Source organism: Macaca fascicularis, chromosome 1 (assembly GCF_037993035.2).
Source record: "Macaca fascicularis isolate 582-1 chromosome 1, T2T-MFA8v1.1".
Taxonomy (NCBI): Eukaryota; Metazoa; Chordata; class Mammalia; order Primates; family Cercopithecidae; genus Macaca; species Macaca fascicularis.
In genome coordinates, this window is record NC_088375.1 from 83,980,345 (window position 1) to 84,112,743 (window position 132,399).

Sequence of the window (132,399 nt, forward strand, 5' to 3'; positions counted from 1 at the left end):
GGTGAGCCGAGATCGCGCCATTGCACTCCAGCTTGGGCAACAAGAGCGAAACTCAGTCTCAAAAAAGAAAAGAAAAGAGACCGATCCAATTTGTTAAATGTGTGTATGTTTTTTTTTGTTTTTTTTTTTTTGTTTTTTTTGAGACGGAGTTGCTCTGTTGCCCAGGCTGGAGTGCTGTGGCACAATCTTGGATCACTGCAACCTCTGCCTCCCGGGTTCAAGAGATTCTCGTGCCTCAGCCTCCCGAGTGCTGGGACCACAGGTGTGCGCCACCACGCCTGGCTAATTTTTGTTATGTTTAGTAGAGACAGGGTTTCACCATGTTGGCCAGGCTGGTCTTGAACTCCTGATCTCAGGTGATCCGACCGCCTCGTCCCCCCAAAGTGCTGGGATTACAGGCGTGAGCCACCATGCCCAGCCAGTTTCAAACATTTTCAAGGTCTATATACTGTATATGAATTAGTGAAATAAACATTGCACATCAAACCTGTGATTTCGTATAGCACCTCTAAGTTTAAATTTGAGTCAATTAAAACATTGTAATAATAAGTGTTCAGTTTTACAATTAGGGCTGGCAAGGCAAAAATAAGGAAAGTGGTAGGAGGTCCGGGGATTATATGAGAGAACGCATGAAAAATGCTTAGCACAGAGCGGGGCACACACAGTGAGGGCTCAATTCACGGTGGATTTTATTGGGTCATCATCATCACATTTGGAGCTGAAATAAAACAGTTCCGATTCCAAGTGAAGGGAAGGTAGAGTGGAGCGGGTGGGGAGGGCTAGCTTGGATTTCTGCTAAGATGTCACAGACTCGGATACCCTCAAGGCATGCCATGCCCGGGCTTAGCCGGGTGAGGGGCCTGTGAAGCCTGATGGCGTGTAAGAGAGCTCGGTAGCCTCACTGTCAGCGCAGCCGAGGCCACCACGCTAGCTCCAGACTGGTCAGCAGATGGCCGCGCACCAGGCCCTTCCTGCGGCCCGGGCGACTCGGCTGTCAGTGGCGGAAGCAGCCGGCCCCGGACGGACTCCTAAGGAGCGCTGCCCGCAGTCTTGGGAAACCGGGCGTGGGGCCAGCTGCTCCTTCCAACCCCTCCTCTGGGGCAGCATGAGAGAGGGTCGCTGTCAGGGCCTCGAGGACTGAGGGTTCAGGGTGTCCGCCGCTCGTCCCCTCCCTTCTCCCCCCCAGGTCGTGGAGGCCGGCCCCCAGCATCTCTCCAGCGGTCCCCACTGTCGTGGCTCCGGGGCGGGCTTCTCCCCACTCAGGCACTTCTGAAATCGCCGCCTCTCCCGGGCTCTCTTCCTCCGGCTCACCCTCCCCAGCCCCAGGTGCCGGAGAGACCTTTCCCCCAAACGCGAAACTGATCCTTCCAGACGCCTCCGGTTCGCCCAACTGCACTTCAAGCCTCGGTCGTTGTCACGTGACACGGCCTCCGCGCCAGGCCACGCCCCCGAAGCCCACCACGCCCACCGGGTCCGCCCCCACGCGCCCGCCTGCCCAGGGGGTTCCCGCCACCCGCCCTTCCCCGGGTTTCCCCACCTTACGGCCCCCTCTCCGCCAGCCCTGGCTGCTGGGTCACCCCCACGACCTGGGACTCCCCCGCCGTTCCCACCCGGGCCGCCTGTAGTGAGGTCCGCTCCTGAGGCCTCAGCCTCCCGGGGGCAGGGCCCACTCCCGCCGTCGCCTCAGCTCCTTCCCGTCCCGGGGCCTGGGGGGCACCGTCCCACGGGTGAGGGCAGCCTCCTGCGCCCGGCCCAGCCACGTGAACGCCTGGAGCCCGCGAGCTGCAGCTGCGGCCTTGAAGGTGCAGCACATCCTGCCGAGTGGGTGAAGCGTGGCACTTTGGAAAACAAAGCGGGTTAGTGCTCAGCTGCCTCCGAGCTGACTGTTGGAGATGTCATATTATGAACGGAGAGCCCGCGAGCTGGAAAAAAACAGAGCCAGTCCTGCCCGCGCCTCGTGGGACTCAGTAATTCCCGGCTCCGCAGCGCGCAAGCCTGTGCCCCGCAGCTCCATCCCCTCTGCCCAGCGAAAGTGGTCTCTGGGGCCGGGCGTGTTGGCTCACGCTTGTAATCCAGCACTTTGGGAGGCCAAGGCGGGCGGTTCGCTTGAGGCCAGGAGTTCGAGACCAGCCTGGCCAACATGGTGAAACCCCATCTCCACTAAAAATACAAAATTAGCAGACGTGGTGGCGCACACCTGTAACCCCAGCTACTTGGGAGGCTGAGGTAGGAGAATCACTTGAACCCGGGAGGTGGAGGTTGCAGTGAGCCGAGATCACACTGCTGCACTCCAGCCTGGGCCACAGAGCGAGACTCTGTGTCAAGAAAGAAAGAGAGAGAGAGAGAGAGAGGGAGGGAGGGAGGGAGAGGGAGAGAGAAAAAAAAAAAGAAAAGAAAAAGAGAAAAAAGTGAGATCGGGCGCAGTGAGAGAGAGAGAGAGAAAGAGAAAAAAAGAAAAGAAAAAGAAGAGAAAAAAGTGAGATCGGGCGCAGTGGTTCATGCCTGTAATTCCAGCACTTTGGGAGGCTGAAGCAGGTGGATCATGAGGTCAGAAGTTAAAGACCAGCCTGGTCAAGAGGGTGAAACCTCGTCTCTACTAAAAATACAAAAATTAGCTGGGCTTGGTGGCAGGCGCCTATAATCCCAGCTACTTGGGAGGCTGAGGGAAGAGAATTACTTGAACCCGAGAGGCAGAGGTTGCGGTGAGCCGAGATCACACCACTGCGCTCCAGCCTGGGCGACAAAGCGAGACCCTGTCTCAAATAAAACAAAATAAAATAAAATAAAAATCAGCCAGGCGTGGTGGTGTGTGTCTGTAGTCCTAACTGCTTGGGTGGCTGAGCTGGGAGGATCACTTGCTCAAGAGTTTGAGGCTACAGTGAGCTGAGATCACACCATTGCACTCCAACCTGGGTGACAGAGCGAGATCCTGCCTTAAAAACAAACAAACAAGGGCTGGGCACGGTGGCTCACCCCTGTAATCCAAGCACTTTTGGAGGCCAAGGTGGGCGGATCACCTGAGGTCAGGAGTTCGAGACCAGCCTGGCTAATATGGGAAAACCCCTCTCTACTAAAAATGCAAAATTTAGCAAGGTGTGGTGGCAGGTGCCTGTAATCTTAGCTACTTGGCAGGCTGAGGCAGGAGAATTGCTTGAACTGGGGAGGCAGAGGTTGCAGTGAGCTGAGATCTCATCATTGCACCCCAGTCTGGGCAACAAGAGTGAAAATCCATCTCAGACAAAAAAAAAGAAGAAGGAAGGAAGAAGGAAGGAAGGAAGGAAAGAAGGAAGGAAGGAAGGAAAGAAAGAAAAGAAGAAGAAAAACAATAACAAAAAAAACAGTTTGTTCCATGGGCAGTAGGCCATTGTTGCTCATCTTTTGATCAGAAGCAGTACTGAGTGGAGTGTTAAGGATGGTGAGGAAGGCCCTCTGTAAATCCATGCATGGTGGTGCTGGCAGAAACAAGATGAACAGGGAAAGCAAATCCAGAATATGTGTGTAATGTCCTTTCCATGATGGAAAAAGTCCAGTGTAATCAATTTGCCACTAGATGGCTGGCTGGGTCCCACAAGGAGCCACAGTGGGCTCAGTGTTGGTCTCTGCTGTTGGCAGATTAGGCAGTTAGTAGATGGCTTACTCAGCCTTGGTGAAGGGAAGTTCATGTTGTTGAGCTCGTGCATAGCCTCCAATCTTGCCACACAGCCACTTTGTTACATAGGTTCATTGGGCAAGCAATGGTAGCTGGAAAAAGAGACAGCCTAACCTCCAGAGAATATGCTTTGTTCCCCTGATAGTCAAGACCCTCCTTTGCAGTGATACCCTTTGGTGTGCATTCACATGGGACCCAAATATCTTTATATTCTGGGCCTGTTTGGAGAGATCTGTCCACATACTTCTTCCCCAGACCTCCTTGTCATCTTCCATGTTCTTGCCAGTGAATCTAAGTAGATCCCTCCATCTGGCTGTCTCTCGGTCCAGGCAAAGTAGACAAACAAATGTGCCTCTTGAAGTTCTGCCCCCCAGGAAGATTTTCTTTCACCACTTGTCCTTCAGGGCCACCCTGGAGGGGGGCTGGAGGGCTCCAGCTGTCCACTCTCTGTTGTACAGGAACCATCTATAAACCAAGCCTGGATTTTTTTCCTCCTCTGTCAACTGACACAACTGACACAGGAACTTTTTTTTTTTCTTTTGAGACAGTCTTGCTCTGTCGCCCAGGCTGCAGTGCAGTGGCGTGATCTCAGGCTCACTGCAACCTTAGCATCCTGAGTTCAAGTGATTCTCATGCCTCAGCCTCCCGAGTAGCTGGGATTACAGGCCACACTGGGCTAATTTTTGTATTTTTAGTAGAGACGGGGTTTCACCATGTTGCCCAGGCTGATCTCAAACTCCTCATCTCAGGTGATCCACCCGCTTCGGCCTCCCAAAGTGCTGGGATTACAGGGGTGAACCACAGTGCCTGGCCGACACAAGAAACTTTCTATGAGGTCCCAGGAATGAAGGAAAACAGGCAACATGGCAAGAATCACTGTCGAAGGAGTCTGCGCCACCTGCTCGCACAGCTCACTTGTGCCGTCTGAGCCTGCTCGAGCCCAGTGTACATATGCAGTCTCCACGTGATTAGAGATTGCTGCTGCACGGGCCCAGTCCCGTGGCGGGGTAAGTAAGACAACATGCGATGTGCATGCGGCCACTTCACGACCCATAACTAGGTGTTCTGTTTCTACCAGGGACCAGCAGCAAGCCAGAAGAACAGGTATCTGTGGAACAGGCTGTGTATCCGTTCCCAAACCCTAGAGGCCTGTGCTGTGATTCTCTTACTGGTGCTTCCCAGGGCCTCCATATAGCATCCTCATTGCCACAGACACTCGGATATTGTTGGGTCTGTGGATCATAAGGGCCAAGAGAAAGAGCAGCTTGCACTGCACCCTGAACTTGCTGCAGAGCCTTCTCTAGTCCTCACTCAGATTTATTTACTCAAGGTACTTCTTTAAATCGACTCACTATTTTTTACCTAAATAAATTCAGCCTCATCCTAAGCAGTGGTATCTCTCTCTGGTGAGGTGGTTATATATTTTCTTACATAGGTGATAAGTAAAATAAATACTTAAGATTTAAAATTGGGCGGGTGCAGTAGCTCATGCCTGTAATCCCAACACTTTGGGAGGCCAAGGTGGGTGCCTGTAGTCCCAGCTACTCAGGAGGCTGAAGCAGGAGAATCACTTGAACCCGAGAGGCGGAGGTTGCAGTGAGCCCGAGATTGTGCCATTGCACTCCAGCCTGGGCGACAGAGCAAGACTCTGTCTCAAAACAATAAAATGAAATGAAATATAATAAAATAAATAAAAGGCAATAAGCCAGGCACTGTAGCTCACGGCTGTAATCCCAACACTCTGGGAAATTAAGGCAGGCAGATCTCTTGAGTTCGAGACCGGTCTGGCCAACATGGTGAAACCCTGCCTCTACTAAAAATATGAAATTAGCTGGGTGTGGTGATGTGCGCCTGTGATCCCAGCAACTGGAGAGGCTGAGGCAGAGAATCCTTGAGCCTGGGAGACCGAGGTTGCAATGAGCTGAGATTGTGCCGCTGCACTCCAGTCTGGGCAACAGAGTGAGACTCCATCTCAAAAAATAAATAAAAAGATAATAAAAATAAAAGGCAAAGGCCGGGCGCGGTGGCTCAAGCCTGTAATCCCAGCACTTTGGGAGGCTGAGATGGGTGGGTCACGAGGTCAGGAGATCGAGACCATCCTGGCTAACACGGTGAAACCCCGTCTCTACTAAAAAAAAAAAATACAAAAAACTAGCCGGGCGTGGTGGTGGGCGCCTGTAGTCCCAGCTACTTGGGAGGCTGAGGCAGGAGAATGGCGTGAACCCGGGAGGCAGAGCTTGCAGTGAGCTGAGATCCAGCCACTGCATTCCAGCCTGGGCCACAGAGCGAGACTCCGTCTCAAAAAACAAACAAAAATAAATAAATAAATAAATAAAAGGCAATAAGTGTCTGCTTATAATTGCTCTCAGGAGGCTTGCTCTTAGAACCCATGCCCCAGGCTATGGGAAAGCCACACATCCATACAGAAAGGCCATATGTAGGTGTTTTAGCCACAAGACCAACTAAAGTCCCAGCCAACCACCCGCAATAACCAGACAGGTCACTGAGAGAGCCCTCAGATGATCTCAGCACCCAGGCTTTGAGATGCTTGAGCTGATACCGAGTAGGGCAGAAATAAACTGTCTCCACCAAATGCTACAAAAATAGTAGATCTGTGAGCATAATATACGTGGTCAATATTTTTTTCTTTTTTAATTTTTTAAAATCACAACCCAGCTCACCTATGTTGTCAATATTTAACACTAACATTTTTGAGATGTTTTATTATGTAGCAATAGATCACTGGTACAGGAGCCCTCTTCTCTCCCTGAACTCTCTCTTCTTGGTCTTACTGCTTATCCCCACTTCCCAGAAGCACTCAGCATAATCTCTTCAATGACACCAGCTCTGAGAAAACTAAAGCCAAAACATAAAATGTAGTCGGCTGCTAGTTATGCCTCAAAATATCTTCTCCCCTCCTTCCTAATAATTGAGGGTTTTTTTTGTTTGTTTGTTTTTTGAGACGGAGACGCACTCTGTCACCCAGGCTGGAGTGCAGTGGCGCAATCTCAGCTCACTGCAACTTCCGCCTCCCGGGTTCAAGCGATTCAAGAGATTCTCCTGCCTTAGCCTCCTGAGTAGCTGGGACTACAGGTGCCTGCCACCATGCCCAACTAATTTTTGTATTTTTTGTATTTTTAGTAGAGATGGGGTTTCACCATGTTGGTCAGGTTGGTCTGGAACTCCTGACCTCATGATCTACCCGCCTTGGCCTCCCAAAGTGCTGGATTACAAGCGTGAGCCACCACGCCTGGCCACATACTTGACTTTTAAATAAGCACACATTACTCTAGAGAGAGAACACATTTCTAGCTAGATGCATCTATATGATGCATCCATATGATGTAATTCCAGACAATGGAATGTGAGTGCGAGTGATGTGTGTCATTTCCAAGCCTTGGCCATAAAACATGAAGCATATGCTTTTCTAAATTCTTTACCTTTTCCATAGGCTGGAACACAAAGGGGATGTGTTCCGGCTGCAACCATGCAGATGAAGACAATACCCTAGAAGACGGAGGAACAACAGACAAGAAAGAAACCTGGTTTCCTGAATAACAACGTGGAACCGAGCAGCTTTCTTATTTCAAACCACTGCTGCCCACCTCCAGATTGGTTCATGAGAGAGAAATAAGCTTCTATCCTTTTTGCATGACTGCATTTTGGGGGTCTGTGTTATAGCAGCTTAATCTCTATCTGAATGATATTGGATTTAAGTGCCTGAAGCCCTATGACTTAACCTTTCCTGAGGCAAAGGCACAGAAGAGCCTATTTTCTTAAAATGGGAAAATGAAGACATAGGAAGGGAAAACGCAACAAATGGTCAGGAAATTATGCTGCTATAAGCTCTTCTCTAATGAGTGTCTAGTCCTAGTGAGGGGGCTGTGGGAATTCAAAGACAGAGAAACTACCTTCAGATAGAGCTAGTAGGGAAGACCCCTGCAGACAGTGACATTCAATTGAAGGTAGAATTTGGATAGATGGACGTGGGGAGGGCAATTCAAACAAACGGGACTTGAGCAAAAGGGTGGAGGTAGAAAGGTACCAAATCTTTTGGGAGATGCAGAAGTCATATCACACAGTTTAAAGCCAGAGTTAAATATAAACCAATACTTAGAAGCTTAAATTCAACATGGCAAATTCACAGGTTTAGTTTCCTGAAAGATTTTTCATGTTTTTATTAGAGAACTGTCTGCAAACAAATCTTTACTTTATGAGAAGTTTAAACATAATCAAATCTAGTATATTCCATGAATATTTTATTGCTTTATTAAGTCCTTCAAACAACACATTTATTTATTTATTTATTTATTTATTATTTTTTTGAGACAGTCTCACTGTGTTGCCCAGGCTGGATTGCAGTGGCACGATCTCAGCTCACTGCATCCTCCGCCTCCCAGGTTCAAGCGATTCTCCTGCTTCAGCCTCCTAAGTAGCTGGGATTACAGGAGTCCACCACCACACCCAGCTAATTTTCAAACAACACAGTTTTTAGAGGTATAATTAACCTCTTTAGAATATTACCTCACAACAGAATAAACAAATCAAAAACTTCAGATATTCTTTCTAAAGACCCCCTTAGTCAGTAATATCTATAATCACATGACAATGAGTGACACCATGTGATAGTGGCCTGCAGGCTTAATGATGCTGGCCACCCAACTCACTTACCCTCCTTCTGGCAACATATTTTCTTTTCTTTTCTTGTTTTTTTCTTTCTTTCTTTCTTTGTCTTTTTTTTTTGAGATGGAGTCTTACTCTGTCATCCAGGCTCGAGTGCAGTGGCGCTATCTCAGCTCACTGCAACCTCTGCCTCATGGGTTCAAGCAATTTTCCTGCTTCGGCTTCCTGGGTAGCTGGAACTACAGGTACCCGCCACCACACCCGGCTAATTTTTGTATTTTTAGTAGAGACAGGGTTTCATCATGTTGGCCGGACTGGTCTCAAACTCCTAACCTCAGGTGATCTGCCCGCCTCAGCCTCCCAAAGTGCTGGGATTAAAGGCATAAGCCACTGTGCCTGGCCTGGCAACAGATTTTCTACCCACAAGGAAGGGCATGTCCACCAGGGCTGGATCCTTGAGAGACTCATTCCCCAGGCCACAGTGATGGGCCCGAGATGGGCATGTGATCCCAGCAGGACCATTCAGAATTCTCCCTTAGAATTGATGCACAGAGGTAGGAAGAGAGGTTTTCCGGGTTACTTCACTCCTTGGACTATGAAGTGGGGGTTGCCTCATGGAGGAACAGAGCCTGCTGGCAAAGATGAGCAGCAACAAAAGACAGACAGAGACCTAACTGTGTGGAGTCCCCTTGCAGAGTCCCTGCAGCTCTTCCTCCAACCCAGAGACCTAGTCCAAGGATCCTCTCCCACTACCAAACCAGTAAATTTCCCTTTGAGTGGGATTTCTGTCACTTGCAACCAACAGGCCTAACACAAGAATGAACTGTAAGGGAGACCTCTAAGGCCAGCCACTTAATGCCATATCTCATCAAGATGCCCTTGATTGTAAAATATACCATCATTTTATGTATCATGAGGAAAGGGGAAAATGCCGCCAAGTAAGCTATGACAAGCCACTGATTATGAGATGCATCCCAGTTTCAGAAGCATGAAAATGTAGGAAAAATGTGCTTCCTAGGCCTGATGAAATATTTCAGCTGCGTGCCCTTGGGTGAGTTACTTAATCTCTCCGCTCCTTGGTGTCCTCATCTGTAAAGTGAGGATGACAATGCCCACCTGACAGAATTGTTGTGAGGATTTAGCCTATCTATACACAAATGTTATTAGTAACATTATTCATAATAGCCAAAAATTGGAAACAAGGCTGGGCACAGTGGCTCACGCCTGTAATCCGAGCACTTTGGGAGGCCAAAGTGGGTGGATCCCTTGAGCCCAGGCATTCAAGACTAGCCTGAGTAACATGGGAGAACCACCATCTCTACAAAAAATATTAAAAATTAGCCAGGCATGGTGGCACATGCCTGTAGTCCCAGCTACTTAGGAGGCTAAGGCAGGAGGATCACCTGAGTCCAGGAGGTTGAGGCTGCATTGAGCCATGATCACATCACTCCAGCCTGGGCAATAGAATGAGAGCCTGTTAAAAAAAAAAAAAAAAAAAGGAAACAACCCAACTGTCCATCAACTGCTGAATGGATAGATAAAATGCAGTACATCTACACAATGAAATACTACTGAGCAATGATAAAGAACAAACTACTGATACATGCTATGCCATGGATGAGTCTTGCAAACGCTACATGGAGAGAGAAGCCAGACCCAAAACAATGCATACTGTATGCTTCCTTGTATTTATTTATTTATTTATTTATTTGAGACGGAGTCTCGCTCTGTCGTCCAGGCTGGAGTGCAGTGGCGCCATCTCGGCTCACTGCAAGTTCCACCTCCCGGGTTTACTTACACCATTCTCCTGCCTCAGCCTCCCGAGTAGCTGGAACTACAGGTGCCTGCCACCACGCCCAGCTAATTTTTTGTAATTTTAGTACAGACGGGATTTCACCATGTTAGCCAGGATGGTCTCAATCTCCTGACCTCATGATCCACCCGCCTCGGCCTCCCGAAGTGCTGGGATTACATGTGTGAGCCACTGCACCCAGCCTATTTATTTTATTTAGTGGATTTTTTTTTTCTTTTTTTGAGACAGAGTCTTGCTCTGTCACCCAGGTTGGAGTGCAGTGGTACAATCTCGGCTTGCTGCAACCTCTGCCTCCCAGGTTCAAGTGATTCTCCTACCTCAGTCTCCTGAGTAGCTGGGATTACAAGCACACGCCACCATGCCTGGTTAATTTTTTCTTGTATTTTTAGTAGAGATGGGGTTTCACCATGTTGCCCAGGCTGGTCTGGAACTCCTGACCTCAAGTGACCCACCCACCTCGGGCTCCCAAAGTGCTGGGATTACAGGTGTGAGCCACCGTGCCTGGCCTGTTATGATTCCATTTTTATGAAATATCCAGAAAAGACAAATTTAGATAGAGACAGAAAATAGATTATGGAGCTGGGCACTGCAGCTCACACCTCTAATCTCAACACTTTGGGAGGGTGAGGTAGGAGGATTGCTTGAGGCCAGGAGTTCCAGACTAGCCTGGGCAACATAGTGAGACCCCATCTCTGCAAAAAAGAAACTAGATTAAAGGTTGCCGGGAGGAGGGGGAGAGTGGGGATTAACAGTTAATGGGACTGAGGACTTTTATTGGAGTCATGGAAATGCGCTCTAAAATGGATTTATGGTGAGGGCTGCACAACTTGGTAAATTTACTAACAATTCACTGAATTGTACACTTGAAATGAGTAAGTTATACAATATGTAAGATATACATCAATAGTGGTATTAAAAATAGATGTACAATGCCTAGATGAGCTGCTTAATGTGGTGTGTGCTTAAGAAATCATGACTCATTTCAGAGCTGCTGTGGCTTAGATTCCTAAATCCATAAAACTTCCCTTTCCTGGTCTCCTGAAAGGGTGGGTTTTCTTTCCTTTTACATCCTGCACCAGGACCTCTGTGGAGGGTACCAAGAAGAAGTCCCGCTTCTAGAAATTATTAGTCAGTTAAGCTGTCAGAGTCTTACAAGGAAACAGCAGAAGAGAGCGCCTGTGTCTACAGGGAGCAGAGGTAGGGGATTTCAGAAGGCTGGGAAACCTCACCCTTCAGTTCACCCTCCACCCACCACCACCATCACACAAACAAACTAGGAGCCTATTGACCTACCGCTTCCCAGATCTGTCCTGGGGTCAGGAAAAGGTCCCAGAATCATAAAGAAATGAGGCTGGCCGGGCGCGGTGGCTCAAGCCTGTAATCCCAGCACTTTGGGAGGCCGAGACGGGTGGATCACGAGGTCAGGAGATCGAGACCATCCTGGCTAATACGGTGAAACCCCGTCTCTACTAAAAAATACAAAAAAAAAAAAAACTAGCCGGGCGAGGTGTCGGGCACCTGTAGTCCCAGCTACTCCGGAGGCTGAGGCAGGAGAATGGCGTGGACCCGGGAGGCGGAGCTTGCAGTGAGCTGAGATCTGGCCACTGCACTCCAGCCTGGGCCACAGAGCGAGACTCCGTCTCAAAAAAAAAAAAAAAAAAAAAAAAAAAAGAAATGAGGCTGATTTCACCTCCTGGATCACCAGTTTCATTCCCTCGGGACAACTCCCTGAGAGTCTTCTCTCCGGCCTAACCATGCACTTTTCCAAGTGTTGAGATGCTTAGAAACTTCCAAAAATACTTGACCACAGTGCTAGAAAGACATTTCTAAGAAAACTTTCCAGCAAAGAGCTGGGAAGACCCCAAGTGTCTCTCATCAGGGAAGAGAGACAGCCCTTTATAGACTTTATAGACAGCTCCTGGGAGCCAGGTTGGCCCTGGCTTGCTAGACCACCCTGCGAGGGCCTGGCCTATCTCCCAGACCCTACCAGGCCTGCTAGAAGTACAGTGGCTGGAAATAAATGGGGGCTTTGGGGTTAGGGAGCCCTGTGTTCCAACTCCAGCTCCCCTTGTGCTGGCTGTGTGGCTTTAGGCATATGACTGAACCCCAAGAGTCTCAGTTCATTCAGCAATCAAATGAGAGCTTCTGTCACCACTGCCTCTCCAGAGGCTGCTGTCGATTAATGGAATGTCATGGGTGATTGCATTGGGAATGGGGGGCGCCCAGTAAAGGCAGGTTCCTGCCCTAGGCTTCTTCCTGGTGCCCAATGGAACTGCAATTGGACCTGGCTGCCTCAGATTTACCAAGGCTCCATTTTATTTATTTATTTTTAAACGTATTTAAAAGGTAGAGATGGAGGGAGTCTCCCTATGTTGCCCAGGCTGTTTCTTGAGCTCCTGGCCTCAAGCAGTCCTCCTGCCTTGGCCTCCCACGTGCTGGGATTTTAGGTGTAAGCTACCATTCCAGGCCAACTTTTACTTTCTTCGAGACTGTGGCAGATGCGCTTGAAGCCAGCAGCAAAAGCAATGCCCATGGAGTGGTTTGGGCTGAAACTGTTCAACCATTCACAGCTCAGCACCGTCTTGGTCTTCCATTACCAGTGGCAGGGTGCAGGGCTCCTGAAAGGCAGCTTGGCCCTGTGCCATGGCTTCTTCCACTTCCACAGTCCCCTAACCTGGCAGGGAGAAAGTGAGCAAGGCAAGAAGGGGATTAGCCACCTGCCTGGGCAGGACCATGGGGCACAAGGCAAGCTCCAGGCAGGGTTCTTCAGGACAGAGAGGGCAGCACAAACACCAGGCCCTGGCTTGAATATGTGTTTCACCACTTGCTGGTCAGCGACCCTGGGCAGGTCTCTTAACCTCTCTAAGTCTCAGTTACTTGGTCTGTAAAATGGGTATGATTACACCTGTCTCCCAGGGCTGCTGGGGGATGACAGTGTGTAAAGCCTAAGCACAGTGCTAGGTGCATCCCTGGCACCTGCCATAGTTAAGGGTAGGGTAGGGGCTGGTGGGAAAACAGGATCGGGGAGAGAAAGAGAAGCAGAAGAGGAAAATGCTGGGGAAGGAGAATGTCCTGGGTTTTGCAGGGTTCTGCAGTTTAGGGTCATTCTTCTACCCTCTCCCACCTTTGCTCAGGGCTTGGGCACATGCTTTTCCTTCTCCTCCTATACACTCCCGCCCGCTATCCAGCAAGGCCTCTCCACCCTGAGGAAGCATCAGTTTAAAAACCACCTCCTCAGCTGGGCATGATGGTGCATACCTGTTAGTCCCAGCTACTCAGGAGGCTGACGTGGGAGGATGGCTTGAGCCCAGGAATTGGAGGCTGCAGTGAGCCGTGATCGCACCACTGCACTGCAGCCTGGACAACAGAAGGAGACCCCATCTCTAAAAAACCACAAGAAAAACAAAACTCCACCTCCTTGAAGAGACCTTCCCTGGCAACCCCCACCCGCCTCTAGAATAGATCCCTCCTACCCTGTTTTTCCTTCGGGGCAAGATTTCTAGATTTATTTGTCTGATTATTTGCCCCCAAGACCATCAGCTCCAGGAGGGCAAGAACTGTGTTCATTTTGCTCACTTCTGTATATAGCACCCAGCATCATGCCTGGCACAGAGTTTGGGGAGGGGACAATGATGATCCCTTGTCTGCACCTCAGAGAGGCAGCAGGGCCTGTAGGCAGGGACCTCCAGGCCATAAGGAGCTGGAGGGAGTCCTAGAGGGTGAAGGGAGCAAAAACAGGCCAGAGAGGCAGGGGGACAGGAGACATGTGAGGGCATTCTAGGTGTGGGGAATGGCTCATGCCACTGTCCAGGTGCATGAACCTATCAGGGAGTTGGGGAAGACAGAACTCTCGGTAGAGGCTGCAGCAGAGCCAGGGTGAAGAAGCCAGTCTGCCGCAGCCACTCTTCAGGACTCTGTTTTCCTGGAGCCAGAAGTATGTGGACCTTATCCTAATTTTTGTGGTTTTGTTTGTTTGCTTAATCAGAGACAGAGTCTCTCTATGTTGCCCTGTCTAGTTTCCAACTCCTAGACTCAAGAGTCCTCCTGCCTCAGCTCCCCAGAGTGCTGGGATTACAGGCATGAGCAGCCTGGCCTGTTGGAGGTGGTGTGTGTGTGTGTGTGTTTGTTTGAGACAGAGTCTAGCTCTGTTGTCCAGGCTGGAGTGCAGTGACATGATCTCAGCTCGCTGCAACCTCGGCTCCTGGGAAGGTAGACAATGAAGCAAATGGATACAATCTTAGGTTCCGATTAGCCTTAGAGAATGTACCTTTTACATATGAAACAGAGGACAAAGTCAATTATGCATTTGTATAGGAGGAGGGATGATTTCTAGTCTTGTCCTGATCCTGTCCCTGTGAAGATAAGCTGGTAATTGACATTGTCAGGGTGAAATTTAATAGAACTTGATTTTAGAACTAGCTTATAGGGGAATGTGTATTCTGAAAGGTTTAGGGGCCCACAAGGAATTTCCTTGTGAACAATTTGAGAAATATGTAGCCTTCTATAGTTGTGGGAACCTGGCTTATGAATGCGACTATGACACAGGATTGTGAAACTACAGCTATCTGTTTGAGAACAAAAGGAAGGCAGTTTTTCTGTGACTCAGTTCCCAAACTTAACTTTCCCTTTGGCATAGTGAATTTGGGGCCCCAAGACTCTGTTTTCTTTCCCACATAGGTCACACTTCTGATTATAGCCAGTTGGCCAGCACTAGCCCACTGGCCAGCAGCCAGGGTTCTGGAAAGGTAGAAGAGCCCACAGGTACTCAGTGGGCAGTGACTGTCTGTTCAGCCAAGTGCAAGCCAGGTTGGAGGGCAGTTTGGCTCCTGCCTGGACATAGGAAGATGGATGACAAAGGATGCCCGGAAAGGTGTGGGCTCCTTCCCAGTTACCTCCAGCCTCCATCTGCTCTCTGATTCCTAGAGCACAGCTCAGAGAACATAAGTTCCACTTTCTCCCAGCTTACCCAAAATACAGCCCCTACCCATTCTGGCCTCAGGACAACCCTGCCTGATTTCCCTCCACTCTTTCTCCCCTCCCCTCTCCCTGCCCTCCCCATCTCCCCATACCTCCCAGCTCCAACCACTGCTCTGTAATATATACTTTATTTCCTTTACCCCTCTTGGAATGTTCTACCCATCTCTGCTTGCTAGAATCCCATTCATTCTTCCAAGTCTAGCTCACTTATCTCCTGGTCCATGAAGATTCTTCCCACAGCATATCCTCTGCTTCCTCTCACCCCTACAGTCTCCTGCAGGTGAAATGCCCAGCCCACAGCCCCCCACTGAAAAGGCTGCCCCAGGCAGACCATGTGATCCCATTTCCTACCCCAGCCACAGTGAGATGGACCCACATGGCCACTCTGTTGCCTGGGCAGTGGCCTATGAGGTAGGGCTTGGTGGGAAGGATGAGCTAGGTCTATCAAACTCTCTTTAGATAACTTTTTTTTTTTCTCCTGGAGACAGGGTTTTGCTCTATCACCCAGATTGGAGTGCTGTAGTGCAATCATGGCTCACTGCAGCCTTGAACTCCTGGGCTCAGACAATCTTACTACTTCAGCCTCCAGAGTAGCTGGAACTATAGGCATGTGCTACCATACCCAGCTAATTGTTTAACTTTTTATAGACGGCGGGGTCCTGCTTATGTTGCCCAGGCTGGTGTGGAACTCCTGGCCTCAAGCAACCTTCCCACACCAGACTCCCAAAGTGCTCGGATTACAGGTGTGAGCCACTGTGCCAGCCAGCCAGTGCTTTCTTGCTGTGTCCTCAAACAGAGAAAAGAACTAATGGGCTCTCTGGGCCTTTCTTATAAAGTCACTAATCCCAGTCATGAGGGCTTCGCCCTATGACCTCATCACTTCCAAAGGCCCCACCTCATAATACCATCAATTGGGGATTAATCACCTCCTTTGAGGATGAAAGTTAAAAAAAAATTGGGGGTTAAAATTTCAACATACAAACCGGGCATGGTGGCTCATGCCTATAACTCCAGAACTTTGGGAGGTGAGGTGGGAGGATTGCTTAAGCCCAGGAGTTCCAGATCAGCCTGGGCAACACAGGGAAACCCTGTCTCTATAAAAAGTTTTAAAACTAGCCAGCTTTGGTGGCATGCCTGCAGTCCCAGTTACTTGTGAGGCTGAGGCAGGAGGATCACTTGAGTCTGAGAGGTTGAGGCTGCAATGAGCCATGACCACATCACTGCACTCCAGGTGGGTGACAGAGTGAAACTCCATCTAAAAGGAAAAAAAAAAATTCAACATATGAATTTGCAGGGGTGGATACACAAACGTTTAGACCATAGCACATCCAACTCTGTAATTCCTACCACTGGGCTTTTTATGTAAGAGACAGACACACATAACTGGATTCAAGTTGACTTCCTTTCACATAAGCAGTGTCTTCTTAAAGAACAACTTGTCAAATACAATTTTCATTCACTGGCTTCCACACTGAGGGAGGATACTGGGTCCTAAACAATGTTTTCCTGAAATATTCTGTGCAAACCAGATTTTAACCAATGTAGTCATTGGTCTCCACTGGCTTACTTTATGAATATTAATGATGACTTTGATATTCAGCATTCACTTGGTGGTGACACCTAACTAGTGTTTGGTTTTTCAAAAATTTCACTCCTTGGCCCATTGGGTAATAACCAGCAAACAACAGTTCCCAACTGCTGCTTGAAAGAGAAAAATCCCTTTGGAAAATCACGGTAATAACTACCCCTAATGTGTGGGGTTTTTGTTGTTGTTGTTGTTGTTTGTTTGTTTGTGTTTTGAGAGGGAGTGTTGCTGTCGCCCCGGCTAGAGTGCAGTGGCACCATCTTGGCTCATTGCAACCTCCACCTCCCGGGTTCAAGAGACCCCAGACTCCCAGGTAGCTGCTATTACAAGTGCCAGCCACCGTGCCCGGTTGCACTCTAGCCTGGGCAACAGTGCAAGACTCCATCTCAAAAAAAAGAAAAAAAAAAGAGAGTAATAGACTGTATTTTCCGAAGTATATTCATGGCCTTGGATGACGTTAATAAGCATTCAGATTTTAAAAGGGCCCGAGGTCACACCATTTAGGAAGAATGCCTAATTCCCACAGTTAAGGCTCAGTGGGTGGGCGCATGTGAACAGGATCCTCGCTGCCAGGCACCTGTGGAACACACTTAGGAATCGCTTTTTCCGGAGGCCCAATTTCATTTCATTATATACCACAGGACACGTGCTGGGCTCTGGAGGAAGAACGGGAAGAGTTTTGGTCCAGTCCTTCAGGACCTAGTTTTAGGAAGAGGGTGGCAAGGCAAAAAAAAAAAAAAAAAAAAAAAAAGGCAAGCACAAATCCAATTACAGTCATGAATTTATGACAGAGTTTCTATCAATGACGGACTGCATATAGATGGGGCCCCATAAGATTATGATGGAGCTGAAAAATTCCTATGGCCTAATGATGTCATAACCTTCTTAAGTGTTAGCGCAACCAATGCATTACTCAGCGTTTATGGTGACGCTGGTGTAAACAAACCTACTGCACTGCCAGTCATATAAAAGTATAGCACAGGGGTCCCCAACGCATGGACCAGTACTGGTCCGTGTTCTGTTAGGAACCGGGTGGCACAGCAGCAATTGAGTGGGGGGCCAGCCAGCAAGGAAACCTTCATCTGTACTTAGAGCTACTCCCCATCACTGGCATTGCTGTCTGAGCTCCGCCTCCTGTCAGATCAGCAGAAGCGTTAGATTTTCCTAGAATCGGAACCCTATTGTGAACTGCGTGTGCCAGGGATCTAGGTTGTGCACTCCTAATGAGAATCTAATGCCTGATCTGTCACTGTCTCCCATCACCCCCAGATGGGATGTCTAGTTGCAGGAAAACAAGCTCAGGGCTCCCACTGATTCTACATTATGGTGAATTGTATAATTACTTCATTATAGATTACAATATAATAATAATAGAAATAAAGTGCATAGCAAATGTAATGCACTTGAATCATCCTGAAACCATCCCTCCCCCTTACTCCGATCTGTGGAAAAACTGTCTTCCACAAAACCAGTACCTGGTGTCAAAAAGGTTGGAGACCTCTGGTACAGCACATATAATTATGTACAGTACATAATACTTGATAATGATAATAGATGATGATGTTACTGGTTTCTATATTTACTATACTATACTTTTAATTATTATTTTAGAGTATAGACCTTCTACTTATAAAAAGAAAAACACATTAACTGTAAAACAGCCTCCGGTAGGTCCTTCAGGAGTAATCCAGAAGGCATTGTTTTTTTTGTTTTTGTTTTTTTTTTTTTTTGAGACGGAGTCTCGCTCTGTCGCCCAGGCTGGAGTGCAGTGGCCAGATCTCAGCTCACTGCAAGCTCCGCCTCCCGGGTTTACACCATTCTCCTGCCTCAGCCTCCCGAGTAGCTGGGACTACAGGCGCCCGCCACCTCGCCCGGCTAGTTTTTTGTATTTTTAGTAGAGACGGGGTTTCACCATGTTAGCCAGGATGGTCTCGATCTCCCGACCTTGTGATCCGCCCGTCTCGGCCTCCCAAAGTGCTGGGATTACAGGCTTGAGCCACCGCACTCGGCTGGAAGGCATTGTTATCAGAGGAGATGCCAGCTCCCTGCGTGTTATTGTCCTGGAAGACCTTCCAGTGGGACAAGATGTGGAGGTGGAAGATGGTGATGTTGGTGATCCTGACCCTGTGTAGGTCTAGTCTACTGTGTGTGTTTGTGTTTTAACAAAAGAGTTTGAAAACTAAAAAAAGCCGGGCACGGTGGCTCACGCCTATAGTCCCAGCACTTTGGGAGGCTGAGGTGGGCAGACCACCGGGGGTCAGGAGTTCGAGACCAGCCTGACCAACATGATGCAACCCTGTCTCTATTAAAAATACAAAAATTAGCTGGAAAAGGCGACGCACACCTTTAGTCCCAGCTACTTGGGAGGCTGAGGCAGGATAATCACTTGAACCTGGGAAGTGGAAGTTGCAGTGAGCCGACATTGCGCCACTGCACTCCAGACTGGGTGACAAGAGTGAGACTCTGTCTCAAAACAAAAACAAAAACAAAACAAAACAAAACAAAAGCGGTAAATTATAAAAATAGAAAAAAGTGTATAGAATAAGGATATAAAGAAAGAAAATATTTTTATACAGCTCTACAATATGTTTGTGTTTGACACTAAGTGTTATTACCAGAGTCCAAAAGTTTAAAAAAAAATTTTTAAGAGTCTCTCTGTGTCTCTCTGTGTCCTGGACTCAATCAGTTCTCCCAACTGTCTCCCTAGTAGCTGGAACTACAGGCATAGACCACTGCACCTGGCCAGGGATAGCATTTATTCTCTTTTTAAAATTTTTAATTTAATTTTATTTTTTTGAGGTGAAGTCTCACTCTGCCACCCAAGCTGGAGTGCAGTGGCACGATCTCAGCTCACTGCAACCTCCGTCTCCTGGGTTCAAGCAATTCTCCCGACTTGGCCTCCCGAGTCGCTGGGACTACAGGTGCGTGCCACCACACCCAGCTAATTTTTTGTATTTTTAATAGAGATGGAGTTTCACCATGTTGGCCAGGCTGGTCTCGAACTCCTGACCTCAAGTGACTCGCCCTCCTTGGCCTCCCAAAGGGCTGGGTTTACAGGTGTGAGCCATCATGCCCGGCCCATTTTTTTTCTCTTTTATACCATATTTTTACCATACTTTTTCTCTGTTTAGATACACAAATACTTTTGTGTTACCATTGCCTAAAGTATTCAGCACAGTAACATGCTATACAGGTTTGTAGCCTAGGAGCAACAGGCTGCACCGCGTAGCCCAGGTGTGTAGTAGCCTCTCCCATCTAGGATTGTGTTAAGGACACTCTAGGATGTTGGTACAGAGACGAAATCACCTAATGACGCATTTCCCAGAATATATCCCTGTCATTAAGTGATGCATGACTGTACTCGACACTGCTAGAAAGGTGAGTCCAGAGCAGGGCTCATCAGAATGCAGCTGTCTTAACTGAGAGAACTCAGTATCCTGCACACCCCCACAAACCATGGATAAGAGGGAGGCTAGGGCCCGAGTTCACCTGTGTCCCAAGGAGAGACAGGTTCTGTGGGGGTTGGCAAGAAGAGGAACTGGTCCTGGATGTGGGAAGGAGAGGGAGCCAGTACTGCCCAGGCCCTGGAGTATACGAGAAGCAAAGGAGATGGCATATGCCTTCACTGGGTGCTATTTTTCTTCAGTCTTATAATGAAAACAAGAGTTCTGATGGAGGGATGGGCAAAGGGATAACCGCAAACAGGGCACACCGATTCAGAGGCAAATCCAAAGTACCAAATTGAAGCAATCAGAAGAGAACTTCCACAAGTTCCCACCACTGCCTCACACACCTCCCTGCATCTGGGCCCAATAATTCTGCTTTCCCTGTTGTACCTATGAGCGAACCCTCAACCCCCTGGCAAAGACTCCAGCTGTCCCTGCGCACACCATCCAGCTCTCTCCCACTCAGGACTTCACTTCAGCCACTCTGGCCTCTCTGAGTCATACCCATCAGCAGGACACATGCTGCTATTCCTCCCAGCTATACAAGAGCCCTTCCTGTCTCACCTCCCATTCCAGCCACCCCTCCTTCTTCCTTTACAGCAAAACTCCTGCTCTCTCCTGGACCTACTCCCATCAGGCTTGGCCCTCGCCGTTCCTCCAAACTGCTCTTGCCAACGTCACCATTGCTGAACTTGGTGTTCATCCCTTATCCTCATTACTTGATCTTGCAGCAACATCCATCTGACCAGACGGTTCCCTTCCTCCTGGTAACGCCCTCTTCCAGGAGCTTCCAGGACAACACACCTGGCAGGCCAAGGCAGGTGGATGGCTTGAGTTCCAGACCAGCCTGGCCAACATGGTGAAAGCCTGTCTTTACTAAAAATACAAAAAATTACCTGGGCGTAGTGGTGAGTGCCTGTAATCCCAGCTACTTGAGAGGCTGAGGCACAAGAATCGCTTGAACCCGGGAGGCAGAGGTTGCAGTGAGCCGAGATCACGCCACTGCACTCCAGCCTGGGCAACAGAGTGAGACTCTGTCTCCAAAAAAAAAAAAAAAAAGTAATAAGAAACAGGTAAAATTATTATTATTATTATTATTATTATTATTTTTGAGATGGAGTCTCTCGCTCTGTCACCTAGGCTGGAGTGCAGTGGCATGATCTCAGCTCACTGCAACCTCTGCCTCTGGGTTCAAGTGATTCTCCTGCCTCAGCCTCCCAAGTGGTTGGGACTACAGGGATGCACCACCATGCCCAGATAATTTTTGTATTTTTAGTAGAGACGGGATTTCAGCATGTTGGCCAGGCTGGTCTCAAACTCCTGACCTCAGGTGATCCGTTGCCTTAGACTCCCAAAGTTCTGGGGTTATAGGCATGAGCCACTGTACCCAGCCAGTGAAATTAATTTTAATTACATTTTATTTATCCCAATGCAGCCAATTAGTATCATTTAAACATGTAATCAATAAAAAATGAATGAAATATTTTGAAATATTAATGAAATATTTTAGTTTTTGTACTAAATATTTGAAATCCATTATATCTTTTTCACTTAAAGCTCATCTCAATTTAGATGCTAGATTTTCATCAGAAAATCTTGATCTGTATTTAGATTTCATAAACTTGGCTGCTGAAAAAGTAGATTTATATACTTGAGTTGTTCCAAACATACTAAAAACATTTTCAATAACTGAATCAGATACCAGTTTTCAAAATGTAAGTTAATTAAAAGTAAAAATTTAGTTCTAGGTGGCCAGGAGTGGTGGCTCACGCCTGTAAGCCCAGCACTTTGGGAGGCCGAAGCAGGTGGATCACGAGGTCAAGAGATTGAGACCATCCTGGTGAACATGGTGAAACCCCGTCTCTACTAAAAATACAAAAAAAAAAAAAAAAAAAAAAAAATTAGCCGGGAGTGGGGGCAGGCGCCTGTAGTCCCAGCTACTCAGGAGACTGAGGCAGAAGAATTGCTTGAACCCGGGAGGTGGTGGTTGCAGTGAGCCGAGATTGTGCCATTGCACTCCAGCCTGGTGACAGAGCAAGACTCTGTCTAGAAAAAAAAAAAATTTAGTTCTAGGCTGGGCATGGTGGCTTATTCCTGTAATCCCAGCGTTTTAGGAGGCCGAGGTGGGAGGATTGCTTGAAGCCAGGAGTTCAAGACCAGCTTGGACAACACAGGGAGCTCTCATCTCCACTAAAAGAAAATAATAATAATAATATAATAATAATAATAATAAAATAATTAGTCACAGTGGTGTGTGCCTATAGTCCCAATTGTTCAGGAGGCTGAGGTGGGTGGATTGCTTGAGCCCAGGAATTCCAGGCTGCAGTGATTGTGCCACTGCACTCCAGTCTGGGCAACAGACCAAGACCCCATCTCTTTTTAAAAAGTTAGTTCTTCAGTCACACAATTTGCACTAATTTCTTTCTTTTTTTTTTTTTTTTTTTTGAGATGGAGTTTCGGTCTGTTGCCCAGGCTAGAGTGCAGTGGCGCAATCTCGGCTCACTGCAACCTCTGCTTCCCAAGTTCAAGCGATTCTCCTGCCTCAGCCTCCTGAGTAGCTGGGATTAAAGGCACCCACCACCATGCCTGGCTAATTTTTGTATTTTTAGGAGAGACATTGCTTCACCATGTTGGTCAGGCTGCTCTCGAACTCCTGACCTCGTGGTCCACCCGCCTCAGCCTCCCAAAGTGCTGGGATTTACAGGCGTGAGCCACCGTGCCCGACCAGAATTTGCACTAATTTCATGTGTTGGAGAGCCACATGTGGCTAGTGTATTGCACAGTACAGAGCTAGATAGTCTCAGAAAACTGTGGCTTTAAATACCAGCAGGTCTGTGCTGGTGGTTCCCCAGTATTTATCCCCAGCTGCACATTTCCTCTGCATTGGACCTGCCTAACCAGTGTCTACTTAACCCTCCACTCAGATGTATCTAATGGGTGTCTGAAACCTAACCCGTTCAAAACTGGGCTTCCCACCCAAACCCAACAAACTAGCAAGGCCAGTTTTCTCCATCTTGATTAGTGACAACCCTTTCTTCCTGTTGCTCAGGCCAAAACCTTGAGACTTTCCTTGATTCCTCTCTCCTCTTTCTCTCTCCCACTTCATATTTGCCCTGGCGATAAATCCTGTCAGCCTTTAAAATATTTCTAGAATCCCACCCCTTCTCATCACCTCTTCAGCCACCACCCTAGGCCGGCCTCTAGGGTAATCAACCCTCTTGGAATTACTCCAAGAGCCTGCTGACTGGTCTCTTGTTTCTGCCCTTGCTTCTGCAATCTCCCCACCCCGCAGGGTGCTGCTTTGAGAGAAGTCAGAGGTGTCCCTCCTCTGCTCAGAAAGAGCCCTGCAGTGGCTCTCATCTATAAGCCCAAGTCCTTACAATGGTCCACTATCTCTCTCCAAGATCTGATCTCCCTCTCTTGCCTCTCCAGCCCTAGCTTCTTATTTTCATTTTCAAGGACAGGGGCTAACTATGCTGTCCAGGCTGGAGCATGCTCATAACTCACTGCAGACTCAAACTCCTGGGTTCTAGCGATTCTCCCACTCAGCCTCTGAAGTGACTGGGACTATAGGCACCACCATCATGCCCAATTTTCTTTTTTTTTTTTTTTTTTTTGAGACTGAGTCTCACTCTGTTGCCTAGGCTGGAGTCCAGAGGTACAATCTCAGCTCACTGCAACCTCCACTTCCCAGGTTCAAGCGATTCTCATGCCTCAGCCTCCTACATAGCTGGGATTACAGGCATGTGCCACCACACCCAGCTAATTTTTGTATATATATGTATTTTTTTTATTTTTATTTTTTATTTTGAGACGGAGTCTCGCTCTGCCGCCCAGGCTGGAGTGCAGTGGCCGGATCTCAGCTCACTGCAAGCTCCGCCTCCTGGGTTTACGCCATTCTCCTGCCTCAGCCTCCCGAGTAGCTGGGACTACAGGCACCCGCCACGTCGCCCGGCTAGTTTTTTGTATTTTTTAATACGGGGTTTTGTATTTTTTAATAGAGACGGGGTTTCACCGTGTTAGCCAGGATGGTTTCGATCTCCTGACCTCGTGATCCGCCCTTCTCGGCCTCCCAAAGTGCTGGGATTACAGGCTTGAGCCACCGTGCCCGGCCTATATATGTATTTTTTTATGAGACGTAGTTTCGCTCTTGTTGCCCAGGCTGGAGTGCAATGGCATGATCTGGGTTCATTGCAACCTCCGCCTCCCAGGTTCAAGCGATTCTCCTGCCTCAGCCTCCTGAGTAGCTGGGATTACAGGCGCGTGCCACTACGCCCGGCTAATTTTTATATTTTTAGTAGAGATCGGGTTTCACCATGTTGGCCAGGTTGGTCTTGAACTCCTGATCTCAGCTGATCCGCCCGCCTCAGCCTCCCCAAGTGCTGGGATTACAAGCGTGAGCCACCCCACCCGGCCTAATTTTTGTATTTTTAGTAAAGATAAAAATACATGTTGGCCAGGCTGGTCTCAAATTCCTGGCCTCAAGTGATCTACCAGCCTCAGCCTCCCAAAGTGTTGCGATTACAGGCATAAGCCACCTTACTGGCCCACCTGGCTAAGTTTCAAAAAAAAAAAAAAAAAAAAAAAAAAAAGTGTAGAGATGGGGAGGGGGATGGGCTGGCTTGAGATGCTGCCCAGGCTGGTCCTGAACCCCTGACCTCAAGTGATCCTTCCACCTCGGCCTCCCAAAGTGCTAGGATTAAAAGGCATGAGCCACTGAGCTAGGCCCCTGGCTTCCACTAGGCACCTCCTCTTCACTCTGCTCCATCCACTCTGGCCTCCCTGCTCTTCCGGGAACACAGCAGGCCGCCGGATATCTGTGTGGGTGGCTTGCTTGGTTCCCTCTGGCCTTTACTCAAAAATCTCTGTCGCCTTCTCAGTGAGGCCTTTCCAGGCACCCTATCCAAAACTTAACTTCTCCTACACACACATTTCATATCCTTCTTCCCTGTAGTTATTTTTTCCCCTTAGCTTGATCGCTATTTAACATATTTTACATTTTACTTTGGTTGCTCTGTCTCTAGGAGGGCAGGGATTTTTGTGTTTGTTTTTGCTCCTGTATCCCCAGTTCCTAGAATAGTGCCTAGAATAGGACCTATTAGGCGCTCAATAACTATTTTAAATGAATGAATGGATGGCTTCCAGGTAGGGAGAACAGTTGGAGCAAATGCAGCTGCTCCCTTCAGAAGCCTGAAGCCTGAGCTGGGGCGTCCGGGCCGCTCCATGGGGTATGCGGTCTAGCTGGGCACTGATACTTCCGTACCCTGGAACTGTGCTATGGGCAAGATGGGAGCAGGCGCTGGATCCGTGGCGCATGGGGAAAGCGGCGGTCGGAGTGGGGCTTCCTGGCTTGTCACCTCCTCCTGAGCTGCTTCGAGGAGAGGCGCGTTGGCCTGCTGGGCCACAGCTGCCTCCCTACCCAGAGAATCCCGAGAGATGCGAATATCGAAGAATTCTGAAAACTAAATCGCATTTCTAAACGCCAGGTGGAGGTTTGTTTTGAGGTTCCTAAATGATAGATGTCCTGGCGAAGGAGCGCAGAGGGCGGGCCGGTTGCGTACGGGGAGGAGGAGCCGAGGGCTGGGAGGGGCGCGCATCACCCGCGGGCAGGGGCTCGGGGGCCGGGCGCGCGGCCGGCCGGGGGCTGCTCCGGGGAGCGCAGGGGCGGGGGCGTGCGCGCGACCAGCGGGGGCGTCCACGCTGCCCGCGCGCGCCCAGTCCCTGCTTAAAATAGGGAGCCCCGAGCCCGCGCCCCCTGCCCCGTGCGTCCCGCGGGACGTTCCAAGAGCCCGCGCCGAGAGCGCGTGGGCCGTGGCGTAGGACGGAGGGGGGCGGGTTCGCAGCAGTGCCCCAGGCTCCCCTGCCGCCTGGCCCGGGAGCTGCCCTTTATTTATTTATTTCAGTGGGCAAAGCGGGGTCATTTGTGTTGAGGACGCAGATCTTTCCAGGAAGTTTGTGCCTATTAATATTTCAGTTCCTGGCAGCCGCCTCGAGTGCGGGGCGGGGGAGTTCAGTGCTGCGGGGGAGAGAGGCTCCTGCTGCTGCTGCCCTAGCCCACTGGTCTCGGCTGGCCGCGCGCGGCGGGGCCGAGGGGCAGCCCCTGGGCCTCCTGGGTGTCCCCCGACCCCGCCACCACTGGGGAAGGCAGGGCCGGCGCGGGCCCCCAGAGGCAAGCCGGCCTCCCTCCGGAGCCATGCGCGGGGCAAAAGGGGCGGCCCCCGATGTTGCGACCAGAGCGAGGGCGCCAGCTCGGGGCTTCCCGGAGCGGAGGCGGAGGAGGGAGCCGCCCGGAGAGGCTGCTTAGCCACCAGATGTCCGCCGGTGGCCCGCGCGGCGCGGGCGGAGGAAGGAAGGGCGGCTCTAGACGCGTCCTGGCTAGTGGCCCGCGACCGCGCTCTCGGGGAGCTGGAGATGGCGGGGCCTGGGGTCCGGGGCCCTTCTGACCTTGCACCAGCCACACAGCCGGAGGGCGCTGCGGCAGAAATTTGCCATTTTAAAGCTCGGCTACTCCTCACCACCACCTTGCAGGGTTGTCATCATCTCCAATCTACAGAAGCGGAAGTCGGAGCTAACTAGCCTGCTAAAGGTCACAGTGCTGTTGCCCAACGGCGGGAGCCCGGATTTCTGACATGTCTTGCAAGAAAGAGTCTCTTGGAAGCAAATGCAATTGTATTCTTCTCTGGTATCAACCAAAAGAATCCCCCCACTAAGGGGAACTCAAGATACAGATGGAACTCTAGGCTGGAGCGGCAGGAGTTTGCCAGATATTTGTAATCTCCTTCGTTCCCCCAGCATAAGTGCTTGCTCACTCTTTATAGCCAGTCACATCTGGAACACCCGTCATTTTCCCAAAGAAACTATTTTAACACCCCTAGGTGCATATTTAGATAAAGGCATTTGAAGCAATTGACATAGCCACCTCTGGAGTGTGGGCTCCTGACAAGGACACTTCAAATGCTAACTGTCCCCAGGGGATAAACTAAAGTCGTCAGGCACACAGGGACATCACACTGTCTCTTCCTCAGTATTCTAACGTCGGTGGTAGACGCTATGGCCGCCTTCCTGCGCAGGATTATCGGCCCACTGCTCAGGGACTCTGTCCAGCTCTGCACCAGGTCACTGGCACCAGCTCGTTAGCACTAGGGCCAAGACTTGGAAACCTCTGGGCAAAGGGAGGGTTTGTCTCATAAACCTCACTCCAGGGTCCTCCTCCCCTTCGTAGCTCCTTCCCCATTCTACCCTCTAATCTATTCCACCGGTACACCTGTTCCTCCCAGGTGGCCAATGGTCCCATAGGGAGGATATGACAGATGGGGGCATTTTAAGGTAGGACTTGCTGAGTCCCCAAGGGAGTGTGAGCAGAGCTGGCTGTAGCATCTGCCTCCCTGAGATGCCAGGCTTGGTGATGCAGTGGAGGAATCTTAGCTCCCACGGCCAGCCGCAGGCAGCAGGAGACGCATTTTGGAGGCTTAAGTCCTTGAGCATGGTTGGCTTCTGTGAGCCTTCCCAGCTCTGAGCCATACCCAAAGTGCCCTGCTTCTGTTTGCATTCACGCCCACGAGGGTTCAGTGAGGGGGGTCCATGAAATAAATGCCCTCTCCTCGGCTTGGGTGGGCCAGGCCCTGCCAGCTGCCTTCACTTTTGGCTGCAGAAAGCCTGCCAGGCTGCAGTGTGCAAAGGCCTGGAACAATGACTGGTAGCATCAGCTATTTTAATGCAGAGTTAGGCACACAATCCTTGCTAAAAATAAATACAAAGGAAAACCCCAAAGTAGCTAAGCCTATTTTAATACCTTTTATTTTTCTCATTCCTGGTTCTTTTGTCTTCTCCTTGCTACTTGAGAGCTGCGGTTCACACAGGGCCCACACTGAGTGTTGTCAGAGCTCCCACCCATGTCCTGGACATACAGCCCAATCTTGATCATTGGCAGAAATGGAGTCAGAGGGAAGAGATCCAACAACTATTTATTTGAATGCAATTTACATTAAATCAAAAGTGAATGATGGCACTACTTCTGAGACTTGGTTACTAAAAAGGAGCCTAGGGTTAATGTAGCCTCTTCCCATCCCTCTCCTCTTCCAAATACACAGTCCCTCCATGGGGAGAAAGGGTGTTTGCAAATCACCAACCTAAGAAATGGCCAGCAAATGAAGGATGCTGTCCTCCCAGTGGGAGATAACAAATCCAAATGCCATTGGGCTCCTGGAGGCATCACCACTTACCTTTCAGAAAAGAAACAAGAGCAACAGACACCTCTGGGGATGTCTACCTAAACTGGAACCAGTGACCCCTCTTTTCTCTAGGAAATGATCTTCACCCATGTGAGGTCAAGTAGCTTCAACTTACTCTGTTATTACAATTTTTTTCTGCCCACTCCACTTCCTCCACAGATGATAGGATCAGGGGTGGAACCTGGCCAGTCAGAGCCTCTTCCCTGGAAATTGGAACAGGGAGAAAGAGAGGGAAGGAGAGAGACAAAGTCTAACACCTGGGCCCCCTCAGTGAGTTTCCGTTGACTCCTTTTTCTTTTTTTCCAGAGTGTGGATCACTCTTTCCTTTTTCTTTGCATGCCTTGCAATTTTTTGTTGAAAAATGGACATTTTAGATAATATGGCCAAACATGGTGGCTCACACCTGTAATTTCAGCACTTTGGGAGGTAGAGGTGGGAGGATCTCTTGAGGCCAGGAATTTGAGACCAGCCTGGGCAACATAGTGAGACCCCATCTCTACAAAAAATACAAAAATTAGCTGGTCCCAGCTACTCAGAGGCCGAGAGGTTGCAGTGAGCCGAGATTGTGCCAGTGCACTCCATCCTGGGTGACAGAGCAAGACCATGTCTCAGTAAATAAATAAATAAATAAAAAAAGGCCAGGCACAGTGGCTCATGGCTGTAATACCAGCACTTTGGGAGGCTGAGGCAGGCAGATCACCTGAGGTCAGAAGTTCAAGACCAGCCTGGCCAACGTGGTGAAACCCTGTCTCTACAAAATGCAAAAATTAGACAGGTGTGGTGGTGCACGCCTGTAATCCCAGCTACCCGGGAGGCGGAGGCTGGAGAATCGCTTGAACCCGGGAGGTGGAGGTTGCAGTGAGCCAAGATCGCGCCATTTCACTCCAGCCTGGGCAACAAAAGCGAGACTCCATCTCAAAAAAAAAATTAAAATAACATAAAAATAAATTAAAAATAAATAAAATATATTGTAGCAACTTTGGATTCCAGTTCCCTTACCCAGCGTTGCTGTTGCTGTCTTGTCTGTTCATTTAGTGGCTGGCTTAGACTGATTCTGTAGAGTCTGCCTTCTCCTCACAGTGTGCAGCTGCTGCTATCTCTGCTCAGTTTTTCTCTTTTAAGAAAACAAATTTAATTTTATAATTAGAACATTCTAATGAAAATATTATTGTAATATTAGTAATCTTTATTCCAGGCCCTGATCTGCTCAGTATTTTCCCTGCTTGTTTTTATTTGTTTATTTATTTTTTGAGACAAGGTCTCACTCTGTCACCCAGGCTGGAGTGCAGTGGTGCAACCTTGGTTCACTGCAACCTCTGCCTCCATCCCCACCCCACTGGGCTCAAGCGATTCTCCTTCCTCAGCCTCCCAAATGACTGAGATTACAGGTGTGCACCACCATACCCAACTAATTTTTGTATTTTTAGTAGACACAGGGTTTTGCCATGTTGTCCAGGCTGTTCTCCAACTCCCAACCTCAAATGATTCACCTGCCTCAGCCTCCCAAAGTGCTGGGATTACAGGCGTGAGCCACCACGCTCAGCCTGCTTGTTTTTATTTTTAAGCTTGACTTTCTAAGGGTTGTCCCTGGAAGCCAGTGATTGGTCGGAGGTTGTGACAAACAATTTGAGCCAGTAAAGCTTCCACTGTTTGCTAACGGATCTGTATGTAGATTGTGAGGAACACATTCAAAGTCCAGACAACTTTATAAGTCTGATCCTGCTTTTGCTTTCCACCGGGCCCTTTCCTGTCTCATCTGCAGTGTGCAAGGCACAGTGTTCTCCTCTGCATGTGTGGGTAGCTAGGGCCCTCTCTGGTCTCTCTTGAGTGTGATGCAAACTTTCGCATGCATGCAGCCTTCCAGACCTCTGAGGGTGTGAGGCCGCTTATCCACTAATCCCTCCTTCTCAGAGGAGGGTCAGAGTGAGCCATGTGTGACCCTTAGTGCCACAGTCAAAAAGGATGCCTGGGCCGGGCGCGGTGGCTCAAGCCTGTAATCCCAGCACTTTGGGAGGCCGAGACAGGCGGATCACAAGGTCAGGAGATCGAGACCATCCTGGCTAACCCGGTGAAACCCCGTCTCTACTAAAAAATACAAAAAACTAGCCGGGCGAGGTGGCGGGCGCCTGTAGTCCCAGCTACTCCGGAGGCTGAGGCAGGAGAATGGCGTGAACCCGGGAGGCGGAGCTTGCAGTGAGCTGAAATCCGGCCACTGCACTCCAGCCTGGGTGACAGAGCGAGACTCCGTCTCAAAAAAAAAAAAAAAAAAAAAAAAAAAGGATGCCTGGGCTGGGCTGGGCGCGGTGGCTCAGGCCTATAATCCCAGAACTTTGGGAGGCCGAGGCAGGTGGATCATGTGAGATCAGCAGTTCTAGACCAGCCTGGCCAAGATGGTGAAACCCCGTCTCTACTAAAAACACAAAAATTAGCCGGATGTGGTGGCGGGTACCTGTAATCCCAGCTACTTGGGAGGCTGAGGCAGGAGAATTGCTTGAACATGGGAGGTGGAGGTTGCAGTGAGCCGAGATTGCACCATTGCACTCCAGCTGGGTGACAAGAGTGAAACTCCGTCTCAAAACAAAAAGGATGCCAGGACCTCAGGCACAACCTAGAAGCCCACGCTATCCTGCTGGGGTGCTGCCGGGAAAATGGGGGTCTTTCTGCTCCCACAGAAAGATGACTTCTGCTCCCAGGCCAATTCTACATGGCCTTCTCCCTTCTCTTCCCCTTCACAAATATATTCAACAGTCCACAGGCAGGGGTCTTGGGGAAAGAAATAACAAGGACATGGTTCTCAATGACAAGAAACTTGGGCTAGCCTTATGTGATTAACTCCTTTTATTTTTCTTTTTTTTTTGAGATGGAGTTAGGCTTGAGTGCAGTGATGCAATCTTGGCTCACTACAACCTCCACCTCCTGGCTTCAAGCCATTCTTCTGCCTCAGCTTCCCGAGTAGCTGGGATTACAGGCAGCTGCCACCACGCCTGGCTAGTTTTTGTATTTTTAGTAGAGACGGGGTTTTACCATGTTGGTCAGGCTGGTCTTGAACTCCTGACCTCAAGTCATCCACCTGTCTCGGCCTCCCAAAGTCCTGGGATTACAGACATGAGCCATCGCACCCAGCCCGTGATTAACTCTTAGACAATATCCTAAGTGCCCCAACCAGTGTTATCTGGGAGCTGAGGGCAGAGTGTTGGTGGACAGATACTGTGCCCTGAGGGATGAGGAGCACCCCAGCTTCCCCCATGCACACCCAATTCACGATGTTGTGAGTGATGTTCATTCCTTTGCACGCCTCCCTTTTTTTGTTTGTTTGTTTTGTTTTGTTTTTTTCTTTTAGAGACAGGTTCTCACTATGTCGCCCAGGCTAGAATATGCAGTGGCTATTCATGGGTATGATGATAGCACACTGCAGCCTCCATCTCCTGGACTTAAGTGATCCTCCCACCTCAGCCTCCCGAGTAGCTGGGACTATAGATGTGTACCACTGCACCTGGCTCTCAGGTGCCTCCGTTTTTATGAATATTTTATTTATTTACCCATTGGGTAGCATTCATGTAGCTCAACATTCTGAAAGGGCCAAAGGGTATTGAGGGACAACCCCCTCCCTTCCCCCACCCCCAGCAACCCGGCTTCTGTGCAGCCCTATGTTTCAGCTGTAAGGTTTGGGCTCCCAGGTATGCAGCAAACATTTCCCTGCCAGTGGGATAATGAGGCTGCCTGTCAGGAGCACCTCCAGCCCCAGCCCTGGAGATGAGACTGCCTTATAGCGCTCTAGCTTGATGGGTGCAGATGACAATGACAGCCAAGGTCAGAGGAGGGCAGGACCAGAGGGTCTAGGGACCTGGGAACCTGGGAGAGGCTAGGAGCAAAGCAGGGAGTGTCCTGGCTCGGTCCTCATCCTCCAGAGTCCCAAAGGCCTGCTCACTCTTCCCTCAGGGTGACCAGGGACCTCAAGTATTACAAAGTCTCCGCAGCGGGTCTCTCTGACCGCCCCCACCATGCAACTCCTGAGGGCTGCACTCTATCCTGTAGGAGGTGGGGTGGGGTCTGCTCTTTCCCTTTGGGAGGGGCAAATGGCAACTGCATTCCAGACCACACAAGGGCTCTTGGTATTTGGGGGAACCAGGTCAGGAAGGGAAGGTGGGGGGGATTCTCCCTCATCCGATGATCTGTTCCAGCAGAGGCATGTCACTTCTTGACGGACAGTGGCAGCTGTCAGCTAGAAGGTTCATTAAAGAAGCCCTGACACTAACAGAGAGGTGATGAAGAATGATGGTGATGAATGTGGGTGCGGTGAACTGTTCATCTTCTCATGGTGCCGTCCCTACATGAGGCTCCTGCCTCAGGTGGCCTCTGTCTAGATTCATCTAGGCAATTAGGATTGCTGTGTGTGGTGGAGGTTGTGGTGTCTGTCTCCCCTCCCACCTTGGGCTGCTGCTCACGGTGTGGAGGAAGGGAGGAGATGGGAAGAGGGAGGAAGGGAAGGGTGAAGGAGGGGGAATCAGCTTTTTCTTAATGAGCAAATTCTTGAGGCTGGGGACCCTGGCTGCTGGGGAGCCTGGGCTACTTTGATGGGTAGGAGGTGGGGTACAGGATGGGGAGGATCCTTAGACCTTCCTGGTGTGAGTGGGCGTTTTCTGGAGCTGGGAGTCTATTTCTAAGGGAGGAGAGGAAGGGTCTGGATGAAGCATAGCCAGTTCCCCTGGGCTGACGCCTGACTGCAGGGAGGTGTGCACCCCCTTCCAGACACGTCCAGAGCAGGCCCTCATAGGATGGGGGAAGCCCTGCGAGGAGGCCACACAGGGCAAGTAGCAGAGCCAGAACAAGGACAGGGCCTCATGACTCGAGTGGCCAAGAGAGCTCTTTCTACCTTTGTGGTATATCTGTCCCTGACCCAGACAGGAGTCCTCAGTGAACCTCAATATTCAATCAGCCAAGCCACAGGCAGCAGGCCCTCGGACATCACTGGACAACAGGGAGGAGACCCAGGGGGGTGAAGAAAGGTGGAAGAGAGACAAAGGGCCTTCCGGGAGGAGGGTCTGGCCTATCTCCACAGTCCCCAGAGCCCCAGGCTGTCTTTCTGCTGTGGCCAGAGAACATTCCACCGGAACCCTTCACAACTTATGGCCAAGACTCACAGTGGAGGTCTCTGGGCAAGGCCCCCTTGGTCCCATTTTATAGATGAGGAAACAGTCTCAGAGAGGCTGGGTGACTTGCCTTGCTTGGGTCACACAGCTAGTAAATGGTGAAGTCAGAGTGTCCCCCCTAGCCCCCCAGTATGAGGAAGTAAGAATCACTCTCCATGAACCCTAGAAAAATGTCTTTATGTTTCTGCCCTCACCCCTGCTGGAGAGCCTGATTCCAAACAAGTGTCAGGAACTGTGGGTAGGACAAATGAATGAAGAATAAACAGAAAAGGATGGAGGCAATGCGCTGCACGAGGTGCATTCTGCCTGTGCACAGAGGATGAAGCCTGTCTCTCTGAAATGGGCGCTAAGCCCTCTCAAGCTGCAGGGATGGTGGGAAGGACAGCCCCGGAGCTGTAATGAAGGCAGCTGGGTGGTTCCCACCTAACGCCCCAGGTCTGGCGCCCCTCCCCATAGGCTTCTCAGGATTCTACCCTCAATGCGTGCCAGGGCAGGCCTGAGCATCACCCCAGGGGAGGCCCAGGCTGCTGTGGAGGGGCAGCTTTCCAACCTCAATGGGAATGAAGGGGGTTCCATCAAACCAGCACTGGCTTCCGCCTCTTCTGCAGGTGAGAGGGTGGAAAGCCTGTGCTCATTCCACCAGCTTTTTTGGATTTAATAAAAAATTCACAATGTTCAGGAGATTGATTTTTGGGTTTTGTTTGTTTTGTTTGTTTTTTGTTGTTTGCTCTTTTGAGACAGGGTCTTACGCTCTCGCCCAGGCTGGAGTACAGTGGTGCAATCTTGGCTCACTGCAACCTCTGCTTCCCTAGTTCAAGTGATTCTCTTACCTCAGCCTCCCAAGTAGCGGGGACTACAGGTGTACATCACCATGCCTGGCTAATGTTTGTATTTTTAGTAGAGATGGGGTTTCACTGTGTTGGCCAGGCTGGTCTTGAATTCCCGGCCTCAAATGATCCACCTGCCTCTGCCTCCCAAAGTGCTGGGATTACAGGCGTGAGCCACTGTGCCCTGCCAATGTTCAGGAGATTCAAAAGCAGCAAGTGAGTAATGGTATTTGCTAATGGGTGCCTCCCCAGAACTGAGGGGCCCCAGGAAGGCTGAGGCTTGAATGGCCAGGGTGAGCTGAGGCTGGTGGGCCAAGACATGGCCCAGACTTCCCATGCAGTTCTGGAGCCTCAGTGGCCATTTCCTCCATCCCTCTGTGCCCAGAGAGATGCCCTACTGAGTTTGGCAATGCTGCGGTTGAGTGAGGGTGGGAATTCCCAAGCCCGTGGGACAAGCAAAGTCAGAATCTTCACAAGGAGCACCCACTCCCGGTAAAGCTACAGCCTGGGAGGCCATGCTTGGCACACCTTGGGTGCCTGACCAGTGAGGGTGCTCCCTGCATGGCCTACAGGTCTCTTCCAGCCGAGCCTAGTGGAGCAAAGGATCTCCCCTAGGAGATGGGGCACAAGAGAGGAAACAGGTAGGAAGGGGCGCAGCTTCAGCATCCTCTGGCCAAGGAGGGGTAGAATCTTCCTGGACTCCCTACTGGAGTGGCTGCAGAGGGAATGGGAGGGAACCAGGCTCAGAGGCCCGTTAGAGAATGTCCTAGGTGCCCATCAGGTGAGCCGGCAGCATACTCCAGCTGAACCACAGGCCCATCCTTGGCCCTGGAGCCATTTTTACCACAGAAGTATTTATTTTACAGTAAGACTCATTTCCAAGTTCGCTGGCCTGTTACAAATATTCATTTACACAGGTGATTTGCCTACAATTTACTCAATGAGAAAAATCCCATTGCAAATTATTTTGTAAGTGGAGGAATCCCTTTTCAAGCAAACTATCAGCTTCTGCTTGTTGGGACAGATCTCCTTTTACCGAGTATGCTTAAAGTCAGGGCTGTTCATCATTTTCCAAGCTCGTATTGAGCAGTGGCAAGATCACGGCTTTGGAGGGTGGTGCACCTGGAAATGAGGGGTCCTGGCTCCCACCTTCTTTTAAAATACAGCCATAAGGCAGGTAGTAGGACGTTGTCACTGCCCTTGCTAAGACAGTTCCCACGCAGGGCCTCAGGGGCGGCGGGGCCGCCTTCTCCCCCACGGCCAGCCTGGGGGAGCTTGGGAATCGTGGCCAATGCACAGACGGGCAGTGCTTGCTCTCCCTTCACAGGCAAGAAACCGAGGCACAACGCAGGCTAGCAGCTGCCCCTAGGTCACACGGCGACCCAACTGGGTTCTCTGGCCCGCGGCCTCTGTTGGTTCCGGTCTGGGAAAGGGACCCCGCAATCGTCCCTCCGGCCGCCAGCAGTGCCAGGCCCCCCGCGCAGGGGCCGGGGGGTGGCGGGCCCGCCACTGACCTCCCCGTCCGACCTGGGTCCCGCGCTCGGCGGGGTGGCGGCGGCCGGGACGCAGGAGGATCAGCGTGACGGCAGCCCGGGCGGGGGAGGACCGGGGTGACGGCGGCCGGGCGCCCTCTGGTGGCCGCCGCGCGCAGCAGGGGGGAGCGCGGAGCGTCGGGGCCTGCAGCCGGGCGGGGGTGACAGCGGCCCGGGGACCCTGCACTTTGGGGTGACCTGGCCTGGTGGCCGCGCTTCCTTCGCTACAAAAAGGAAGCACATCTTGGAAACACCGAACTTCTGTGGCACCAGTAGTTACACCTGGTCTCTGAATCGGGCGAGCAGCGCCCTCGCGCCCCCAGCGCTGAGCAGGGGCGGGCGGGGAGCGGAAATGGTGGCTGTCGTTGTTGCCGCGCGGCTGGGCGCCTGGGGAGCCCGCGGAGGGGCGCGGCCGCCAGACCCCGCCCGGCTCGGGGGTGAGGAGACCCCAGCTCCGGACACCGAGGCTCCGCCCCGCCTGCGATGCACCCCCCGCCCACCTCTGCGCCCCTTTGTTCCGCGGCCGCAGTCCCGCCGAGAGCCGCACGGAAGAGCCCCGGCCTAGCCGTCCCGCGGCGGGGCAGTGCCCAGTCCCGCCGTTTCCCGCCGCCTCACCAGTCTTGGGCGGGAGGGGCCCTGGCGCTGGCGTGGCCGCGGCTGCCACAGCGCAACCAGGACAGCACTCGGGGCTGCTGGGGCCAGGGTGCGCCCCGGGCGGCTCCACGCGGCTGAGTTGCCCCCGCGCCTCCCACCCCCGATCTCTCGGGGTCGCCGGCTTCGCGCGCCCTCCCGGAGGAGGACTGAGACCGCAGTGAGGGGCAGGCTCCTCCGCAGCACCCCCGGGTTTTATAATAAAAGTCGCCCTTGTTTAAGAGCCGGGTCGGAGGCGCCGCTTTCTGGGCGGTGAAAGCCGAAGGGAGAGCGGGCAATTCGCTGCGGCGGTGGCCGCTTTGTGGGCGTCGGTCCAGCGCACCGGCCCGGCCTGGGAGACCCGCACCAACCCCGAGAGGAAGGACGGAGCGCGGGCGCAGCCCAGGGGCCGAAGCACTGTACGCTTGGCCGGCGCGGAGGCAGGAGGGAGACAGGGAAGCCTGAGCTCGGCGCTGCCTCAGCCTCCGGGGGTGGGTGGGTGGGCGGGCGGCGGTGAGGTAGCCTTGCTCGGGCCCAGCCTGCGTGGGCACTCCATGAGTCTCCGTCGCATGACGGAGGCGGGACCTAGGCAGTGTCTCCTGCAGGGCGAAAGCACGGAAAAGATCTGAGGGCATTTCTTGAGCCTGGCAGGAGGCCAGGGGTTTTACAGGGCAGGGAGGAACCTGGAGGAACCGAGGCGCCACGTTGTTGGTTGGAAAGAAGGGTGGCCAGGTGGTGAGGAGGCTGGCAAAGGGTCCCAGACAACAGGAAGGGCACCTGTGAAGCCGCCCTGCCAAGGGTGTGGTAGAGGCGGGGTGAAATGAGCACTGCTCTTAAAATTGACTGTTGTATTTTTTTATGAGATGGAGTCTCGCTCTGTTGTCCAGGCTGGAGTGCAGTGGCGCGATCTCGGCTCACTGCAACCTCTGCCTCCTGGGTTCAAGAGATTCTCCTGCCTCAGCCTCCCCAGTAGCTAAGATTACAAGGCATCTGCCACGACTCTCGGCTAATTTTTTTGTAGTTTTAGTAGAGACGGGGTTTTGCCATGTTGGCCAGGCTGGTCTCCTGAGCTCGAGTGATCCACCCGTCTTGGCCTCCCAAAGTGCTGGGATTACAGGCGTGAGCCTCTGGCCTAAAAGTGACTGTTTACTACAATAAATACAAATAATAGGTCACCAGCACTTGTCTGCTAAGGCCCTAGGGCGGGGTGTGTTTAGGGGACCCCTCTCCTCTCCAGGCCCTTCCAGAGCCTGCCCACTGGTGGCGAAGCTGCAGGGCTATCCCTCCAGGGGGAGGCCCTGCCAGGCCAGGGAAGGTCCAAGTGGGTGCTCACCAAGCTTCCTAGGTTTCCAGTTTTCTTGAAACCATCGTCCCAGCACAGTCATTTAGCAAGTCACATCCCCTGTTAACATCTCAGTCCTGGCAGCTTCTTGGTACGGCACCATCTCCCTACATGGACCGCAGGTTATCTATCACACTGACCTGCTGTCGCTCACACACAGTCACTCACCTGTGACACTTGAAAAGGACTAGCTCCACAGGCCTGGCCAGGGCCCAAAGGGAGGTGGCCAGCAATTGAAACCAACCCTGGTGACTAAGTAGAAAAGGAGTCCTTGGGACTCCTTTTTGTGGGGAGCTCAGGGAGCTGACCAGGAGTCTGGATGGCCACAGCCACAGCCAGGGACAGTCTTGGGAGGTGACTGTGGTCACCACCACTATTGGGCTGCAGCATCGCTGAATGCAGGCCCTGCCACAACTCCGCAGGCCTCGGCTGTAATGATGGGCAGGGGTGCTGGGCACCGTAGCGGGGAGGGAAGGCTCCTGTCCCTGCATCTTTGGCAGGGTCAGCCAGATGCCCAGGAAGGGAGAAGGAATGCTGCCCCTTTTAGCCTTTGAGGTGGGAGGAGGGGCCCTGGCTCCCATGACAGCTCACAGAATGGGATTGCCCCTCAATAGGAGGGGTGTGCGGATGCTGATCAGCCCTCCGAATGCTCACCACTGAGCACCATGGAGGCTCTTCAACAGAGGAGCAGCAGCTGGCGCTTGTTGAAGGACACCTGGCTGGGAGCGATGTGGGGACGGGCTGCAGCAGCCAGGTGTGAGGGGAAGAGGCTGCAGAGAGGTGACAAGGCCTTCAAGGTAGAGTAGCCGCCACTAGAGAGCCTGGTGGCTCAGGAAGGTGGCTGGTGTGGGTGTGGCCAGCACTGCTCATCATGGAGCACCTAGAAGAGCAGCAGCGACTCAACTCCTGGCACCAGGTGAGGCAGGAAAATAGGATCTGGGGGCAGGGAACATAAGGCTGATTCACATTTCAGCTATAATAAGAAATATCCTCTTCATAGGGCGTACCAGGTAAATGACTTTGTAACTTTACTTCATCCCCTCTGTTTATATAGGGCAGACCCGAAGTAACCAATGGAATCCTCTAGGGGGTATTTAAACTCCCCCAAATTCTGTAACAGGGCCTTTTGAACCCTAAGCTTGGGCCCACTCCCACACTGGAGTGTACTTTCATTTTCAATAAAATCTTCATTCCTTCCTTGCTTTGTTTGTGTGTCTCTTCCAATTCTCTGTTCAAGATCCCAAGAACCTGGACACCCTCTACCTTTAACACAGGCATTGTTTGTTTAATTTACCTTTTGCCTTAGAAATATAAAAAGATAGGCGGGGCACGGTAGCTCACGCCTGTAATCCCAGCACTTTGGGAGGCTGAGGCAGGCAGATCATGAGGTCAGAAGATCGAGACCATCCTGGCTAACACGTGAAACCCCGTCTCTACTAAAAATACAAAAAACTAGCCAGGCGAAGTGGTAGGCACCTGTAGTCCCAGCTACTCGGGAGGCTGAGGCAGAAGAATGGCATGAACCCAGGAAGCGGAGCTTGCAGTGAGCCGAGATCGTGCCACTGCACTCCAGCCTGGGTGACAGAACAAGACTCCATCTCAAAAAAAAAAAAAAAAAAAAGCAACAACAACAAAAAAACCACAGTAAAGATGTGTAAAAGGAAAGGCCTCTTTCACCTTTCCCCTACCTCCATCCCTCCCTAGAGGTCCCCGTGATTAGCCTGGTGTGTGTCCAGCCCTCCCTCTACATTTCAAACGGATATGTGAACAATGGATCAGGCTTGGGTTTGTTTTTTCTAATAAACGGCATCATGCTGTATGTATTGTTCTTTAACGTGCTTTTGGAGATGTTTCCAATCCAGCACACCCTTTTATCCATTTCATACTATTCCATAGAGTGTATGCTCCCCATCTTGAGGGAAGTTTCGGTTGTTTCATTCTGCTCTGTTGTTTCATCCCTGCTTTTGTGCAAGCAGTTGAGTATAGGGCTGGGATTTGAGGGGAAGAGGCTCTGTTTGAGTCCCTGTTGATGTGAGGTGAAGGTGTGTTGGTCCGGCATTGAGCAGGCAGTGGACAGTACATGCTGAGCTGGGTGGGAGAGTGACTGGACGTCGATTACTCAAAAATAATGTATGGCCAGGTAAGTCGCTGGATTTGCTTCTGGGTCACAGAGAGGGCTGCGGTCCCCGCAGATCCCGTTGCGTCCACTAGAGGGCGCCAAAGCCAGTAAGGTGAGGCCCTTGTGACAGAAGCCCCGACTTACTGCAGGAGTCTGGGCCCAGGATCTGACTCCTTAGCTCCTAGGAAATGGATGAATATTCTTCCTGCACCGCCAGCTGCCTCGCTTAAACAGCAGGGAGGCTGAAGAGGATGCAAAGCTGGGTGAACATGAATGGTTAGACAGGATGTGCCCTGGGCAAGACAGGGAGCTGAAATTCAGTCTGTGGGACAGGCTGTGATGGCCCAGAGGAAATCCATAGGTGGGAGGAAAACTATCGACCCTGTGCTCCATATTGCCAGTACCTGCAGAGAAGCTAGCTCCTGCAGAAGATACAGGATTTAGACTGGAAGATGGGGCGAGGGTTCTCTCTACTGGGCACTGAAGGTTTGATGAGGACACTGGGATGGTCCCTGCCACCAAAGCAGCTCAAGCTCAGGCAGAGGAAATAGAAACTGGACAAATACAATATTTATTATGGGCACTGCTCTAAGGAGTAATTATATCACCAGTAGGGTGATATAAGTGAAGGTGCTTTGAAATCCCCCAAAGCCCTCGCCCAGGTTAGGAGGGTTGTGGTCCTTGTCACCATTTTCCCAGGAAAGCTTCAAAGCAGCAGCAGCAGCAGCAGCAGCAGCAGCAGCAGCAGCAGCAGCAGCAGCAGCAGCAGCAGCAGCAGCAGCAGCAGCAGCAGCAGAATTTCCCTCCTTCCCTCCTGTCACTCTCCCAGCCTCCTCTCCCTCCTATCACTCTCCTAAGTTCAGAGCTGACCCCACTCCTCTACTACCCATGGTGGTACCCAGGCCTGTGCCTCTCCTAGCATCAGAAGCTGCCCCAGGCTCCCAGGACTGGAGCTCAGATCCGATTTGAAAAAATGAATGAATGAGTGAGAGCAGTGGCTTATGCCTGTAATCCCAGCATTTTGGGAGATCTAGGTGGGTGAATTGCTTGAGCTCAGGAGTTCAAGACCAGCCTGGGCGACATGGTGAAACCCTGTTTCTACAAAAAAAAAAAAAATACAAAAATTAGCTGAGCATGGTGGCACACACCTGTAGTCCCAGCTACCCGGGAGGCTGAGGTAGGATTGCTTGAACCATGGGAGACAGAGGTTGCAGAAAAAGAGTTTCAGTGCTAAAACTGAGAGTCCTAGGCAAACTGGAACAGTTTATCACACAATAATGTGGGGGTTCTTGGGCTGGGTATGGAGGCTCATACTTATAATCTGAGTGCTTTGGGAGGCCAAGGTGGAAGGATTGCTTGAGCCCAGGGCTTCAAGACCAGCCTGGGCAACATAGCAAGACCCTATCTCTACCAAAGAAAAAACAAGCACACACCTGTAGTCCCAGCTACCTGGGAGGCTGAGGCAAGAGGACTGCTTAAGGCCAGGAGGTAGAGGTTGCAATGAGCTATGATGGCACCTCTACACTCCAGCCTCAGTGACAGAGCAAAACCCCATTTCGAAAACACACACACACACACACACTCAATAAAGTGCTTCTGAAACTTTGGTGTGCATCAGAGACACCTGGGGACTTATAAAAACACAGATGGCTGGCCCCACCCTAGAGTTTCTAATTGAGGTCAAGGGTGGAGTCCAGTAATTTGCATTTCTAATAAGTTTCCTGCTACTGCTGCTGTTGCTGTTGGTTGGGGCCCAAACTTCCAGGACAACTGGTCTGAATACAGGGTTGGGTCCAGGACCTGCAAGTCCCACTGTGCTGCTTGCCCTGGTACCTCCTCCTAGGTCTGGCCCAGCAGTGTGGCAGGAAACAGAGGTGGGGGTCAAAGTCCTCTCACAGTCAACCAGGAGAAACCTGTGTCTTCCTGGCAGGGTGGCTGGGTGCTATGTAAACAAGGCTCAGCCCAGAAGTGCCCAGCCTCCTTCCCAGAAGCAACTTCAGCCCCTGGGGGAGGAGTAAAGTGAACAAACCAACAGAGGGGGCAGAGCTCAGTTCCTGGATGGAAGGGGCACCTGCATGGAAGTGCCCTCAGCAATCTCAGGGCCCATACTTCTGGGAAAGGAAATCATTCACCTCACAGGGCCCCTGGCTTGAGTTTTGGAGCTGAAAGGGAACTTTGCAATCTTGGTTCAACTTTTTATTTTATTTTATTTTATTTATTTTATTTTATTTTTTAAATTTTATTTTCTGAGACGGATCCTCAACCTCCGCCTCCCAGGTTCCAGCGATGCTCCTGCCTCAGCCTCCTGAGTAGCTGGGATCACAGGTGTCTGCCACCATGGCTGGCTAAATTTTGTATTTTTAGTAGAGACGGGGTTTCACCATGTTGGCCAGGCTGGTCTAGAACTCGTCACCTCAGGTGATCTGCCCGCTTCTGCCTTCCAGAGTGCTGGGATTACAGGCATGAGCCATGGTGCCCGGCCCAGTACATCTTTTAACAGGGCTGTGAGTGACATGACTTGCTAAGACCTGCCCACTAAGAATGAGCTGCAGCCAGCACAAGGTTGTCCGCTTCCAGCCACTTTCCTAGATACTCCTCCATTCCTCAGATTCCAGCCCCCACCTCAGCCTGGAATGCCCACAGCACTTTTATCGCAGCTCTTAACTCCACTTGGTTCACCAAAGCTACAAGCCCACATACCCCCTCCCAGGGCTACAACATTTTGGGTTTCTCAGACCCCGTCAACACTAACCAGCATGAACTGCAGGACACACAGGACAGCTGGAGAGAGGTCATGAGTCACTGTGTCATAGTCCTGCCCAAATTCCAATGTTAAAATTGCAGAAGCCTGGGGCCCACCCCGGAGAATCTGATTCAGCAGGTTGGAGGTGGGGCCCAGGCACTGACATTTTCAAGAGCCCTGGGTGATTTGGATGCTGATAGCACTGGCTACATGCTGAGAAACACTGCCGATAGCACCAGCTTCCACAGAAGGCCACCCAGGAAGAGGTGACGAAGTGACAGAACTTCATCACCCAACTCAAGAAGGCTTGGGAGGAAGGGGCATTTTATTGGTTCCAAGCCCAGATCATGGACAAAACAGAGTGCTATGGTTCAAATGTTCCCAGCAATGTTCATGTTGAAATTTAATTGCCATTGTGATGGTGGCATTGGCAGGTGGGGCCTTTGCAAGGTAATTAGGTTATGAGAGCTCTGCCCTCAGGAATGGATCCATGCCATCATCTCTGGAGTGGGTTCTTGATAAAAAGGATGATTCTGGACCACTTCACTCTCTGTCTCACATGCTCACCTCTGCCTTCCGTCCTTCTGCCATGGCGGGGCCCTCACAAGATGCTGGTGCCATGCTCTTGGACATTCCAGCCTCCAGAACTGTGGGAAATCAATTTCTTTTCAACCCAGTTTGTGGAATTCTTTTTAAAATTTATTATTATTATTATTACTATTATTATTATTATTTGAGATGGAATCTTGCTCTGTCACCCAGACTGGAGTGCAGTGACGCACTCGGTGTGGTAGCTAGTCTCTAAGGTGACCCCGTAATTCTTGTCTCCTGGTATTCACGTTCGTATGTGGTGCCTCCTACATTGAGCAGGACTAAAAAGCAGTACAGAGATGTCCCTGGGCTTCATGCACAATGGGAGCTGAGGCCTGGGTTCTCCGGTCTCTCTAGGCTAATTTCCCCATCCATCTGGGAACAATCACTCACAGGGTCCATCGTCCACCAGAGGAACTCACTCGCTGCCAAATTTAAAAACCCTGGGAGACAGCCAATTGGGTTAGGTGCTTCTTCCTGGACCAATGAACTGTGATCAGGCGGGTGGGCCCCACATGGGCCAGCTCTGGGTCAGTACCACTCAGGGTCTAAGGGAGGGAAGGGTGGAGGAGAAGGGATAAAGCCTCACCAGTTTTATTGTTTTTTAAAAACAGTTGGCCAGGCGCGGTGGCTCACTCCTGTAATCCCAGCACTTTGGGAGGCTGAGGCGGGTGGATCATGAGGTCAGGAGTTCAAGACCAGCCTGGCCAACATAGTGAAAACCCGTCTCTACTAAAAATATAAAAATTAGCTGGGCGTGGTAGTGCACGGCTGTATTCCCAGCTACTTGGGAGGCTGAGGCAGGACAACTGCATGAGCCTGGGAGGCGGAGTTTGCAGTGAGCCAAGATCTTTCCACTGCACTCCAGCCTGGGCAACAAAGCAAGACTCCATCTCAAAAAAAAAAAAAGTTAACACATGAAAATTGTATATATTTATGGTGCACGACATGATGTTTTGATATATGTATACGCTGTGGAATGACTAAATCAAGATAGTTAACATATCCATTGATCTCCAGAACTTGTTCCTCCTAACTGAAACTTTATATCCTGTGACCAATATTTCCCCACTGCCCCTAAACTCCCTTACCAGATTCTTGGTTTCCTTCTGTGGAGGCTGCTGTCAACCACTAAGACTCTGGGCTGGAGACTCAGTGTGGTAGCTAGTCTCTAAGGTGACCCCGTAATTCTTGTCTCCTGGTATTCACGTTCGTATGTAGTGCCTCCTACATTGAGCGGGAATGACCTGTGTAATGAATAGGACGTTGCAGAAGTGACAGACAGGGTGTGTCTTCCAAGGCTAGACCATAAAAGGCATTGCTGCTGCTTCCTGGCTCCCTTGGGCCACTGGCTCTGGGGGAAGCCAGCTGCCATATTGTGAGGACACTCAAGCAGTGCTATGCAGCAGGGCTGGGACCAGGGTGAGGTGAGCGAGGCACTTGCCTCAGGCACAATATTTAACAGGATGCCAAAAAAGTCAGTAATCAAGATAGATAATGCAATATTTTAAAAATAAAAATGCAAACAAATCTATGATGAACAAAATATTGAAACTTTAGTTAAAGACAGTCTCAATAACAGTACCATGTTGAACTGTGTTGGAGCCTGTGACCAATAGGAAAAATCAGTGGTGCTGGTCCTGAAAGCAGGTGTAGGAACCCACCAGGAGTTTGGGAGGTGATGGTCCCAGGACTGAAGACTTACTCCCTTAAGAGGTGACTGGATAGAGAGAAGAATGCACACGTGTTCTCCTGGCTCCATTAAGAAGGCAAACCCGGGGCCAGGTGCAGTGGCTCACGCCTGTAATCCCAGCACTTTGGGAGGCCAAGGCGGGTGGATCACCTGAGGTCAGGAGTTCCAGACCAGCCTGGGCAACATGATGAAACCCTGGTCTCTACTAAAAATACAAAATTAGCTGGGCGTGGCAGCGCATGCCTGTAATCCCACCTACTCAGGAGGCTGAGGCAGGAGAATCGCTTGAACCCAGGAGGCGGAGGTTGCAGTGAGCTGAGATTGCGCCACTGCACTCCAGCCTGGGTGACAGAGCAAGACTCTGTCTCAAAAAAAAAAAAAAAAGGCAAACCCAGTAGTGCCTTAGACCTAGAGGTTCAGCTGGGGGCCCTGTGTAGCAGGACAAGAAGGGTGCTGAGTGGAGGGGTCCACCTAGCTCAGTTTCCTTCCAGCTAAACCTCAGCAGGCCAGTTCCAGGGCCGTGATGACCATGATCACCATCAGGCATCATGACCATCACGCCTGCCGAATGCTTATCATCAGGCCCTTTGCCTGGCACCTTCCGCGCATTCACTCTCCACTCTTCAGAACAACTTTTGAGAGAGGTTCTGTTATCAACATCATCTCACAGATGAGGAAACAGAAATTTAGAGAGCTAAGTCACTTGCCCAAGTCTTCAGAGTGAGTGATGGAGTCAGGATTTGACCTCAGGCAGTCTGACTCTGGAAACCTCCATCTTAATTTCAGTTGGAGATCTGGAGCCAGACAGCCCTGAAATTGACTCTCATGTCTGCCAATTATTTGCTGTCTGTAATCTATATTGGGTAAATGACTTGACCTCTTTAAGGCTCAGCGTCCTGCTCTGTAAAACGGGAATAAGAAGTGAGAGTGTTTGAAAGCCCTTAGCACTGCAGTTGGTAGGAAGTAAATGCTCAATGTGCGCCTCTGTGATTATTCCAGAGGGTGGAAATGAACATAAGACGATAGCCCCCTCCCCTCTCACCCCGCATCGACACCTCCCTCCAGTCTCCCCTCACTGATCTGGCTGACCACCTGCCCTCACTCTGCAGGGACTGCTTGGCCTCTATTCCCCACCTATCCTCATGCAGTGAAGCTTAAAAACCCAGAAAGAGGGCTGGGAGCGGTGGCTCACGCCTGTGATCCCAGCACTTTGGAAGGCCAAGGTGGGTGGATCACGAGGTCAGGAGTTTGAAACCAATCTGGCCAATATGGTGAAACCCTGTCTCTACCAAAAATACAAAAATTAGCCAGGCGGGGCCCCGGGAGGCGGAAGTTGCAGTGAGCTGAGATCACGCCACTGCACTCGAGCTTGGGCGACAGAGCGAGACTGACTCCGTCTCAAAAAAGCAAAACAAAACAAAAAAACCTAGAAAGAACAATGGGATTCTGGGGAGAGACCGGGTGGAGTTGGGGTACAGGGACAGGAGAGTGAGCCAGCTGGGGAAGGGCATGGCCCTGGGGCAGGAAGGTCCCCCAGGGAGAGTCCTGTGGGGCCTCCAGAAAGCAAATTTGATCCTGTTTGCTCACGTAGCTGTACCCTGCCAATACCAATCCCGGGTCTCCTTCCAGTTCCACCTGCAGGCTGCCGCCCTGGAGGCTCCCAGGGCCTCACTAGGTAGGAATGGAGACCAAGGAACAAAGGCCAGGCTGGGACACTGCCTAGGACACTGGCTTGAGGGGACGGAAGAGCTCTGCACTTTCTTTCCTTGCCACCCGCCTCAAATTCATGCTTATAGAACAGCTGTGTGGGCTTGAGCTGAGGGCCACTGACCTGCGTGCCACCAGTGTGCAGGCTGCTGTGAGCGGGCAAAGCCTCTGCCGGTGCCTCTGCCCACGCAGCACCCTTCAGCTCTTCCAGTGCCACCAAATGAACCTGTCATGACCTTTCCCTAGCCTGGGGAGTTTTCTGGAAAGACTTGTTCCTCTGTTCTCCTAGTGGCCCTCCGCCTCCTCCCCTCCTGGGAAGGGGATGGTGTTCACCATATTATTAATGTCCTGTCGCTATGACAGGAACGGCATGAGACACAGACGAAAGACGGCCCTGCCCTCCAGAGCTCACCAGATCCTTGGTTCCTGTCGTGGAAGAGAGGGGCATAAGACCCAGTGTGCTCCAAGGTCAGGGCTACGGTGAGAAGCTGTGTGAGGACAGGGGCCCTGTGCTGTGTGCAGAGGGGGTCCCTGGGCCTCTGTGGAGGGAGGACACAGTCCTGAAGGCCAAGTTAGTAGGAAGGGCAAGGCCCAGAAGGGTGACTGATGAATTTGGGGGCATGTCCTGGAGGCAAATGGGGAGCAGTGAGGGGCCTGAGAGGAGGAGGTGGAGCTGATGCTGCACTTTGGAGTGATCTCTGCTTAGAAGTTTGGCTTTTGTCTAGAATCCTCTGGGGACTGAAGAATTTTAAGCTGGGGAGGGACATTAGATCCGCCTTTTGGAAAGCTCCCTGGCTGTGTTGCAGAGACTGAATGGATGAGGAGGCTGGGCAGCAACTCGGCAGAGAACTAGTGAGAGCCGGGGGAGGGAGAGGAGCTGGCTTAAGAGTCCTTCGGAAGTGGCAGCAATAGGACTTGGGCGCTGATTAAGAGGGAGGATGGAAAGAGGACACCACTCACAGACACAGGGATCCAGGAGGGTGGATTTGGGGGCAGGTTTGGACACACAAAGTTGAGATACCAGTGGGACCCCATAGTAGAACCCAGGATATCTCAGCATAACCCGGCCAGCTCTATTCCCATTGTGAATAAGGGCAGCAGCCCCCATTACAATTCCAGGTACATTACGCAGCCCTCCCTCCAGCACCGACAGGAGATTCCCCTTCCCTTCCCCACGTGTCTTCTCCCAGGTGACACCAAACTCAGTGGACGGGGTGAGAGGGGTGAGACCCACTCTGACAGGGTGAGGCTCACTCAGTGTGCAGGGTGAGGCCCACTCAGTGTGCAGAGAGACCCACTCAGTGGACAGGGTGAGACCCACTCAGTGTGCAGAGAGACCCACTCAGTGGACAGGGTGAGACCCACTCAGTGTGCAGAGAGACCCACTCAGTGTGCAGGGTGAGGCCCACTCAGAGACGGGTAGAGACCCACTCAGTGAATGGGGTGAGACCCACTCAGTGTGCAGGGCGAGACCTACTCTGTGTACAGGTGTGGTGGCCATGGTCTCAGGCAGAGGATTCCAAAGGACTTCTGAATACTGCTCAGGTCACCAGGTGGGGTGACTTTCAGCATAAACGTTGGCCCAGCAGCACCCCAAACATTGCCACTCCAGACAGGTCCTGTCACCTGTCAGCTCTGTCTCCAAAATGTATCCTGCATTCAACTCCCCTGTCTTCACTGCTCCAGCCTAGTTCAAACCACCAGAGCCCCACCTGGACCACTGCCCTCACCTCCTAATTCATCTCCCTGCATCTACTTCTGCTTCCCCACTCTCTATACAGCAACCAGAGAAATGTTTTCAAATAGCAGCCAGATCATGCCCTTCCTGGGCTTCATGACTCCCCCACGGGCCCCACCACACCTGCAAAGAAACGATGTGCCCCGCCACCTTCTCCGATCTCATCCCCTGCTATTCCCCCGGCCTCTCACTTTGCGCTTCACTGGCCGTCTTCTTCCACACACACACAGTGTTCCTACCTCAGGGTCTCTGCACTGGCTGTTCCCTCCTGGAAGGCTCGGCCCACATCTTGTCTTTCCTGACCTCTCAAGCTAAGATAGTGGCCCCCATATCATCCCTTCACTTTTTTCACTGCTTTTCGTTATCTATTACTTCCTTTCCTTATTTGGTCTGCCTCTGGCCAACAGGATGTCAGTTACTTGACAGCAGGGCCCGTGCTGGGCTCCATGCCCGGCTTCGCCCGAGTCTGGCGCCAGGAGTGCAGGTGCTCCAAGAGTGTTTGTTCAATGAATTGTTACTGAATGCTGCAGAACCCTGCTCCAGGCTGCTTCCTTGCCCTGGCATTTGGGAGCCTGATGACAGCCCTGCCCCTGAAGACAGCACCTAGGGACAATGTCAGGCTGAGGAGTTAGCCCAGATGGCCCTGGCTCCGATGCTGCTGCCCTCTGTGCACTCGGCCCTTCTCCTGCGCAGGCCGGGCCCAGGGCAGGGCGCCCTCACAGCCTCCATGCTAGGCCTGGCCTTCTGCCAGCACCTCTCTCCTCTCTCAGTGCCAAAGTCCACTCTCCTTCCTGCTGTGGGGAAAATGGCACTCCTTTTAGGGGAAACACCCACTCCCCACTCAGCTTGGAGCTGGGCTTAGGAGCCAGTGAGAGCTGCAGGAGGGGAGACATACCAGCCGGAGCATGCAGAGCAGTGGACACGCACTTCTTGGGTCAGCGTCCTTTGAGAACAGGGTGGAAACTGAGAAAAGGCCTGTGTCCGCATCTTGCACTGAGGTTTCCAGGGGGTTCACACATCACTGCAGCTGATCCACAGGGTTCCGGGAAGGACCGAGGAGCCCTCCCTCCCCCAGTGTCTAAGCTGCTAACACAGGTTACCAAAAGCGTTTTACACATGACTGTTTAAAATCCTCAAAGAACGCTTTGCAGGGGGTGCTCATGTTTCCCGGACTACAAGAGAGGAGGCTCCCAAACCAGCGGGCCGGGTGGGAGCCCACAGGGGAGGGAGAAGAGGGCTGCAACCGGAATTCCAGGGACCTGGCGTTTCCGGGACAGGCAGGAGTCGGGGAGAGGGTGGGAGAGTGCCCAGGGAGGCAGCAGGGAATGGAGCGCACTGGGAGAGGTGGAGCTGACTTTCAAGGAGGAAGGGGCAGGAAAGAGTGAAATATTGCAAAGCAGTCCAGGATACAAAGGTGTCAAAGGTTTTATCCACAGAAACTGCTGGTGATCTTTGGTGAGGGCACAAGCCAGACTACTGGGTTGACAGGACAGATGAGGGGTGTAGGACATTGCTGAGCAGCCTGAGTGTGGGCAACAGAAAGGAGATGAGGCAAAAGCTAGTGGGAACCAGGTTCCGGGCACATTAGCTTTTTTCCTCCTAAGATGAAACTCGAAGGCTGGGCGTAGTGTGGTGGCTCATGCCTATAATCCCAACACCTTGGGAGGCCGAGGCGGGTGGATCGCTTGAGCCCAGGAGTTTGAGACCAGCCTGGGCAACATAGCCCCCAGCTCCCTCCAGTCTCCCCTCCACTGGCCTGGCTGACCACCTGTCCTCACTCTGCAGGGACCGCTTGGCCTCTCATGGGATGGTACCTACTCCCGACCTCCTCATGCAGTGAAGCTTAAAAACCCAGAAAGAGAGCCAGGCACAGTGGCTCACGCCTGTGATCCCAGCACTTTGGGAGGCTGAGACGGGCAGAATACGAGGTCAGGAGATCAAGACCATCCTGGCTAACATGGTGAAACTCCGTCTCCACTAAAAATACAAAAAAATTAGTGGGGCGTGGTGGCGGGCGCCTGTAGTCCCAGCTACTCGGGAGGCTGAGGCAGGAGAATGCGTGAACCCAGGAGGCAGAGCTTGCAGTGAGCTGAGATCATGCCACTGCACTCCAGCATGGGCGACTAAGCGAGACTCGTCTCAAAAAAAAAAAGTTCAGGCAAAAATCTACTCTTAAACCACTAGGGAGGAAATGGAAATATACTGTTGTAATGTTCTTTTTATTTTTTTTGAGACTAAGTCTTACTCTGACACCCAGGCTGGAGTGCAGTGGTGCGATCTCGGCTCACTGCAACCTCCACCTCCTGGGTTTCAAGCGATTCTTGTGCTTCAAGCCTCCCGAGTAGCAGGGATTACAGGTGCCCGCCACCACGCCCAGCTAATTTTTTGTATTTTTGGTAGAGACAGGGTTTCACCACGTTGGCCAGACTGGTCTCAAACTCCTGGCCTCATGCTGTCCACCCACCTCAGCCTCGCAAAGTACTGGGATTACAGGTGTGAGCCACCACACCCGGCCTGTTGTAATGTTCTTATGCTGTATGTGAAGTAGTGTGAAGTAATGTAATATATTTGAAAGTAGTCTGTGCTGCGTTAAAGATGTACATTTTGGATCCAAGCACACTAAAAAACAAAACTAAAAACACAACAGAAGAACTAATGTAATAAGTCAACAAGAGGAGAAAATTGATCTATAAAAAATACTCAATCCAAAAGAAGGCCATACAAGAGGGAAAAAATAATCCAAAGAACAGATGGGGGCCGGGCACAGTGGCCCACACCTGTAATCCCAGCACTTTGGGAGGCTGAGGTGGGCAGATCACCTGAGGTAGGGAGTTTGAGACCAGCCTGACCAACATGGAGAAACCCTGTCTCTACTAAAAATACAAAACTAGCTGGGTGTGGCGGCACATTCCTGTAATCCCAGGTTTGAGAGGCTGAGGCAGGAGAATCGCTTAAACCCGAGAGGCAGAGGTTGCGGTGTGGTCAGAAGAGATCATGCCATAGCACTCCAGCCTGGGCAACAAGAGCAAAACTCTGTCTCAAAAAAAAAAAAAAAAAAAAAAAGAAGAAGAAGAACAGATGGGACAAAGAGAAAATAGCAAAACTGTATATTTAAATCCAATCACATTGATAAATTACATTAAATGTAAATTGTCTAAACATGCCAATTAAGAGAAAATGACTGTCAGATTGGATTTTAAAAAGATTCAAATTATATGCTGTCAAGAAGAAACCCACTTTAAATATGAAGACACAGATAAGTTAAAAAGTAAAAAGATGGATAGCTTGGGCATGGTGGCTCATGCCTGTAATCCTAGCACTTTGGGAGGCCAAGGCGGGTTGATGGCTTGAATCCAGAAGTTAGAGATCAGCCTGGGCAACAAAGCGAGACCCTGTCTATACAAAAAGTTAAAAAAAAAATTAGCCAGGTGTTGTGGTGCAAACCTGTAGTCTCAACTACATGAGAGGCTGAGGCAGAAGGACAGCTTAGAACCTATAAGGTCAAGGTTGCGCTGAGTTATAACTGCACCACTGGTTATAACTCACTGCAGCCTTGACCTCCTGGGCGCTAAGCTGTCCCCCAGCCTGGGGGACAGAGCAAAATCATGTCTCAAAAAAAAAAAAAAAAAGATAAAATAAAATAAAAAAGATGGAATAAGATATATCATGTAAACTTTAATCAAAAGAAAGCATGAGTGGCAACACTAATACCAAATGAAATGGACTTCAGAACAAGGAATATAACTAGACATGAAGAGATACGTTACATAATAATAAAGAGGTCAGTTCATCAAGAAGCCATACAATCATAAACGTGTATATACCAACAGAAAACTTTGAAATAAATAAAGCAAAAATGCCCCCAAAAATGGGGAAAAGAAAAAAATCTGCAATTTAGTTGAATAATTCAAAACTCCTGTTTTGGTAATTGACAGAACAAGCAAACCTTACCATCACTACCAACCAACTTAACTTGGCTGACGTTTATAAAACATTCCACCCAATGACAGCCGGCTACATATTCTATTCAAGTGAACATGGAACATCCACTAGAACACCATTCTGGGACACAAAACAAGCCTTGGTAAATTAAACAAACAAAAGAAATAATGAAATTAAATTAGAAATCAACAACAGAAAAACACTTGGGAAATCCTCAAATATATGGAATCTAATACACTTCTAAATAACCCATGTAACAAGGAAGACATCACAAAGGAAATTAAAAATATTTTAAATTGGGCCGGGCTTGGTGGCTCACGCTTGTAATCCTGGGAGGAGGAACTTGGGAGGTCTAGGTGGGTGGATCACCTGAGGTCAGGAGTTAGAGCAGCCTGGCCAACACGGTGAAAACCTGTCTCTACTAAAAACACAAAATTAGCTGGGCATGGTGGCACGTGCCTGTAATCCCAGCTACTTGGGAGGCTGAGGTAGGAGAATCACTTGAACTCGGCAGGCGGAGGTTGCAGTGGGCCAGGATTGCGCCACTGCACTCCAGCCTGAGCAACAGAGTGAGACTCCGTCTCAAAAAACAAACAAACAAAAAAAGGTATTTTAAACTAAATGCAAACGAAACCCCAACATATCAAAATTTATGAGATGTAAAAAAAGCAACACTCAAAAGTTTTTAGCTTTGGATTAAAAAAAAAGGGAGGCTCAAATCAATAACCTAAGTTTCTACCTGAAGAATCTGAGGAGCAGGGGAAGTCAAGCACACTGGCTCACACCTGTAATCCCAGTACTTTGGGAGGCCAGGGTGGGAGGGTCATTTAAGCCCAAGAGTTCAAGGCTTGTACCAGTGTACTCCAGAGAGACCATGTCTCAAACAAAAGATACGGACGGAAAGCTCAAACCAAAAATCTAAATGAAGGCTGGGTGCGGTGGCTCATGCCTGTAATCACAGCACTTTGGGAGGCCGAGGCAGGCGGATCACCTGAGATCAAAAGACCAGCCTGGCCAACATGGTGAAATCCCGTCTCGACTAAAAATACAAAAAATTAGCCCGACGTGGTGGTGGGTGCCTGTAATCCCAGCTACTTGAGAGGCTGAGACAGGAGAACAGCTTGAACCTGGGAGGTGGAGGTTGCAGTGAGCCAAGATCGTGCCACTGTACTCCAGCCTGGGCGACAGGGTGAGACTCTGCCAAAAAAAAAAAAAAAAAAAGGCCGGGTGTGGTGGCTCACACCTGTAATCCCAGCACTTTGGGAGGCTGAAGCGGGCAGATCACTTGAGGTCAGGAGTTTGAGACCAAAAACCCACAGTGTGGCATCAATTATTTGTGATGTACATGACCAAAAAGACTAGTATCCAGAATATTTAAAGTACGCCTACAATTCAGGACACGTACAACAGAATAATGAACAAAGGCTATAAATACGCAACTCACAGAAGGCCAGTAACATATGAAACGATGGTTATTCCCGCTGGTTATTTTTTATTTATTTTTTTTGAGACGGAGTCTCACTCTTGCCTAGGCTGGGTGCAATGGCACGATCTTGGCTCCTGCAATCTCCGCCTCCTGGGTTCAAGCGATTCTCCTGTCTCAGCCTCCCGAGTAGCTGGGATTACAGGCATGCACCACCACGCCCGGCTAATTTTTGTATTTTTGGTAGAGACAGGATTTCACCATGTTGGTCAGGCTGGTCTTGAACTCCTGACCTTGTGATCCGCCCACCTCGGCCTCCCAAAGTGCTGGGATTATAGGCGTGAGCCACCACACCCAGCTCCGCTGGTTATTAAGAAAATATAAATTGAAACCACAGATGAGATTTTGTTTTACACCCCTCAAACTGGTACAATTACAAATCTGACAATTCAGCAAAGGTATGGAACACAGGAACTCTTTTACTATTGGCAGTTTAAATTGGCACCACCTTTGAAGAGCAGTTTTGTATCGTCTAAAATAGACCTTGTTATTTTAGACCATAAGCCATTGTTATGGCTTAACAATTCTGCTTCTTGGTATATACACTGGAGAAACTTGCACATGAGCATAAGAATTTTTTTTTCAGAATTTTGTTTACGAGACAGAGTCTTGCTCTATCACCCAGGCTGGAGTGCAGTGGTGCCATCAGCTCACTGCAGCATTCAACTCCTGTGCTCAAGTGATCCTCTGGCCTCTGCCTCCCTAGTAGTTCAGGAAGGAATAAATTTATTTACTTATAAAATAAATATAAATGCCAAGAATTTATGATCCAGTATCCACTTTTTTTCTTTTTTTTGAGGCAGAGTCTCACTCTGTCACCCATGCTGGAGTGCAGTGGCATGATCTCGTCTCACTGCAACCTCCGCCTCCTGGGTTCAAGTGATTCTTGTGCCTCAGCCTCCCAAGTAGCTGAGATTACAAGTGCCTGCCACCAGGCCCGGCTAATTTTTTGTATTTTTAGTAGAGATAGGGTTTTGCCATGTTGGCTAGGCTGGTCTTGAACTCCTGGCCTCAAGTGATCTGCCCACCTCGGCCTCCCAAAGTGCTGGGATTACAGGCGTGAGCCACCACGCCTGGCCCAGTATCCACTTCTTGGTATATACTTTTGAAAACCTCATGCAGATTTGCAGAGAGACAAATAACTGGAACATAACTTCTAATAACAATGATAACAACAACAACAAAAAATCAAAAGTAACCTAAATGTTCAACAACAGAAAAATAGCTAAAAAGACATTCTATGGAAGAACACACAGTTGATTAAAAGAACACGACATAATACTTAAAAGTTATCCAAAACACAACCTGGAATTTTAAAAGTTGCAAAATGTAGATCTTATAGAAAACATGTTCACATTTCCACACTTTGCCATGCCCAAAAAAGGGGTGCTACCTTTCACTGGAGACATGTAAGTTAATGACCTTGGACAAAGATAAAAATTGTTTTTATTGGCTTGGCACTGTGGCTCACACCTATAATCCCAGCACTTTGGGAGGCCGATGCAGGCAGATCACCTGAGGTCTGGAGTTTGAGACCTGCCTGGCCAACATGGTGAACCCCCATCTCTACTAAGAATATAAAAATTAGGGCGGGGTGCGGTGGCTTATGCCTGTAATACCAGCACTTTGGGAGGCTGAAGTGGGTGGATCACTTGAGTCCAGGAGTTTGAGACCAGCCCGGACAACATGGTAAAACCCCATTTCTACAAAAAATACAAAAATTAGCCAGGCATGGTAGTGCATGCACCTATAATCCCAGCCACTGGGGAGGCTGAGGTGGGAGGATCGCTTGAGCCCAGGAGGTTGAGGCTGCAGTGATCTGTGATTGTACCACTGCACTTCAGTCCAAGTGACAGAGTGAGACCCTGTCTCAAAAAAAAAAAAAAAAAAAGGAAAAGAAAAAACATTTTAAGAAAATTGAAGTACTGAGATATATGTGAGACAAAAGTCCAATACTGAGGCATACATATTTTGAAAAACTAATGAATGGAAACGAAGATCTGCTCTACCCCAAGTAGATACACAGGCACACGTTTTTAGGTTGCAGACCGAAGTGTTGAACTGAGAAAAAGCCAGGGAGAGAAGCAAAGATGGTTTTCGTTGTAGATTGTTGAACTTTTCTTTCTTCCCCCACAAGACAGAGTCTTGCTCTGTCACCCAGGCTGAAGTGTAGTGGTGCGATCTAGGCTCACTGCAACCTATGCCTTCCGGGTTCAAGCAATTTTCATGCCTCAGCCTCCCGAGTAGCTGGGACTATACAGGTGTGTGCCCCCATGCCCGGTTACTGACTGTTGAACTTCTATTTATTTATTTGAGACACAGTCTCGCTCTGTCACCCAGGCTGGAATGTAGTGGCGCCATCTCAGCTCACTACAAGTTCTACCTTCCAGGTTCATGCCATTCTCCTGCCTCAGCCTCCCGAGTAGCTGGGACTACAGGTGGCTGCCACCACACTCGGCTAATTTTTTGTATTTTTAGTAGAGACTGGGTTTCACTGTGTTAGCCAGGATGGTTTCGATCTCTTGATCCACCCACCTCGGCCTCCCAAAGTACTGGGATTACAGGCGTGAGCCACCGCACCCAGTCCCTCATGGTTGAACTTTAAGCCCTAATGAATTATTAGCAATTATTTATTATTTTGAACTGGTTGCTTCTCCTGCTCCAAAAGACAGATGGTCAAGACTCAGTAGCATGGTTTCCAAGGTGTGCTTATCTCAGCTGCTCTCCTTTATGCGTCTTCAGTCTGGCTTTATGGTGTCCCACACAGCAAAAAGACCAAGATGGGTCACCTCATCTGTCTCCCCAGATTTCAAAAGAAAAAAATGACGCCGGTCACCCTGCCTATCAGTGGGGTCATCGGGATGTAGCAACCTCATTCTGGGACTCCACATCATACTGACTGGGCAATTCCCCACAACTGCTCTGCAATCATCCACCCCGAGTGAGTGAGGGCTCTGCCTCTGGAGATCCATTAAAGTGTGCTGGGTCCATGTATTTCATGGAACACACTACGTACATGGTAGTGTAGAGAAACAGCTTTATAACCTAGTCATTTTCAAGAAGAAAAATCAGTGCTAGCCTTTGCATTTGAAAGTGTAGAAAAATTTAAATCTATTTTAACTCAGTAAGGTAATTAATAGTAAAACTAAATAATGGGCCAGAAAGAGTTGTTTTTCAACCACAGCCTTTAAAAAAAAGATATTTGAAACATTTCTTTTTCTCCTACCTGAATGTTGAAATACTGAACTAATGCTTCAGAGAGTAACTATATTAATGAAACATCAACAAGTTACAGATAAACATTTTAATTGATTAAATATATTACTTTCAAGATCTTTCTGAAATCGCACTTGTACTGTACTAATCAACAGCCAAAGGCAATAAAAAAGTTTAAAACCAAAAATATTCTGACATGAACACATGACAGGAACCGCTGCTATGTAAAGTAACATACACTGCTCCCAAGAACAATCATATTTTTAGGAGATAGTTCATCTTAACATGTGCAAGGACAAATTTGTAATCAAAGGCTGGAAGAAATATATATTAGTGCCTGCTTTTTAAAAGTTTATTTTACATTTTAAATACAGTATTTTCTCATAAAAAAAAATCCAGGAAGTGCCTAACTCCATGGTTTCTATACCATATGTACATGAGAGCTGACAGCCTGACAAATGTTCTGGATGTAACAGTATGAACACCTATGAGCTGGGACTACTTCTGAATCAAAATTAAAAAACACAAATTAAGCACTGTCGAAGAAAAAAATAATCCAGTTTCTGAACAACCAAAAGACAACAGAGTTAGATATGTACAAAACCAGGTATTAAAAAACAGAAAGAAATACAGCACACAAAAAACTCAAACAACCCATATGTAGTGAACTGTATATATTGCAGCTAGTTAATGAAAACCCTCCTACAAGAAGTGATTTAGGATTTGAAATTTTAAAAATCTAAGTATTTCAGTAACAACATGTAACAACATTAAGTGTATATTGCCATCTTTGTCATTTTCTATCTACACCACTCTCCCTTCTGAAAACAAGAATCACTAGCCAATCACTTATACAAATTTGAGGCAATTAATCCATATTTGTTTTCAGTAAGGAAAACAAAGATGTACCTCTTCCCGCCAATAAAGAAATAATACAAATTAAAGCTATAAAATTTAAGCATGGGCATATGTATTTCTAATTCTCCTTAATAAGTAATTCCAAACTGGAATAACATAGGATTTGTGACTAAGTAGTAACAAATTAAAAGAAAATAGACTGTCTCTGGCAGTGATTTCCATATTAGTGCAATGTTACCTCCCATATGCTGAATTATATTTAAATGATTTTATGTATTTTAATTCAGTAGGTGCCAATTTGAGTTTACAAAATCCCTAATTGTATTCTTTGTGCAGAAAGTTTCTTTCAATTTGAGATACTCTATGAAGCCAAATCAAAACAAAACAAAAAACTTGTATTTTGCTACTAGTAGTATGAATACCAAATAAAGATACAAAGATTCAAAGTTTGTGGAAGTTCCTGAAGAAAAATCTCTGAGGTGTTCTATGTATCTTGATACTTCAATTATCAATTAGTTTTGAACATTCTACTTTAAGATTATCTCAGAAAATAATTCTCTGTAATATAACTCTGAACTAAACAGCTGCACCTAAAGCAGAAACAATCTGGGTCATTCCAAACAAGATCAAACTGAGGCCATTTCTTTTTCTATTATAATCTGTGAGGTCTTGAGTTTTTAAGTTTTAAAAATGACCTTTAATCAAAGCCAGCTGCACCTGATACAGACTTATTAACTTAAGGATTTCAAATTAGAGGTCACTGTAACTATGGGCTCTCATAAGACACATGGAGCAGGCAGCAAGGGGCTAACCATCAGCTGGGGAAGGTCAACGTTGGGGTGTTTTATTTTGGAGACTTTAACTATTTAACATGTAGCTCATGTAACTTCAGCATCCACTAGTGACTCTGATGGTCAGCACCCAAGGGCTGGATGAGTCTGAGGAATCTCCTTTAACCCCAAAGTATGAATGCTAAAGAGTCTCAAGGAAATTTTGATTCTCAGCAAGAGTTCACAAACCATCAGACCAATATCAATAAGGTAAACCCTGACTCTAATGCTCCACAAAAGTAAAAAGAAATTTCCAAATTAAATGCCATCTTCTGCCCAACCCTAGACTCCAGACTTTGTAACAACATTTTTATCTAGTATAATAGACTCTGTAGTAGACTGATTTTGACCTCCACAAAGAGTAGGAGTTGTCAAACTTGAGGAGATAGACTCCTCTCCCTGGATATTGGTGGCTGCCAGCATACACCTCCTCATGACAGTCCCGTCGGTACACAGGCACAATCTCATCCAGCAGAGGCTTGTTGGCATTCTTTTTGGCTTTCTCTTCACTACTGATGTTTTCTGTAAGAACAGAGACAAGTCAATGAACAGATTCAGGAAAACCACACTTGCATCAAGCAATTAAAATCTATCTTTTTTTTTGGAGACAGAGTCTCACTCTGTCACCCAGCATGGAGCGCAGGGGCGTGATCTCAGCTCACTGCAACCTCCGCCTCCTGGGTTCAAGCGATTCTCCTGCCTCAGCTTCCCAAGTAGCTGGGATTACAGGCGTGCGCAACCACACCCAGATCATTTTTGTATTTTTAGTAGAGATGGGGTTTCATCATGTTGGCCAGGATTGTCTCGACCTCCTGACCCTGTGGATCCACCTCCTCGGCCTCCCAAAGTGCTGGGATTACAGGCGTGAGCCACTACGCCCAGCCTATCCTTTCTTTGAGAAACTGCTCTTGTTGAGAATTCTGTTGAACCATTGAACAAGTTATGTGCATGTGAGCATTTATTAGTTCATTCATTCATTCACTCACTCATTCAAATACCTGAGTATGTGCTATATACCAAACCCTGTTCTGAGCCCTGGGAGCCCAGTGATGAATATCTAGTGGTAGCAGTGGTCAGCATCCTCTCTCTTTCTGTGCTTACTACCATTCCTATTTCTAGGTCCCATTTTCCCCTTTCCATAGCCATTCAATTCCTAATTCATCCCCTGGACTTTCACTCATCTGAGTAACAAGAAAATGTTGCTCTCATCATCCTCTTTCTGAACAATATGATTCCTCCCCATTTTAAAGGATGGAAGATGATTTGTGAGGACTATTGCTTTTTGTATATCTTAAATAGAAGGAATAAAATGAAAAAACCATAGAAGAGAGACAGGCATTCAGAGATACTCTGAAAATTCAATTATTTTCACTAGGCCAATTTAACCCAGAGATGATCTAAGTGGCAAAAAAAAAAAAAAACGAGCTCTGATTATAGGTTTGCCCCCGGTTAATAGTTTTCTGAACTGTAATGCTATGAGGTTCGGAAAAAAAATACCTCTAGAAACCTACAGGAATGAGAAAATTATGAACCAGCTTTGAAGTCTCAGTTTAACATATTTAATACAAACTGGCTCAAAGAAAAGAGGTCAAGGGAGTATTCACTATAGAAGACAAGACTTTCAGGGTTATGGTTTTTTTTTTTTTTAAGAGACTGGGACTACAGGAATGGATTTTCAGGTTTATAACATGGCAGAGTGAATTCTGGCAACACAAATTAACTGAGTGATGCTTGTCAATGGCCCCTATCAGGAAATTAAAACAAGGTAAGTCTGAGAAATTCTCACCGTCTAGAGCAGATTAAGGAGATATGATGACTCACTATAATGTGGCATCCTGGAATGATCCTGGAACATTAGGTAAAAACTAAAAACATCTGAATAAATATGGACTCTAGTTAATTAATGAATCAATGATCAATACTGTTTCATTAGCTGTGATGAGTGCATCCCAGTACAATGTAAGATGCTAACAACAGAGGGAACTTGGTACAGGGTATATGGGTACTCTTTGAACTATCTTTGCAACTTTTCTGTAAATCTAAAACTATTCTAAAATTGAACGTTTATTTTAAAAAAGCAGATGGCACTCTAATAAATGTAGGTCAAAATCAGATTTACTGTACCACAGAAATACCTATAATTAAGCATGCTTCACATGCAAATGAGAAATACAGAACCATCCAAAATGTACACTATTGTTGACATTCAAGAAACAGAGTGGTCCATTGATTCAATACTCAAATTTTGTTCAAAATCTATAAAACTAAAGATTACTGGGATAGATGAAAAGGCATCTTTTATGAGTTTAAGCAAAGGTTTAGGACCTGTAAACAATAAAGTGGAGAATTAAAACAGGAGGATGTGTTACCATCCATGCTTCTTCAAAGAAAGCAAACTCCTCTGTCTACCTTTCAAGATCTAAGGGAGAAAAACCAAACCAAAAAACAAAAAACCCAGACTCTTCTACCATAAGAAATACAAGATACGGTAGGACAGTAGTTTCTAAGGCATATGGACAAATACAGTTTGTGAGCTAATCTTTAAATGGGATAAAGTTACACTCACTTAATGAACAATTCTTAGGAGTGATAAAGCTTCACTGCTGTGAGGCTAAAATGTTTTAGTGCAAATCATTTTAAGATTAGGAATGGCACAAGTACAGGTAATGCCATCTTTCATTTGAGGGACACATTAGAGCTAAGATCAAGGATATCAAGGTTCTCATTTCTAGAAATGAACCCCTGCCATTTTCATCAGTGATCTTCCCAACACCAATATAACCCCAAAACTATCAACAGCTGAGGGTTCATAGGCAAGTCAGGAGAAACACATTACCTCAACCAATTTCTGAACAGAGAATTCTTATTCACAAAGCTCTTTCGTTTTTTTTTTGAGATGCAGTCTGGCTCTGTTGCCCAGGCTGGAGTGCAATGGCATGATCTCAGCTCACTGCAACCTCTACCTCCCGAGTTCAAGTGATTCTCCTGCCTCAGCCTCCCAAGTAGCTGGGATTACAGGTGCACGTCACCATGCCCAGCTAATTTTTGTACTTTTAGTAGAGATGGGGTTTCACCATGTTGGCTAGGCTGGTCTTGAACTCCTGACCTCAGGTGATCCGCCTGCCTCAGGCTCCCAAAGTGCTGGGATTACAGGTGTGAGCCACCATGCCCGGCCATCTTTTTTTTTTTGAGATGGGGTCAGGCTCTGTGGCCCAGGCTGGAGTGAACTGACTTAATCTCAGCTCACTGCAACCTCTACCTCCTGGGCTCAAGCAATCCTCCCACCTCAGCCACCCAAGTAGCTGGGACTATAGGTGCACACCACCATGCCCAGCTAGTTTTTTGTATTTTTGCTAGAGACAGGGTTTCACCATGTTGTCCAGGCTGGTCTTGAACTCCTGAGCTCAAGCAATCCACCTGCTTTGGCCTCCCAAAGTGCTGAGATTATAGGCAGGGGCCACCGTGCCTGGCCTCACACAGCTCTTTGTAAGTACAGTAATTTGTACACATACAAAAACTTTCCTTCCCAGACATCTGCAGGGTCTGACTTTAATGAGTCCCTGTGATTCAACAGAAAGGACAGAACAGGTTCTGACATTGCTGAAGATCACGAGAAAACAGTAGTGGCCCGTGGCCAATCTGCTACAGTCCCGCTCTCTAACCGCTTCTTGTTTTTTTTCATCTGTTTTTTGTTGTTGTTGTTGTTGTTTAGAGGGAGGGCCTAGCTCTATCGCTCGGGCTGGAATGCAGTGGCGTGATCATATAGCTCACTACAGCCTCGAACTCCTGAGCTCAAGCGATCCTCTTGCCTCAGCCTCCCATGTATCTGGGACTACAGGTACATGCCATCACACCCAGCTAACTAAAAAAAAATTTTTTTTTGGACGGATGGGGTGTCACTCTACGAAACGGTTTGCCCAGGCTGGTCTTAAACTTCTGGCCTCAAGAGATCTTCCTTACTTGGCCTCCCCAAAAGCTGAGATTACAGTTGTGAACCACCATGCCCAGACAGGCTTTTTCTTTTCTTTTTTTTTGAGACGGAGTCTCGTTCTGTCATCTAGGCTGGAGTTCAGTGGTGTGATCTCGGCTCACTGCAACCTCCACCTCCCAGGTTCAAGTGATTTTCCTGCCTCAGCCTCCCGAGTAGCTGGGATTACAGGCACCCGCCACCACGTTCAGCTAATTTTTATATTTTTAGTAGTGACGGGGCTTCACCATGTTGGCCAGACTGGTCTTGAACTCCTGACCTTGTGATCCGCCCACCTTGGCCTCCCAAAGTGTTGGGATTACAGGCATGAGCCACTGCACCCGGCCCAGGCTTTTTCTTTTTTTCTTTTTTTTTGAGACGGAGTCTGGCTCTGTCGCCCAGGCTGGAGTGCAGTGGCGCGATCTCGGCTCACTGCAAGCTCCGCCTCCCGGGTTCACGCCATTCTCCTGCCTCAGCCTCCCGAGTAGCTGGGACTACAGGCGCCCACAACCGCGCCCGGCTAATTTTTTTGTATTTTTAGTAGAGACAGGGTTTCACCGTGGTCTCGATCTCCTGACCTTGTGATCCGCCCGCCTCGGCCTCCCAAAGTGCTGGGATTACAGGCGTGAGCCACCGCGCCCGGCCAGGCTTTTTCAATCTTTTATTTTTTCTTTCTGTCTCAGTCAGTATTATTTATGGGCAATGTTTTACCTTGCTTGTGGTACTCAGGAATAAAGACTGATGAAAACAAAATGCCATGTAAGACAAAGCAGCTCATGCTTCCATATTTACCAGCTAGAATCTGGACCTGTGGTATAATGAAGGATTTTAAATCTGCTTCTGGGGTAAGAGTCAATCTGCAAGATGTACTGAAACTTCTGGGATACTCTGATGATTCATGTAGATAATGGTACAGAATTATCTTTGGATTATCTTTTGATTAGCATTAAATTAAATATTAACTATTAAACTGAATATTAAACTTAATTTCAAGAAATGTTATGGCACACCTGTTATGTATGTTTCTGTAGATAGCCCCAGAGGCCCCAGGGTGTTGCATGGTATGGTAACATGATTGGACAACTCTGTATTTCACAAGTTGATAGAACTTTCAGGCTTATTCCATGTACTTCCAACAATATCTTTTTAACTTTATCCCACTGTAATCTGTAAAGCAACAATGCCAACCCTCTTCAAGAACAAGCAGTCTATTTACAAGCCACCTTGTAAACGGTCAGTTATTCCAGAAGAACTGAGACGTGGTGCTTTTCCATTCTCACAGAGCACACATTCCACATCACTTTGAATCAAGTCAACAAATAAGTGCTTATTAAGTGTACATAAACAAACCCTACATTCTAACTTTCCCTGGGTAACAAAAATACATCTTCTCAAAAACCTATTTCTTAGACCAAGATATTTTAGATTGTCCTTTAGACTGTCCTCTAAAACACCCAATTTTGTCTACTTATTCAGACAATAAGTCAATCTGCAAGATGTACTGAAACTTCTGGGATACTCTGATGGTTCATGTAGGTAATGGTACAGAATTATATTTGGATTATCTTTTGATTAGCATTAAATTAAATATTAACTGTTAAATTGAATATTAAACTTAATTTCAAGAAATGTTATAGCACACCTGCTGTATATGTTTCTGTCTACTTATTAGACAGAAACTTATTGTCTACTTATTACTTCTATTTTCAGAGGAAGTAAAAAATTCCACTCTAGCAAAATAGGGATTTCCAAATGGAAAAATAATTGAAATTTTTTTTTAAGTGGAATGTTCTGGTGAGTTTCTGTATTTACATAAAGAATCTTAGAATAATGACCTTAAAAGCTAATATCAACGATATACATTTAAGTAAATGCCAGGGTTGACAGGAATTCTTACTTGCTCCTTGAAAATTTTTCAAAGTGGGCCAGGCGTGGTGGCTCATGCCTGTAATCCCAGAACTTTGGGAGGCCAAGGTGGGTGGAGCACAAGGTCAGGAGTTCGAGACCAGCCTGACCAACACGGTGAAACCTCGTCTCTACTAAAAATACAAAAAATTAGCCAGGCATAGTGGTGTGTGCCTGTAATCTCAGCTACTCAGGAGGCTGAGGCAGGAGAATCGCTTGAACCTAAGAGGCAGAGATTGCAGTGAGCAGAGATCACGCCACCACACTCCAGCCTGGGTGACAGAGTGAGACTCCGTCTCAAAAAAAAAAGAAAAAATTTTTTAAATTTTTAAAAAGTGATCTTGCATATTTGGTTTTTCACCACACAAGGTTAGAAGTAAAACAGTATTCAGAAAAGAGTAAAACAGCAAATTGCCAAATAGATTCTGGCATTCTGAAAAATTCAGGTTCAGGCCCCAATCCCCTACAGGAGCCTGGCCTCACAACCTTTTCAGCCCAAGGTCCCACTAATGAAGAAAGTGTTCCCTAACCATGAAGTGTTAATCAGGAAGCATAAGGCTGGGTGACACCTGAACCATGTACCATTTCTGCCAACATACAACCCAGCAGCTACTGAATATGGACCAAGGTTCTACCTTCTTCCTCCTCGTCGTCATCGCTGGACTCACTGACATGCACGCTGACAGCAGTGTTTGGAGAGTCTGTCCATTCAAAATACACCCCAAACCCAATGTCATAATTGTCTGTAGCAAATTCCCAAAAGAGATATGATCCTTCTTCATGGGTGGGTACTCGAACAGTGACCACTTCTCCTCGGCCCACCGTAATCACGGAATCTGCATCCTGCTGAATCTTCTCTTTGAAGTCTTTGATCTGAGGTCGTGTCCACATGGATGGAGCTGCTATTACTGGAAGAGATTCTAAAGGCAACAGGAATTAAAACGCTAAAGAAAAAGAGCCTTCACCCTGCAGGTAGCCACATTTTCATAGGACTACCTGATCAGTTGTACTCAGGCACCAAGTACAATATGGTCTAGCTTAGATCAAGGAGGAGGAATAAAAAAGCCTCCCTATGGGAGTCTCTCCAGATTACTATGTTTAACAACGTTGCAGGCACTCAGAGGTCATCACACTTCTTCAAGTAACAATGGCAGCCCACAGTCTTAGAAACGAATTTTTTTCAACACTCCCTCTATGGGGATTCAAGAATGACCCTGGGAAGGCCCCAGCTGGAGTGAGGGAAATATTCTAGCAAGGAAGAGAGATTCTGGCTTTAGGAATAAATTACTCTTGTAGATGTGAACAAAGAAAGCTGGACTTTGACTTCAGCCTGTCTGCTGAAAAATTCTTCACCTCCAACTATCCCAAAGTTCTAGGGGCTATTCTAAAGGAGCTCAAAGAAACAAAAACTCAGACAGGATTAGAACCACTAGGGATTAAGAAAAAGGGGTGAAGTCTTGTTACTGAGCAGTATCTATACGTACTTGACTATGCAGTAAGTTTTTCAAAGTTAGTCACAGAGCTTTTGAAATATTTTCTCTCATTTGAAAACGCTAGTATAATCCCCTGATAAGAAAAAAAAGGCACGGGGGCAGTAAACCAAGGGATTTCAAAGCCTTTTCTGAAGCAATTATTACTTGTTCTAAACAGACAAGAAGATCTCTGAAACCAAATTTCTTATGAACCATACCACCATCCGTGACTGCTGTCACTGAAATGCTCTCCTCTTCCTCCTTACTTAGTTAATTCTTCTTGCTTCAGATATCTTAGGTCAATGTCCCTTCCTCTGGGAAGCCTCTGGTGGCCTCTCTGACTAGGTCACACTTTCCTGTTTTACATTCTCTCAAAGATAATGTACCTCTCTCTCCATCACCGTACTTACCACAGCTACAATCTACATTCTCTGTGTGTTATTTTGCCTCACCACTGTACTCCTAGCACTCAGGAAACCTTCAACTAATTGCTGAATGAACAAATGAGCTGCCCATGGAAAGTTAGTAGAGCTTTGAAAATGCAGTTATTTTCTAGGCAACATAAGTTAGTCTCAAAAATATATATATTTATATGGTAGCCAGCCTCCAAGATGGTCCCCAGGGATCCTCGCTTCTGGGTCTTCATGCACTTGTGAGGTCACCACCCATAATATATTAGGATTGGTATGTGCGACCAACAGATGATGGTGAGAAGTTCCAAAGTCAAGGCATAAAAGACACTGCCACTTCTGCCCTATTCTCTTTTAGATCATGTGCTCTAGTGGAAGCCAGTAACTGTTTTGAGGACCCTCAAGAAGCCCTATGGAGAGGCTTCATGGGGCCAGTAACTGAGCTTCTGGCCAAAAGCCAGTCATGTGAGGGAACCATTTTGGAAGCAGATCTTCTAGTCTCGGCACCAACACCTTGACTGCAATCTCATGAGGGAGCCTAAGTCAGAGCCATTCAGCTAAACTGCTCCTGAAATCCTGACCCACTGAAGCTGTGCAAGAAAGTAATAAATGTTTATTGTTATTTCAAGCTACTAAATTTAGGTGTAATTTGTTTTTGGTTTTTTTTGAGAGTCTTGCTTTGTCACCCAGGCAGGTGCAATCATACTTCACTGCAGCCTCAAACTCTTGGGCTCAAGTATCTTCCCGCCTCAGCCTCCCAGAGTGCTGGGATTACAGGTATGAATCACTGCGCCCAGCCTGTAATTTGTTATGCAGCAATAGATAATTTTTATATATATATAAAATAAGACAAAACATAACTTTTGTCTTAAAAGTGTCCAAAGACATCTGATTTGCTCTTCTACACTGGTCTATGAGTCACCTGAGCATCAGATTCAGACTAAAAAGAGTAAAATAAAAGTTCAACTCTCACAAAGATGTAATTGTTCTCAAAAGCTAATTATAACCTGACTTCTTGACTTTTGCCTTTCACAGATTTGGAATTATGACATCCGGACAAACATATGCAAAACCTACCTTTTGGTCCATTCTCCAGGGCTTCTTCTGCAGCTTCTGGTTCCAGTTCTTTTTCGGAGCTGTCAGCGTGTGTTTTGGCCTGTCCATTAACTGACATCACATCACTTGGTACAGTTGCATTTACTTTTGATGATGTAGGCAAGGAAGACCCAGCCACTACTACTTCCTGTTGTTTCTGTAATGCTGCCTACAAATCAAGAGAAAGTGAAGACACACTGACCAGGAAGGCTAGCAAATAGGACACCTGCCCTGGAGTACATCTGATACCATGCTTTTGCCCTACCAAAGTGCTATGCTCAAGAAATTATTAACAATTTTTTATCAGTTTTTATCCTGTCTATAATGAATATTAGTAGTACAATATCAAACTGATAGCTAAAAATAATAAAAAATCAATAATAAAAAATTAATGTGGACAAAAACCTAAAACTAAGGCTCAAATTTCTGTGATCTGAGAATCACTATAAAAACTAACCAGGAAAAATTGAAGTAAGTAAGGCCATTCGAAGTGGCTCACAACTATAATCCCAGCACTTTAGGAGGCCCAGGTGGGTGGATCACTTGAGGTCAGGAGCTCAAGACCAGCCTGACCAACATGGTGAAACCCTGTCTCTACTAAAAATACAAAATTAGCTGGGCATGGCGGTGCATGCCTCTAAGCCCAGCTACTTGGGAGGCTGAGGCAGAGAATCGCTTGAACCGGGGAGGCGGAGGTTGCAGTGAGCTGAGACTGTGCCATTACATTCCAATCTGGGCAACAAGAGCGAAACTCCGTCTCCAAAAAAAAAAAAAAAAAAGAAAGAAAGAAATAACCCAAAATAAAACTACTAAAGGCAAAAACTGAACACAGTAACTCGTGCTCTTAAAATTGATGGAAGAAAAAAATTCTTGATAAACTTTACACAAAATTTGAATTAGAAAAATTAAACTTGGTAGAAATAGTCACAGAAGAAAATTCACAAAGGCAGAAGCTATAATTGGTAAAATCTGGTATGGGCCCCCAAAGTGATAAAAAAAAATCAAATATGGACAACTATTCTAACATAATTGACCCCAAAAAATCAATAAATTAAAACTTCAGGGAAAAATTATGATCACAATGAAACTGAAAATTGTTAATCGTGTTGATCGTGTTGTGAAATGCTGACCTAAGAATTAAACAGGCTTACAGGATGCAATTTGAGGTAAAAATATTTTCTCAATGAAAATCTGTCACTGTTTACATAGTTATGATTGAAACGTGTATTCATAAATACAAAATCAAAATGTCCTCTGAGTCAAAATGGCACTAAAAACATCTTAAATCCAAAGGACTATTTTGGGACATTCCTCTTCTAAATCAATATGGACAGATACTACTTCAAATATCTTAGTATTACTTAGGTAATTTTGGTGGGGAACTAGAAATTGAATTACAACATACATGTAGAAAAGTGTACAAATGATAAATTACACAGCTTGATCAATCTTCATAAATCAAACACATCCATGTAACTAATACTCAGATCAAGACAGTATCTGCATGCAGAATATTCCCTGGTACCCCTTTCTGGGCACCTGCCCTGAAGGGTAACAACTATTCTGACTTATTACACTATAGATTTGCTTTGCCTATTTTAAAACTTTATAGAAATGGGTTGTATAGTATACGTTCTTTTTTATGTCTGGCTTCACTCAACATTACTTTTATAAGCTACATCTATAGGGTCACAAGTAATTGTATTTCGTTGTTTGCATTACTATTAAGTTATTCCATCATGAAAAGATAAAATCTATCGATTCTACTGTTGATGAGCATTTGGGCATGTAAGCAATGTTTTAAACTAAAACACTGTCACAAGCAAGCAAGTAAGCATATGTTTACTGCAGGAAAAAAAATACACACACACACACACACACACACACGGAAAAAGTCTTTATGATCCCATGGGGTAGGGATAATGATAAATTTTGGCACATCTCTAAACACATTTCATTGAATGTATCATTTACAAGTCAATTACTTAAATGAAAAGCAATGCCTCTCTTTGCTTTTATTTTATTTTATTTTATTTTTTATTTTTATTTTTTTTTTTTTTGAGACAGAGTCTCACGCTGTTGCCCAGGCTGGAGTGCAGTGGCGCGATCTCGGCTCACTGCAAGCTCCGCCTCCCGGGTTCCCGCCATTCTCCTGCCTCAGCCTCCTGAGTAGCTGGGACAACAGGCGCCCGCCACCGCGCCCGGCTAATTTTTTGTATTTTTAGTAGAGACGGGGTTTCACTGTGGTCTCGATCTCCTGACCTTGTGATCCGCCCGCCTCGGCCTCCCAAAGTGCTGGGATTACAGGCTTGAGCCACCGCGCCCGGCCTCTCTTTGCTTTTAATATAGGTTAATAACACGCTTAAGATTTTAAGATATCTTCTTCCAAGGTCTGGATTTTCAGTAATTTCCACATCAGTATTCTAGAGGGGATACTGGCCTTCCAGAAAAAGTACCTAAAATCAAAACAAGTCAGCACACTCAGAGCATTCACTGCATGACAGGAAAGCAAAAGAGCATTTTTGATGATCAATAGGCCCAGCTCAAATGGTCCCTCATCTCCACTAATCCTTTCTTGAAAGGCTCTAGCAGAAAAACAATTTTCTCTGGGATCCCCTGACCATGAGTCTATTGTACTACATGTAATAGATTGTACTGATATATTTACATACTCTTTCCTGTTTTTAGGAAGTTTAAAAAAGCACAGAAAGGTATAAAAGCAATGTAACAAACACCCACAAATGTATCTACACCCCAAAATTAACAAATGTATTCATTTTGCTATTTATATAAAAATTAATATTTTATAGGAGTAAAGTTCCCTTTGTTCCTTCCCCAGTCCCTTTCCTTTTCTCTTCTCAGAAGCAACCAATCAATTTGATAAACTGAGTTTGATCACTCTAATCTCAAATATGGCTTTTTTTTTTTTTTTTTTTGAGATGGAGTTTCACTCTTGTTGCCCAGGCTGGAGTGCAATGGTACAATCTTGGCTCACTGAAACCTCCGCCTCCTAGGTTCAAGTGATTCTCCTGCCTCAGCCTCCCGAGTAGCTGGGATTACAGACATATACCACCATGCCCGGCTAATTTTGTATTTTTAATAGAGACGGGGTTTCTCCATATTGGTCAGGCTGGTCTCGAACTCCCAACCTCAAGTGATCCACCCACTTCAGCCTCCCAAAAGGCTGGGATTACAGGTGTGAGCTACCACACCTGGCCTATGGCTTTTTTTTTTTTTTCCAAGACAGGGTCTCGCTTTGTCACCCAGGCTGGAATGTAGTGGTGCCATCACAGTTCACTACAGCCTCAAACTCCTGAGCTCAAGTGATCCTCCCGCCTCAGTCACCCAAGTAACTGGGACTAGAGGCATGCACCGCCATGCCCAGCTGATTTTTTTTTCTTTTTTTAAGAGATGGGGTCTCCCAATGTTGCCCAGGCTGGTCTGAAACTCCCGGCCTCAAGCAACCATTTTGGCCTTGGCCTCCCCAAGTGCTGGGATTAAAGGCATGAGCCACTATGCCCAGCCTCTATTATGGCTTTCTAGTTTCATTTCAAAGATTTGTGGTTTTGTCCTACTTGACTTTCTTCTCATTAAGTGATAGCTACCTATAAACAGGACAGAGCAAAGTGTATGTGCTATTAAAAATGATCTCACTGCCTATCAAAGCAGGAGGAAAAGTGAAACTAAAGTAGAAACAGGCTTCAGAGGAGAGAGAATAAATCTCTCAAAAATACCACTTATTATCTTGAATAAACTCTGGTTTGGCATCTTTTCCTCCTCTTCAGGATTACAAAAAACTTGCAGTGCTTTTTAACTTCTGATGCTAAAGACTCAGGAGAAAACGCTGTTTAGATAAGAATACACATTTTCAAGGAATTTAAAGAGTCTGGCAAAAACGACAAAGATTACTTCATGCAATAAGAAATGCTGAGCGGCCGGGGCCAGTGGCTCAAGCCTGTAATCCCAGCACTTTGGGAGGCCGAGACGGGCTGATCACGAGGTCAGGAGATCGAGACTATCCTGGCTAATACGGTGAAACCCCGTCTCTACTAAAAAATACAAAAAAACGGCCGGGCGCCGTGGCTCATGCCTGTAATCCCAGCACTTTGGGAGGCCGAGGCGGGCGGATCACGAGGTCAGGAGATCGAGACCATCCTGGCTAACACGGTGAAACCCCGTCTCTACTAAAAATACAAAAAACTAGCCGGGCGTGGTGGCAGCGCCTGTACTCCCAGCTACTCGGGAGGCTGAGGCAGGAGAATGGCGTGAACCCGGGAGGCGGAGCTTGCAGTGAGCTGAGATCGCGCCACTGCACTCCAGCCTGGGTGACAGAGCGAGACTCCGTCTCAAAAAAAAAAAAAAAAAAAAAACAAAAAAAAAACTAGCCGGGCAAGGTGGCGGGCGCCTGTAGTCCCAGCTACTCGGGAGGCTGAGGCAGGAGATTGGCGTAAACCCGGGAGGCGGAGCTTGCAGTGAGCTGAGATCCGGCCACTGCACTCCAGCCTGGGCGACAGAGCGAGACTCCGTCTCAAAAAAAAAAAAAAAAAAGAAATGTTGAGCAACTATAATGTAACACTTTTCTTCCCTCAGATTTTCTGACAGGTGGTAACTGCTTTGTAAGTGAAAATTAAGTAAGTTAAACTAAGCTAGGTTAAGTCTAAGGAGGTATTTTATGCCTGCACAAGATGTAAAAAATGAATGTAAAATTAAGTGTCTTCCACAAGTACAAAAATGGTTCACAGGGTAACTCTTCTCATTTGACTCCTCTGATAGTCCTGTGAGGTTAACAGGACAAGTGCTTTGATTTTATATCCTATTGTTACGGACTGAAAGAAAGCGCAGAACAATCAGAGCAGTCATAACTTGTCTGAGATCAAACAAGGTAACGTCAAAGCCCGAAGAGAATTCAAATGTTATCAGACTCCCAGTCCCATGTTCTTTCACCTAAAGCAACCTCTCCTAGATGGAAGCAAAATATTTGGGGGCAGGCAGTTGGAGGAGGAATAGTAATGTGCTGTCATGAGCACTGCCTAACTATGGTGCCTAACACAAAGTCAAATGGACCCAAGCTAGCTCTGCAGAACCATTCCATGGTCTTAGGGCAGGGGAGTCCTCCCACTGGAGGCTGTCCGAGCCTCTCACAGTGCACTGCCTGAAGGACATCTCTGAACTAAGGCTACTTACTCAGGTCCTCATGTTCCAGAACCACCATTAGGGTCTATGCCAGACTCACAGTAAAGACACTCAACCCATACCACTCCCAAATATCCTTATAACAATATAGCATCATCAGTTGCTTTGAAAACACATATTTTCTCTCACAATTGCCTGTGCAATTCTCAAGTCTGCCTAAAAGATCACCCAAAAGTTACTTTACACCTTAGAGGCTAACTAATGCAAAATTCATCTGCGACTGTTAAAAAAGAACTTGGGTTCCAATGAAACTAAAAACTCTCTCTAAGGCTGAAGTCTAGGGTTGTCTATCATACCTGTTGCTGTGCAAGTTGGACTTGATACAACTGCTGCATATACTGCTGATAGTGTTGCTCCTGCAACTGGCGGATGAGAATTTGCTGCTGTTCGTAGTTCCCTGGATACTGTTGGGCTGCATACTGCTGGAACTGCACGGCAGTCTGGGAGTTTAAAGCTGCCATTATCTGCTGCCTAAAAACATTAAAAATATATATACTAGTCTGGCTATAGGAGATTGTTCATGACAAAATAAAATGTCCTTATTACTTACTTTCATAGTTTGTAACTCTTAAAAACAACTAAGCTACTAATGTATACCAATTAGTATGTATTCTGGGTCCAGAAGAAAGATTTAAGAAAATAAGCCTGGCCTCTAATTTTGTACTTAGGATTTTCCAAGAAAATTTGGGATGGAAGATAAGCATATGATCATCATCATTACCACCATCATAATTACTAACACTTATTGTGCCCTTACTACGTGCCATGCAGGGTTGAAAGTACACATACTAACCCATTTAGTCCTCACAACAACCCTATGACAGAGGGTTCAGTTATTTGCCCAAGACTATACTGCTAGCAGATGCAAATCCAGGACTTCATTTACTTGCCCAAGACTATAATGCTAGCTAATGCAAATCCAGGCAGTTTGGCTCTAGAGCTATACTAATTAACCATGATGCTGTAAGATGATGGATTGTCATCTCTGACATAGATGAGGTATTTAACTGTTGGTTATGGCTTCTCTACCTAAATACATAAAAAACAGTTAAGAGGCTGAAGAATAGCTGGAAGATGTTACAGGTGGCCCTGGTAAGTATAAATAAGGCCAGTGAAAAATTGAGGGTCCACAGCATTTAATTTAAAGCCTGTCTTAATAAAGGAAATACTGAAAATATCTTGGCATGCTTAGTTTAGAGACACTCATATTCTTTTACAGATAAACCACATGCTGTTGCTTTTTTTTTTCTTTTTTTTACTTTTTAAATGGTTTTATTTTATGTACAAATAATGAACATATGTTGTACCCACAAATTCTACTTTCCAAAAACAGGAGCTTTTTAAAAGACAACCACATAATAACTTTTCAAAGGTGCTGGGATTCCTCTGCTTCTAGATCATTGCTGGGCTAGAAAAATAAAGTTTGTTCTACCAGGAATCACAAGTTAGAACTGAATATTCTCCAAAGTGGAAATTCTATAGTGTAGTGTCACCCCAGGCAAAGATTATTCAGTTCTCATCCCCAACATCCACAACTACCTATCAGAAGGGTTAAACCAGGTCAAAACAGTCCAGCATAATTTAGGCTGCATCAAACAATGTCATTATGCTCTTCTAAGATGCAAATAAACCAAAACAGGAAATAATAAAATTAAAATAATATCTGACACTGCCATACAAACTGTTAGTTTCTTTTTGTATCCCTCCCTTCTATAACATTAATAAAGGAAATATTTTACTGCAAAGAATATTTTATTTTATACATCACTAGCCATGAATTTTTGCCATTAGTTACTATACAAATGCTGCCTAGTGCCATTATCCAAATGGCATAACCATTTTACATCCACAATTCACTTCTATAGTTACAAGGAGAATTTTCATGATTTACTTAAGTACATCTATCAGTGAAGATTTAACACTGAGATGCAATCTAACATCCGTAATATCTGATGTTAAGTAGATGGCAATGCAGGAAAGATGTATTTTAATCGCTTTTCATTTAAGTGACCTTATGTAAAAAATAAAATAATTTAGCAGTTCCAAGTATCCAAAGGGCATTTTCAAATGTACACAAAAGAAATGGTTACAGAGATTTTTAAGGAGCATCTTTCCATGTCCACATCCTCTTGTAACTGCTGTACCATTTTCTCTTCCAACTGCTTCCCTTTGCCTGCAAGAAGGGCTCAGATAAGATGGATGTTTTGCTTGACTTCTTTGATATCCTGAACTTTCTGTAGCTCTTTATTTTTCTTCAATCTGTTCATTATAAATTTAGCTTGGCGTTTCTGTTTGATCTCTTCAACTCTCTTCATTGCATCAATAGTCTTATTCCATAGCTCTTGCTGGTATTTGATAGGTTCATTTCTACGTTTTTCAAATTCAAATGAATTATCCACTGTAAGCTCTTTGCCAGCTGCTTTCCGGAATGCTTTGGTCCACCTAACTTTGCAAGGATTTCGCTTCTTTTTAAAGTTTTTATGACATTTAGATTTGCAAAATCTGAACACCTTGCAATCGTTGCGGACGAACATCATGCCGTGTCCAGGGTAGATGGGCCCCGAACAGAAATAACACTTCTCGATACGCTTGTTGAACCTGCGTGGGACCCCACCAAACAAATGCCAAGCTTGAGAGGAAGTCCTTTTTTTTTTTTCTTGAGACGGAGTTTCACTCTGTCACCCATGCTGGAGTGCAGTGGTGTGATCTCAGCTCACTGCAACCTCCACCCCCCAGGTTCAAGCGATTCTCTTGCCTCAGCCTCCCAAGTAGCTGGGATTACAGGCACCTGCCACCATGCCTGGCTAATCTATATTTTTAGCAGAGATGGTTTCACCATGTTGGCCAGGCTGGTTTCAAACCCCTGACCTCAAGTGATCTGCCCACCTCGGCCTCCCAAAGTGCTGGGATTACAGGCATGAGCCACCACGGCCAGCAACCACTTATGTGACCAACTTAACAGAGACCTCACAGCCATCTATTAATAGATAACAAAGCAAAGCCTCACAAACTCCTGCATACAGCACAACACTGGATCCACCTAGGACAACCTCCCCGCAAAAAGAACTGCATTCATAGTCTTTCTCCAAAGTTGAATGAGGCCCTGGGTGAGTTTGAGGCTAGCACTAAATCTTTTTCTGAGGAACTACCCAGAAATAATGAGAAGAAATCAATGGACTCTCAACTTCTCTGGTTTAACCTATAAGCCATGCCACCCCTACAACCTCAGACTTACTTCCCACAGTGCTCTATGGGTGTTAAATCACTGCCTCTTTGTACCCACAGTTCCCTCTTGAAGAACCGTCAGTCCCTGTGTCTCAAAGCCCTTACTGAGTAAGCAATAGTTGCAGCCACCAAATCTTGTACTAAGGACCATAAATGGATATCTGACATAGACTGGGCCAAGAAGATTCTCTGTCCTGAGAAGTTGCAACTGGGTCTCACAGATTCCAGCCAGTCCCTGTCAGATGCATGGAAACATGGACCAAATAAATTCTGGGATAGACTTGCATATGCCAAAGCAGACAGTGACAACTTGCAGAGAGCAAGAATGAAGCAGAGACATAAGCTGAGAGAAGCAGAGACAAGAAACAGCACAACCAAGCAACCTCAGTTCCTGCTTCCAATCTCTAGGTTCTGCAAGTGAACCCCAAAACCTTCTAACACATTCCTTTTTTCTTTTTTTTTGAGACGTAGTTTTGCTCTTGTTGCCCAGGCTGGAGTACAATGGCACGATCTTGGCTCACTGCAACCTCCGCCTCCTGGGTTCAAGCGATTCTCCTGCCTCAGCCTCCCGAGTAGCTGGGATTACAGGCATGTGCCACCGTGCCTGGCTAATTTTTTGTATTTTTTGTATTTTTAATGGAGACAGGGTTTCACCGTGTTAGCCAGGATGGTCTCCATCTCCCAACTTCAGGTGATCTGCCCGCCTCCGCCTCCCAAAGTGCTAGGATTACAGGCGTGAGCCACCACGCCCAGCCTGCTCATTTCTTATTTTTATTCTTTTTTTTTTTCCATTTCTTATTTTAAAACATAAGCCATATAATAAGCTTACTTTTGCTGCTCCAACCGAAGCCTCTCTTCTTCTATCCGTCTCCTTTCTTCTTCCTCCCGTCGAAGCCTTTCCTCTTCTTCTCTCCTACGTTTCTCTTCCTCCTGTTGCAGACGTTCTCTTTCTTCCTCTTCACGCCGCCTTCGCTCCTCTTCCTCCTTCCTACAAAGCAAAAGATAGAGAATGAACACTATACATTGAATCCTTTTTAAATATAAAACTTTAGTTCCCAGTGAAAACTGACATGACCTTTTTAGAGAACAATGTGGATATATATATCAAAATTTAAAATACACACACTTTACTAGCAGAAACTTATAGGGAATCAATCTCACAATATACAAATCACATCAAGAATAATTCCTGTTGCACAGCAACAGAAATGTGTCCAACATAAGACACTACTTAAATCATTATAATATTCCCATACCCTGAAGGATCCCCTCTAATACAGGCTCACAGCACTAAAACCTTTTCCTTCATAATACCTGCTGTCATTGTAATTAAATTTGTGTGATACATTTAGCAACAGATCTGCCTTACCCATTAAAGTAGATGCTTCATAGGGAAAGATACTGCCTATCTCACACCACTACATCCTCAGGGCTTAGCACAGTGCTAGAAAGAACAAGCACTCGACAAATGTGTATAGAAGTAAAAAATCCACCCTGAAACACCGCAGAGCCAAAGGATAGAAATACATGCCTAATATGTAAAGACATTTAATACATTTGCTTAATGAAAAAAAAAAAGGTGAATACAAAGGAAAAGATCTGGAAGGATATACCCTAAATTTATCAGTTATTATCTACACAAAGGAGAGTGGAATAAAAAAAAATGTGGGAAAAAGATTTTTTTCAGTTTGTGTTTCACATACTGCCATAAATGAAAATCTTTATATTGAATATATTTGTGTATTATTTCTGAAATTAAAAAATTTTTAAGCTTTTAATTTAAAAAAGAATGGCTAACCTCTCAGTGCGGCCCTTGCCCAGCTTTCACCCATCCCACAAGACCCTTCCAAAAAGAACAGATCCTATTGTGCTAGGAAGGGACATCTTCAGGGTCTGAGACTGGTATGGTGTCCAGGGAGGCTGCAGACAGGATGAAAGGGAAGATTTCTAAGGAGTATCAGATAAAACACCATTTCTTGTTTCTACCACGAGAATTGTCTGGGCTACCTCACCTTTCTCCCCTCTAACTCCTATAAGTGATTAACAACTACCTGAGCCACAGCCAAGGCTCAAAATAAAACAATAACATGACCTACTTTTTTTTTTTCTGAGACAGGGTCTTACTCTGTCACCCAGACTGGAGTGCAGAGGCACGTTCCTGGCTCACTGCAACCTCTGCCTCCCAGGCTCAAACGATCCTCCCACCTTAGCCTCCTGAGTAGCTGGAACTATAGGAACCTGCAACCACACTCGGCTAATTTTTATGTTTTTTTTTTGTAGAGATGGGGTTTTGCCATGTGGCCCAGGCTGGTCCTGAACTCTTGGACTCAAGTGATCTGCCCGCGTTGGCCTCCCAAAGTGCTGAGATTACAGATGTGAGCCACCACAGGCGTGAGCCACTGCACCCAGCCATGACCTACTTTTAATGTGTCACAACTGGTACAGGGCAAGAAGGTTCACAAGCCAGAGCTTAAGCTTCAGGACAGGTGAAATCTACTCTTCAACACTTTAAAATAATTCTATATGGACTTTATCCCATGACAAAAGTATATTTTTAAAAAGAAAATGCAGCTCTATATGTTGAGTAGTAACTTTTGACAATGCTTAAGAGAAATATGCATATATATCATTAAAATAAGAACTTAAAAAGCAATAGATACTTATTCTACAGACATCATAGCGATACCTGATTGATCCAACATCACTACACAAAGGACTATAGGACATAAATCAATTTTCCAGTTAAAGAAATCTCATTCTATTCTCCTAAGAACCAAAACCTTTCTTTTAGATTAAAAAAAACTTTCTTTGGATAAATATCTTCTGAAAATGTAATTAAGCCATTTCCTATTATCTTAAACAGGAATAAATCATAACTAACGTTCCATCTCTTGATGACTCAGGGGTTACAGCTATAAACATAAAAACTGTACATCATACTATTGTAATGGAGTTTACCTTCATATTATATGACCCCTGAATACCATGCTTTTATAATTCTCATGTCTATTTTTCATGCTTTCTATTATGTCCCTCATTATCAAGCTATTTTCTCTTCTAATCTGTTATTTTTAATCCAGGTTAAGGCAGGAAACCAGAGAATCAATTGTTTTTAAAGAATAACATCTGTTGGGCAACATGGCTCACGCCTGTAATCCCAGCACTTTGGGAGGCTGAGGCAGTGGATCACCTGAGGTCAGGAGTTTGAGACCAGCCTGGCCAACATAGTGAAACGTCATCTCTACTAAAAACACAAAAATTAGCTGGGTTGGTGGCAGGCACCTGTAATCCCAGCTACTCGAGAGGCTGAGGCAGGAGAACTGCTTGAACCCAGGAGGCAGAGGATCATTTCACTGCACTCCAGCCTGAGCAATAGCAACGGAACAAGACTCCGTCTAAAAAAAAAAAGTATAACATAACCTGAAGAAAAATTGGTTTTGTAGCATCATTTTCATCACTTAAAATTTTAGGTAGTCAAAACTGTTGAAAATATAGCTACTAGATAAATAAGGTGTAACTATAATTCTAATTCACAACTACAACGGAGAATCCCATAAACATAAACAGCACATTTAGTAGCTCCTCCTCCAAAACGTGAAAATAATCAATAAGCCAGCTGGACGCCAAAGCCAACATGAATGTCTATATAAGGTAGCATAGTTGCAAACAATGAAATGGAGCATGAGTATTCTAGAAGCTCAAGGGAGACTGCAGCAAAGGGTATGTAAGACCAGAGGATAGGGAGGAGGGAGTGGTTGAGTTTATGGTGGGGCTTATTCAGAAACTTACTGTAATAAAACAAAAGGAAGGCCATGATGGATGGGAGGTTTCTTTTAAAGACACAGCCAGTAGGAAGCAGTTCTCCCTCCCCACAAAACTCATAATATAAATACCTGCTCACATCAGGAAGTTTGAACAATTGCCACAAGAAATGGGGATCCAAGGAAAGCAAAACACCTGATCTAGAACTAGAACAGACACTCCATAAAACAAAAGCATCAGTACACTGGGCTGTGCAGCAGTAAAGTATTCCATGCCCTCAAACTTCACCTTTTTTTTTCTTGCTCTTCCTTCTCTATTTTGTGGGACGCAACGTACGTTGAAAAGAGATGGCAACACCTATTTAAGAGCTTGACAAACTCCACCATGGCATCCTCTTTAGACATGTTTCCCAAGGCTGCCCATTCTCTCCTGTAAGGAATAACAAGAAAAGTTACCTCCCCTTCTTAGTAGAAAGAGAACTTTTAAATTTAAACTAAATATGAATAATTCTCAATTGTAACTAAAATGAAGAATGATTCTACCGTAAGCAAAAGGCTCAAAACTTCAAGTTTTAACAAGTATGTATTGATTTACTAGATATGCCACATACAATCCAAACAACTGCATTGCTGATGATTCCCATACAGCAAAAGGGTATCAATTTTTTTTTTTTGAGACAGGATCTCACTTTGTTGCCCAGACTGGAATGCAATGGCGTGATCTTGGCTCACCAAAACCTCTGCCTCCCAGGCTCAAGCGATTCTCCTGCTTCAGTCTCCCAAGTAGCTGGAATTACAGGCGTGCACTACTACCGCTGACTAATTTTTTTATTTTTAGTAGAGATGAGGTTTTATGTTGGCCAGGCTGGTCTTGAACTCCTGACCTCAAATGGTCCACCCACCTTGGACTCCCAAAGTGCCGGGATTACAGGCGTGAACTGCTGCACCCGGCCTACTTTTCTTATATAATATTTGAACCTTAATTAAACAAAAATACTCAATGTATTTTTTTTGTCACAATTTTTTTATGCCTCAATAACGCAATCAATTACTATGTATTTTAAACGGCTACTTTTAATATTATTTGGGAAGAACCAAATGAACCTCTACTTGTCTTATGTTAATAATCAGATGAATACAGTTCTTCCACAATATTTAGCCATAAACATCTCTAAACTAAAAACAGATAAATATCTGAAGACTCCAGAAGCTACAAGAAAAAATGTTAAGTTCTTATTTTAAGCTAATGAGCCAGCTATTCACGTCTTAACCAATACACATTGTACCCTTTGCCAACATTATTCTCATTAAATTCACTACACAGAAAAACACTGTTACCTCCTGTCATTCCCCAGCACATCAAAGAATCCAACCTCAGGACAAGTGTCTGGATTATATGGGCCCATAAGAACCTGCTTATGCAGTGCCACAAGCTTCAATTTTTCTTCATAAGTTGAATGAAATGCTTTGCCATCTTTTTCTGTAAGAAACACAAAGAAAACAATTAGCACTGGCAAAATACATGATTTTCAGCATTATATACTAAAGTTTTACTACAAAGTATGTCACAAACTGCCTGTAATAGACACAAACACTATTATAGTGAAATTTTTATTTCAATTACTTTTTAAAAATGTTTTTATTTTTAGACAGAGTCTTACTCTGTTGTCCAGGCTGGAGTGCAATGGTGTGATGACGGCTCACTGCAGCCTTGACCTCCTGGACTCAAATGATCCTCCCACCTCAGCCCCCCAAGTAGCTGGACTATACGTGCGTGCCACCAAACATGTCTTTTTGCAGAGACGGGGTCTGCCCAGGCTGGTCTCGAACTCTTGGGTTCAAGCAAGCCTCTCGTCTCAGCCTCTTTTTCAAAAGTGCTGGGATTTGAGCCAGCATAGTAATTGAGCCCAGCCCAATTACTACATTTTATGAATAACAGAACCTAAGACAGAAATCCTGTATGATGGTTTTTTTTTTTTTTTTGCTTTTTTTTTTTTGAGACAAGGTCTCACTCTATTGCCCAGGCTGGAATGCAGTGGCATGATCACAGCTCACTGCAGCCTCAACCTGCTGAGCTTAAGTGATCCTCCCACCTCAGCTACCCAACTACCTGGGACTACAGGTGGAGCATGTGCCATCATCCCTGGAAAATGTTTTTATTTTTGTAGAGACAAGGTCTCACTATGTTGCCCAGGCTGGTCTCAAACTCCTGAGCTCAAGTGATTCTCCCGCCTCAGTCCCCCAAAAAGACGGCATTACAAGTGTGAACCACCATGCCTATCCTGAATTATGTTGTAAAAATAAGCCAACTATCAATATTCACGCTGAAGCTACTACAGAAAAACCCATCTGTCAAGCTGCAGTCAGGCTGCAGCCTTGATCTCCCAGGCTTAAGCAATCCTTCTGCCTCAGCCTCCTGAGAAGCTGGGACTACAGGCACGTGCCACTACATCTGGTTAATTTTTTATTTTTTGCAGAGACAATATCTTAAAATGTTGCCCAGACTGGTCTTGAACCCTGGGCTCAAGCAATCCTCCTGCCTCAGCGTCCCAAAGTGCTGGGATTACAGGTGTGAGGCACCATGTCCAGGCCAACAATCGGTTTTTAAAATAGCTTTTAAAAATAATTTTTAGCCAAAAGAGAAAAGAAACACTTAAAATAATTTTATATTAGTCCCTTTTAACACGATCATGCATAAGAGATTACATACACTTTGAAAGGCTGTATTCAAAAATGTATCCATCCCACTGAGGCAGTACAATGTGGTGGAAAAGGCTTTGGAATTGGAGGGCCTGGGTTTAAATCTCATCTGAGACACTTCCTAGCTATGTGACCATTCAACCTCTCAGTTTATTCATCAATAAAGAGAGGGTTACACTTCAGAGGTTGCTACTTCAGAGGCAACAGGATTATTATTATTATTTTTTTTTTTTTTTGAGACGGAGTCTTGCTCAGTCGCCCAGGCTGGAGTGCAGTGGCGCGATCTCGGCTCACTGCAAGCTCCACCTCCTGGGTTCACGCCATTCTCCTGCCTCAGCCTCCCGAGTAGCTGGGACTACAGGCGCCCGCCACTACGCCTGGCTAATTTTTGTATTTTTAGTAGAGATGGGGTTTCACCGTGTTAGCCAGGATGGTCTCGATCTCCTGACCTCGTGATCTGCCCATCTCAGCCTCCCAAAGTGCTGGGATTACAGGCATGAGCCACCGTGCCTGGCAAACAGGATTATTATTATTAAAAACTATTAATGCTTTTCTTCCCTTCATCTGATTGACTCTGGTAAGTTTCCATATAGGCAATGAAGAGTGAGACAAGTTTGACCTATAAAGACTAACTGCTACCAACATTTAAAAGCCGTATGAAATTAGGTTCTAGTAAAATGGGAAATACTCAGTTCTGCTTCTTTGATAAATGGCAGCATTAACTACTGGTTGATTCCAATGATAACAGACTACCAAATTTAAAGAAAATGGGGAGGGGGCTTGAAAGTAGTATATGCTACCTATATGTCTCATTCATGTATATAGTGGTGAAATAAAATCACTAATGAGTGAGAAGAATATGAGTTAAAGAACAACAGGAAACTCAGAAGAAAAAATATAGAAGCTGCCAATAAATATCCAAAACAATATTCAACCCCACTAGTCAAGAAATACAAATTAAAAGCATTAGATAGCAAGACCCCCCCATCAGATAAACAAAAAAGATAACATCTAAAGTTATTAAGATCCTACAAGTACCCATTCTCAATAAAATATAACAATTATATAACAATATACAACAATAAGTTATGTGAATGTGGGATCTCTCTCTCTCAAAATATCTGACTGTACTCTACTCACCTATTTTCAGACCTTGATTAACCCTGGGTATCTGAAACCAGGGAAAGCAAAACCATGGACAATGAGAGACACCTGTATTTCAAAATTATAAATGTGTATGCCCTATGATCCAGTCATTCCAGTTCTCATTACATATGCTTGACAAGAACTCCCAAATATACAGAAGGAGGCAGATACAAGGACATTCATTGCAGCACTGTTTTCTTGTGACTGGAAATAAAAGGTTATCAATAAGAGAAAGTCGAAACAATGCGGTACAGCCATGCCTTGCATAATGGCATTTCAGTAAAGGACAAATTGTTTATATGACTGTAGTCCCATAAGATAATAATGGAGCCCAAATTTTCCTATGGCCTAGTGGTGTGGTAGCCACCATAACACGGTGCGACACATAACTCAAGTATTTATGGTGACGCTGGTGTAAACAAACCTACTGTGCAGCCAGCTGTATAAAAGTATACAGCACATATAACACATAATATGTGATGACATTAATCATCAAATACTTAACAAGTACATTAATCACCAAAAGTTTTCTTACACTACTATGACACAGGTGATTATTAGAGAAACACAGCCCAGAACAACTTCCTTCTCACTGTTTTTTTGAGACGGAGTCTCGCTCTGTTGCCCAGGCTGGAGTGCAGTGAGTGGCACAATCTCACTGCATAAACTCACTGCAGCTTCCATCTTCTGGGTTCAAGTGATTCTCCTGCCTCAGCCTCCCGAGTAGCTGGGACTACAGGTGTGTGCCACCACACGCAGCTAGTTTTTATATTTTTAGCAGAGATGGGGTTTCACCATGTTGGCCAGGCTTGTCTCCAACTTCCAACCTCAGGTGATCCACCCACCTCAGCCTCCCAAAGTACTGGGATTACAGGCGTGAGCCACTGTGCCCACCCCCTTATCACTTTTAACAAATGGTGATAATTTGAAAAATAGCTCCAGCTCCCGATCTTAGCCTCGTGATTTAGAGAGTTTTTGTTTTTTAAAACAAAAAAAAAGGCATTAAGCAGCCACTGGCATTAAGCAGCCAGGCACAGTGGCTCACACCTGTAATCCCAGCGCTTTGGGAGGCCAAGGCAGGTGGATCGCTTGAGGTCAGGAGTTTGAGATCAGTCTGGCCAACATGGCAAAACCCTCTCTCTACTAAAAATACACAAACTAGCTGGGTGTGGTGGTGCAGCACATCTGTAATCCCAGCTATTCAGGAGGCTGAGGCAAGAGAATCATTTGAATGAGACAGAGGTTGCAGTGAGCTGAGATCATGCCACTGCACTCCAGTCTAAGCAACAGAGTGAGATTCCATCTCAAAAAAAAAAAAAAGGGCCAGGCGCGGTGGTTCAAGCCTGTAATCCCAGCACTTTGCGAGGCCGAGACGGGCGGATCACGAGGTCAGGAGATCAAGACCATCCTGGCTAACACGGTGAAACCCCGTCTCTACTAAAAAATACAAAAAACTAGTCAGGCAAGTGGCGGGCGCCTATAGTCCCAGCTACTCAGGAGGCTGAGGCAGGAGAATGGCGTAAACCCGGGAGGCGGAGCTTGCAGTGAGCTGAGATCCGGCCACCGCACTCCAGCCTGGGCAACAGAGTGAGACTCCATCTCAAAAAAAAAAAAAAAAGAAAAAGAAAAAACATTAACCTATGTCATTTTATCTTGAGCCTATAAAAGAACATATTCTGCCAATGATTCAAGAAAAAAAGATGTGGTGGGCCTGAGAGTGCATTTTTCCTTTCTTTTTTTAAGAATAAATTCAATTAAGTGGTTTTATCTAAATACATGTCAGTAAAGATAAAATCACATGGAAACTATGCACCTGAAGACCACTTTTCTGATTAGTCATGCAAAATAGCAATTTCGAACATATGCACACAAAATTTTTTTTTTTTTGCCGCAGGAAGGTGATTTGAACTAATAGATGGGGCAAGTGGATATGAAAAAAATTTTTTGAAATCTGTGACTATTGCTATAAAGTTATCTGTAAAATACTGCTATGTGGGTTTTCTACTAATGGAGGGAGGGTTCATTTCCTACCAGATGATAAATTTGCTTCTCTTTGAGACAGGTTCTCACTCTGTCGCCCAGGCTGGAAGGCAGTGGCATGATCACAGCTCACTGTAGCCTTGAACTCCTGGGCTCAAGAAATTCTACCACCTCAGCCTCCTGAGTAGCTGGAACTATCAGTGAGTGCCACTATGCCCAGTTAATTTTTGTTTTTGTAGAGAGAGGGTTTTGTCATGTTGCCCAGGCTGGTCTCGAGCTCCTGGCCTCAAGTAATCAATTGCCTTAGCCTTCCAAAGTGCTGGGATTATAGACATGAGCCACCATGCCTGGCCAACTTGCTTCTTTATTTCAAGCATTTGATAATGTGAACTAAGTGCAGGGGCTTTGAGGGATGGTAAGTAAACACTTTTTTTTTTTTTTTTGAGACAGAGTCTCGCTCTGTTACCCAGGCTGGAGTGCGGTGGCACAATCTTGGCTCACTGCAACCTCCATCTCCCAATTTCAAGCGACTCTCCTGCCTCAGCCTCCCTAGTAGCTAGAATTACAGGCATGTACCACCACGTCCGGCTAATTTTTGCATTTTTTAGTACAGACGAGGTTTCATCATGTTGGCCAGGCTGGTCTTGAACTCCTGAACTCAGGTGATCCGCCCGCCTCGGCCTCTCAAAGTGCTGGGATTACAGGTGTGAGCCACCGTGCCTGGTCGAGTTTCAGTACTTTTGGATGTTATTTTAACATCTGCCCTTTTTACACCTGACAGAATTAAAAATATAGTGCAAATTTAAAAAGTGTTTTTATTTATTTATTTTGAGATGGAGTCTTGCTCTTTCACCCATGATGGAGCACAGTGGCGTGATCTCCGCTTACTGCAACTTCTGCCTCCCGGGTTCAAGCGATTCTCGTGCCTCAGCCTCCTGAGTAGCTGGGACTACAGGTGTGTGCCACCATGCCCGGCTAAATTTTGTATTTTTCATAGAGACGGGGTTTCACCATGTTGGGTTGGCCAGGCTGGTCCTGAACTCCTGACCTCAGGTGATCTGCCTGCCTTGGCTTCCCAAAATGCTGGGATTACAGATGTAAGCCACCATGCCTGGCCAATAAATGTATTTTTAAAAAGAGGAATACGTGGCCAGACACAGTGGCTCACGCCTGTAATCCTGGCGCTCTGGGAGGCTGGGGCGGGTAGATCACCTGAGTCAGGAGTTTGAGACCCGCCTGACTAACATGGTGAAACCCCATCTCTATCGAAAATACAAAAATTAGCCGGGCATGGTGGCACATGCCTGTAATCCCAGCTACTTGGGAGGCTAAGGCAGGAGAGTCGCTTGAACCTGGGAGGCAGAGGTTACAGTGAGCTGAGATTGTGCCATTGTACTCCAGCCTGGGCAACAAGAGCAAAACTCCATCTCAAAGAAAAAAAAAAGAGGAATACGATTTCAGTATTAGTTCTGGTCAGGCAGTCAAACAGATTCGTTCACCTCTGTGAACTTCAGTGCTTAAGCCTATGTTTTTGTTCACAGGCCCTCATCAAAAAACACGCCCAGCAAATCTCACAAAAGAAATTGACTTTATGGGTCAACTACTATGAGAATGAACAAAACAGTATATCCATTCTTGTGAACTGTCCTGGCATTCCCATTTACTCTTTTATGCACTTACTAGTTTTAAGAATTGCTCTGTCGCCAGCTGCAGCGGCATGCACCTATAGTCCCACCTATTCGGGAGGCTGAGACAGGAGGGATCATTTGAATCCACAAGTTAGAATCTAGCCTGGGCAATCCATTGAGATTCTGACTCTGAAGAAAATAAAAATAATTGCTCTATAATCCTTTCTTTAAATCTTACTACTAAATCTCCAAATTAACATTTTTTCTATATGAGAGCCAAATTTGTCTCAAAAAACAAAATCAAGAAAACAAACAGCCAGGCGCGGTGGCTCACGCCTGTAATCCCGACACTTTAGGAGGCTGAAGTGGGAGGATCACTTGAGTCCAGGAGTTTGAGACCAACCTGAGCAACACTGCAAGACCCCACCTCTACAAAAAAACTAAAAAACAGCTGGGTGTGGTGGCATGCGCCTGAAGTCCAGGCTTCTCTGGAGGCTCAGGATTGCTTGAGCCTCAAGGTCGAGGCTCCAATAAACCATGAAAGCACCACTGAACTCCAGTCTGGGTGACAGATGAAGACCCTGTCTAAACAACAAACAAGCAAACAAATAAACCCAGCAGGGACTGGTGGCTCATGCCTATAATCCTAGCACTTTGGAAAGCTAGGGCAGGTAGAGTGCTTGAGCCCAGGAGTTTGAGACTAGCCTGCGAAACACGGTGAAACCCTGTCTCCACACACACAAAAAACCCAAAAATTAGCTGGGCATGGTGGTGTGTACCACAGTCCCAGCTACTAGGGTGGCCAAGACGAGAGGATCCCTTGATCCTAGGGGGTTGAGACTGTGGTGAGCCATGATGGTGCCACTGCACTCCAGCCTGGGTGACAGAGTGAGACCCTGTCTCAAAACAAAACAATGTTAATACTAATAATTATTTTTGAAAGACTGTATTACAAATTAATTTTATTTTATGTATTCATTTTTTATTTCCCCAAATTTTCAGTAAGCATATGTACTTTGTAATCAAACACACATATACATTACCTTTTTTAATACACATTTTTAAAGTCAAAGCAATGTATTTTCAGCCTTTGGGATTAGGTTAAGAGATTATTCTCCCAAGGAATATACAAAACCCAGGAGGCTGTGCTAATCCCAACCAGTTTTGGTATAGCACAGTTCACACAGTACTGAAATCCTAAGCTTCAAAAAAAAAAAACCACAGAAAAATAAAAATCCTTCATAATCTATATTGTTAGGCAGACTACTAGTATTACACAAAAAGTTACTTCTCTCTTACTCTTCAGGTGGCTCTGGTTGACACATCACAAGAGTTTAGTCTTTTAAATCAGATGAGAATAATTTTCTTCTTCTTTTTTTTTTCTGAGACAGAGCCTCATGTCGCCCAGACTGGAGTACAGTGGGACGATCTCAACTCACTGCAACTTCCGCCTCCCAGGTTCAAGTAATTCTCCTGCCTCAGCCTCCCCAGTAGCTGGGATTACAGAAGTGCACTTACCACACTTAGCTAATTTTTTTTATTTTTAGTCAGATGGGGTTTCACCAATGTTGACCAGGCTAGTCTCAAACTCCTGACATCAGGTGATCCGCCTGCCTCAGAATCCTGAAGTGCTGGGATTACAGCATGAGCCACCACGCCTGGCCAAGAATAATTTTCTTCTAAATTATTTCTGGTACCGTAAACGTTAAATGTAGTTAGCAGGAAAGTAATAACTCCACTAACTGCACTGACACAAAAAGCCTTGTAGAAACTCAAAAATCTTTAACCAGGGCCCTATTCCTGAAGGAAAGTTCTATTTCAGTCCTCTCAGAAGGGAATGCAGGCATCATCCTCAGCTCTTCCACTCATTAATTATTATTATTACAAAGTTATTTAATTCAATCAATTTTGGAATTCTGCTTTCTATGGCAAACAAAAGCAAACACAAATCCTGCTTAGAAAAGAAAATATGCAGATGAACCTTCAGTTAAACATGATAGATTGAACACACACAATTACCCCTGATCCTTAATGAAATCCCACTAAAAGGAATAAGGAAGCCAATTTAGAGAACCCTGGAAAGGGCTGGGTGTGGTGGCTCATGCCTGTAATCCCAGCACTTTGGGAGGCCAGGGCGGGTGGATCACCTGAGGTCAGGAGTTCGAGACCAGCCTGACTAGTGTAGTGAAACCCAGTCTCCACTAAAAATGCAAAAATTAGCCAGGAGTGGTGGCGCATGCCTATAATCCTAGCTACTTGGGAGGCTGAGGCAGGAGAATTGCCTGAACCCGGGAGGCAGAAGTTGCAGTGAGCCAAGATCGTGCCACTGTACTCCAGCCTGGGCAACAGGAGCGAAACTCTGTCTTGGAGGGGGGGAAAAAAAAAAAAGAGAACCCTGGAAAGGTTCACAAATTAAAGGCATCAGGTTCTTTAAAAGCTGAAGTCTAGATGAAAACAGGAATCTGGTTTAAAGTCTATATAAGATGTAAGGAGCCACCCTCCCCCATCCCATTGCGTTTGCCAACCCCAAGCAGGCAGATGGCTACCCTGCTCCTACTCAGTAGAGGGCTGGATATTTACTACAGAAAATGAATCAGGGATGCTCCAGATGTTAGGACACTTTGGCTTAGAGTATGCTATTAGACAGATAAATGAAATGTTTCCCCAGTAAATGGTAAGTACCTCCCACTCATCCCCACTTCTCCTGCCTAGTTTCTGAATGTTGGCAACCAGGTTCATATATCCCATGCAAGAGAGAGGAGTATTTTCTTGAAAAACTGGCTCCAAATAATGACCTACAGACACTGATTTGAAAGATGCTGACATTTGAAGGTTCTTCTACAAAACTTCTGTCTCATCACCTTAGAAAAAAGGTTCCTACTTTAATGTTACAATTAGGTGTTCTGTACCTTATCCTTTAACATGAAATACTCAAGGATCACCAGACATTTGAGGAAAGCTTCCAATATGGAAACAAAAAAAACTACAATAAATTTTAACAGTGAAATAACATTCAAAATTTATACTCAACATCCTCAGGAACAGAAGCTAATGCATCTATGAAGCAAAACAAGTTACTTAAAAAAAAAAAAAAAAGACAATTCAGAGAAAAAAGAACTCTTGGAAATTAAAAATGTAAAAAAAAACCCCACAAAAACACAAAAATTAAAAAATCTAGAAGATGGAGCTGAGGATATTTCCTAGAAAACAGAGCAAAAATATAAACATGAAAAATAGGGAAGAACAGATAAGAGAATTAGAAGTTTAATCCAAAAGATCGATTATCTATTAACAGTACCAAAAAGTGAAAAGAGAGAAAATTACCAAAGAAATATGGCTGGGCGCAGTGGCTCACGCCTGTAATCCCAGCACTTTGGGAGGCCGAGGCAGGCGCATCACCTGAGGTTGGGAGTTCGAGACCAGCCTGATTAACATGGAGAAACCCCATCTCTACAAAATTAGCCAGGCATGGTGGCACATGCCGGTAATCCCAGCTACTTGGGAGGCTAAGGCAAGAGAATCGCTTGAACCTGGAAGGCGGAGGTTGCGGTAAGCCAAGATCGCACCATTGCACTCCAGCATAGGCAACAAGAGCGAAACTCCGTTTCAAAAAAAAAAAGAAAGAAAGAAAGAATACAAGAAAATTTCCCTGAAATGAAGGGCCCAAGTTTCTAAACTGAAAAGACTATCAAGTATTCATCAAAATCACTGAAAACAAACAAGGAGACAATACTTCTCTAATTTTTTAACATGGAGATAAAACAGGAGATCTACATACTTCTAGAAAGAAAAACTGGTCACATACACAAGACAAACAATTAGAATGACTATAGACTTCTTAAGAATATGAATACTACTGAGTGTGGTGGCTCCCGCCTGTAATCCCAGCACTTTGGGAGGCCAAGGAGGGTGGATCACGATGTCAGGAGTTCAAGACCAGCCTGGCCAAATGAAACCCCATCTCTACTAAAACTACAAAAATTAGCTGGGTGTGGTGGTGGGTGCCTATAATCCCAGCTACTTGGGAGGCTAAGGCAGAGAACTGTTTGAACCGGGAGGTGGAGGTTGCAGTGAGCTGAGATCATGCCACTGCACTTCAGCCTGGGTGACAGAGTCAGATTCTATCTCAAAAAAAAAAAAAAAAAAAAAAAAAAAAAGGAATACTGAAAGCTAGAAAACAATGAATGGGAAGTTGGGTACCGTGGCTCAGGCCTGTAATCCTAGAACTTTGGGAGGCCAAGGCAGGCAGATTACCTGAGGTCAGGAATTCGAGACCAGCCTGACCAACATGATGAAACCCCGTCTAGCCCTACTACTAAAAATAAAAAAAAAATTAGCTGGGCATGGTGGCATGCACCTGTAATCCCCGCTACTCAGGAGGCTGACACAGGAGAATCGCTTGAACCCAGGAGGCGGAGGAGGTTGCAGTGAGCCAAGATCGCCACTGAACTCTAGCCTGGCAACAGAGTGAGACTCCATCTCAAAAAAACAAAGAAAAAGAAAATAGAAAAGAATGAATGGAATAATGCCTTCAAAATTCCAGAGGGAAACTATTTCCAATCTAGACTTTTATGCCCAATCAAATACATCAAAAGTGACAGTAAAACACATTTTTGGAAAGGCATGGTCTCAGGTACTCTTTTCACAAGAAGATACTAAGGGGTGTGCATTTCCAAAGTAATGGAATAAATAAAAACAACAACACAGGAAAATAAGTGATTCAGGGGAAACAGAATCCAACACAATAGGAAAAGGTGAAGGTAATTTCCAGGATGACAGCTGGGCAGCTGACTTAACTAAGTCTTACCACAAACACTAAGACTAGTTCAAGAATTTAAGGACATTTAAGATAGATGTCTTTACAAAAAGGTTTGCACAAGAACAAAAATGTAATCAAAGTGCATGATCTGTTTCAGCAAAGAATAACATAAAAACAAACAGCAGACAACAATTTAACCACAAAACAAAAGTAGGAGTCTGAGAAGAGGAAAGGAGAAAGATATAGACATACATAAGTTAGAATTTTTTTTTTTTAAATTAAAGCAGCAGTAGGAAAATGGAAGCAAATACCAGAAGAAACAATTAAATAATGGAAAGTAGTTGCCTTTGGGGAGAGGACCTAGGAAATGGGAAAAACACCAGAAAACAGGGTGACTATTTTTCATTATAAATATTGTAGTACAATTTCACCTTTTCAATTGCTCTGGTTTCCATTTTTAATAAAAAGGTAAAACGAATAAACTCATGCACAATTTCAGTAATCAGTTCATAAGCTACTACAACACAAGTGGTGGGCAGAATAATGGCTCCTTAAAGATGTTTAACTTCTGGAACCTGTGAATATGTTAGGTTACTTGCAAAGGCAGAATTAAGGTTGCAGGTGACCTTTTCCTGAACTACTCATGTGGGCCCAATGTAATCATAAGGGTCCTCATAAATGGAAGGGGAGAAAGAGTCACAGATTTGAAGAAGCTCTGGTGGCTCTGAAGATGGAGGAAGGGGCATAAACAAAAGCTTATGGCTGGGCGCGGTGGCTCACGCCTGTAATCCCAGCACTTCGGGAGGCCGAGGTGGGCAGATCATGAGGTCAGGAGTTCAAGACCACCCTGGCCAACATGGTGAAACCCTGTCTCTACTAAAAACACAAAAATTAGATGGGCGTGGTGGCACGTGTCTGTATTTCCAGCTATTCGGGGGGCTGAGGCAGGAGTATTGCTTGAACCGGGACTGGGAGGCGGAAGTTGCAGTGACCCGAGATTGCACCACTGCACTCCAGTCTGGGCTACGGAGCGAGACTCTGTCTCAAGAGAAAAAAAAAAAAAAAGCTTGCAGGTGCTCCCTGGAAGCACATGGAAAAGACAAGGAAACAATTCTCCTCCAGAGCCTCCAGAAGAAACAAAGCCCTGCCAACACCCTGATTTTACCCCAACAGGACCTATCTCTAAGTGTGTGTGTGGTTTTTTGTTTGCTTTGCTTGTGGTCATATTTATTACTACAATTTTTTATACCTTCTTTAACAACAGTTGTGATCCTGGTGGTCTTCGGCAAGAGGGCACTCAGAAAAGCACGATCTAACTTTTGGTATTATGAGTGAGTGAGACATTACTATCATAAAAACTGCGACTATATGAATATGAAAAGTAAAATATACGTGAAGAAAAAAATGCCTCAAGTTCTGTGCATATAATACTGACTCACAATCAAATGAGCAAAATTATAAGGCTAATTATAAAGTTTATCTGATCCAGGACTGTCAATGAGATATTTTAATATTTCTTCTCAGTAAATTAAAAATATATATATTTGTTAGTAGATAAATTGTTAGAAATTGTTTATTAACTGCTTTCAAAGAAACATGTCCAGCAACTTTGAGGAAAAAATGCACATTCTTTTTAATCACCTATAATCAAACATAATTGATAATCTACTGAAGATTACATTCAGCCGTGAATAATAGGCAACATCAACAATATTCCTGATATGAGGAAAGTGCTTATTCTCACATTAAAGTACTGGGTGAAACCAGTCACTGCACAATGCGGCAGAGGAACAAACTTCCATGTAGCTGGATTTTTTTTTTTTTGAGACGGAGTCTGCTTTGTCGCTTGAACTGGAACTGGTTCAAGTGGTCCCAGTTGATGCTGGAGTGCAGTGGTGCCATCTCAGCTCACTGCAAGCTCCACCTCCCAGGTTCACGCCATTCTCCTGCCTCGGTCTCCCGAGTAGCTGGGACTACAGGTGGCCACCACTCCCAGCATTTTTTTTTTTTTTTTTAGTAGAGACAGGGTTTCACCGTGTTAGCCAGGATAGTCTCGATCTCCTGACCTTGTGATCCGCCTGCCTTGGACTCCCAAAGTGCTGGGTTTACAGGCATGAGTCACCGTGCCCAGCCCCATGTAGCTGTTTTTGACAGTACCATTGTAGCTGTCATCTTGAATCAGGAACAGTCAATACCAGTATGAACAGAGGAGTTTACTATACAAATCAGATCTTCTATCAATTTAATCCATAGACTAGGAGAGTCAGATCATCAGAGGATATTCCCAACCATGAGAGTCTGAATTGGTTGTCTGGTACACACGTCAGGGCTTGCAGGAAAATCTTAAGTACAGATGGATTTTTAGCAAGAGTTGTTTTAAGCCACAGATTTTTTGTTTGTTTGTTTGTTTTAAGACGGGATCTTGCTCTGTAACCCAGGCTGGAGTGCAGTGGCACGATCTTGCTTACTGTAATCTCTGCCTCCTGGGTTCATGTGATTCTCCCACCTCAGTCTCCTGAGTAGCTCGGGCTACAGGTACAAGCTACCAATGCCCGGCTAATTTTTGTGTTTTTTTGCAGAGATGGGGTTTCCCCATATTGCCCAGGCTGGTCTCGAACTCCTGAGCTCAGTGATCCACCTGCCTCAAACTCCCAAAGTGCTGGGATTACAGGCATGAGCCACTACACCCAGCCCAAGCCAATAAATTTGTGGTAATTTGTTACAAGAGCAATAGGAAACTAACATGATATACAAAACACATTTTTCAGGCAATTAAAAACAGATAATGGGATCTACATTATGTTCTTACTAAACTTACAAGTATTTAACTTTACAGTTCAAATAGGACAGCATAATTTGATACCAAGCCCAAAGCTCTGAAAGATTACAATTAAGTCCCTCCCACCTGAAATTAAGTATACAAAAGACTATTAGGCTCACACTTCAACTGCTATTTTATAGGATAAATAATATTTTTTCTCTTCTCTCTGGAGGAAAAGGAATGTACCAAATTATTTCAGTGTCCCTTCTAGCCTTCATGTAATGAAAAGACCATAAAATCTACGGCGTGGAAGGGATGTTAAAGGTAGGTGATTGAATTGCAAACTAAAGCTCAAATCCTCTCTACAATATCCACCCAGCAATTGCTAACTTATGCTTGAATACTTCCTGGTAAAGAGAACTCACTGTCCCAAAGCAGTCTAATCCATCTCTGAATAGCAGTGATTCTTAGCTCTTTATTCTGAGGTGGTATCTCTCAGCTCCATCCACAGGGTTTATTTCCTGTCCTCAGCATTAACTAAAACACATCTAACTAATTAGACCTCAAGAAACTCACAAAATACCTACTATGTTTGCCCTGAGTTCTCTAACCTCTTGGCTAAACATTCTCAGCTTAATCATACCTCAAATTTAAATTTAATTCCCAGCTCTGCTATTAAGTATACAACATCAACAAGTTATTTAATCTTTTGAAATCTGTTTTGTTATCAATAAAATAAAGGTAATACTGCTCCTTAGGGTTCATGCGAGGGTTAGAAATGTGTCCCAAAATTTTGGTATAGTGCCTGCATAGAGCAGACACTGACTAAACAGCAGCCATTATGATAATAATGGCAGGGATTTGAATTCCCACTAGATACAAGTTGCTCTCTTCTGAATGAGCTCCATTTTGTCTTTAACCCTAAAGGATGATGCCTCAAACAAGCAGTATCCAGGGCTTGAGGTGTACTCTTTGGTGCAGAGGAGAGCAGGACTATCTTTCTCTTTCCCTCATCCTAGGTACCATAGTTCCATCAAGGCAGCCTAAGATCAAATCTGTTTTATTTCGTGGCCATATCACACTGTCGCCTCATAGAGAATACACTTTGATTAAAATCCATCTTTTAGAAATATTAAAACTGGGCCAGGCGTGGTGGTTCATGCCTATAATCCCAGCACTTTGGGAGGCCGGGTGGGCACTGAGGCTGGGAGTTTGAGACCAGCCTGACCAACATGGAGAAACCCCGTCTCTACTAAAAATACAAAAATTAGCCAGGCATGGTGGCAGGTGCCTATAATCCCAGCTACTTGGGAAGCTGAGGCAGGAGAATCGCTAGAACCCAGGAGGCAGAGATTGCAGTGAGCCGAGATCATGCCATTGCACTCTAGCCTGGGCAACAAGAGTGAAACTCTGTATCCACAAAAACAAAAACAAAAACAAAAAAACCCCTAAAACTGAAAAACCGCCCGGGTGCAGCGGCTCACACCTGTAATCCCAGCACTTTGGGAGGCCGAGGCAGGCGGATCACCTGAGGCTGACAGTACGAGACCAGCCTGACTAACATGGAGAAACTCCGTCTCTACTAAACATACAAAATTAGTCGGGCGCAGCGGTGCATGCCTGTAATCCCAGCCACTCGGGAGGCTAAGGCAGGAGAATTGCTTGAACCCGGGAGATGGAGGTTGCGGTGAGCCAAGATTACGCGATTGCACTCCAGCCTGGGCAACAAGAGTGAAACATTGTCTTAAAAACAAAAACAAAAAAACCTGAAAAACCACATCTTCCTCACGTTGGATTGAGAAAAAAAAAATCTCAATTGACAAATGCTTATACTACCTATAAGAAAGGATAACATGGCAGGCGCAGTGCCTCACACTTGTAATCCCAGCACTTTGGGAGGCTGAGGTGGGCAGATCACAAAGTCAGGAGTTCAAGACCAGCCTAGCTAACATAGTGAAACCCTGTCTCTACTAAAAATACAAAGATTAGCTGGGTGGTGTGGCATCTGCCTGTAGACCTAGCTACTCGGGAGGCTGAGGCAGGAGAATTGTCTGAACCCAGGAGGCGGAGGTTGCAGTGAGCCAAGACAGGGCCATTGCACTCCAGCGTGGGCAACAGAGCAAGACTCCGTCTCAAAAAAAAAAAAAAAAAAAAAAAAAAAGGATAATACAATGCAGTATTCCTGAATCAATGAGTAGGAAATACTCTGGGAATTGCCTAGCATGTACTAACTGCTTAGTAAAACTTTCAAGACTTTCCCTCCATTAACTCAAAACATCCATAATCAATTCTCAGAAGTATCTCCTTTTCAATAACATAAGCAGCCACAAAAATACCAACAGCTAGGCATTCTGCTAAGAGTTTATATATATAATTTCTTATAATTCCTAAAACAACCCTTTGAGTACAGCAAAGCACAAAAAGTTAACACAATTAAGTGGCAAAGCAAAGAAAACACACCCTAAAGAGTGTTGACTCCTGAGCTTACCTTTCTTTTTTTTTTTTTTTGAGACGGAGTCTCGCTGTGTCACCCAGGCTAGAGTGCAGTGGCCGGATCTCAGCTCACTGCAAGCTCCGCCTCCCGGGTTTATGCCAGTCTCCTGCCTCAGCCTCTCGAGTAGCTGGGACTATAGGCGCACGCCACCTCGCCCGGCTAGTTTTTTGTATTTTTTAGTAGAGACGGGGTTTCACCGTGTCAGCCAGGATGGTCTCGATCTCCTGACCTCGTGATCCGCCCGTCTTGGCCTCCCAAAGTGCTGGGATTACAGGCTTGAGCCACCGCGCCTGGCCCGAGCTTACCTTTCTAAATACTGATTCACAGTAGCTCTTGTATTAGTTAACTGATAAAACATCTGCTCCCGGGCATTGGCTACACTGTCCACTTCGTGAAAATTCATCAAGCTACACACTTAGTATTTGTGTACTTTAGTGCACTGCATGTGTGATAAAGGCAAGCCTCAGGAAAATGTTAAAATCACTTACATTAAAAACACATACGCACCGGGCACAGTGCCTCATGCCTGTAATTCCAGCACTTTGGGAGGCCGAGGTAGGTGGATTACCTGAGGTCAGGAGTTCAAGACCAGCCTGATTAACATGGTGAAACCCCGTCTCTACTAAAAATACAAAAATTAGCTGGGTATAGTGGCATGTGCCTATAATCCCAGCTACTTGGGAGGCTGAGGCAGGAGAACTGCTTGAACCCAGGAGGCGGAGGTTGCAGCAAGCTGAGATCGCGCCACTGCACTCCAGCCTGGGTGACAGAGTGAGACTCCGTCTCAAAGCAAGCAAACAAACAAACAAACAAAAACAACACATACACACCCCTGAATCCAGTTAAAGGAAAGTTTTGGTTCAGCTCAAATTTAACATGAAACTGGTGGCTATAATTGTTTTTGTCTTGTATCTGTCTCTCTTAGGTCTATATATCCTCCTACAGTATTACATACTTATGTCTAAAGGTAAAGATAATAAAAGGGGAAAAAAATGTAATAGATGTTCCATAGTAACAAACTTGAAATTATCTGAGGATAGACCACTTAAGTCCAGGAGGCATGCTAATTATATATGTTTCCAATGAATAAATTACAGCTGTACAGTATTTTAAAACATTAAGGAAGCCATTTATAAATGCTCTTGTAGTTGCCTATGTTTAAAGACAACAGGAAATGGAACCATTTCAGTTGTCCATTTGATTGCGCTCATTAATATAATTCTCTCCCAACATAAAATACTCCGCTATCAGTAATATAATTGGGTATAATCAATAGCAACGCTAGTATAATTAACTATTCCATAAAGAAAACGAGTCCAAGACTTACCTTCCAAATAACTGAGGGTCCTGAGGCAGGATCCTTAACTCAGAAATGGGGTTAATACCCTTACAGAAGGCCTCTTGGAGGATTAAACAGTAATGCATATACAGTTTGTGGCACCGTACCTGAGATTTAGTAAACATCTACTCAACTATTGACAATTATTACTCTGAAATTTTAAGTTAATGTAAACAATCTACCAGCTTAATGTAATAGGGTAACAAAGTATTAGAGAAGGAGAAGTCCACCCCAAAGAACTCTAAAAACCAAAATACAATTCCCCAGGTCAACTCCATCCAAGAAGTATAAAGGCTACAATAAAACGAACCCACTGGATTCCTGTGGGTCCTTAACCCATGGACATAAGAAAACCTAGCTTAACATTGCTAAAATAGAACTGGGCAACTCTGGCTGGGTGTGGCAGCTCACACCTGTAATCCCAGCACTTTGAGAGGCCACGGCGGGTGAATCACTTGAGCTCAGGAGCTCAAGACCAGCCTGGGCAACAAAACAAGACCCCTGTCTCTACAGAAATTAGCCACGCATGGTGGCTTGTGCCTGTGGTCCCAGCCACACAGGAGGATGAGGTGGGAGGATGGCTTGAGCCTGGGAGACACAGGCTGCAGTGAGCCAAGATCGTGACACTGCCCTCTAGCCTGCATAACAAAACCAGACTGTCTTAAAAAAAAAAAAAAAAAAAAAAAAGACTTAAGCAACTTTGCTCCTCCCTTTAAAAACCTCCAGCAGTTCCTCATCTTCTCATTTACTGACAAAAAGGCCGAACTACTAATATTTACATGGCCAGGCGCGGTGGTTCATGCCTGTAATCCCAGCGCTTTGGAAGGCCGAGGCGGGCAGATCAACTGGGGTCAGTTCAAGACCAGACTGGCCAACATGGTGAAACCCACCTCTATTAATAATACAAAAATTAGCTGGGCGTGGTGGCACAAGCCTGTAAGCTCAGCTACTCAGGAGGCTGAGGCAGGAGAACTGCATGAAGCCAGGAGGCAGAGGTTGCAGGGAGCAGAGATCATGCCACTGTATTCCAGCCTGGGTGACAGAGACTCCATCTCAGAAAAAAAAAAAATTACAATGGCATGCAAGTCCATCCAAGATCTGAACTCAGTTACCTTCCCAGCTCTCTCCATCAAATTGCTTTCTATTTTCCATTCTGCAAACACACATGCTTTGCCTTTTCATGGCTTTCATGGCTCTTGGCCTTCCCCCACCCTGGAATGGCATCTGCTCCCTCAGTCCTCCACACTGTATTGCAGTTGTCACTGGGTCCTTAACTCCTCTTTTGGACTCTAAGCAAAACTGAATATACTATTCATTTATAGTTGTAATCTAATACAAAACTATCCATACTGAGGAGTCAATAATGTTTGAAAGTTAGATGGTAAAATGCTAACTTACATTTACCCATATCTTCATCTATTTTACTTTTACTGTCATAAAAAATTAAGAATAGTTGACATAATCGATTCAGTCACTGGTCTATTACCACCCTGACAAGGATGGAGTAAGAAATAGGGCTTGTCGCCGGGCGAGGTGGCTCAAGCCTGTAATCCCAGCACTCTGGGAGGCCGAGACGGGCGGATCACGAGGTCAGGAGATCGAGACCATCCTGGCTAACACAGTGAAACCCCGTCTCTACTAAAAATACAAAAACTTAGCCGGGCGAGGTGGCAGGCGCCTGTAGTCCCAGCTACTCGGGAGGCTGAGGCAGGAGAATGGCGTGAACCCGGGAGGCGGAGCTTGCAGTGAGCTGAGATCCGGCCACTGCACTCCAGACTGGGTGACAGAGCGAGACTCTGTCTCAAAAAAAAAAAAAAAAAAAAAAAGAAATAGGGCTTGTCATTTCCAATCCAAGCTATTTGCAATGGAAAAATATATCCATGCTTGCAAGATTCGTATTTATTCCACAGTGGAAAAGAAAATGTAATGTTCTTTCCTTTTTTTTTTTGAGACAGAGTCTCACTCTGTTGCCCAGGCTGGAGTGCAGTGGCTCAATCTCAGCTCACTGCAAGCTCCGCCTCCCAGGTTCACACTATTCTCCTGCCTCAGCCTCCTGGGTAGCTGGGACTATAGGCGCCCACCACCACGCCCAGCTAATTTTTTGTATTTTTAGTAGAGATGGGGTTTCGCCGTGTTAGCCAGGGTGGTCTCGATTTCCTGACCTTGTGATCCGCCTGCCTCGACCTCCCAAAGTGCTGGGATTACAGGCGTGAGCCACTGCACCCTGCCGAAAATGTAATGTTATTTCTAATTCCTGTGAGATACTGGTACAAAACCATAGAACAGTGATTAAAAGTCCTTGCAAGACTGACAAAACACCAAGTGTTCCACTAGAAAAATCCACACATTAAAACAAAGGTGCCAGGCGCGGTGGCTCACACCTATAATCCCAACACTTTGGGAGGCCAAGGCAGGCAGATCACCTGAGGTCGGCAGTTCAAGACCAGCATGGAGAAACCCCATCTCTATTAGAAATACAAAATTAGCTGGGCGTGGTGGCGCATGCCTGTGATCCCAGCTACTTGGGAGGCTGAGGTGGGAGAATTACTTGAACCCTCGAGGCGGAGGTTGCAGTGAGCAGAGATCGCACCATTGCATTCCAGCCTGAGCAACGAGAGTGAAACTCCGTTTAAAAAAGAAAAACCCTCAAGCCTGTAATCTCAGCACTTTGGGAGCTCGAAACGAGTGGATCACGAGGTCAGGAGATTGAGATCATCCTGGCTAACACGGTGAAACCCCGTCTCTACTAAAAAATTTTTTGTATTTTTAGTGGTAGCCGGGCAAGGTGGCGGGCGCCTGTAGTACCAGCTACTCGGGAGGCTGAGGCAGGAGAATGGCATAAACCCGGGAGGCGGAGCTTGCAGTGAGCTGAGATCTAGCCACTGCACTCCAGCCTGGGCCACAGAGCGAGACTCCATCTCAAAAAAAATAATAAAATAAAATAAAATAAAATAAAATAAAATAAACAAACCAAAAAAAACAACAAAAAAATAAAGGCAGCATTGCTTGGCTCACTCCACATTCCATAATTCTTCTGACTGCTTTTACATCCTTCCCTTTCTTTTTTCAGTTAGTGTCTCATATACTAAGTCTCCAATGATCCATGCAGAAAGGTAGCTTTTAATCGCTATGCAGCTATTTCTCCTTTTTAGTACCTGGATATTGCTTTGAGAACTTAATTTAGGAAGTGAGTGAACCACACCTATCAATGTAGCTTTATTCTCTAAGGTGACTAACACCTAGGCCCCAAGTTTTAAGTTTCCCCAGGATTCCTACCACTCAAGACACATGCTAAATAATCTGTTAGGTTTAGACCACTGAATCTTAAATCTGAGACATCATATTTCATCGAATCCAGCTCCCTTTATACATATGAAACTGAGTCTGGAAAAGTTAATTGTCTAGTTTACAAGGTAACTAGAATCCAGAGCTTCCTGACTCTCCAAACAATGCTAAATGTACTACACGTTATAGTGTTTTAATCTTTTTTTTTTTGAGACAGAATTTCACTTTGTCGCCCAGGATGGAGTACAGTGGTATGATCTCGGGTCACTGCAACCTCTGCCCCCCAGATTCAAGCGATTCTTTTTTGTTTTTAGACGGAATTTTGCTCTTGTCACCCAGGTTGGAGTACAATGGTGCCATCTTCGCTCACTGCAACCTCTGCCTCCCGGCTTCAAGTGATTCTCCTGCCTCAGCCTCCCTCAGTCCTGCAACAGAGCAGGACTCCAGCTCAAAAACAGAAACAAAAAGTTCATTTTTAGTCTTATTCTCTGCTACAATATACTTTACTGAAAAATAAGTTCCAAGAATAAAAATTTCAAGTGGAATGTAGCTATATGAGTTGTACAGAAACCATCTGATTTTTATAAAGTGGTAATATATCATCACTACAGCAAACTCTAAATTCAAGCCAGTGATCTAAAAGTCAAATGATCCAAAACCCACTAGCCATTACCAATTCCCCAAGCTAGTTAGTACACAGAGGGCTACTCATTGTGCAATGACCACGAATATGTCACTGAATGTGAAATGATCAAATGTTCTGGAGAATTTATAAAACTTTCACTAGTTTGCATGATTAAAGTTATTTTGAGAGAAAACAACTTCCGTGTATATCATTACATTGAACTACTCAATTTCGGCTAGTAAAGTATGTACTCCAAAAGGTACCACCTCAGGGGAAAGTGTCATAAATATGCTGTTCTGGAACGTACGTGGAACCTAGCAACCACTTTTAAAGTCTCATTTGCTGATGTCCCTCCCTGTCCGTTCGCCCTAAAAGACTAAGTATCTTTAAGAATCAAACTAACTGGCCGGGCGCGATGGCTCAAGCCTGTAATCCCGGCACTTTGGGAGGCCGAGACGGGCGGATCACGAGGTCAGGAGATCGAGACCATCCTGGCTAACACGGAGAAACCCCGTCTCTACTAAAAAAATACAAAAAACTAGCCGGGCGAGGTGGCGGGCGCCTGTAGTACCAGCTACTCGGGAGGCTGAGGCAGGAGAATGGCGCAAACCCGGGAGGCGGAGCTTGCAGTGAGCTGAGATCCAGCCACTGCACTCCAGCCTGGGCGACAGAGCCAGACTCCGTCTCAAAAAAAAAAAAAAAAAAAAAAAAAAGAATCAAACTAACGGGCTTTTCATCAGGTTTTCCCACTGACAAAAATCATGTGATTGGTCTCTCCACTATTTGACTAAGTGAATCACCCAATTAAAAAAAAAAAAAAAAAAAACCCGCACACTACAATCTTGTTCTAAGACAAGAGACATTTAACAATTAATCATGCGAAAAGCACAGAAGGTACTGTTAGGCCTTACTCTGAGAATTCACTCTTGCACATTGCTTACAATGTAAATTTTAACCACCTAGAAGTTACTAGAACATAGTGGACATCCCTCCTCAAGAGTTTGACAAGCCGGAGGGGATGATGAGCTTAACATTTTACTTCCTCTCTGCCACATCAATCTGCCTGGGGATCAAGTCCTATTCGAGTTTATGGTTCCCAAGAATGGCTGCAAAGGCTATATACGGAACCTCTTGACAGATTTCTTCCACTAAGGGTAAAAATCGGCGGGTCCTGATGTGACAAGCCACGGGAAACAGGAAAAGAAAAGAGTCAGTAAAAAAAAAAATAATACAAGGCAATCCCAGAATGGGATCCTTTGGAAGAAAGTGGGCCCATTCTTCCACCCTGGCTCCTGGAAATCCCAGAAGCTAAATCAGGTAAAATGCCCCAGTAACCTCTGGGAGGCGGGACATGACTGCTAAACCAAGGTTGCAGGCTCGTCAGGGGTGTGACCTAGTGGCCAAGCAGGTAGTGACAAACTTGGTGTACCCCCAAGGAGGGAACCCCGCTTGAGTCACCACGGCCCAGTATGAGTGGGTGAGGGTAAGTCTGGTCCAGTCACCCTGGAGACCACAGCCCGTGCCGGGCTCCCGGGACCGGGCAGAAGCGGCAGGGGTGGGGCTGGGCCGGCTCACCTTTGAAGAAGCGCAGTGCCAGGCCGTACAACTCCTCCAGGCCGAAGCCCCAGCGCTGCTCCAGCCGCCGCGCCTCCTCCGCCGCGCCCCCAGCCGCCGCCTCCCCGGGCTCGGGCTGCTCCCCTGAGGCGCCCGGGCCGCGACCAGATCCGGGTGGCGAGGGCGGTGGCAGCGGTGGCGGCAGTAGCGGGGCGCCTTCCGCGCCGGGCCGCTCCTCCGGGTCCGGGCTGAGCGTGAGGCCGTCGACGGATACCTCGAGTCGCTCTGCGTTCAGCACCGCCGCCATCTCTGGCTGCTGCGCCTCCTCGGCGGGGACAGGCGGCGGCCACGTATCGACTTCCTGATGACCTCTGACCTCCGCTTACCGATACCGGAACTTCCGCTGCTGAAGAGGCTGGAGGGCTCCGGGAGAGGGGCTGAGGCTTGGTGCCCCGCCCCCTCCGGAACCATCAGTTGCCCCGGCTCCGCGACTATCTTTCAGGCTCTCCAACTCCCATTGGTCCCGACCTCCACTCCACCCCCCCCATCCTTTCGGATCCCAGTTGCTCCAGGTGGGCGGGTGCTACCACCCCCACCCCTCGGTTCGGTGCTGCGGCTGTCAGTGCCCAACAGGGGCGGGGTCAGTGGATCCCAGCGCGGGGGTCGGAGCAGGGAGGATTGACGAGGTTGGCCAGCACCCAACCCTCCAGGTCAGAGACCCTTCACATTTGCAGGGGTTTGCGTGGTTTGCAGAGCTCTTTTGCCCACCACAATCTCGTTTGGCCTTCACAGCAACTCTAAGGAAATGCAGGGCAAATTCCCAATTTTTTAAAAAGGGGAAACTGAGACTGCAGAGAAATTCAGTGACTTTGAGGTTGCAGACGGGGCTGATCCTGGTTTTGCAGGAAGCGCAGCTCATACAATTTGTGGGGACCCTCATTAGGAAAGAGTACAAAAAGTTACCATAGAGTTAATGAAGCTCAAGCTTCAGGGCCCCTTGCTTACAGTGGCCCCTCCCAAGGCCCTTAGAGTGGCCTTAGCAGTATACGCTTCTGTAAGTTTTGAGAGTAGGATATTCAAGACCTCTCTCTTCGTTTCTAACTTCCCTTCATCATCCTCCTCTGGTTAGGAGGTACTGAAATGGCTTATTCACCCCTTCAGTTATTCTCTGAAGCCCTAGAGAGTTTTTTCAGGACAAGATTTGTATGCCACATTCAGACAGGATCTGATCCATTAAGGTGAAATTAGGAGGTACTGAAATGACCCAGCGGTGGGGGTGGTAGCACGCGCCCACCTGGAGCAACTGGGATCCGAAAGGATGCGGGGGGAGGGGAGTTTGGGACCAGTGGGAGTTGGGGAGCCTGAAATGTGCAGAAGGGTAGGAAAGTGAATGTATATTTAGAAAGAGAAAGAAATAACAAATGACATTTTAAAAGTAAACAAAACCCACAAACTGCACACATAACTGTAATATTTTCATTGACTGCCTGATATTCTTCTACAGGGCTTCTGAGAGCCGGGAAACCAATTTTTTTCTAAAAGATTGAAGTCTCCCCCGACATTATGTATATTCACCTGTGTTTCCAGACTTTGGGAGCACCATTTATGATCATTTTTCCCACCTTTGTTTTGGCTGCGTACTTTTGATTGCCTTTTCCTATAACAATTATTTTGTAACTTTTTTTTTTTTTTTTTTTTTTTTTGGAAATAGTCTTGCTGTGCCACTCAGGCTGGAGTGCAGTGGCACAATCTCGGTTCACTGCAACCTCTGCTCCTGGGTTCAAGCAACTCTCCTGCCTCAGCCTCCTGAGTAGCTGGGATTACAGGTGCCCGCCACCACGCCCGGCTAATTTTTGTAAATTTAGTAAAGTCAGGGTTTCCCCATGTTGGCCAGGCTGGTTTCGAACTGCTGACCTCATGTGATCTGCCCACCTCAGCCTCCCAAAATGCTGGGATTACAGGTGAGAGCCACCGTGCCCGGCCTATTTTGTAATTTTCTGTAAAGAAAAGAGAAAGATCAGTCTTTTCTCCAGTATGGCTGATTAAATTTGTTTCTTAATAATTGTTTATAAGTTTATTTCAGCATCACAACTCATTACTGATATTGTTATGTACTTTTTTAGGGCTATTGTTCAGTTTGGGAAACCTCTCTCAAGTTTCATAGATGTGCTATGAGATTTTATGGCTGTTTGGCTGCTTCAGTGACAATTTTGTGTGTGGTTTTTACTGAAGCCCTAGAGAGTTTTTTCAGGACAAGATTTGTAGGCTACATTTAGACAGGATCTGATCCATTATGGTGAATAAGACATATAACTTCACATACAGACAGACTCACTGTAGTACAACTATAAGTTTATGTCCCATAAACATAGGGATTCTAATCTATTCCCTTTTGCATGATTCACATAAAAACAGAAGTATGGTGCAGTTATAATTGCAGATATGACTTAGATTCTCAGTGAGTGAGAACCTTCATTTTGATTAGGCTTTGAGAAAATTGATCCCTCTCCTTATAATTTTTCACTTCTGATGGTTGGAAGCATTTTTTTTTAAGTCTTCTAATTTTAATTACTCAAAAAACCTTCATTTTTTGTTTAGCTTTCTGACCCTGTGCTTGAGCCTTCAACACTCTCACAATGATTTTCTTTTCCTCGATAAGGAAAACGTGCTTGATCCAGTCACGAACACATATAACACATATGGAACCACCATAGGCCCTGCTGATGGTTTTTCTTGTTTTGGACAATTTCATAAGAACTTTGGGTCTTACAGCACGAACCCCTTGAAGTCTGCTTGGGTACACACCACAGTAGATTTTGGTGCTTTCCCAGCCTTCTTGGTATAAAGGTAAGCAATTCTATTACCAGGGGTTCAGGACAGCCTAGTTTTGTTAGAAGCTGTATTGTAGGAAAGCCTACAACAGTATGTCAAACGCTGGACCATTCTGTGTGCCTATAGGCAACGTCCCCAGAGGAGGAAAAGCAATGGAAGAATTTTACTAGCTCTTTCTTTTCTTTCAAACCTTGTTTCTCCTCCACTACCCAAGTACTTCCTGTGTCAGGCAACATAGGACTCCTTCCCCCTCTGGCCTTGCACTTTTGTGACATGGTGCTGGCTAAATTGACATAATGGGCAGTAGGTATATTCCGAAAAGCCATTCCTACACCCACGGTGAACAAAAATTTAACAGCATGCAGAAGTGACTGCAAACCACTTAAATGCATGCCACTAACTCCAAATTAAATGTATCCCTATTCATTGTCTCCTTAGCCAAATCCCCCACAAAGCCTATAGCCATTTCAGCAGCTCCTAACCAGAGGAGGATGATGAAAGGAAGTTAGAAATGAAGACAGAGGTCTTGAATATCCTACTCTCAAAACTTATAGAAGCGTATACTGCTAAGGCCACTCTAAGGGCCTTGGGAGGGGCCTGTGTAAGCAAGGGGCCCTGAAGCTTGAGCTTCATTAACTTTATGGTAAACCCACTTCTAGCTGTAGGGGACTAAAAACTAATTCTACTGCTCTAAGGTCTGTGTTCTTCCTGCTTAGCTTGGATCTTTATATTTAGCTTTCATTAGCTTAAAAATATGCATATTATGTGCCTAACCTTCAAAATGTTATAAATATATTCCCTTGTGTTTAGCTCAGTGTCCTACCTTTAACATTCAGTAACCGTTGGGATGATAATGAGTAGGGTAAATACAACCCTTCTTCATGAAATGATAGATTCTGTTTTCCAAGTTTTCACAATAAGCATTTCTTTTGTAATCAGAAAAAAAAAGGTTATTTTAAAAAGTATACAATAATTATTAAAACCTATAGAATACACCTAGGAAGGTAGGTAAAATGTGCTAATTAATTAATTAATTACGTGGACTTTTTATACAAAAATTAGCCGGGTGTGGTGGTAGGCACCTGTAATCCCAGCTACTCAGGAGGCTGAGCAGGAGAATTGCTTGAACCTGAGAGGTGGAGGTTGCAGTGAGCCGAGATCGCACCACTGCGCTCCAGCCTGGGTGATGGAGTGAGACCCTGTCTCAAAAAAAGACATACATTAAAAAAATTATATGGACTTTTTTATTGTTTTGTAACTTAACATATTGAATATGCTTGAAAAACCCAAACATCCTCCAGACCGAGCATCTGAACCTCTTGCTTATAGAACCGTCAAGGGCCATTGTGTAGGTGGTTGCCCTTAATGACTAAAAACATTAGGGTTTGGCACAGTGCATTATGCCTGTAATCCCAGCACTTTGGGAGGCTGAGGCAGAAGGATTGTTTGAGCCCAGGAGTTTGAGAACAGCCTGGGCAGCATAGGAAGACCCTGTCTCTACAAAAAATAAAAAATTAGCTGGGCGTGGTGGCATGCACCTAGGGTCCAACTACTTGGGAGGCTGAGGTGAAGGGATCACTTGAGCCTGGGAGGTCAAGGCTGCAATAAGCCCTGATGGCGTCACTGCACTCCAGCCTGGGCGACAGAATGAGACCCTGTTTCTAAAAAATAAAATAATTAGAGAATATAACTTCCCTTTACAGTTCACTGTGGGAGATGAATTCCAGACAGGCTCACCTGAATGTCTTATTAAACTGCAGATTCTGACTCAGTAGGTATGGATGGAGGCCTGAGAGAATACACTTCTCATAAGCTTTCTGGTGATGCCGATGCTGCTGTCTACAGACCATACTTTGAATAGCAAGGCTAGGAAACGTGTTTTTCCCATGCTTTATTGAGTGTAATTGTTGTATAATAAACTGCAAATATTAAAGTTTACAATATGACGAGTTTTGGCACAGCCATATAACTGTATAACCATTACCATAAGATAACAGACATCAATTACTGTTTTGTAATTCCTCCCCCAAGGCTTTTCAATAGATCTTTGTTATAATGCACTTGTCACAATAGAATCTAACTTACATAAACAGTTCAGTGCAACTACCTGTTTTTCTTTTTTTTCTTTTTTCTTTTTTTTGAGATAGAGTCTCGCTCTGTAGCCCAGGCTGGAGTGCAGTGGGGCGATCTCAGCTCACTGCAAGCTCCGCCTCCCGGATTCACGCCATTCTCCTACCTCAGCCTTCTGAGTAGCTGGGACTACAGGTGCCTGCCACCATGCCCGGCTAATTTTTTGTATTTTTAGTAGAAATGGGGTTTCACCGTGTTAACCAGGATGGTCTCGATCTCCTGACCTCATGATCCGCCCACCTCAGCCTCCCAAAGTGCTGGGATTACAGGCGTGAGCCACCGTGCCTGGCCAACTACCTGTTTTTCTATATCCCTGTCTTTTATATGTGAGGAGGCACACAGATTGATCAAAAAGGTGTATTTTTGAAACCTTTCAAATATCTTTTCCATGTCTGTTCTTTTATAAAAGAGGATACTTTTGGGTGTTCTGCCTATGGTGTACCCGTTCTTTTATTCCTTTACTTTCTTAATAAACTTGCTTTCATTTAAAAAAAAAAAAAAAAAAGAAAGGATAGTTTTTTTTTGAGATGGAATCTCACTCTGTTGCCCAGGCTGGAGTGCAGTGGCGCAATCTTGGCTCTCTGCAACCTCCACCTCCAGGGTTCAAGCAATTCTCTTGACTCAGCCTCCTGAGTAGCTGGGATTACAGGAATGCACCACCATGCCCAGCTAATTTTTGTATTTTTAGTAGAGATGAGGTTTCACCATGTTGCCCAGGCTGGTCTCGAACCCCTGATCTCAGGTGATCTGCCTGCCTTGGCCTCCCAAAGTGCTGGGATTCCAGGCATGAGCCACCGCACCCGGCCAAAAAAAGGATACTTTCCAATCCGCCAACTTTGCTGTGTGAATTTCTTAAGCTCCATTCCATTCAATAATTTTCCAGATGAAGTGTTTACCATTTCTGAAATGCTTTCTGAAATTTAGACTTTCCATTTGTTCTCTCCACATATTTTCATCTTTTCTGTAAATATCATGGATCACTAGATAGGGACTGAGTTCAACTTTTTGTTTCCTCCTTTTTCTGGTGAACTAATAATCAGTACTCAGTAAAGTTTTGCAGTTAGTCTTATTTAGTAATGCAGTACCCTTTAGTAGTGAAAATTATTTTGTACTCCTGACTGCAAGCACTTAGAGAGAAAGGACTTTTGCTCTCTTCTACAGTCCCTAGCACAGGATAGGAAACATAGTAGGCACTCAGAATGTTTTATTGAGTGAATGAATGAAGGTGTAATTACACTATTACATACAGTATCAGTTCAGCTCAACATACGTGTAAGGAGTGCCTCGTATACCAAGTATTTTGTTTCATTTTATTTTATTTTTTATTTTTATTTTTTTGAGACGGAATCTTGCTCTGTTGTCCAGGCTGGAGTGCAGTGGCATGATCTTGGCTCACCACAACCTCCGCCTCCCAGGTTCAAGCGATTCTCCTGCCTCAGCCTCTTGAGTAGCTGGGACTATAGGTGTGCACCACCATGCTCAGCTAATTTTTGTATTTTTAGTAGATACGGGGTTTCACTATCTTGGCCAGGCTGGTCTCGAACTCCTGACCTTGTGATCTGCCCACCTTGGCCTCCCAAAGGGATTACAGGTATGAGCCACCATGCCTGGCTGTATACCAGGTATTTTAGAATATAAAGGTGAGCGCTGTGGTGTCTATACCCAAGGTGTTTATGGTCCAGTAGGTGAGACTGTGGCAGAAGCACCAAATTAGAGCCAGGCTTCCAGTGCTGGAATTTTACTTACTAACTCAAACTCGTGACCTTGAGCCAGTTACTTTACTTCTGTTTCCTCCTTTATAAAATGGAAATAATAATACTATCCCCCTCTTAGGCTGTTGAGAGGACTGAATCTATGAATACTGTACGTGTAAAGCAGATAGAAAAGGACCTGTTTGAGGCTAGGCACAGTGGCTCACACCTATAAACCCAGCACTTTGGGAGGCCAAGGTGGGAGGATCACTTGAGGCCAGGAGTTCGAGACCAGCATGGGCAACACAGCAAGACTCTGTCTTTTCAAAAAATTTTAAAAATTAGCCAGATGTGGTGGTGCACACCTGTAGTCCTAGCTACTCAGGAGGCTGAGGTAAGTGGATATTTGAGGTTATAGTGAACTATGATCGTGCCACTATACTCCAGCCTGGGCAACATAGCAAAAAGGACTACCCTGACACATACTGAGCCTTTAGTAAATTTTGTCCACTATTCTATACAATATTCCCTTACAATGTAAAAGAGAGTTTGCACACTTGGAGCTCCCAAGATAAACCCTACCCACTAGTATCTTTTATTTGGCTTGGAAGAATTAGCCCGTATAATGCTTTAAATTTGAATTGGTTGCTAGAATTTTAAAATCTGGAATTTTAATGTAAAAATCCAGATTTATGACTTACCTTAAAAAACTAAGAAATCTGGCAACTGTGGGCCTGACATTGGTGCTTGACAACAGTGAGGTGGAGTTGTGTAGAGAACGCCTTCTTCAGGAGAGACGTGCGCTCAAGTTCTCAATAGTCCCCCAGCCCATAGTGACAGACACTGTCCATGCTATCTATCATGGACCTATATTTGGTTTTATATAAAATGATAAAAATCAGTTTATCAGCTGGGCGCAGTGGCTCACACCTATAATCCCAGCACTTTGGGAGGCCAAGGCAGGCAGATCACCTGAGGTCAGGAGTTCGAGACCAGCCTGGCCAACATGGCGAAACCCTGTCTCTACTGAAAATACAAAAATTAGCCAGGTGTGGTGGTGTGTGCCTGTAGTCCCAGCTACTCAGGATGCTGAGGCAGGAGAATCACTTGAACGTGGGAGGCGGAGGTTGGAGTGAGCCAAGATTGCACCACTGCATTCCAACCTGGGCGACAAGAACAAAACTCTGTCTCAAAAAAAAAAAAAAAAAAAAAAAATTGGTTTATCATCCTATACAGCTCTCTATCGATTTATATTGTTACTTGCCTGACCACTGTCTTAGTCTGCTGGAATTGCTATAACAAAATACCATTTACTGGGTAGCTTAAAAACAACAGAAATGTATTGCTCACCATTGAAGAGGCTGAGAAGTCCCAGATCAAGGCTCCAGCAGATTCAGTGTCTGGTGAAGTCCTGCTTCCTAGTTATAGATGGCCGTCCTCTGGCTGAGTCCTCACATAGTAGAAGGGACAAAGGAGCTCTCTGGGGTCTCTTTTATTTTGGAGACAGGGTCTCATTCTGTCACCCAGGCTGGAGTGCAGTGGCATGATCTCACTCAGGTGAGATCCCAGGCTCAGGTGATCCTCCCACCTCAACCTCCCAAATAGCTGAGACTACAGACACACTCCACCACACCTGGCTATTTTTTGTATTTTTTTTGTAAAGATGGGGTTTCTCAAGCTCATCTTGAACTCCTAAACTCAAGTGATCCACCTGCCTCAGCCTCCCAAAGTATTGGGATTACAGTTGTGAGCCACCATATGTGGCCTGGGGTCTCTTTTATTTTATTTATTTTATTTTATTTTTTTCTTACCTGGGGTCTCTTTTATAAGGGCTCTAATCACATTCATGAGGGCTCTCCCCTCATGACCGAATAACCTCCCAAGGGCCCCACCTCCTGTACCAACACACACTGGAGATTAGGTTTCAACATACACATTTTAGGAAGAGATAAACATTCTGTCTACAGCACACTGTAGGCATTCGTGACTCCCTAAGATAGAAGAAAGAGGAATGCACACTGTCTGGAAGGTTTGCAGATGGCTTCCACAGAGGATAGAATTATTTGATTGGTCCTCGTGCTCCTTTACATCTGAAGGATGTGGAAACAATCGGATAGGCAGAAGGAATACCATCTGCTAATGCCCTGAGGTCTAAGAGAGCCTGGCATGTTTAGTTACCCCTGGCTGGAGCATTTACTGCAAGGGCGGAGAGACAGGAGATGAGCCAGGGGAGGCCGGCAGGGGCCAGGTATGCAGGGCCTAGAAAGATTGGCCCGCAGTGGTCCTGTAGATGGTGGGGAGCCAGTGAAGGATTTTATGCAAGGGAATGTCATGAAGGAGAGGCTGGTAGCAGGGAACTCAGAATGGAGGCTCCCGTTACAGTCCAGGTGAAGATAATGAGATCCAGAAGAGGAGCAGGGTAGGGAGATGACAAGAAAGAGGAGATCAGCAGCTCTGTCAGTAGAGCCAGCAGAGCCATCCAGAGTAGGTGAGGGAATGGGAGTCCATTACATTTAACTGTGGCAATCTGAGACCCACTTTTTGGACCTCTGTGTCTTTATCTGTAAAATGTAGAAACTGTTTCTGCCCTGGTTTCATCACATGATATTGATAGGTCTGAGTTAATTTATCTCTGTGAAAATTCTCTAGAAACTTTAAAATATGATAAATAGATAAGATATGGTTTTTATAGTTGCTATCATTATTTCTCTCTGGTCTTCATGTCCAAAACACTTTTTTTTTTTTTTTTTTTGAGACAAGGTCTCACTCTGTTGCCCAGGCTGGAGTACAGTGGTGTAATCACAGCTCATTGCAGCCTTGACCTCCTTGGGCTCAGGTGATTCTCCCACCTCAGCCTCCCAGGTAACTGGGATCACAGGCACACATGCCTGGCTAAATTTTTTTGTATTTTTTGTAGAGACAGGATTTTGCTGTGTCACCCAGGCTGGGCTCGAATTCCTGGGCTCAAGCAGTCCACCCACTTCGGTCTCCCAAAGTGCTGGGATTACAGACATGAGCCACTGTGCACAGCCCCAAAACACTCTTAAGGACCACTGTCCATTATGAAATTATACATATTTTTTTTCAGATCCAAAAGTAAAGATGATTCTAACAACAAAAAAAATCAAATACTGATGGGCAGATCACTTGAGGTCAGGAGTTTGAGACCAGCCTGGCCAACATGGCGAAACCCCGTCACTACTAAAAATACAAAAATTAGCCTGTCATGGTGGTGCATGCTTGAAGTCCCAGCTACTTGGGTGGCTGAGGCAGGAGAATTGCTTGAACCCGGGAGGCAGAGGTTGCAATGAACTGAGATCACGCCACTGCACTCCAGCCTGGGCGACAGAGCAAGGATCCGTCTCAAAAAAAAAAAAAAAAAAAAAAAGAAAAATCAAATATTTACAGCAATTTGTTTTTTAAAAAACAAGTATCTGGCCGGGCACGGTGGCTCACGCCTGTAATCCCAGCACTTTGGGAGGCCAAGGCTGGCGGATCACCTGAGATCAGGGGTTCGAGACCAGCCTGGGCAACATGGTGAAACCCCCATCTCTACTAAAAATACAAAAATTAGCCGGGAGTGATGGCGGACGCCTGTAGTCCCAGCTACTCAGGAGGCTGAGGCAGGAGAATCGCTTGAACCCAGGAGGCGGAGGTTGTAGTGAGCCGAGATCGGGCCACTGCACTCCAGCCTGGGAGACAGAGCGAGACTCAAAAAAAAAAAAAAAAACCAAGTCTCCCATAATCCCATAACATTGACAATGTTGGGAACGTTCTTCCACTTGTCTTGCAAACTAACATTCATATAGTAATAATAATGATAATTAATATGAAAAAATATCCTCCAATTACAGCAAGAAGATGTGAAAGTTTGGGAAAGGACACCTCTGATTCCGAGATCAAAAGATGCTGAGAGACCGAGGCTTAAGCTTCAGGGCCCTTCGGCCCCACCTGCTGGCCGGAGATGGTAGCGCTGCCCCAGCCGCTCAGGGCTGCCAGTCCCGTTTCCACCTCCTGTCAGAGAGATGGGATGGGGCTGGCGGGGAAGAGGAGGCCGCTGAGGCCCCGCCTGGGAGCTGCAGAGCTGGGGCAAACCTGGGGCTCTGGGCAGGTCTGCCCCAGGCAGTATACTGTGGAGAATGAAACTTTTCTAAATGATCAATAAAAAAGCCAAGGTGCAGTCAGCCGTGCTGGAGGAAAGACTGAATTATCTTTCTATTCTCTCTATAGACAAATTATGAACTTTTATGGAGACCAAAGAGTATGCAGCCAAAAAACGTAGGAAGAAAAATGAGTACAGAGCTGTGTCACGAAGTTAAATAATACTAGCAACAATAATATAACAGGCCAGGTGTGGTGGCTCACACCTGTAATCCCAGCGCTTTGGGAGGCCAAGGCGGGCAGATCACTTGAGGTTAGGAGTTCGAGACCAGCCTGGGCAACACGGTGAAACCCCACCTCTACTAAAAATACAAAATTAGCTAGCTGGGGTGGCATACACCTGTAATCGCAGCTACTCAGGAGGCTGAGGCAGGAGACTGCAGTGAGCCAAGATCGTGCCACTGCACTGCAGCCTGGGCAACAGAGTGAGACTCCATCTCAAAAAAGAAAATAAAATTGGCAAGTGCACACCAATAGGAAGAGTGGGAACTGGGTCCCCATGTGCTGAAAGGATGATCAGGAAGGGGCTGTAATAATTGCTTAGTACACTTTGCGAAGGCTTCCTGGACGAGGGGTATTTTTGAGACTTAATTAAAATCAACAAACAAAAAGATGTGAGAGGTGCAGTAAAAGGATCTGGGAGAAGGAGGTTGAACCTAAGAATGAGATATGTCAAGGAATCCATGATGGCTATAGTTATCCCAATGACTCTCATGTAAACAGAAGCTGGTCTTCTTTTACATTCGGTTGTGCTCACAGACCTGGCCCAGTTCCTGGCACACAGGAGATGCCCAATCAGTGTTTGTTGAACAGGCTGGGCACGAGGGCTCACACCTGTAATCCCAGCACTTCGGGAGGCTGAGGCAGGTGGATCATTTAAGGTCAGGAGTTTGAGACCACCTTGGCCAACGTGTCAAAACCCCATCTCTACTAAAAAAAAATTACAAAAATTAGCCAGGCATGATGGCATGCGCCTGTAATCCCAGCTACTAGGGAGGCTGAGGCAGGAGAATCCACTTGAACCCAGGAAGTGGAGGTTGCAGTGGGCTGAGATCTTGCTACTGCACTCCAGCCTGGGCAACAGAGCAAGACTCCATCTCTTAAAAAAAAAAAAAAAAAATTTGCGGAATTACTGAAACAGTATGCAGAATTCCTGGCTTAGCAACACCAGGAAGTTATAGGAAACCGATGTCATCTCAATAGCTTTCTAACTATTAGAACTGACCATTAAAGAGTGCCCGTAATAGCTACCAAACACCTCAAAAGTGCCAGGAACTAGGCTAAACTCTTTATATACATTGTCTCATGTTAGCTTACAATAGCTGTTGAAGAATCATTGTCCCTATTTATTTATTTTGAGATGGAGTCTTGCTCTGTCACCCAGGCTGGAGTGCAGTGGCGTAGTCTCGGCTCACTGCAACCTCCACCTCCCAGGTTCAAGCGATTCTCCTGCCTCAACCTCCCAAGTAGCTGGGATTACAGGTGTCTGCCACCACGCCTGGCTAATTTTTGTATTTTTTTAGTAGAGAGTGAGGTTTCACTGGGTTGGCCAGGCTGGTCTCGAACTCCTGACCTCTCGTGATCTGCCTGCCTTGGCTTCCCAAAATGTTGGGATTACAGGCATGAGCCACCATGCCCAGTCTGTCCCCACTTAAAAATAAGGAAGTTCCAGGTTCAGTTTGATTAAAACATAAAATAAAAATTAGGAAACTAGGCATGGTGTCTCTCACACCTGTAATCTCAGCACTTGGAGTTCTGAGATGGATGATAGCTTGAGGCCAAGAGTTGGAGACCAGCTTTGGCAACATAGTGAAACCTTGTCTGTACCAAAAAAAAAAAAAAAAAAAAAAAAGGAAACTAAATTACAGAGGTTAAGCAACGTGCATAGGGTGCATGTTATCTATTTACCTGTAGATAGACTTTCAGATTTCTTCAAATTCTGGGCTAATACAAATTAAACTGCTATGAACATGTAGGTACAAATTTTTGCATAGACATGATTTCATTCCTCTAGAACCTGACATGTGTCCTGATCCCATCCTGAAGGTCTAGCAGCGCCTCCAGCCCTGGCTGGTCTTTACCTCATGCATCTTGCTCACATGTGACGTGAAATCCATCATTTTCCCTCCATAGATCTGATCAAGAGCATTCCTCAAGGGTATATCCTTGGAAGGCCAAGGTCCATATATAGCACACCTCCCAAACCCCCATCCCTCTCAGTGGGATCTCCCAGGATATTAATAATGGTTAGTTAATTTTTTTCTTTTTTTTAATCTTTTCTTCTTCTTCTTTCTTCTTCTCCTCCTCCTCTTTCTCCTTCTTCTTATTCCTCTTCACTTTCCTCTTTTTCTTTCCTCTTTTCTTTTCTTTCCTCCTCCTCCTCCTCCTCCTTCTCTTCTTCTTCTTCTTCTTTTTCGACAGGGTCTTGCTTTGTTGTTCAGACTGGAGTGCAGTGGCACTGTCACAGCTTACTGCAGCCCCCATCTCCTGGGTTCAAGTCATCTTCCTGCCTCAGCTTCCCAAGAAGCTGAGACCACAGGCATGTGCCACCATACTCAGAAAAATTTTAAATTTTTTTTGTAGTGGTGGGGTCTCCCTATGTTGCCCAGACTGGTCTCCAACTTCTGGGCTCAAGCGATCCTCCCGCTTTGGCCTCCCAAAATTAGTTAATGTATTTCACATACACTATGCCCTACACACTTTATCTATTTGGTCTTATTTCTCAAATTTTTCTTGAAGTAGATGTTTATGGGTGAGGAAACAAAGGATCAGGGAGATCTATTATAAAAGAACATTACTCAACAGAGAGGTGAGAGAGGGCAGTGCTAAGCAGAGTAGAATCTAGAGCTGGTTTGCACAATTTTGGAGCCAGTTCTACACTATACTAGCTGTGTAATCTTGGGCATGTTGCATAACCACACTATGCCTCAGTTGCTACGTCTGCAAAGTGGAACAATAGTAATAGTACCTAAACAGAATGTTGTGTATGTTAACACATATAACCACAGTTAGAATAGTAGCTGGCACAGTTAATTCTCTGTAAGTGTCAGCTATTTAATTATTGCTATTTTTATAAAACCCTCCCAGAGTCCTGAGTCAACAAGGGGATAAGAAAGATCCTGTCACCAGATGCCAGAACACAGGCAGAAATCCCAGCTCCCACTCCACATCCAGGCTGCTGTAGGTAAACCACTCAAGGGAACACTGCACAAGAAGGAAAAGGCATTCCTAGCTGCCAAAAAACTATTCAAGATAAAATCTAGGTGTTTTTCTTTTTTACTGTAAAAGTACATGTTTGTTGTGGAAAAATTTTGTTAACACAGAATAATATAAAGAAAAAAATTTAGATAGAATTCTGCCACCAGAAAGCTTCTATTAACACAGGTTCTGTTAACACCATTATTTCCTAGTGGGGTGCTTTCTTGGCCTGGCCCAGCAGAGGTTGCTGTTTGAGAAACAAAGGCCTTCTCCCATCTCTTTGCTTGGGGTTGGCCAGGGGAAAGCAAGATTTAAATCCAGTGTCTTGGCGAGGAGTGCAGAGAGCTCTCAAAAGTGTGCACGGGATAGAGACACTGTCGAGTCCCCATCAATAAGGGACAAGTGACATACATTATGGTACGTCCATTCAGTGGAGTATCTGTTAACAAGCATGCCGTAAAATGGAAAGATCTCAAAAATATATTACTGTGTTACAAAAGCAAGATGCAGAGCCGTGTTTATAGTATGGTTCTTTTTTCTTTCGTTTTCTTTCCTTTCCTTTTTCTTCTCTTTATTTTATTTTATTTTATTTTATTTTATTTTATTTTATTTTTGAGACAGAGTCTCTTTCTCTCTCTGTCTGTCGCCCAGCCTGGTATGCAGTGGTGCAACTACAGCTCACTGCAGCCTTGACCTCCCAGCCTCAAGCAGTCCTTCTCCCTCAGCCTTTGGAGTAGCTGGGACCATAGGTGTGCGCCACTATGTCTGGCTAATTTTTTTTTTTTTTTTTTTTTTTGAGACGGAGTCTTGCTCTGTAGCCCGGGCTGGAGTGCAGTGGCGCGATCTCAGCTCACTGCAAGCTCTACCTCCCGGGTTTAGGCCATTCTCCTGCCTCAGCCTCCGGAGTAGCTGGGACTACAGGCGCCCGCCACCTCGCCCGGCTAGTTTTTTATATTTTTAGTAGAGACGGGGTTTCACGGTGTTAGCCAGGATGGTCTCGATCTCCTGACCTCGTGATCCGCCCATCTCGGCCTCCCAAAGTGCTGGGATTACAGGCTTGAGCCACCGCGCCCGGCCATGTCTGGCTAATTTTTAAATTTTTAGTAGAGACAAGGTCTCACCATGTTGCTCAGGTTGATCTCCAACTCCTGGTCTCAAGAGATCTTCCCTACTCAGCCTCCCAAAGTGCTGGGATTACAGACATAAGACACCATGCCCAGCCGTATAGTAGGGATCTTTTGGATTGAAATATTTATGTAGATTAAAAAATAAAATATATGGGATATATATGAATGAGATTTAACCTTTCATTTCCTACTTTCTATACTGTTTGAATTTTCCAATCTTCCACATGCATTATTTTTTAAATGTCACTGAGAATTAACTGGGAAGGAAGATTATGGCTAATTTCAAAAATATTTATATTGTGTACATACTTGTATTTTTTTTTTTTTTTTTTTTTTTTTTTTTTGAGACAGAGTTTTGCTCTGTTGCCCTGGCTGGAGTGCAATGGTGCAATCTTGGCTCACTGCAATATCCGCCTCCTGGGTTCAAGCGATTCTCCTGCCTCAGCCTCCCAGGTAGTGGGGACTATAGGTGCCCACCATCACGCCCCGCTAATTATTGTATTTTTAGTAGAGACGAGGTTTCACCATGTTGGCCAAGCTGGTCTTGAACTCCTGACCTCAGGTTATCCACCCGCCTCGGCCTTCCAATGTGCCGGGATTACAGGCATGGGCCACCGCACCCAGCCCATACTTTCATTTTTTAAAAATCGTCTTTTTCTCAAAGCCTATTGTAGGATTTTTTTGAGCCACAGCACCTGTCGCTACCATAGCTGCTATGCCTCCTAGTGCCTGACACATAGTAAATATTGAGCAAACATTTGTTCAGTGGGTGAATAAATCTAATATAAAGGTCAGAAGCATTTCTTCTTAGCTTTATTTCCCTTCAGAGAATATTTCCTGAATTAAATTTACTGCATCATCCCCTCAAGTGTTCCTACAATCCCTGAAGGGCAGGTTAGGTGACAAGGTTATCTTAAACCTATCTTTTGCAGCTTTCCTCTTCTGCCAAAAGCTCAACCATCTCACTCATTTCAAAATTATGTAGCTGGGCACAATGGTTCACACCTGTAATCCTAGCACTTTGGGAGGCTGAGGTGGGCGAATCACTTGAACCCAGGAATTAGAGACCAACCTGGGCAATATGGCAAAACCCCATTTCTACAAAAAATACAAAAAATGAGCTGTGCGTGGTGGCATGCGCCTGTAGTCTCAGCTACTCAAGAGCCTGAGGTGGGAGGATCGCTTGAGCCCAGGAAGTTGAGGCTGCAGTGAGCCATGATCGCACCACTGCACTTCAACTTGGGTGACAGAGAGAGACCCTGCCTCAAAAAAAAAAAAAAAAAAAAAGAGAGAAAAAGAAAAAAGAAATATGTATTGGTCACTTAGTGCAAAGGGCTGGTGCTAATTTCTTGGAAAGATTTTCCTAATGAAGTTATTCATTTAACAAACATTTATTGAGCACCTACCATATATTCCTGGTGCAGGATGATTGGGATGGTCTCTGTTCTAATGTACCCTAAGGCCTGAGCGCCATGGATCTCAGCCCTATCAGACCCAAAGCCTCTTTGTTAAACACACAGTTTTTAATATCCCTTTTACCATCTGAAAGAAATTCATAGGTAAAACAACATATCTACCCAATGAATTTGTAAATGTCCTAATTGTAATATAAAGGAGAAATTACAGGGAAAATGACTAATAACAAAACTGTGAATGTTTGTACATGACTCCTAGGATGATCATGAAATGGTCAGGGGTTTGAACCTATCTATGGAACCACCCTGAATATATCTGCTGCAAATGCAGATGGATACCAGCTTCTCTGTGGGTGATGTGATCTTTTAAATTTCAAAAAACCCTTGAGAAACAAATTAGTTTCTATAGGAGATATTTTCTTGAAAAATTTAGCGTATGTTAAAACCATGCACAAATGCACTGTGTTTATTTATAAAAACGCAGGTTCTAGGCTCAGATAATTATAGATTGTGTTTTTGTTGCCATAACTGTCCAGAGACGAGGGATGTTGAGTGAACTGATCTGTGCATTGCAGGACATCTGGCATCCCCTGCCCCACACAGCAATCACCAGGCCCATCATCTCCAGGCCTAAGCCTTTTCTCCTCTGAGGAGAGATCCCCCACTGTTGAGAACACTGGGTCCGGGGGGCTGCTATGCAAGGCATCAGAGGCAGGAACTCTGAAAAGTCAGAAACAGCCCTGTCTCACTGCATATCTTCAAGCACCAGGAAGTCCTGACACCCAGGAAAATGTGGTGTGCAAACCCCAGAGCAGGGACTAGGGTGATGGATTCCCAGGTGTCACACAGCAGGATTCTGGCTGCAACAGACATAAAGGTGATAATCGAATAAAACCCCCAGTAAGAAGGACCTTATAATAAGTACCAAGAGAGCAGGCCAGCCATGCTCTTCCTCATGGCACAGGCATGTGTGCCAGGCTACATCTATCTAAAACAAAACAACTTTTTAAGTTGTCTGGGAAGCAGGGCTATGACGGCTGTTGTATTAGGTGCAGAACAGGTGAGAGGCTCATAGTACATGCAGCACACATCAGTCAAAAGGCAGACAAGCAGGGGATAAGGCAATATTTTCTTATATAATTTTTATTCCTTATGTGATTTATTAATCCTTAATATTAATTATACTTAATATATTTTAATATATAATATATTTTAATAAAAATAAAATATATATTCTACAACCGTAATCAAATAATATAATCATATAAATATTAATGATTAACATTAATTATTAATAAGGAAATACCCAGTCAGGCTTGGTGGCTCATGCCTGTAATCCCAGCATGTTGGAAGGTTGAGGCAGGAGGATCATTTGAACTCAGGAGTTCGAAACCAGCCTGGGCAACATGGTGAAACCTTGTCTTTACCAAAAAAAAAAAAAAAAAAAAAAATATATATATATATATATATATATATATATATATATATACAAAAATTAGCCAACTATGGTGGCTCATGTCTGTAGCTCCAGTTATTCAAGAGGCTGAAGTGGGAGGACCGCTTGAGCCTGGGAGGCGGAGCTTGCAGTGAGCTGAGATCGCGCCACTGCACTCCAGCCTGGGCGACAGAGCGAGACTCCATCTCAAAAAAAAAAAAAAATCCTTTATTCTTATTAACTTCTTTTCTAATAATATATTTACTTTTTTATTTTATTATTATTATTATTATTTTTTTTTTTGAGACAGAGTTTCGCTCTGTCGCCCAGGCTGGAGTACAGTGGTGCGATCTCGGCTCACTGCAAGCTCTGCCTCCTGGGTTCACACCATTCTCCTGCCTCAGCCTCCTGAGTAGCCGGGACTACAGGCGCCCGCCACCTAGCCCGGCTAACTTTTTTTGTATTCTTAGTAGAGACGGGGTTTCACCGTGTTAGCCAAGATGGTCTCGACCACCTGACCTGTGATCCGCCTGCCTCCACCTCCCGAAGTGCTGGGATTACAGGCGTGAGCCACCACTCCCGGCCTTACTTTTTAATTATCACAAAATAATACATATTTGTGGAAAAAAAATAAAATAAAAGATTAACACAGTACTGAAAGGTATAAGGGTGAAAATAAAATTCCTCTTCCCTACCCGAACTTCCCAGTCCCACTTCCCAGGATTGAGTTTCTACTTATTTATTTATTTATTTATTTATTTATTTATTTATTTTTCAAGGCAAGGTCTTGTTCTGTCACCCAGGCATGATCGTGGCTCACTGCTGCCTCAACCTCCCAGGCTCAAGCAATCCTCCTGCCTCAGCCTCCCCAGTAGCTAGGACTACAGGGCTGTGCCACCATACCTGGCTAATAAATTTTTTTTTTTTTTTTGTAGAGACAGGATCTCCCAATGTTGCCTAGGCTGGTCTTGAACTCTTGGGCTCAAGGGATCCTCACACCTTGGCCTCCCAAGGTGTTGAGATTACAGGCATGAGACATCATGCCTGTCCCAGAATTGGGTTTCTTATGTGTCCTTCCCTGATATTTTTTTCTATACATATGCAAACATATACATATATAGTCAGTATAGATCCTTTTTAAAATCATACAGATGTGCTTTTAGTATACATCCTGTTGGGCAGTTTGCTTTTTCCATTTCACAACATCTTGAGGAACCTCTTTCTATGCTATTTAGAGCCACAGATTTTTTCTGTTGGGGTCTAGGTTTCCTTTGAATCAATGCATCCCAGTTTATTTACCAGCGAGGAGGCACCCTCAGGAACCTTGAGTGGTTGAGGGCACAGCACACAGGCATGATGAGCTCACTCAGGCAGGAGTCTCCCAGGCACACCTGGGAAAGGGCAGAGAGGCCGTGTCCCAGAAAGTGGCTGTGCTGGGTCATGTTAAAGAAAAAAATGACTCAGTATTACGTTGTTGTTGTTGTTTGAGACGGAATTTCGCTCTTGTTGCCCAGGCTGGTGTGCAATGCTATGATCTCAGCTCACTGTAGCCTCCATCTGCCAGATTCAAGCAATTCTCCTGCCTCAGCCTCTGGAGTAGCTGGGATTACAGGTGCCCACCATCATGCCTGGCTAATTTTTTGTATTTTTAGTAGAGACGGAGTTTTGCCATGTTGGTCAGCCTGGTCTTGAACTCCTGACTTCAGGTGATCTGCCCATCTCGGCCTCCCAAAGTACTGGGATTACAGGTATGAGTCACCGTGCCCGGCCAAGTGATAACTGTTAAAGCACAGCAAGGAAGACTTCATTTAGGACCCTCGTGATAGGTATAGAGCCCATGGCATCAGGTCTTGTAGTGGGAGAGAAATGCTGGGCTCAACTCCAAACACAGCATGGGCAGGTGGGTATTTGTAGTCAAGGAGCAGGGTAGGGTCAGTGGATGGAAAATTACTAATAGGAAACATCAAAGTAAGGGTGATTCCGGCTAAACCTAACTAACAGATTCTTGCTGAAGACAGGCCAGGGTGAACAGACATCACCCGGAGGGTGGTGGAAGACGAGGAACCAGATAGGATATTGAGGGTGGCTAGATAGAAGGAGTTGGGGTTCTTGCTAAATTGACAGGACTTTACAAGGAAGTGCACAGATGGGCCTAGAAGGTGTTTCAGAAGCCTGACTAAAGTTTGACCAAGCAAAGACCCTTTGTCTGTAATTATTCCTCTCCCCAGTGATAGCTAGGTAAGGGTTTGAGTCACGGAGTTAGAAGGAAACTAGCAGTCCAGTGCTCTCACTATATGGGTGAGAAATCAGGGGTTAAGTGTTGGCCCAAGCCACTGCAAGCTGATGGAAGGGCCCATACTTGACCCAAAGTCCCACTCGCCCAGGCGACCCACCAGATCTGCGCTGGATATCAGTCCCTCCCCGGCCTCGCGCCCCACCTGGAAACTGTGGCAGCCTGGCCTTCCATCAGAGAAAGATGGGTTCTCTGGTCCTGTACCCAGTGTCAGAGCCCTAGGGACAGCAAACACCAAGGATTCAAATAGGCACGGGAAGATCTTTGAAAACCATTAAGGGGGTCCTCATGGGCAGTGGGGATGTGGCAGCGAGTGCCCTAACTTTGAGCAGCTTCTTTGAGGGGGTGAATTCATCTGACCGAGGGATTTTTAAAATAATGCTTAGCCAGGTGTGGTGGCTCACACCTGTAATCCCAGCACTTTGGGAGGCCAAGGCGGGCAGATCACGAGGTCAGGAGTTTGAGACCAGCCTGGCCAACATGGTGAAACCCCATCTCTACTAACCATACAAAAAATTTGCCAGGCGTGGTAGCAGGTGCCTGTAATCCCAGCTACTCAGGAGGCTGAGGCAGCAGAATCGCTTGAACTCGGAAGGTGGAGGTTGCAGTGAACTGAGATGGCACCACTGCACTCCAGCTTGGACAACAAGAGCAAAACTGTGTCTCAAAAAAAAAAAAAAAAGGGAGTATTTCCTCCCAAAAATTAATAAGCGAGTAAAACCTGTAATCTCATTATCTAAAAATAAGCAGAGTTAATATTTTGGAAAATGCTTCCTCCCGCCAGAATTTTTCTGTGAGTATGTACATGCATGTGTCTTTTTAATTTAAGAAAATGGGGGCCGGGCATAGTGGCTAGTGCCTGTAATCCCAGCACTTTGGGAGGCTGAGGTGGGTGGATCACTTGGGTCCAGGAGTTTGAGACCAGCCTGGCAACACGGTGAGACCCCATCTCTACAAAACAAAGTAAAAAAATTAGTCGCTGGGTGTGGTGGCTTATACCTGTAATCCCAGCTCTTTGGGAGGCCAAGGTGGGTGGATCATCTGAGGTCAGGAGTTTGAGACTATCCTGGCCAACATGGTGAAACCCTGTCTCTACTAAAAATACAAAAACTAGCCGGGCATGGTGGCGGGTGCCTATAATCTCAGCAACTCAGGAGGCTGAGGCAGGAGAATCGCTTGAACCTGGGAGGCGGAGGCTGCAGTGAGCTGAGATTGCGCCATTGCACTCCAGCCTGGGCAACAGAGCAAGATTCTGTCTAAAAAAAAAAAAAAGGCTGCGCACAGTGGCTCATGCCTGTAATCCCAACACTTTGGGAGGCCGAGGTGGGCAGATCACGAGGTCAGGAGTTTGAGACCAGCCTGACCAACATGGTGAAACCCCGTCTCTACTAAAAATACAAACAAAATAGCCAGGAGTGGTGGTGAGCGCTTGTCATCCCAGCTACTCAGGAGGCCGAGCAGGAGAATCGCTTGAACCCAGGAGGCACAGGTTGCAGTGAGCTGAGATCGCGCCACTGCACACCAGCCTGGGCGACAGAGGGAGACTCCGTCTCAAAAAAAAAAAAAAAAAAAAAATTAGCCAGGGGTGGTGGCACATGCCTGTAATCCCAGCTACTCGGGAGGCAGGAGAATCGCTTGAACCCAGGAGGTGGAGATTAAAGTGAGCCGATAGGCCGGGCGCGGTGGCTCACGCCTGTAATCCTAGCACTTTGGGAGGCCGAGGCGGGCGGATCACAAGGTCAGGACATCGAGACCACGGTGAAACCCCGTCTCTACTAAAAATACAAAAAAAAAATAGCCAGGCGCGGTGGCGGGCGCCTGTAGTCCCAGCTACTCAGGAGGCTGAGGCAGGAGAATGGCGTGCACCCGGGAGGCGGAGCTTGCAGTGAGCTGGGATCGCGCCACTGCACTCCAACCTGGGCGACAGAGCCAGACTCCGTCTCAAAAAAAAAATAAATAAATAAAGTGAGCCGAAATTGAGCCACCGCACTCCAGCCTGGGCAACAGAGTAAGACTCCGTCTCAAAAAAAAAAAAAAGAAAGAAAGAAAAAGAAAATGGTATCTTGGCCGGGTGTGGTGGCTCACGCCTGTAATCCCCACACTTTGGGAGTCTGAGGCAGATGGATCACCTGAGCTCAGGAGTTTCAGACCAGCCTGGCCAACATTGTAAAATCCCGTCTCTACTGAAAATACAAAAATTAGCCGGGCATATTGACACACGCCTGTAATCCCAGCTATTTGGGAGGCTGAGGCAGGAGAATCACTTGAACCCAGGAGGCAGAGGTTGCAGTGAGCCAAGATCATGCCACTGCAATATAGTCTGGGTGGCAAAGCAAGACTCCGTCTAAAAAAAAAGAGAGAGACAAAAGAAACTGTATCTTTTCCATATTGTTTTATTGTGTAGCTTGCTCCCCCCTCAGCAATATATCGTTATCCCATGACAATCAGTGTTATTTCACAACACAATTTTAATTAATTAATTTTTTTTTGAGACAGGGTCTCACTTTGATGTTTAGGCTGGAGTACAGTGGCTTGATCTTGGCTCACTGCAGCCTTGACTTTCTGGGCTCCAGTGATCCTCCCGCCTCAGCCTCCTGAGTAGCTGGGACTATAGGTACACACCACCATGCCTGGCTACGTTTCTGGACTTTTTGTAGAGATGGAGTTTCTCTGTGTTGCCCAGGCTGGTCTGGAACTCCTGGCCACAATCCATCTGCCCACCTTGCCTCCCAAAGTGCTGGGATTACAGGTGTGGAGCACCGTGCTTGGCCACAACACATTTTTTAACAGTTGCACGGCATTCTGTCTTATGGATGTACCGTAATTCACCCAAGCAGTCCTCTACTTGTGCTGATTTATAATCAGATCAGATGTGGAGAGGTCAAGTGACCAGCGACATGTATTCCCTGTGCACCTCTTCTGTGTTCAGTGTGTGCTGAGGGGAGGAGAGAAGGGTGGGTCATGGGCCTGTCCTCAGGAAGCCAGCCATCCACAAACACAGCTACAGGAATGACCCGAGGCTGTGTGTTGTTAAGCTGGGAGGTTAGGAATGTGCTGGAGTTGAAGAAGTGAGTGATGGAGTATTGGAGGGTTGCCGTGGTGAGGAAGTTAGACTGTGGTATCAGGCAGATCTGGGTTTGAGTCCAGGCTTGGCTGCCAAACAACTTGGGTAACCAGGTTTTGGGTAAGTTATTTGGCCCTGTCCTAAAGCCTCAGCAACTTCATTTCTAAAATAAATTGTAGTATCTATACAATGGAATATTATTCAGTCATAAAAGGAGTAAAGTTCTGATACATGCCATAACATTAGATGAATCTCAAAAACACTACACTAAGTGAAAGAAACCAGGCACAAAAGGTCACATCTTGCATGATTCCATTTTATTTTTTTAAGAGACAGGGTTGGCCAGGCATGGTGGCTCACGCCTGTAATCCCAGCGCTTTGGGAGGCCAAGGTGTTCAGATCACTTGAGGTCAGTAGTTCAAGACCAGACTGGGAAACATGGTGAAACCCCGTCTCTACTAAAAATACAAAACTTAGGTGGGTGTGGTGGCACACACCTATAGTCCCAGCTATTCGGGAGGCTGAGGCATGAGAATCACTTGAACCTGGGAGGCGGAGGCTGCAGTGAGCCAAGATCATACCACTGCACTCCAGCCTGGGCAACAGAGCAAGACCCTATCTCGGAAAAAAAAAAAAAAAGAGACAGGGTCTCTCTCTCGCCCAGGCTGGAATGCAATGGTGTCATCATAGCTCATTGCAGCCTCAAATTACTGGGCTCAACTGATTCTCTGGCATCAGCCTCCCAAAGTGCTGGGATTACAGGCACGAGCCACTGCATGCAACTCTAACCATTCTATTTAAAATTGTAATCTCCACCCTATTCCCTATCCTCCTTCCCAGACTATATGGACAAGAAATCAGGGGTTACGTATTGGCCCAAGTCACTACCAGCTGATGGAAAAGCCCCTACCACTTCTAACAAAAAACATAATTATACCATACTAAATGATTTTATAATCATGGATTTTTTTTTTTTTTTTTTGAGACGGAGTCTTGCTCTGTTGCCCAGGCTGGAGTACAGTGGCCGGATCTCAGCTCACTGCAAGCTCCGCCTCCCGGGTTCACGCCATTCTCCTGCCTCAGCCTCCTGAGTAGCTGGGACTACAGGCGCCTGCCGCCTCACCCGGCTAGTTTTTTGTATTTTTTAGTAGAGACGGGGTTTCACCGTTTCAGCCAGGATGGTCTCGATCTCCTGACCTCGTGATCCGCCCGTCTCGGCCTCCCAAAGTGCTGGGATTACAGGCTTGAGCCACCGCGCCCGGCCGGATTTATTTTGTTTATTGTCCCCAAGATGGCTGAGATTTTGCTGTTTTGTTACCTGCTGTGTTCACAGGGCCTAGAACAGGTAAGCTCAAGTGAGGTGCTCCATGAATACCTTGTGAATGTGTCAGTTCCGGGAGGCCAGGACATCTTCCAGGAGATGCATGGAATGAAGGGGCCAGGGCCAAAAAGAAGGTCTGGGGCTGAGTGAGGGACCTTAGGGGCTCAGAAATCTTAAACTTCTGGCCAGGAGTGGTGGCTCATGCCTGTAATCCCAGCTTTTTCAGAGGCCAAGACGGGCAGATCACTTTAGGCCAGGAACCCTGTCTCTACAAAAACTACAAAAATTAGCCGGGCTTGGTGGCGCCTGCCTGTAATCTCAGCTACTCGGAAGGCTGAGGCAGGAGAATTGCTTGAACCTGGGAGGCAGAGGTTGCGGTGAGCCAAGATCACGCCACTGCACTCCAGCCTGGGTGACAGAGTGAGACTCTGTCTCAAAAATAAAAATAAATAAATAAATAAATCCTAAACTTCTGTTTGATTGTTCTGATTGTTCTGAGAGAGGTTGGGAAGGAGGGCACTCTGACCAGATGGTAGGTTCCAGCAGAGCCAGGGCATGACATTTTCCCCAAATGGATTGTCTGATACACAATTGTCATGTCAAGGCCCAGTCCCTCTGGGGTTCCCGGGGAAGAAATAGCTTCATTCCTGGATGCTCCTAAGTGGCTGGAGGGGAGCAGGAAAGCTCTGAGGCAGGTGACTCTGGCTTTCCCATGGTCTCCAGTGGAGTGCCAGGAGTCCACAGGGTGGTGGCAGAAACGGAGTGGGGTTTGGAGGGGGTAAGCAGACCCATCTCTACCACGTACAAGCTATAGAAGGTTGGGCACTTCATCTACATTCTCAGAGCCTCAGTTTCCCAACCTGTCAAATGGGAGAAATGGTGCATAAAGAGTGGATTGTCAGGGAATTTGTTGAGGTAATAATGTGTAGAACACCTAGAAAAGTGCCGAGCCCAGCACAGACACTGCTTTCTCCTTCTTGCCATAGGCTGCCGTGGGCTGTAGGGCTTCACTGGATTGTGGAGTCACCGCTCATTTCTAGGTGGGTGTGTTTGAGAGCAAAGCCTCAGCAGGTTTGTGACTCAAACCTCCATGCAGCACACTGTTGATCAGAGTCCACGAAAAGATCTTGTAATAAAAGCCCAACATATTCATTCCTAAGGGTTCAGTGGTCAGAGGAACACACGACTCCATGTCCTGTGGAGCCGTGGAAACGAGGGGAGCTGCCTGGGCAGTTTGGGGCCACCTTCTGTCTGCCAGGCCTCGTGCGATATGGTCAGTGAGGACCTGCCCCAGGGCCTTCAACAGAGCCTCAGACACTGGGAGTGTGGGGAGAGTCTGGATCATTGAGGGGACACGCATCCAGTCCCAGCACAGGAGGGTCCAGGTGGCACCAATGAAAAGCCCACCGGGCATTTGGCCGTCTCCGCCTGTCCACGCTGTTCCTGCGGCTCTCAACACAGCGCCAGTCTTTTTCCGTTCTCCTAAGCTGCCTCTGACAGATGGCTGAAATACCCCTCTGAGCCAGGAGGTACCTGCGCTATGTGTGGGAAGTGGTTGGATTCCCAAGGTCATCTCTTCTCTGGAGTCATCTCCTCTCCTGAGATGACAACTGTGTTCTCAGAGTGTCCTTGACACTCAGGCATTGCAGGTTCCCTCTCTGCACCCAGGGTTCCAGGACAGGTCCAGAGCCCCATCATGGGACTTGGTGAGGATCTGGAGCTGGTGCTCTTCTGGGTCCACTCTGGACAGGGATGAGGAAAGTTCATTGGAGTCTCTGAGGCAGAGAGAGGGAGAGAAGCCAGGCCTCAGGCTTTCCAAACCCTTCTCCTTCTGGTGATTTGAGGCTGGTGGATAGTCCTTGTGCTGCTTCCCTCTCCCGGCTGCTGACTTTCAGATCATATTTCACTGTTCATTGAGGTTTCTACCAAAGAGGGCCAGGAGAAAAGAAAATAAATAAAAAATACCAAATCGTTTAATGAGATTATCTACTTGCAACTCTAAGTTTAAAAAAAAAAAAAAAAAAAAAAAAAGGCCAATGGGGAGAATAAAACCTGACCAAAAAGAGTACTGGAAAGATTACAGATGGATTTCAGTTCTGCCATATTTTACCTTCTGATGTACAATTGAGAAATGGTTGAAAATAAGTTAATACTTGAGTACTGCACACATAGGGTGCTCCAAAGACTCAGACAGAGCAGTTAAATTTCCAGATCCCCTACCAAAGCTCCCAGAGCCTGCTCATGTGGTAGGAAAGTGAGTTATGATTATGGAGTCACAGAATTCTAGAAATCCTCTATTCCAGTCTTCGAATCAGGCCGCATATTGGAATCATCCAGGGAGCTTTAAAAACTCCTAATATTGGGGTCCCATCCCCCAGAGACCCAGATTTCTTCCATCTGGGGTGCAGCCCAGTGTCCGAATTTTAAAAATGTCCCCAGGAGATTCTGATATGCAGCCAAGTTTGGGAACCACCCCATCTCCTCCTTTGACACATCTGGAGACTGAGGCTCAGAGAGGAAAGGCCTTGCCTGAAGTTACCAAGGCGGCCTTGTGGGCCTCCATCCCTTGGGCCCAGTTTCCTCAGCGTGTTGCCACAAGTCCCCTCCTTGGGGAAATGACAGATTCTCATTCCTGATAAGGCTCTCCTCCCGCATCCCATCCCCCTCGCGCCCTCGGTGTGACTGATTGACATGCTAATTCCGCACCGGCATCACCCTCTGGGGGGCTTCACAACTACCTGTCAGCTGACCACTTCCTCTTGCCGCTCCTCCAAGGCTTCAAAAACCCAGGAGAAACTTAATATGGCCCCAAGACCCTTTCATCCCATGGCTGCCTTTCATCTGAGCCTTTGAAAGTGCTGTGAAAAGTTTCAACTATCAAAGAACCCCAAGGAAGAAGGCAGCAGGCAAGGACCACTTCCCCATTTCACTGCTGGCAAAACTGAGGCTCTGGGAGAAGCTGACAGTTGCTCCAGACTGTAAAGCTGCAAATCTTCAGCTCAGCCCTCTGGTTCCTTTTTGAGATAAATTAGTTGACAGAAACCTGTAGGGGCTGAAAGAACCCCTACTGAGTCTTCCAGAAAGAGATAGTGAACCAGACAGTTGCTCTTGGGTGGACATTGTCCCTTGTCCTTGTCCTTATCCTCTTGTATCTCAGCATCTTGAATGGGTTCCTTACCTCTGCACCCTCAGAGTGGGAGTTGGGGTTCCAGCTTTTCCTACAGCCAGTACCTGAGCGACCACCATTTAGCTGGTCACTGAGTCTGGCATTAACATGGAGTCCTGCCCACCAGGAGCTCACAGACCAGATGGGGTCCAAGATGAGCACACCTGAAAAAACACTGACTTTGCAGAGCAGTGTGGTGAGATGTGACAGACTGGCAGTGTGAGTGCCTGCCAGGGGCCTGGCCAGGTGGAGGCCACGGATGGCGGGAGGGGCTGTCGACCGAGCTAAAGTGAGTGTCTCCACCTCATGAAATCTGCAGTATCAATAATATCAGCACCAACATTAGTGTAGGAAGAATCACCAAGATACTCCACGAGCAGTGGTTTGTAATGTGTTCATTACTATGCACATGTTGGCTGTGACTTGTATAGGTAGGGCTATACAGCTTAAAAAATGTAAATATGCCAGGTGCAGTGGCTCACACTTGTCATCCCAGCACTTTGGGAGGATTGCCTGAGGCCAGGAGTTGGAGGTAAGCCTGG

The 132,399-nt window shown here is 46.3% G+C and overlaps 1 protein-coding gene, 1 long non-coding RNA gene and 3 pseudogenes across 3 annotated transcripts; 1 reads left to right on the forward strand and 4 right to left on the reverse strand.

The window, feature by feature from the left end:
* Positions 1-57,110: 57,110 nt before the first annotated feature.
* LOC107129789 (uncharacterized) lies at positions 57,111-59,033 on the reverse strand (annotated as a pseudogene).
* Positions 57,111-104,397, reverse strand: ACBD3 (acyl-CoA binding domain containing 3). Of its 2 annotated transcripts, XM_005541008.4 has the most exons (8): positions 104,046-104,397; positions 81,092-81,233; positions 80,043-80,183; positions 76,822-76,980; positions 73,064-73,238; positions 67,557-67,743; positions 65,233-65,517; positions 57,111-59,247 (listed from the first exon to the last, which is right to left on the reverse strand). In XM_005541008.4, exons 1-8 carry the CDS (start codon positions 104,329-104,331, stop codon positions 59,036-59,038), a joined length of 1,587 nt encoding a protein of 528 aa, XP_005541065.1. In that variant the 5' UTR covers positions 104,332-104,397; the 3' UTR covers positions 57,111-59,035. The 2 variants fall into 2 exon arrangements, 1 of the variants encoding a protein (XP_005541065.1); XR_012433658.1 differs by lacking the exon at positions 73,064-73,238.
* Positions 74,501-75,354, reverse strand: LOC102116930 (probable ribosome biogenesis protein RLP24 pseudogene; annotated as a pseudogene).
* A 209-nt stretch (positions 104,398-104,606) lies between the features above and the next one.
* LOC135970272 (uncharacterized) lies at positions 104,607-114,860 on the forward strand. The gene is made up of 2 exons (XR_010585919.1): positions 104,607-104,734; positions 114,532-114,860. It is a non-coding gene; the product is annotated as an uncharacterized lncRNA (long non-coding RNA).
* Positions 105,012-107,119, reverse strand: LOC135970270 (large ribosomal subunit protein eL34-like; annotated as a pseudogene).
* Positions 114,861-132,399: the final 17,539 nt, after the last annotated feature.

Coding starts and splice junctions, on each gene's coding strand:
- ACBD3 (XM_005541008.4), bottom strand. CDS start 104,331: ATGGCGGCGGTGCTGAACGCAGAGCGACTCGAGGTATCCGTCGACGGC. Junction 81,234..104,045: donor GGCACTGCGCTTCTTCAAAG/GTGAGCCGGCCC, acceptor TGTTTCTTACAG/AAAAAGATGGCAAAGCATTT. Junction 67,744..73,063: donor TCCAACTTGCACAGCAACAG/GTATGATAGACA, acceptor CTTGATTTGTAG/GCAGCATTACAGAAACAACA.